Source organism: Ascaphus truei, chromosome 2, assembly GCF_040206685.1.
Source record: "Ascaphus truei isolate aAscTru1 chromosome 2, aAscTru1.hap1, whole genome shotgun sequence".
Taxonomy (NCBI): Eukaryota; Metazoa; Chordata; class Amphibia; order Anura; family Ascaphidae; genus Ascaphus; species Ascaphus truei.
This window is the reverse complement of record NC_134484.1, coordinates 181079069-181223247: the sequence shown is the minus strand read 5'-3', so window position 1 is coordinate 181223247 and position 144179 is coordinate 181079069. Positions and strand designations below refer to the sequence as shown.

Genomic DNA, 144179 nt, shown 5'->3' with positions numbered 1-144179 from the left:
CTCTAATAGCGTGTCGGAGGCCAGATGCATTGTAAGGAACCCCAATCCTCTATAATAGCATGCCTGAGACCAGATGCATTGTAAGGAACCTCAACCCTCTCTAATAGCATGTCTCAGGTCAGATGCATTGTAAGGAACCCCAACCCTCTCTAATAGTGCATCTGAGATCAGATGTATTGTAAGGACCCTCAACCCTCTCTAATAGCGTGTCTAAGATCACATGCATTGTAAGGACCCTCAACCCTCTCTAATAGCATGTCTGAGGCCAGATGCATTGTAAGGAACCCCAACCCTCTCTAATAGCTTCTCTGAGATCAGATTCATTGTAAGGATCCCCAACCCTCTCTAATAGTGCATCTGAGATCAGATGCATTGTAAGGAACCACAAACCTCTCTAATAGCATATCTGAGACCAGATGCATTGTAAATTCTGTATTTGGTACAATTTTCAAATTACCTGAAAATTGCAGTGAACCCTTTAGGGATGCCCGGGGAACCAATGGGTTCTTAGGAACCCTTGTTGAAAAATACTGCACAATACAACCTTCTGTTATTAATGAGGTAACAGGAAGGCTGGACATCTGTAGGCTTCTGATCAGATTTCTGTAGGTTGTGGAGCTTTGCTGGATAGTCCCAGTCAGTACACAGTCCTCAGTAAAGTTCTAGTTTCCATCTTTAATGTACCTAAGCCAGTTTTACCTACTCAGAAAAAGTAAGGGGTGTTGATGATTGACATGTCCTTTGGAAAGTATGTTGGAGGGTCGTACGTCCCATTAATGTTATAACCATTACATCACCGCCCTGTACTTAATTGTAAGAACATGTTGTAGTCAGAAAGTAAAACACACAGAACCCCTACAAGCTCATATTGAACCCCCAAAATAACCACAATATATATATATATATATATATATATATATATATATATATATATATATATATATGCGTATAAGTGTCACAGAGGAGTGCTACTGAGCATGGCAATATATATTTAAAACCAGAGACAGAACATGAAACACAGACAGAGCTCAGTGCTACATCCTATGACACAAATACACAGTACAGTGCTTGACAAATCACCCAAAAATCTACTCGCCAAACCAAAAAATCTACTCGCCACCTAGCCCCGCCCCCAGCCCCTCTCAGGCCCCGCCCCCAGCCCCTCCCCTAGCTCCGCCCCCAGCCCCGCTTAAATTTTTTTAAAGTAAATTCCTAGTAAAACACATTCATTTTTGACATAAGTTTATTTATTGTATTACATTTATACTTTACTACAATTAGTCCTTGTTACGTGTGTGTGTGACTATTTTCCTGCACCCATTAACCAGTGTCTGGACGCCCCCTCTTCACAATATCTAAAGCAGCAATCCCGACTGGGATCTTACCTGATCCGCAGTCCCTCAATGTCCAGGTGCCCTCATTCCCGCAATGTTATATGTTGGAGGGGAGGTGTTCCCTACCTGTCTTCTGGGTTAGGGGGGTTTCCGATGTCTTCCGTGTGAAGCTTGAGTCAGATCTGGAAGAAAGCAGTATCGGTTATTTCGGTGTAGTATAGGGCAGTTAAGATATATATATATATAGGGTAAATAAGATATCCAGAGTGTGGGAGAGAGCGAGACAGAGAGAGACAGAGAGAGAGCGAGACAAAGAGCGAGAGAGCGAGACAGAGAGCGAGACAGAGAGAGAGAGAGACAGACAGAGAGAGACAGAGAGAGAGACCCAGAGACCCAAAGAGAAAGAGACAGAGACCCAGAGACAGAGACCCAGAGACAGAGACCCAGAGACAGAGACCCAGAGACAGAGACCCAGAGACAGAGACCCAGAGACAGAGACCCAGAGACAGAGACCCAGAGACAGAGACCCAGAGACAGTGACCGATAGACAGAGACCCAGAGATAGAGAAAGAGACCCAGAGATAGACATAGAGACCCAGAGATAGAGAAAGAGACCAGAGACAGAGAAAGAGACCCAGAGACAGAGAAAGAGACAGAGACTGGGAGAGAGTGGGTGAGGGGGTGGGTGACCGACTGACGGGGGGATGACTGGCTGGGGGATTGGGTGGGGGGGGGGGGTATCTGACTTGGTGGGGATTACTGACTGGTTGACTGGGTGGGATTACTGACTGGGTGACTGGGTGGGATTACTGACTGGGTGACTGGGTGGGTGGGATTACTGGGTGGGGGTGGGATTACTGACTGGGTGGGGGTGGTATTACTGACTGGGTGACTGTGTGGGGGGTGGGATTACTGACTGGGTGGGATTACTGACTGGGTGACTGGGTGGGATTACTGACTGGTGACTGGGTGGGATTACTGACTGGGTGACTGGGTGGTGGTGGGATTACTGACTGGGTGACTGCGTGGTGGTGGGATTACTTACTGGGTGACTTTATTACTGACTGGGTGACTGGGTGGGGGGTGGGATTACTGACTGGGTGACTGGGTGGGGGGTGGGATTACTGACTGGGTGACTGGGTGGGGGGTGGGATTACTGACTGGGTGAATGGGAGGGAGGTGGGTTTACTGACTGGGTGACTGGGTGGGGGTGGGATTACTGACTGGGTGATTTGGTGGGATTACTGACTGGGTGACTGGGTGGGGGTGGGATTACTGACTGGGTGGGGGGTGGGTGACTGGGTGGGATGACTGACTGGGTGGGGGGTGGGATGGGTGACTGACTGGGTGGGATGACTGACTGGGTGGGGGGTGGGATAACTGACTGGGTGGGGGGTGGGTGACTGGGTGGGTTACCTCTGGTGTCCTGCACACACACGTTCTATCTCTCTCCCCCATACATACACACACTCTCAATCACACACACACACACACACACACACACACACACACACACACACACACACACACACACACACACACACACACACACACACACACACACACACACACACACACACACACACACACACACACACACTCTCAGTCTCAGTCGCTCTCCCCCATACACATACACACACTCTCTCTCAATCTCTCTCCCCCATATATACACACACACACTCTCTCTCTCTCAATCTCTCTCTCACATACACATACACACACACTCTCTCAGTACCTCACAGTATCTCAGGAGCGCTGGAGGGGAGAGAGGGGGGGGGAGAAACACTCAGCTACTATCTCCCGTCCCGCGAGGACAGCGGGAGAGCGCCGGGAGGGGGGGGTGTATCTCCCAGCGCCGGGGGGGGGTGTATCTCCCGACCCGCGCACACAGCGGGAGAGTGCCGGAGGTGGGGGGGTATCTCCCGACCCGCGCGCACAGCGGGAGAGTGCCGGAGGTGGGGGGGTATCTCCCGACCCGCGCGCACAGCGGGAGAGTGACGGAGGTGGGGGGGTATCTCCCGACCCGCGCGCACAGCGGGAGAGTGCCGGAGGTGGGGGGGTATCTCCCGACCCGCACGCACAGCGGGAGAGTGACGGAGGTGGGGGGGTATCTCCCGACCCGCGCGCACAGCGTGAGAGTGCGCACGGAAGAAATGAGGCAGACACTGATTTGGCTCAACAACTCAGAGAAGATCTGCGCAAAAAAGAACAGATTATCGATATCTTGAAATGCAGAGATTTCGAGAGAAGCTGCCTTAATACAGCATGAAAGAGAAAATAATTAAAGTGATAAACACAAGTGATAAACGCGCGCACAGCGGGAGAGTGCTGGAGGTGGGGGGTATCTCCCGACCCGCGCGGACAGCGGGAGCGCCAGGGACCGGGGGCAGGATGTATCAGTGTATATATAAATATTTTAAAGTGCATTAAATTGCCCCCACCTCGAGCATCTGTTCAAAATCCTCCATGACCGGATCAGTGGAGGTCTTGTAAATTACAGGAGCTGACACAATTATACAGAATGATATATAGAGGAGGAGCAGCAGCAGCAGCAGCAGCAGACACACGCGCACACCCCCTCCCCCCCCCCCCATCATTACTTTACCCGTGCAGAGAAGGAAGGGCGGTTTGAAGTCCTGGTAAACTCCATCCCGCGTCACAGCCAATCAGCTATCAGCTAAAGGGATTTTTTTTTTTTTTCGAGCAAGGGATTTTTTTTCGAGCAGGGTTTTTTTTTTTTTGCAGAGCAGGGGAAAAGTTACTGGCCACGAGCCAATATCCGATCGCCGCTGGCGAGTTGGCGACCGGGTTTGTCGAGCACTGTATATATATATATATATATATATACATATATATATATATATATATATATATATATATATATATGTATATATATATATATATATATATATATATATAAAAGTATCTTTTGCATAAAATGGTCTTTTAGTTTAACTCTTTGGCCAAAGTGTTGTAAGCCCATGAGCCACTACCCGGCAGACCACGCCTAAGGGGTCCTAACACTAATATAAATTCTTAATAACCTGTACATTACTAGGAAGCATGATTTATAATAAATCTGTCAAAATTAGTTGCATAGTTCTAAGTCTGATTGAAGTTCTTATTAACCTGTATAATATCAGGAAAAGCACTCTGTATTAGATTTGTCGCAATCAAACTGTCTGCACGTTCCCATGAGTGTGGAAGGTGAGATGGAGTAAGCTTTTAACCATTTCAAAGTGGGTAGGGGTGAGCTTCAAACTTGGGAAGGAGGAGCCACACTCCAAATCAGCCAGGATCAGCTGAGCAGAATTGCAAAACACACAGAACCCCTACAAGCTCATATTGAACCCCCAAAATAACCACAATATATATATATGCGTATAAGTGTCAAAGTGGAGTGCTACTGAGCATGGCAATATATATTTAAAACCAGAGACAGAACATGAAACACAGACAGAGCTCAGTGCTACATCCTATGACACAAATACTGTAAGGTCCGGGGGAACACCTCTCTCTAAAGGGGTTCCCCCCGCAACTTTACTTACCTCTGCTCCAGCTCTGCCTCCTCGCCGCCGCGGGCGGGATCTTCCTTCTCCTCCGCTTCCCGCAGCGGCTACTGATCTCGCGCATGCGCGGGCACGGCCGAGGACCTTTACATCCTCTCTCAGGAGGAGTTCCCGCTCCCAGCTGAGGCCGCACGCGCCTCTCCCGCGCAGCGCACACACCTGATGCACGTGCACCGCTCACAAGCTGCACATCTAGCGCATCTGTGGTAAGTTTCTCCCTACCAATCTCTATCTTCCCTGGGGCCGCTCCCTCGTTACTTCCCCTCTCCCTATTGGTCCTTCCTCCTACTTATACCTTGCTCAGCCATTCATTCTTTGGCTGAGCATAGCTTTTTATGACCTGTGTTAACCACGGTCGTGCCTGCCTCAGTTCCTGTCTCTTTATCTCCTTAGTGATCCCTTGTGTACCGAACCGGCCTGGCTGTGGACCCGCTCTGGACTTCTACCCTTGGTTTGTATCCTCACATCCTGGACTCCCCGACCCCTTTACCTCGGCTTGCGGATTCTGACCTACCTCCCAGCTCTGGACCCCAGGCTCTCGGTACCGACTATCTTCTGGAACCTCCCTTCTCATCTGGCGAGTATCTTACTTTATCTTATACTCCCAGACGGTTCCAGACGCCTATTTTCCACTTTCCAGGCGTGTCCCCGTAGCTGTGGGTGCAGTTTGTTACCCATCTCACCTCAGTTTCGGGGTCCCTCCTTGTCCGTGGTGAGCACAGCGTAACATTATGCTCAGCCCTACAGACATGGACCCCGAAGAGGTTGAGCAACTAAGCCCCATGCAGCGACTTCTCCAGCTAGAGGCGCAGCTTGCCTCCATGACGCGGGAGCTCTCTAGACACTCCTCGTTGCAGCCTTCCCCAGGCTTCTCTGCCATGGCAGCTGCGGCGTTTCCCTCCCCGGGTCTTCCCGTGGCTGTGGATTCTCGTCTCCCAGCTCCCAACCGCTATGCAGGGGATCCCCACGAGTGCAGAGGGTTTCTTAATCAGTGCGAGATGCAATTTGAATTATCTCCTTCGCGCTTCCCCACTGCTCGTTCAAAGGTGGCCTATATTATGTCTCTCTTGAACAGAAAGGCCCTAGCCTGGGCATCCCCCATCTGGGAGCGGGAGCCTGCCATGACGCACGACTATTCTCGCTTTCTTCGAGAATTCAGGCAAGTATTTGATACGCCTGGTCGCCAAATTACGGCAGATTCTTCTCTCTTCCATATTTCCCAGGGTACTCGTCCTGTCGCCGAGTATGCTTTGGACTTCCGGACCATCGCGGCGGAGACCTCCTGGAATGATGGCTCAAAATCAGCAGCTTTTTGTCAGGGTCTGTCGAATGCCATCAAGGACCAGCTGGCCACTATGGAGAGACCCACCAGATTGGAGGATCTCATTGTGGTCTGCATCCGCGTGGACCAGCGGTTACGAGAGAGAAGACTGGAACGCGCTCTTCCTCGTACCACCTCCTCCCAGTCTTCCAGCCGCAGTCTCATTCATTACGTCCCCCAACCCATGGATGAGCCTGAACCTATGCAGCTCGGAGGTCATCGGCTATCCGCGTCTGAGAGACAGCGCCGACGAGATGGTGGACTGTGCCATTACTGCGGTCATCCCGGTCATCTGCTGGTAAGCTGTCCTCTGCGACCGGGAAACGCCAGGACCCAATAAGGTATGAGAGGGTCTCGTTGGGTATAATCTCTTCTCCTCTTTCTTCTTCTAAAGTACGTCCCAATCGTATAATGCTGCCTATTTCTCTGGCCTGGAATAACTCCCTGATCCCCGCTTCTGCATTTATAGATTCTGGGTCTCAGGGGAACTTTAAGGATCACAGTTTTGCCTATCGGAATGGGATTCGCTTCCGATCTAAGGCTGTTCCAGTTGGTCTGGGGGCCATAGACGGGCGTCCACTCCAACCAGCCTTTATTTCTCTGGAGACTTGTTCTCTATCCCTCTCCACGGAGGACGGTCACCAAGAGAAGATTATCTTGGACGTGATCCACACTCCATCGGTAGATGTAATTCTGGGACTCCCCTGGCTGCAATTTCATAACCCACAATTAGATTGGGTTAATAAGGAACCCATACGATGGAGCCCCTGGTGCCTTAAGACCTGTCTTCCCCCCAAACGGATGTTAGCCGGAGTGGAATTACTCGCAGAGTATAAAACTTCCCTTCCAACGGTTTACTGGCGGACGTTTTTGATAAGGTACGTTCTGAAGTGTTACCTCCCCATAGAGACTTTGGGCCTCATGCAGTAAGCGTCGATTATGTGAAATCGGCAATCTTACCGATTAGTCATGTTATTGGCGTTTTTTCCTCTCCGTATGCAGTAAGTGCCGAATACATTCAAAATCAACCCGAAAACAAATCCGCCCACTCTCACGATGATTAGCCGATCACACACAGGTGTATCGGCGTGCGTGGCGGGGTGCTGATAGGTTGCCCAATCACAAATCTTGCTGAATCAGGCGAAACAAGCATGTTTTGGATTGCGCGCCATATTTAAAGGCAACGTGTACTGCTATTCATTCTCTGTGTTGTTGGGAGTGAGAGAGAGAGAGACGCACAGAGCTGGCTGTTTGAACATTTGCATATTGACTGAGAGACTTGTTGTGTATTGGGTGAGCTTTGTCCATTGTTGTTTTGTTTACATCTTTGTCTTGTTTTATATGTGGAAGTGTTTCGTGTGATTGCCTGTACATTTCTTGTCTGTTTTTTGTGAGTGCTGGAAGTATGCCCGCAAAGCGTGGGAAGAGTGATGCTGGTGGGAGTGGGAGTGCTACTCGTGGGAGTACGCGTCGGAGTGAACGTACTGTTCAGGGGAGTGATGTTGCTGAGAGTGAGAGTGGTGTTGCAGGGAGTGGGAGTGCTGGTGCTGCGAGTGGTGTTGCTGGGAGTGGGAGTGCTGTTGCTGGGAGTGGGAGTGCTGTTGCTGGGAGTGGGAGTGCTGTTGCTGGGAGTGGGAGTGCTGTTGCTGGGAGTGGGAGTGCTGTTGCTGAGAGTGGGAGTGCTGGTGCTGGGAGTGGGAGTGCTGTTGCTGGGAGTGGGAGTGCTGGTGCTAGGAGTGGGAGTGCTGGTGCTGGGAGTGCTGCTGGTGGCGCAGTTGCTGATGGGGTGGATGGTGGTGGCGTGCTTGCTGGTGGGCAGCTTTTGGAGGCTCTTCCATTGGAAGAAGGAGAGTCCAGTCAGCACCAGCCAAGCTCTGACCCTAAACCTGCTTGGAAGAAACGTGTGGAGAAGCCACGTAATCCTCGCTTCAATGACCAGGAAAATACAGCTCTTGTCACTGGCATTCTGGAGCACTATGACAGTATATATGGACATTTACTAGGTAAGTGTACATTTACATTTATTATTCAAATACATGTGATCCTAGGTCATCTGAGTTTTGTTCATATGCAAATATGGCTTCACAATATCTTTCTATGTTAATTAGTCTGGAAACACAGCTTTTTATCATGCCTTACAAGGACAACTAAACACAGGCGGTCAATTTGCCATAACTGCATACAATATGAATGCAACCTTGCTTACATGTATAGGTTTAGTAGTGAATGCTCATGTGCTTCACATATTACACATAAAACAGCATGTTTGCTATCTCTTGGAACAGCTAGCAGTGTAGGAAACTGGTGCTTATATTATTATTCATTTACCTCATATATTTTATATGTTTTTCAAGGGCGGACAAGTTCAGCAAGCAGAAAAGAAATGTGGGACACAATAGTCATTGGTGTCAATGCGTGTGGGAATCATGTGAGGGACAAACGGAATTGTCACAAGAGATTTGATGATATTAGGTCCAAATTGAAAAAGAAAATACAACACCAACGCGTGCATGCTACTGGCACTGGAGGTGGGCCCACACCACAACGTCTCATATTAAGTCCATTGGAGGAGCTGCTTCGGGCAAAATTACTTCCCGTCGTCGTGGAAGGCTTACCTGGTGACCGTGATATAGGAATTTACCCCTCACAATTTCCACCAGGTGAGAAATATTACTGTACTAGGCGTGTCGTTGCTTACAGTTATTTTGCATAGTTACACTGCTTTTTATACTGTCTTCACAATATAAGCATACCTGCATCTATATATGTATATGTCTGATTCTGTATACATATATATCTCAAAATAGACATATATGTTGTAGTCCTACTAAAAGCAGTAACTAATATAGCACGTGCCATTGCGTGCTCATTTACATGTGAATTCCCAAAATGCATTGCTGCAGTGGAAGCAATTTATGGTGGGCGAAGATGGGGAACAACAGGGTAGTACACATGTGTAACACATGTTAATGAGAAATTATTACTAGCTACAGGTACAGAACAGAAATATGTAGAATATTATTGTGTATTTTATTTATTTTACTCCGACAAACATGACATTACTGCCTATTTTAAGCATGCATCAAATATATTGCATGCAACGGCCTACAAACATCACTTGCACTAACACATCTATAGTTGTTAATGAAAAGGTCCATTTTTGATTTAAGTCATATACAGACAGCATAATGAGGCACACGTATCATATTTTATGTCATTGTTTTCATAACTTAAAAACTGCACACGACTATTTAGCTCATCTACCATTGTGTTAAAGCAGCTGCAATTAATATCTCATCACAGCATACACTTCAACAGAGGGGGTGGGGTTCAGCACACACACTAATTACAGCCTCATTTTAGGGGCAACTTAGTTCACACCATTTTCACCTGTTTCAAGTAATTGAAAGGTGTGGCTGATTAGGCTTTTTGGGGAAGGGAAAACCGTTCTTACAACCTCACTAGCACAACTGAAGTTAATCACACTCATTTGAAAGCTTCACTTTAGCTACTAAATGCCCCAACAACTCATTACTTATCAAACCGTACGTCACACATTAGTTCACTCATATCTATAGTTGAACTACTATCAACGACACATTATCACACACTGCATGTGTTGTCTTGTTTAGTCACAGCCACATTCATGTGTGCCACATCTTATATTAATGTACCACACATATCCTCTACCAAAAACAACACTTTTTGCAATATGACCACCTTCATGATAACCATTGTGAATGGTCATCTCATGATAGTTATGTACATTATGATACTGATATCACTACACAACATATGATTTTTATGTAAAAATTTAATGTATTTTTCCTCACGCATTACTGCAGAACCATAGTATGTTGTATGTTAGGGAACTCAAAACTTCTAAGTACACAGGCATGTACATTGTTATTACAACTATTTATGTTCACTTTCACACACACATTTTGGGTTAAGGAAATGATGCTGTTAGATACTCATAAATACAGAACATACAATAACTGTTTGTTCAATATTTACACATGTAAATGTAAAACTTATGTTATTGTTATATATAGTTGCCCCTGAAGGACATGTGTCACCTGAGACTGAACAAGTGTCTTCACCTGGGTCAGCCAGCTCAACACACCTAGAAGGTGAGTGTATCAGTTGGTGGCCATATAATATGTGCTCTTCTATATGTTATGTTGTCATGTTCATTATTTGTTTTGCACATCTTCTTTAAATAGGATTACTTAGTGTCAGTGAAAATGAAGTGTAAGGCAACATGTATTGTGTTAGTGATGTTAACTATCATGTAGGAGTTTTGATTTTACAGCAAGTTTTCATTCACTCATATTTCATACTGAGTCCAAACATTATTCTTAAGTCAAGGTAGTTTTTAATGTGAGGTTATAAAACGTATGGAAACATGTTAGTTGTTACTTATGACACAGTACAATTACATAGTAACACAGCAGAGATTAACATGCCATTTAATAATGTGTACATTTATTTGTAGAACATGATGAAGAGGATTATGATGATGATGATGATGACGCCACCGCCATACACACACAAATAGAAGCAAGTGACCATGAAGACGTTCCAATTGAAACTGTTTTACCGGCAAATCGTCCAGCAAATACGACATACGATGCAATTGTAGCTTCTGAGGGAAAAATTGTGGAAGCAGAAAATCGTCGCCATTCTGACTTCATGACAGTGCTGGAAAGGATGATTGCACTGCAGGAAGAAACAGTTTCACAATTGGCACATCTCCACAGAGTCTTCATTGAAGTGCCTAAACAGTTGCAAAAAATCAACACCTCATTCGAAGCATTAGTTGTTCAGCAAACACAAGCTAATTACTGGAGAATGACTAATGTACCACAATTCAAAACCTCCCAGCCAGGATCTGTTCATGCAGGTCAGTTTTCACCACATTCATCTGATATTCATTCACCAGGCCCAAATGTTACCGGTCAAGTAGCAGACATTGCTGTGCAGTTTCCTGATGACATCCTACCGCTGCCATCTGTACAAATTCAGCAGCAGACACCTACAAAGGAGCCCACAAAAACAAAACACAAGCAGTTACTACTGACCAGTTTTTGGTCAAAAACAACAAAAGACACACATGAAACAGACCAACCATCACTTGTGCAGTGTCTACCAACTTGCTCACAGTCACTACCCAAAAGCCCTGTAGGTGAGTCACTGGCCAAAAGCCCTGTAGGTGAATCGCTGCCCAAAAGCCCTGTAGGTGAATCACTGCCCAAAAGCCCTGTAGGTGAATCACTGCCCAAAAGCCCTGTAGGTGAATCACTGCCCAAAAGCCCTGTAGGTGAATCACTGCCCAAAAGCCCTGTAGGTGAATCACTGCCCAAAAGCCCTGTAGGTGAATCACTGCCCAAAAGCCCTGTAGGTGAGTCACTGGCCACAAGCCCTGCCCGTGAAGTGCCAGAGGCCAGTCAAAGTGGCTCTGTTGTGCCTAAAGTTGGTGGCAAAAGAAAAAGGAAAATTCAAGAGACAACAAGCAGGCCTGTTACTCGCTCGCAAAAGGAACAAAAAAAATAAATGTTATAATTCAGAAAATATGTCTTTGGCCTTGTTTTGTTGACTTCAGATTATCTAATTACTATTGTATGTATGCTGAAGACTGTGTTGTTTCCAAACTTTCAAGTATGTTCTTGTACACGTGAAGTTTTGGAAATGTGAACACTCCTAATTAATGAATAGTGTTATAAATATTTATGTTTTAATCGTCTGTTCAGTAATGGTCCACCAGGAGCCAGTTGCTAAGTTTAGAGAAGCTGCCATTGACTTAGCAGCAAAACATTGCATTTGGGTGGGTTAATTGATGTAATCATTGCATGTGCATATTATTTTCATGCAATTATAAAAGCACCTATTTAACTGCAAACATCTTTCTTGTACGTGTACAGCAGGATTTTGTGTTAAATATTACTTACCTTTGCTGGCCATTGTAATGTTGTCCTTTAATCATTTATGTGTTCTTGTTTCAAGAACATCTCTGAATTGATACTAATATATATGTAGTATGTATTGATATATGCACACACACACACACAGACACACACTGTGTGTGTGTGTGTGTGTGTATATATATAGTGCTATCTAAACTGGTATAGATGTATTTACAAAAAACATACACTTCATGCTTCCTTGTGAAAACACAGTATTTTTATAATACAGGCCTAATGTTTGACAACTATACTAAGTGTGAGCCTCTAACATTATTGGGCGCAAACAAATGTTTATTACTTAATTCACTCATGTTTATCACCATTTAAATAGGTTTCATACAAGGCCTACTTACTGCCATCAATATGTTGTGTGTACTCCAGCAATATTTAAAAAAAAAAAAAAAATATTACTTTTTATATATATATATATAATATATATATAAAAAAAAAAAAAAAAATAATATTTTTTTATATATAATATATATATATATATACATATACACATACACATACACATACACATACACACAATATACATATAGTACAATATACACTTTATATATATATATATTTATGAGATAGATATATTTATATATATATAGATACACACGTATTTAAACTCATGCAGACAGGGACTTAACCAGACTTTCAAATACACACAGAAATGTATGTGGGAAAAAAACATTTCTTTTTGCAGGTGTGTGTATTTACTGATATGGCTGTCTAAGCACTATTTTCACACAGTGGTCTTTGTTATTTTGCAAGAAAACTCAATGTTACTGAATGAAAAGTGTACTAATGTTTTCAAAAACGAGATAAAAAAAGGATACATGTTTGTCCCACATGCGGCTATCACTAACCACAAATGTTCAAGCAATTATAACTAGAAATCCAATTGGCGTTTGAAATAAGGAGTTACAGTTTATACTTTTGTTGACCTTGAAAAGGAAACACAGCAATTTGTTAGCCACTGAGCAGTTTCATTTTGATGAGCAAAGAACAGATACCTGCACACATCTTTTGTGCTACTCTGCAATGGCTGATGAATTGGTGACAATTATGAATCCGAATTTAGGTTATAAATACATGATTTTAGAAGCTATTTTATCAACTTGCGGACATCAAGCAAGCACACGCCAAATCTATGATTTGATTCGAGCAAAATATCCTTATTACCAAAACCGTCGGCATGCGCGCAATTTTAATTCATCAATAAGATTCACTTTATCAACAAATGACTTTTTTGAACGTGTGCAGGATAAGCTAGAACACAACTATGGTTTCTGGAAGATTGCCAAAGAAAAACATTTCACCGTGAAAGAAGGCACATATATTGTGGTTAAAGGCATATTTATTCCTAATGCCAATAGCAATGGATCCACTACTACTGTTCCGTGTGAATCGATAGCTGCTGCAATATCTGCACCCTCCATTCCTGAAACCCACATTGTACATGAACATAACTACTATGATTCTGTACCAAGCCTTTCAGCTGAAAATGCATTGGAATGGGTACCCGAAGAAATGAACATACCTCCCGACCAATTGTTTGAAGAAAGCAGTGGCGATTCCTATGAGCGCTTCATGGAGGAGATGTGTTTCATACTGGATTCAGCGTTTGGGTCAAGCGTGGATGAAAATGCCTTGCATTTCTGGAGTGACCAGTTGCAGGCAGACGAAGAGTTAATTCTAGAAGAATGGTAAATATAACAATCGTTATGCGTTGACTCTGCGTTTACATTTTTTTTTTTGTCTAACCACCATTTTCCCTTTCAATGCGTGGATACAGCGTAACATAGCAGACTGCATAACATGTAGCGATCACAAACAAATTGTTTCCGAATACAATATAGTAGAACCTGAAAGAGTAGTACACATTGCTGACGGAATAAATATACGTACTTTCCTATCACTTTAAACATATTAGCAAAATTTTACCATAACTCTAACACATACCTGTTTTGTTATCATGCTACATCTACAACATTTAAAAGCGGGTCCACCACGTATGACGTGGGACCCTTGTCATGGCCCAAGGCGTCCTTAAAAAGGATTACGGATGTAAGTCCCGCCCCCAAGCGACGTGCGCGCCTCAAAGCCTATTGGCTGTCATGTTTTGTTATAGTAACGGTAACTGCAGTGTGTCATACAGTGGGGGCGTACACTGGGCGTTAGCCGAATGTTAATTGAGTGGGAGGAGTGTTAGCGTGCGTTTCACGCTGGTTTAACATGACGTCACACGTATTGCATTTGCGCATTGTGTTATCGGCCGTCCTTTCTGTCCAAACACGTCTGTTTAAAAAGAATACAGATGTACTCGTTTAGAACGAATGTAGTTTCGTATTCATTGTATTTGAAATAAAGATTGTATGTTTAATCATATTTTCAACCTGTATTGAACGCACAACGTACGCTTTGTTTTGCGCATGCGCAAACAGTTAGTGCAGCCAAGCCTGAAGTGCGTGCGCACACTAAGATGTGCGCGCACATTTTTCAGTATACAGGCAACGTTCACATCATATACATAGTTATGCCTGCTACAAATTTAAGGAAACATTACATACTGATGTACACTTGTACTTCTAAAATATAAGTGAGTGACGTGTGTATGTACACAATCATATAGAGCTGTGTAACGCGTTGTCACGGATACATATATAGTAAGGTGCCATCTTTGACCATCATGTGTTTGCTGTATTTCAGAGATGTCGGGGAAGATACAATCGGATCAATGTATGATTTCAGAAGAGTCTACCTTTATATGAGATGATTGTGAGGAGGAGCCACCGACTACTATACTACATATGGAACTAATTTTATATTGCTTGCAGCGCTTATTAACAAACAATTAAAAATGTGATACACTTATGCCTATATTGCATAAGCACTTAATTAACATAATGATGTTGCAAAATAGTGCCTCATGAATTTTTATTGAGTGTTCTTTAATGACTACTATCATTTTATGGCATGGTGTGTTTTATATATAACAACCATTCCCACTCTGCTAACACATTTGTGTATTCTATTGTGTAATGGAACGTATGACTGTCGAAACTATGTAACAATAATAATAATAATAATAATAATAATAATAATTATAATATGAGCATGTTCATGTATAGCGCTGCTAGTTGTACACAGCGCTTTACAGACACATTTTTCAGGCTCAGGTCCCTGGCCCGTGGAACTTACAATTTATTTTTGGCCGCCTGAGGCACAGGGAGATAAAGTGATTTGGCCAAGATCACAAGGAGCCGACACCGGGAATTGAACCAGACTCCCCTGCTTCAAACTCTCAGTGCCAGTGTGTGTCTTTACTCACTGAGCCACTCCTTCTCCCAATGTAAAGGACACTTACAACCAACTAGCCCTTTATTGTTAAAAATCTCTTGTTACATGGGTATGTTGATAAAATGGTTTGGGACTGTAGCAATTAATGTTATTGGCCAGATGTTGTGGTCCCCTACAATGCATGATGTTCTGAATATGACATCAACATCATGTAATGAAGTACGTTTCTGTGTATATTTCATTAACCTAACTAACTATAGTTTACTGTGTTTATTAAACTTTCTAAAAATACATCGTATAGTCAATATGATGATATAAGCTACCATAATAAAGCTGGTGTTATCATTTGTCGGTGTTATACATGGATCCTACACAAATTGATTCAGACACAAACAGTTGTCTTAAAAAGTGTGTCTACACTGGCGACACACTTTATTCGAGCTTGGCTAGTCCCACGAATTCGGGTATACCCGGTTGTATTGAGGTTTGTGACTGTTTTCTGCCCGAGTGCATTGGGTTATTTTCCAAGCAGGGATTGAAGCATTTTATTCCCGCTGGCTGCAATACTGCACAGTATATATATATATACTGCATTACAATTCATGAATTTATGCCATCTGGTAGACACGCGAAGCATTGCAGCCTATTAAATCCTAATCATTATCATTTAACAGATCAGCCGCCCGTCAGCCAGGCATGAACCCAGGCTGGGAAGGCAAACGCAACGGGGCTTGTCAGAGGTGAGGAGCGGCGCATTCCAGGTATCTGCCAGGTACATACCGGGTATTTGCTCGAATAAAGTGTGTCGGTGCAGTATGCTAATGTGCACGTGATTGACGTTACAATTGTGAGAATACTTGATAATTATCATCATGATAATGATGAAGTGACGTGAATTATATAGCAAAAATATTACCAACATTGTCATATAGGTAAATTAGAAATGCTAAATGACAGTAACATTTGCAACAAAATAGTGTTTTCTGTTCACAGTTTTACACTTGGTACATGTAGGACACATCCACACACGTGTGACTTATACATACACATGTCACAAATTTAAATTCATGTTGACTATTAATTCCTAGCATTAAAAAACACCTACATTGCTAAATATAAGATGTAGTACGCATTGTTGTGATTACAGGCATTCATGCATGGAGTGTTATGATCAGTCAATTTCATCCGTGATGAATGAGCTCCCGTAAGTAAACAAATAAGTACAGTTATCCCCTTTTCTCCAAACAGCTCTATATTACATGAATGGAATTTATAAGGAAACATACATAAAATGTGATAAAATGTGAGTAATCATTTTCTAATACAATGCACATGAAAGCTCAAGAGTAGCTAAATGCATATACATGATACAGAAAGTACATGTATGTTACATTTGTCTTTAAAACAATATGTTGTGTTTTTACTTCAAATAATTATAGGAAGATTGAGGTAGGCACATCTTATGAGAGATGTCAGCAAATATACATACCATGATCAGTCATACTGGAGATATACCTATAATGCAAAGGAACAATATATAAATTGCAAACATTGACATGCCATCTTCAGTACCGTAAACAACACAGCAAAGTGTGTATTTGGTGTTAAATGTGCAACACCATGTATATTTAATCACATTCAAAATGTAAATGAGCCTGGTGTACACATCATATGGATGTACATGTTACACTGCACCAATAACATTGTATGTAAGCATACTAGAAGCATGAATGAGTATGGGCATAATATGTGTATTGTGTTAGCATAAGGAACAACACAATGCTAAAATATTAGTGCTTTGTTACCCCAGTTGTATTCACATACACACAACTAAAGTACAATTGAAGAGGGATTATATAACCTGTGCAACAATAACATACCGGTGCCACATCCCTTTGTGCACACAGCAGAGAAAAGAAAGGTGTGCAACCCATATTCATCTGTGTCCTAACAGAAGGTTATATAAAAAAACATTATTGTTAAGATAACATAATGTAAGTAAAAAAGTAGAACTTGGAACATATATGTTTTTACTTACAAGAAAAAAATGAATTGATGAGATTCTGGCGTGTCTGGCCACCACTGGCTGTTTGTTCATTTTCAGCAGCTACATGGGTGGGATGCTCGTCTACCAAAGGCTCAGCTAGGTCTGATTGTACATTGTGCCTGAGTGCAACATTGTGCAAAATGCAACAGGCAAGGATAATATCAGAGACTTTTTGAGGCTTGTATAGAAGAGCCCCACCAGTTCTGTCCAGACACCTAAATCTGGTCTTGAGTAGGCCAAATGTCCTCTCTATAACAGATCTTGTAGATATATGGGCTGCATTGTACCTCTCCTCTGCTTCAGTTTGAGGGTTTAGCACCGGAGTCAAGAGCCACGGCCTAATTCCGTATCCTGAGTCACCTATAATGAATGGAGCACACATAAGCTGACATTAGTGATCAAATTGTACAATGCCAACATTCCTAAATAAAAATGTGTTTTGTGTTATAACATGTAAATGTGTACTCACCCAGCAGCCAACCATGTTCAAAATGTCCCTCTTCGAACGCATGGAAGACTGAAGAGTTCCTCAGGATAGAGGAATCGTGACTGGAACCAGGGAATTTGGGTACCACATGCATTATCCTCATCGTCGCATCACATACCACCTGTACATTGAGTGAATGGTAGTGCTTCCGATTGCGGTACACATGCTCACTCTGACTAGGTGCAATCAAAGCAACATGTGTGCAATCGATTGCACCCAGCACACATGGTATCCCTGCTATATTATAAAAGCCAGTCCTGACTTCCAGCCACTCTGTCGCCTCTGTAGGAAAATGAATATAATTCCTAGCGCGTCTATTGAGTGCATAGAGAAACTGGGTCAAGGCCCGCGAGAATGTAGATTGCGAGACCCCGCCCACTATGCCCACAGTTGTCTGGTATGACGCGGAAGCAAGATAATGTAATGAGCACAGCATTTTAACAAGCCCAGGGACTGCACGACCTCTGGCTGTGAAAAAATCTAAATCTCCCCTTATCTCCTGATAAAGAGATAAGATTGCTGCTGAACTCAAACGATAGCGACTTACAATCTCCTCCTCACTCATCCCATCTAACAGGGTTCTCTCCCTGTACAGACGCGGACGAGGCACAACTTGTCTCCTCTGTCTTCTCCTCTGATCTCCTGTCCCTCTCCCTGTCCCTCGGCCTGTCCCTCTCCCTGTCCCTGTCGTATCCGCGTCACTGTCCCTGTCACTGTCCCTCGGTGTGTCCCTCCCTTGCCCTATATGATTGTCTTCATCATCAAGCATGTCATAGAAAAGAATGTTCCTCAGTCTCCTAAACAATCTCAACATTTTGAAATGAGTAGCTGTGAATGAGCAGGTAATGGGCGTCCTTTAAATAGGTATGTGATGATGTCAGGTGACATAGTAAAATGCAAGGTTTTACATTAACATAATAAAGTACTTGTGTGGCAAGCTGTGTGCAGTTGTTGTGTGTATTCTGCAGGGAATGATGATATTTGCCAATGATGTGACGTGATGCTTTGTTCAAACATTGCTTGCAAATAAATAGTTGCATGTGCAATGCATGTAAAACTTGTGAACGCAAGAGTCAGTCATGTAATGAGACAAAAAGGCTGAGATTGATGTGGGAAAAGTTTTGTGTAACATGTGTAATTAGCCATGTTATTGTGACATGTTGCCAACAATGAATAGTCGTGTGCATATGCATGCATTTCTGTAATGAGGATAGTTGCTATAGAATGAGTTTACAAGGTGTCCCAATGATGAATTACTGTACATGTGCGTATAAGTTAGGTTGAAGTGCTTGTAATGCAACGGTTATAATGTAAATATGCAATGTGATTGCGCGTCCAATAAGTGACGTCATGAAAATAGGGAGGACCAAACCTAGATGTAAACATGAGAATTTAGATGTACATGAAGGTTTAAAGATGCGTGACACATTACAAGCATTGTGTAATGTAAAGGAACATGAATATACGGTGTATGTGTGACATGTGTGACATGTGTAACATCATGTAAACAATTGTCGATCAATTCAGTAAAATGTGTGCTATGATGTGAGGTTCTCCTTTAAGAGTTGAGTATAGTATTTTCCCTTGCCACATCATCACATGATGAGTAATGTGACCCGCAAATGCTGAAAACATGTAAAAGTATAATGTTATGCAAATAATACACGTTAGCCGTGACACAATGCAGGGAATGCCCCCCACACTGTAATGCAAATGACGTTTGTATTGTGAGAAATGAAACGTAAACAGTACTATACTGTTATACGTCCCCGCTCCATTGACTCCATTGATGTACAGAAGATTTTTTTTTTCTAAGTGCCGTTCCGGCAGCCTTAGCGATCGTTCTCCCGTCCAAACTGCCAACTTTAGTTGGCGGGAGAAATTGGCCATAACATCTCAATTTCGTAGTGCCGATCAGCCCCGATAAGCTGATTTTTTTTGTTGAATCCAGCCGATTTAAAAAAGTGGCGATCAGTGGCGAAAACAGGCTTATCGGCAGCCGACTGGCCATAACAAAATAATCGGCTCCGAAACCTGGCGAAATCAAGCACTTATCGGCGCTTACTGAATCTCAAACCCAATTTTGGCTATAAAATGGTGATAATTCCCTTATCAACGCTTACTGCATGAGGCCCTTTGACTGTCCTATTGAGCTCCTTTCCGGTGCTACCTTACCCAAAAGCCGTTCTTACCCCCTATCCATACCCGAGACCAATGCCATGACCGAGTATATCCAGGATAATTTGAGGAAGGGTTTCATCCGCAATTCTTCATCTCCAGCTGGAGCTGGATTTTTTTTTGTTAAGAAAAAGGATGGTTCCTTGCGCCCCTGTATTGACTACAGAGGTCTTAACAAAATTACGATCAAGAACCGTTACCCCCTGCCACTTATCTCCGAACTCTTCGATCGTTTACAGGGGGCAACAATTTTTTCCAAACTTGATCTCCGCGGAGCCTATAACCTTGTCCGCATCCGTCAGGGCGACGAATAGAAGACCGCCTTTAACACCCGGGATGGGCATTATGAATACCTAGTCATGCCTTTCAGCCTGTGCAATGCCCCCGCGGTCTTCCAGGAGTTTGTCAACGAGATCTTCCGTGATCTCCTCGACAGCTTCGTTATCGTATACCTTGACGATATCCTTATTTTTTCCAAATCCCTCTCTGACCACATTCAACACACCAAATTAGTCCTGTCCCGCCTTCAGGAGAACAATCTCTATGCTAAGCTAAGAAATGTTCTTTTCATCTTTCTTCCATTCCCTTTCTTGGATATATCATTTCTAGCACTGGCTTCTCTATGGACCCAGTCAAACTCAAGGCTGTCTTAGAATGGCCACAACCCACTTCCCTGAAAGCCATACAGCGATTCTTGGGATTTGCGAATTACTATTGTAAATACATCAAGAATTTTTCTTCTACCATGGCTCCCATTACTGCCCTTACCAAGAAGGGAGCTAACACAGCAGTCTGGTCTCCTGTAGCTCTCCAAGCTTTCGACTCCCTCAAAAAATCTTTCGCTTCTGCTCCTATTTTGCGTCACCCTGACCCCGGGCTTCCCTTTACCCTAGAGGTAGACGCATCTACCTGCCATTCTCTCTCAGAGACAATCCCCACAGGCCAAACTTCATCCCTGTGGGTTCTTTTAAAAAAAAAAAAGCTGTGTGTGCTGTGAAATTGACTTATAACGCGCGTGCTCGGCACACGTGTCAGTCAGTGTATGTGTCAGTCAGTGTGTCAGTCAGAGAGTATGTATCTGTGTTTGTTTGTGTGTGTGTCAGTCAGTGTATGTATCTGTAACAGTCAGTGTATGTATCTGTACCGGTCAGTGTGTGTATGTGTGTCCGTCAGTGTGTGCATGTGTGTCAGTGTGTGCATGTGTGTCAGTGTGTGCATGTGTGTCAGTCAATGTGTGTGTGTGTGTGTGTGTGTGTGTGTGTGTGTGTGTGTGTCAGTGTATGTCTCTCTCTCTCTGTGTTGTGTGAATGTCTCTCTGTGTCGGTCAGTGTGTGTATGTGTGTCAGTCAGTGTGTGTATGTGTGTCAGTCAGTGTGTGTATGTGTGTCAGTCAGTGTGTGTATGTGTGTCAGTCAGTGTGTGTATGTGTGTCAGTCAGTGAGCGTATGTGTGTCAGTCAGTGTGCGTGCGTATGTGTGTCAGTCAGTGTGCGTGCGTATGTGTGACAGTCAGTGTGCGTGTACGTGCGTCAAAGTGTGCGTGCGTCAAAGTGTGCATGCGTCAGTGTGTGTGTATGTGTTTTTTGGCAGCAGTACCAGCATCATGAATGTTGAGCGGGTGGGGGAGCTCACAGTGGGGGCGAAGGAATAGGCACATCATTCAGGGGCGGTGTTCGGTACATCACTGGGGTGTGCGTGCGTGCGTTAGTGTGTGTCAGAGTGTGTGCGTGTCAGAGTGTGCACGTGCGTGCGTCAGAGTGTGTGTGCGTGTGTCAGAGTGTGTGTGCGTGCGTCAGAGTATATGCGTGCGTCAGTGTGTGTGCGTGCGTGCGTCAGAGTGTGTGCGCGTGCGTCAGAGTGTGTGCGTGTGTCAGAGTAAGTGTGTGTGTGTGAGTCAGTCAGTGTGTGTGTGTGCGTCAGTCAGTGTGTGTGTGTGCGTCAGAGTAAGTGTGTGTGTGTGTGTCAGTCAGTGTGTGTGTGTGTCAGTGTGTGTATGTGTCAGTCAATGTGTGTATGTGTGTGTGTATGTCAGTGTGTGTGTGTCTGTCAGTGTGTGTGTATCTCTCTGTGTGTACACACCGTATGTCTCTCTGTCTGTGTCCTGCCCCCTCTCTCCTGACTCCCCACCCCCCCCCCCCCCGGCAGAGCTGCGGACCCTGGGGGCTCAGTCTGAGTCTTCTGAGCAGATACAGAAAAGGTGAAGGGAAACACAAAATGGATGTGCCCCCTAAAAGAATTCACTTAAATGCACACCATAACAGTGTAAAAATTAGCTTTTAATAAATTTACTTAAAACATATATTACCAAAGTAATGTGTAATGTGAATTAAAAATATATTAAATCAACGCTATCGGGCTACCGTGTCGTCTGTTATAAGTACATACTATCCCAGTTAACCACTTGATAATGGTGGGATAAGAGGACACAGGTTGCTAGGTGTCAGGGTGTTAACCCCTCTGGAGCAACGGTGAGACCCAATAATGAAAGTGTATAAATGTACACAAGTGAGTGGCCAATGGGTTAAATGTCCAGCTTCTGAGCAGATACCCCCCCACCCCCCGGCGGCACGCTCAAGCTCCCCCCTTCCCCATCCCCCGGCGGCACGCTCAAGCTCCCCCCTTCCCCACAACCCGGCGGCGCGCTCAGACTCCCCCCATCCCCACCCCCCAGCGGCGCGCTCAAACCCCCCCATTCCCAGGCTGTTAGGAGCGGCGCCGGCGCCAGCCTCCCTCCTCCTGTCCATCGGCATGGCAGCGGGCAGGGAACGGCGCTGCTGCCAGCCACTTCTGCGCATGCGTGGCGCGCGGCGTGGCAGCGGGCGGGGAACGGTGCCGCTGCCAGCCGCTTCTGCGCATGCGTGGCACGCGGCATGGCAGCGGGCGGCGGAACAGCGGCAGTTAGGAGCGGCGGCTATCGCCACCGCATGTGAGCAACCTGGGTGTGTGGGAGGGTGAGGGGTGCGGCGGCGATTAGGAGCGGCGCCGGCGGCTATCGCCGCCGCCGCCGCCACATGTGGCGGGACGTGTGAGTGGAGCGGCGTCCATTACGTGACGTCACTTCCGTTTCACATTTCGCCCCTTATCTATCCAGTTTTATCCCATCAGAGGTGCCACTAAAGAAGTTTCACTTCAAAAATTCTTCGGCAGAACAGAACTATGACGTCGGAAACAGAGAGCTCTTGGCTATTAAACTCACCCTTCAGGAATGGAGACATCTTCTGGAGGGAACGGAGACCCCCATTTCAATCTTTACTGATCATAAAAACTTACTTTACATTGAGAGTGCACGTCGCCTTGGGGCGCGTCAGGCTCGATGGTCTCTTTTTTTTCCGAGATTTAATTATCTCATATCTTACATTCCTGGTTCAAAGAATCAAAAGACAGACGCACTTTTACGTCAATTCCTATTTGAGGACAATTCTGAAGTTATCTCCGAAACAATCTTACCCTCCAAATATATTGTTTCGGCCAACTCTTTTGATATCCTGGAGGGGCCTTAAGGTGCCGGTCGGCCGTCTGTATGCAGCTCCACGCTTCCTTAAGAAGATTCTTGAGTGGGGTCATTCTTCTAGGTCAGCCGGTCATCCAGGCATTAGCAGGACTTCTGACCTCATTGGTCGTACCTTTTGGTGGCCAACCATGTTGCAGGACATTTCAGAGTACGTAAAAACTTGTCCAATCTGCGCCCAGGTTAAGACCGCTCGTAAAAATCCGTACGGTCTTCTACAACCCCTCCCTATACCAGAACGCCCATGGAGTCATCTGTCCATGGACTTTGTGGTGGAACTTCCAAACTCTAAAGGGATGAATACCATTTTGGTTGTCGTGGATCGTTTTTCCAAGCAGGCCCATTTCATTCCTCTCAAAGGCCTACCCTGGCAGACATTTTTGTTAAGGAAATATTCCGCATTCACGGATTTCCTCTTTCCATCGTATCCGATCGAGGTACACAATTTGTCTCAAAATTTTGGCGAGCTTTCGCTCGCAGGATGGATATCACCCTCCATTAGACTGAAGACTCCAAGCCACAAGTGGCTCCCAGGTTCTTGGGTCCATTCTCAGTAATAGAACGGATCAATCCTGTGGCATATCGTCTAGAACTTCCTCCATCCATGGAGATACCCTCCGTGTTCCAAGTGTCACTGCTGAAACCTGTGTCCCAGAGTCCACGGTTCCATAGGACACCGATTGACCCTAAACCAGTCATAGTTCAGGGGCAGGAAGAGTTCGAAATTCAGTCTATTCTGGATTCCAGGAGGACGAGGGGTTCGGTACAATACCTGGTTCACTGGAAGGGCTTTGGTCCAGAGGAACGATCTTGGGTACCCTACCATCAAATACATGCCCCCAGACTGCTGAGACTCTTTCACTCCAAATTTCCCCAAAAGCCATATTGGAGTCGTCCTGAGGCCGCTCCTCAAGGGGGGGGTACTGTAAGGTCCGGGGGAACACCTCTCTCTAAAGGGGTTCCCCCCGCGACTTTACTTACCTCCGCTCCAGCTCTGCCTCCTCGCCGCCGCGGGCGGGCGGGCGGGATCTTCCTTCTCCTCCGCTTCCCTCGGCGGCTACTGATCTCGCGCATGCGCGCGCACGGCCGAGGACCTTTACGTCCTCCCTCAGGAGGAGTTCCCGCCACCAGCTGAGGCCGTGCGCGCCTCTCCCGCGCAGCGCACACACCTGATGCGCGTGCACCGCTCACAAGCTGCACATCTAGCGCAGCTGTGGTAAGTTCCTCCCTACCAATCCCTATGTTCCCTGGGGCTGCTCCCTCGTTACTCCCCCTCTCCCTATTGGTCCTCCCTCCTACTTATACCTTGCTCAGCCATTCATTCTTTGGCTGAGCATAGCTTTGTATGACCTGTGTTAACCACGGTCGTGCCTGCCTCAGTTCCTGACTATTTGTCTCCTTAGTGATCCCTTGTGTACCGAACCGGCCTGGCTGTGGACCCGCTCTGGACTTCTACCCTTGGTTTGTATCCTGACCTCCTGGACTCCCCGACCCCTTTACCTCGGCTTGCGGATTCCGACCTACCTCCCGGCTCTGGACCCCAGGCTCTCGGTACCACCTATCTTCTGGAACCTCCCTTCTCGTCTGGCGAGTATCTTACTTTATCTTATACTCCCAGACTTTTCCACTTTCCAGGCGTGTCCCCGTAGCTGTGGGTGCAGTTTGTTACCCATCTCACCTCAGTTTCGGGGTCCCTCCTTGTCCGTGGTGAGCACAGCATAACAAATACACAGTACAGTGCCTAAATATATATATATACAGTATATATATATAAGTATCTTTTGAATAAAATGGTCTTTTAGTTTAACTCTTTGGCCAAAGTGTTGTAAGCCCTTGAGCCACTCCAAGGCAGATCACGTCTCAAGGGTCCTAACACTAATATAAATTCTTAATAACCTGTACATTAGCAGGAAGAATGATTTATAATAAATCTGTCAAAATGAGTTGCATAGTTCTAAGCCTGAATAATACCAGGAAAAGCACTCTGTATTAGATTTGTCGCAATCTAGAAAGACATCCTTGCAAAAAAGCCATGGAGTTTACAGAAATGGCATCCTCCATTTCCTCCATGCTGAGGAAAAATACGGAGCTGGGGGAACGCTCCTGTTTGCCCCCAGTCACGTGACAGGCAGCCTCGACTAATGTTTTTTTTTCTTGCAGTGGCTTTTTTTGGGAGGCTTGCAAACCCACTAGAAGTTACCAGGTGGCAAGCCTCCAGAAGAACAAAAGAATACACCTTGTTCTTATGAGTTGAGAGGCCTCCTAGTGTACGCTCAAAGCATTTCTAAACTGGAACACCCCCAGGTTTATATATTTAAGAATAAAAAGGGGGAGGAGAATGTGGCATTGTCCAGTTATATCAATAAGAAAGCTACCAGAATATTATTTTTAATTCACTCTTTTGTATAAATTAACTTAATGGCAAAGGCATCTACTTGAATTGAGAAATAAATGTAAAAATCAAGCTTTGGGAAGAAGTCCTGACTTCCGTATTGATTTGCTAAAAGAAAGCAACAAAGGAAGCCGAGCAGAAACTTTAATAAGACTTTGTTTAAAAAACAAAACAAAACACATATTACTTTTCTAGTAATGAATGCAGATTGGATCAGGAGCTGATTATGGTGACTCTATCCTGGATTATGTGTGCTTGTGTTAAATCTTTAACAGGCTTGCTATCTGTTTCTCATATCATGATACTGTACCTTGTGAAACATAAGCCTGTGATGCAACACAAAAAGCCATTGTTTAGCAGAGCTGTTCTGTTATCTTTCTAGCAATAAACGTTCAGGCAGAAACTTATTTTGATACAGTATCATTTTTTTAATGATATTTGAACCTTGAAAACAAAAAGCACAGCTCTCTGTCTAGTTCAAATAAACAATAAAATGGCAACTCACTGAAAATTTTGAGGTCAATAGTGTTTTAAAAACTAGCATTCTAAAAAGTTTCACAAGGAACGGGAGCCCTGGTACACAAGGGGGAGTCTATGAATGGGTTTAGGTACAGAGATGCAATCCCTTTTAGAGATTCGATCAGTGTGTGTAGTGTACATCGTTGTTGTTGATGCCTGATAATATATTTTATAATATTGTTGAAAAAGTTGTGGTTCTTTCCCCCTCCCCCCCTTCCTTTTATTTTCTGTATCGTTCCCATGTTTTTGTAAAATACTAATAAAAAATAGCATTTGTAACACTGAGCGATTTCTTATTGTCATGAACAGCAGCAACAAAAGTAGGAAACAAAAGTAGGAGACAAAGTGTCATTGTGACGAGATGTTTTTCAGTCTGTAGTTTTTTTCTTGTCACATTATTATATTTTTCCATAACAGTTTGATTTATTTTTCAAGAGATGTCAGACATTTTTACATTACATAAAAAAATTATACATAGACAATCTTAATAGATCTTATGTTAAGATATACCTACATGAGCTTACATTACAATACAAGGCAAAAAATAGACATACACATAGATGCCTATTAATATAACTTGGTGCAAATATTATTCTTTCTCTTGAGTTTGAGAGTATATAACTCAGCTATTTTAAGTTTGAACTATGTATCTATATGTGTGCTTTAACTACATTCACAGATTGCTTTCTCTTACTGCTATTTTCTTAAGCTCTTCAAGATGACCCATTCTGTGCCTTTGAAAATGTTTAAACCAAATAGGTTTTCCACTTCCTGAATAATTTTTTTGGAGCCCTTTTCTATATCTGAGTATGTGTCTCTTTTATCAAAATGCATTAACAATAGTTGTCTTTGTATGTCTCATATTTTAACTGTTTATTTTGAAAATGTTCATAAATTGTAAAGGTGAATGGGGAAGGATAAAAAGTAATAGGGATGAGGAAAGGAAGAATAAAGGGAACACGGTACAATTCATATACATTTCTTTCTATTTGACCATAAATGTACAATTCAGATCAAATACATTTTTATATTTACATAATCAAATTCTGATATATTGCAAAGATTCCCAGGTGAGCCAAATCTCACAGAATTGATCAAACGATCCATGTAACAGTGAGACTTTCCATAAGATTAACTTCTTTTGACTTTTGTAAAATCATAGTTATTGGTGGAGGTTCTTCCTTTTTCCAGAAGTTAGCAATAATACATCTGGTGGCCAATAATGTGTATGAAGCCAATAGTTGGGAACGTTTAGGTATGTTTTAGGATTTTTTAAAAATAATGCTGCAAATGAATCTCTTGGAATTGTTTGATGGGTTAGTTCTTTGATCAAATCAAAGATCTGGAACCAAGTGAAAGGAAAATGGTGGGGAATATTATGTATTTTAATCAATAGATTGGGTTTATGACAGGCCAAGAACCTTCCTGGGTCTGTGCTGATCTACAAAGAGGGCTTCATTGGGGGGTGGGGGAGCATCACTAAAAGTGAAGTACAGTACCGACACACTTTATTCTCGCTCGGCTAGTCCCGTGATCGTTTTCTGCCGTAGTGCATTGCGTTATTTTCCCGGCAGGGATTTAAGCATTTTATTCCGGCTGGCTGAAATACTGCAATGCCGTGTAAATACACATGGGGGCGCTTGCGAGCTGTTCTCTTTGAAGCCGTCCCCTATAATGAATTGTAATGCAGTATATATACTGTATATATATATACTGCATAACAACAAACCCTATAAGCCCTAACATACAGTACTGTACACATACAGTACTGTATATGCACATACATAAATGATACTACTGTATGGGCGGCGGGGGCGAGATGTGTTTGCAGCAGAGAGAGATCCGCTGCTCTCTCTCTGCGCAAACATCCGCACATTAAAAATTATTTTAAATACATTTTTATTGATAGTGTAGATGTGCAGGGGGTCTCCGGAGCTGAACCGCATTGGTTTCAGGTCTGGGGACCCCCTGCTCCCCGAGATACAGCCCCCTTTAGGGGGTGCCGGTATCCCTCTGCTTGGTTAAAAGGGCCCGACCACGTGATCGCGGGCTGTAAACCAAGCAGAGCAGAGGGATACCGGCACCCCCTAAAGGGGCCTGTATCTCGGGGAGCAGGGGGTCCCCAGACATGAAACCAGTGCGGTTCTGCTCTGGAGACCCTCTGCACATGTACAGTATCAATAAAACACATACAGTATACAGTATAAATAAACACTCGTTCTTTACCTTAGCGGCTATGCGCTATGGTAAAGAAGCAGCATTTCTGTATTTTAATAATATTGTACAGTGAGCAGGGGGTTCCCTGAGCCAGAAATTAATGCTCAGGGACCCCCCTGCTTCTGCTCAATATTATTAAAAATACAGAAATGCTGCTTCATTACATGGGTTAGTTCTTCGATCAAATCCAAGATCTGGAACCAAGTGAAAGGAAAATGGTGGGGAATATTATGTATTTTAATCAATAGATTGGGTTTATGATAGGCCAAGAACCTTCCTGGGTCTGTGCTGATCTACAAAGAGGGCTCATTGGGGGGTGGGGGGGCATCACTAAAAGTGAAGTATATGTTGTTTAGAGGGCCATATACGATGGCCAGATACAATGCTGTCAGCCTCAAAGGAAACAAACATTCCTGAGATACTCGTATGCATCACAGAAACGGGTAACACAAAGGTCATGCCTTATTTAGAGGACTTTATTAAAAATGAGAACATCATGTGACGTCATCTACTCTGCATAATAGGAGGTACATATGTCACCATGGCGATTATACAAATCAAACCGTACCACACACTACATGGGTAAGAGGTGCCAAGGTCAGATATCCATTGTAACTCAAAATTTAGGAGCAAGACGGTCAAAATTAGTCTTGTTACATCCGTCATAATCGCCTGAGTCTATTGATATGACTCACATGTCTAAGTGTTAGAGAAAGGAAGCTTTGAGTGTATTTATATAATAAGGCGATAAATGAAAGTATTTTTTAAGAGTTTTTTTTTCTCTGTCGTAAAACTGTCAACCTGCGGTAGCAGCTAATTTACGACAGGGATCAGCTTATGTTGTTTCAATGGGGGGAAAAATAGTACATAAGTCTTAGCCATGTATTATGAAAATCAGAACTCAACAGAAGCGTGTTTGGGATCAAATATGTGAATTTTCATATTTCTATGCCAGTGACTTCTCTGGGGGGAAACCTATCACACATGGTAAAGTACTGTATAGGGATTTATGTTTTATCCTGTTATTTTAAGAAACTGTTCTGCATTTATTGTAACTGTATGTTCATGTAATCCCTTTTCTGTAATCCAAGAACTGTATATATATATATATATATATATATATATATATATATATATATATATATATATATATATATATTGTAACAACAGAGAAAGCAACCTTATAAAAAGCACACGGGCATACAAAACAAGTGTAAACAAGGATTTTATTAAAGTAATTTGTAGTGTGTCTACAGGTTCCACAAGTTTGCTTCAATAGAGCTCCTTGTGTCTTTTGAATTTGGTGTCAGAATTGGCTCTATTGTTAGACCCTTGCCTCAAGGTACATACTGTATACATGGTAGATGTGAGTCCCCCTCCTCTTTTAAATTTCATCCCTTGTTTTTAACTCACTTTAATAAAATCCTTGTTTACACTTGTTTGGTATGCCCGTGTGCTTTTTATAAGGTTGCTTTCTCTGTTGTTACAATATTATTTCAACCTTTAGCACCACTGTCTAGTATTATTTATACTACACATTGACAGTTTTGTGGACACCAGTGACTTATTGTGTTGAGCGGTATTTCTGTGTGTATCAATATATATATATATATATATATATATATATATATATATATATATATATATATATATATATCAACTGTAAATATTACTGTATGTTCATTTGCATGTCTTAGACAGGTCTGCAACCCTATCTTTCCCCATTATCGCCCAGCATACAGCGCTTCCACTGCAGCAAGGGATTCTGGGAAATGACATGCAAATGAGCACACAGTGCCACCTTTTGTCTCAAGCTCGTATTACACAAGCAAATCCTCAAGCCAATGCATACTGTTTTAAACACAGCTTTTAGACAGAGGCTGGGATGAGATGCAAAGCCAGTAAACCCACTCACAGACATGTTTCAACCTTGATGGGTATCATCAGTGTAAGGTTGGTTGTACTGGTTAAGCTGGTTTGAGACTAGACTAGGTATTCACAACAATTATTAAGGTTATGGTGGGTAAAAAAAGTGACAAAAACCCTCCACAGTAAAGCATAAAGCAACTGTAAATATTACTGTATGTTCATTTGCATGTCTGCAACCCTATCTTTCCCCATTATCGCCCAGCATACATATATTTAATATATATTAAAACATTATTTAATAAGTTATGCTTTGGGGCTCTGAATGAACTGTTGCACACTCTGAAGAGAGTAATTTACATTTTCGGACACATATTGCTACAACAGATTTTTGTGTGTAAGTACATCATTGTATCTATAAAAAACACGGACCTGAGACCCTGGCAGATATATATTAATTACATATTTTACACATTTCTTTGGTGGTGGTGGCGCTTAGAGATGATTGCAATTGAGTAAGAGGTTAATATTAACTCATTGAAAGTACCCTGCACAGGAGAAAGGTGAGTCGGCTAGAGTAGCCGTGTGTACTAACCCTGGTTGCAGATCTAAGTCACGTGGTCACTTGTGTGCGGTTCATAACAGATAGTATATGGGGACGGATTGAGGGGAGATATTGTTCATTTGAGGGACCTTTGCAAAGGTGAAAAGTGGGCAAGCTTGCGAGCCGTGTATTAAACCTTGTCCCATATGCAGGTCACGTGCTCACATTTGTGACACCAGGTTTGGGAAATTTTGAGACAAGACCACCAGATATGAGACAATTGTACCAACTTCACCACATCCTCTCCAACATCTATTGGCATATTGTGGATATATTTTATGTAATCTATCTTGCACTAGGTACCAATGGAGTAGAATTTTATATCCATTCTCTTTTATATTAGTACAAATACATTTTTTTGAGGTGTTGGTGCATATCACTTCTGTAAGCGACATGTACAGAGGTGCAACTAAGGAGACATATTTGGGGGAAATAAACCATGTCTTTCATTCAGATCGTAGCTTTAAGCAAAACAGTTTAAGGTGCTTTGCCGCAACTCACCCCGCCACGGGAACCTGTTGCCGCTAGCCACTTTGCCGCTAATATAAGTGCTAAATGCCCTATCCTAAGCCCTTACTCTAAACCCTCCTACCCTAACTGCTAAAACCCCATAAATTAACACCATACCCTAATCACTAAAACTCCTTAAATTAACCCCCTACCCTAAACAGTAATAAAACTTACCTTAGAAGCGGCCGGCGGTGGGGATTCCAGCGGCAAATCGGCTGCGGTGGGGGTCCGTCTGTGGCCGAACACCGGCGATTAATTGGTTGCGGCGAAATAGCCGCGACCAAATGTCGCATTCCATGCGTTAAGGGCTGTTGCTATTCTGTGAATGAGGCTCACATAGTAGATTTAGGCTCACATTTAAGTGGTGCTATTCCATAAATCACATTGTGGTGCCGAATGACACCTTTACTTGAAGGTGTCTTATTGAATAGCACCACTTATATGGGCCACTGCGTCATTTACAAACCCCTTAATTTGGCTCAACACTGCCTAATAAAAATGGCCCTTCATCAATATCAATATGCTATAGCCAAGAATGAATCTCTAAGGCCGAGATTATAGTGCGCGCGACGGCGACGCATCCGGGTGACGTCACCCGTCGCCGCTAGCGAAAGTTTGAATTCTCTTTGTGGCGATGTCGCGGGCGACCAGGTCATTGATTGGTTCAAAGGCTGTCACATGTGGCGACAGCCTCTGAAAAATCAAATCTGACCGGCTTCTAAATTTCGCGACACAATACATTTGTTTGCGGGCGACAACGCCTCGCTGGCACTATAAGCGCAGCCTAATATTTTCAATGCACACATATTGATGTGCATACAAGTGAGGGTCTATTTATGATAGAATTGGGGGAGAGAGAGAGAGAGAGACAGAGAGAGAGACAGAGAGAGAGAGAGAGAGACACACACACACAGAGAGAGAGAGAGAGAGAGAGAGAGAGACACACACAGAGAGAGAGACACAGAGAGAGACACACACAGAGAGAGAGAGACACACACAGAGAGAGAGACACACACAGAGAGAGACACACAGAGAGAGAGAGACACACACAGAGAGAGACAGAGAGACAGAGAGAGAGACACATACACACAGAGAGAGAGAGACACACACAGAGAGAGAGAGACACACACAGAGAGAGAGACACACAGAGAGAGAGACACACAGAGAGAGAGAGAGACACAGAGAGAGAGAGAGACACACACAGTGAGAGAGAGACAGAGAGACACACAGAGAGAGAGACACACACAGAGAGAGAGACACAGAGAGAGAGAAAGACACAGACAGAGAGAGAGAGAGAGAGAGAGACAAACAGAGCCTGAGACTCCCGGCTTGAAAACTCAAGTAAAACTGGAGCGAATGCCGAAACGTGTTGTGAAGGGCACATGGAGCCCTCTGACCAAACTAATTGTTTCTTGCCTCATATGCCTTCTGCTCTTCATGTGTTACTGAAACAGAAAGGCAGTGCAGAGGCAGAAGACGCAAGAGGTAGGCACGGATGGCACATAAGACCGTGCCTATAGTGCCGTCGTTGGCGACGGTGACACGGCGGGTGACATCACCCGTCGCCATCGCCACCAGCGAAAGTTATGTTTCGCCGGGCGGCGAGGCGCGGGATTCCGGCAATTTGATGTGTTCAAGGGCCGTCACGTGACACCCCTTGACAAATGAAATTTTGCCGGCTTCAGATTTTTGCGACGGCTGTGTCGCTCCGTCGCTTGTCGCCGTCGCGCGCACTATAAGCACACGCGGCGGCAATGTATTTGTTTTTGGGCGACGTCGCGTCGCCGGCACTGTAAGCGCGGCCCAAGACAGCAAATGCAAGGGCACGACAGATGAAAATGCTGCACTGGAGACAGGATTTGAACTGCATTAAAAAAAAAAAGAAAAAAGGAAGATAGAAGGGGAGATAGGATTGGCAGAAGAGAAGAGCATGGAAATAGCAGAAGGTGGTGTGAGAGGGACACAGGAGATGAAGGCAGCATCAAGGTGGAGAGATAGAAAAACAGTACAGGACAATAAAACGAAGAACAGAAGAATATTTAACTTGCGTGCAATCTGCCCACACTACTTATCACCCAATAAAATACTAGGTGACTTCATTTATGTTACCCTTTCCAAGGAGGACTATAAAACGACCAAGGACATTGCCAAAGGTCTGATAAGGAAGTAGCACAGAAAACAGAAAAAGGCACACAAAGCATGAGAGTGAGTGAAACTGCAAGAAAGCAAAGCAAAGCAAAGCAAAAGACATTCATACCAAAAGACAGAGGGATGGGGGGTCCCCTCTTAACATTATATCTTAACATTCCATAGTTACCCTTGCCAATGGCTATTTAGGTGCAGAAATAATAAAGGAATGTTAAGGCAGTGAAACATATTTGGAAAACTACCATTTCAAATGATACTCTACACATACATATTTTATTCATATTAGGTTTACATTTCCTACCATATCAGTGAATTTTGTTTACGGTGTAGGCCCAATGTTTTAATTATAGACTCCAATAATAAACCCATTTATCTGTAAATTGCTGTTTATTTCTATGAGGAGCAATACAGTAATTGGGAAACACTATTATGCCAGTGGTGTCATACTGAAGACCAGACTTTTCCCTTGATGACCAGGGATAAAAAAGACCACCCTGTGTTTTAAAGACATAGCACAACTAATACTGCCTAAAAATATATTTCTCTTTGAATAGACAAGCTGGTTACTTAAAGCAGCAATCCCCCCTTCTCATTTGTTTTTTTTACCAGGTGGGAACTAGGGGGTCGGTCTGGAGCTGAACCTTGCTATTTTCAGCTCCGGGCTGCCCCAGGTCCTGAGATACTTAGCTATGAAGTTACCAGGTTTAAATTTCCTTCGGGGGAAACAAAATGGCTGCCAAATCTCAGACCAACTGATTAAGTTGCGGCTTCCTACTGGACGGTCATTTAAATCCCTTATAAAACCAGAAAGTAATACCGGCAATTTAACCAATAAGTGTCTCAGGAACCGGTGGGTCACAGGAGCTGAAAATATTGCGGTTCAGCTGTAGAGAAACACAGGTTCTAATCCTGTTGAAACAGGGGTTAGTTAGAAAGGATTACTGCAGTAACATTGTACAAAATAAGGTATGTTTTATATAAGCAAAGGTAAATACTGATTAGGGTGTAAACACCATCACAGAATGGTTTCCTGCATCTAACACAGCAATAGAACCATCCTCTAAAGCTGCTAATGCCACTGGATAGGAAAGGCCACTTGCAACTACATTTTTAAAGAAATTATATTCTTCCATTTTCTCTAAACAAATGACTCCTCTATTATTTACATCTGCAATCAGAACGTTCCCCTTTTGATCGAACGCCACCGCAGCCACGTGCACTGATAAAGGAAGAAATAAACTCAGAGCAAAACTATCAATTTGTCTTATGAGTTTCATCTCGCTACTTAAAAGCTTCACTCGAGTAGTGCTGGAATTCTTGCAGCTATGTCTCAGGTGTTCAACCACAACCACAGCTCCAGTTGTTTGACAAACCGCAATTTCTCTCGGATGGCTTAAATTAGAACAAATCTTTAGATGCTTCTTGATTTTCCCTTTTTTAAAGTCAGCAGCTATAAGAACAAGATCCCCAGCATCTGGGTCAGAAACTATTATTTCATTTTGAGGGTTGACACCTAAGCCCCACGGCAAAGAGAAGGGCTCTTTAATGACCAAAGTTCTTGTCCCTGAACGATCAAACACCTTAAGGGAGTGATCGCCGGTGTCTGTCACAACGATATAACCATCCAACGTTACAGCCACATCAATTGGGTAATTAATGTTGTTCAAAGGGTCAGCTTTTTCCCCAATTTGTTGAATACACTTCCCATTCATGGTGAACACGCTGATTCTTTTCTTGCCATCATGTGCCACGACTAGGCAACCGGTTTTCTTACACACTGCAATGCCAGTTGGGTTGACAAGTATGCCCCAGCCACCAAATGACAGGCCAAGGTTAAAACTTGCAGATCTTAGTTTGGTCATTTGATGGCTTGTCCCGTCTGCTAAGCCAGAGTCCAAATGATCAGGAACAACACGACTCATTATCTCCATCAAGTGAAGGATAGGGAGACACACACTGGTGTCCACGCTTCTGCTGGCCTGGCGACAGAAAGGGCACTCTAGCATCAGATTTCCTAGGAGACAGAGAGAAGAGACACATTCTTGGCACATAACATGGCCGCATGGGAGATTTCTAGGCCTATGTCTCAGGTGCTGGCTGTACTTTTCGAAGCAGACTTTGCATTCAAGTAGGTTGATTTCCGTTTCATCAAAAAAATCCTGTGCAGTTCTGATTTCCTTTAAAGCGGAGCACGACATTGCTTGTAGCTGTAATCCCTGACAATAATACAGAGAGCAGATCACGCTGAAAAGTGTCACATGACCAGACCGTATTAAGCAGACTGCAGTGCTAGCAGAACACGCACTTAGCTTTGCAATGTGTTGTATTATTATGCCACCTATTGGATTTGAAGAGAAACACAGCAAATAAAAATATTAATTGTGAGCACATTTGCATGTCTCATACAGGTCTACAACCCTGCTGTTAACCATGATCTCTTAGCATACACTGCAGGCATGGATTCTGGGAAATGACAATCTGCAAAACTCCGCAACACAGAGTTTATACAGTTGTTGTTAAGACAGAGCATTGTGTTAACTATAAGGCTAGGTCCCCGCTGCAGCCGGCGGCGCGTGCGCCTCTCACCAGCCCCGTACCTGCTCCCTGGCTGTCCCCAGTGCCTCCTCGCTTCCTGGCTCACTGCGTGCTGTGACGCGTCAGCCAGCAGGGGATACAAGTAGATTGTGTTCCCGACCGGCGACGCGTCACATGGTGCGCCAGTGAGCCAATCAGAGGCCAGGTATGTGACATCATCATTTACAAACAGCTCAGAGCAGGAAGAAAAGCCCCATTGTAGTTTCTGGGCAGATTTCTGCTGGCTTTTGGAGACTAAGCGCAGTATGTGTATTGTCTGCACCTAAAAGGCAGCATTAAAGCCCTAAAGGCAACTTGCAGGCATATTTTGATTTCGTCCATTGTACATCCAATAAAACTTTGGTTTAGAATTGACCATTCAGTGCTGAACAGGTTAAATGAGTGATTGCTGAAGCTGACATGCAAATGAGCTGGCTGCTTTTACCTTTTTGTTTAAATAGTATTTCTATTGAAGAGCTGAGCGTTACAGAAAATAAGACCAATAGAACTGGCCCCGCCCCCCCCCCCCCCCCATGGATGCGCCCACCTGACCCATTTTGGCCACGCCCCCGCACCTAAAAACAATCCCTACAGACCGCAGATCACGATGAAGTGCCGTGCATGCGCCGCCAAGACGCAAGGCGGGCGTGCAGGCGCGTGCAGTGGCACCTTAGCCTAACAGACGTTACTGCTAATGATATGCAAAAGCGATGTTTCCCTTTACAATGCAGATCCACAGAACTCTGTTAAAGTTAACACAGGGATTTAACAATGCGTTAGTCATAATTACATTTGCCATTAGTCACGTACAAACTCTTTAAAAAAAAAGCTTCACGTTACGTGAAACATCATGTTTTAAAAGCATTAAAGCTGCAGTTCAGTCTTTTTTTTTTTTTTTATTTTTTTTTTTACTTCAATAGTTTCATGTGGGCAATCTCTAATTACCTAAAGAACTGTATAGCTGCTGCAGGTCAATCCATTCTCCATGTATTGATCGGCGAAATTTGGTGACATAATTAGTGAAGGGATCTGGTTTTTTTTCTGCTTCTGTCCGTCAGTGGAAGCTCATGAATATTCATGAGTCTCCCAGTGACGTGTGCTCGCTCCCGATCTGCTGCTGTGTGGTGTCCTCCTTCTGCCCCGCTCCCTGTGGATGCCTCCCTGCCCGTGCGGCAGATGGAGGGGGTTTGCGCTGCCCCCGGAGGGGGGGGGAAGGGAGGAGCGGGTGATGTGTCCCCCTTCTGCCCCGCTCCCTGTGACTGCTTACCTGCCCGTCCGGGAGATGGAGGGGGGTTGCGCTGCCCCCGTGGGGAGGGGGGAGCGGGAGATGTGTCCCCCTTCTGCCCCGATACCTGTGCCTGCCTCTCTGCCCGTGCGGGAGATGGTAGGGTGGTTTGCGCTGCCCCCGGAGGGGGGGGGAGAAGGGGGGAGCGGGTGATGTCACCCCCTTCTGCCCCGCTCCCTGTGACTGCTTACCTGCCCGTGCGGGAGATGGAGGAGGGTTGCGCGGCCGCCGGGAGGGGGGGGGGTGGGTTTGCAGCAAGGTGGTGTGTGTGAGAGATATATATATATAGTGTGTGTGTGTGTGTGATATATATAGTGTGTGTGTGTGATATATATATATGTAGCCATGCATAATAATGACTGCGTACATCTTCCCTGTTGGCAGTAAGTCCTGGTAAGTACAGGCCTGCCAGCAGTAGTTATGGAGGTTTTCCCTCACACCCTGGTGTGGTGCCCTGTGTAAGGAAGGGAGTGGCTGTATGCTCTGAGTCCCTGGATAGTGACATCAGAGATGCGCCTGCCCCCTGAGGTATAAAGGGCACAGCACTGTCAGTTAGTGTTGTTGCAAGGTGGCAAGGAGTTAGCCAGCGGTTGTGTGAAGCAGCTGGTAAAATGTATGCTACGGCATAAGGGATTGGAGGAATACTTTTGTGACCCTAGTGCAGTAACTAGCGGTAGCAGAGTGACCAATCGAGTCTGTCTAAGCCACACTGTGTCCAGGGACCTGGTGCAGTGGTGATCTCCCTAGGAGAAAGGGAATCCCACTTCAATACGGCAGGGCGTACCTGGCAAAGGGACAGCACTGAGAGATGTGCGGCTAGAGCCGGCAGCTGCATGGGGCAGTCTGCTACATCCCAGTCTACAATAAAGATGTCGTGTTCAAAGAAACCCCCACTGTGTAAGTGTGAGATTACTCTGCAGTGGCAGTCACCACCGAGAAGGAGTTCTTCACCAGGACCATCTCCCTGCGGAAGCATAGATCCTGATGAGGTGGAGGCGCTGCACGTGAAGTAAGTTGGACTCGTAACCACTACCTCAGATACCTGTCCTGATGACATCCTCTAATAACACCAAGCGGGAGACTCAGGAGTCCTGTTACTTGCAGGTGCATCACCACACACGACCTTGTAATGGGGACCGGTTAGACCATACGGGCCAATGTGAGATTGGGTGGGTCAGACAAGGGGTGTCCAGCCGTTACAATTGGAGGCGCTGCTGAGATACCTGTCAACAGGACAGGCTTTTGCTAGGCACACATTAGGAAACAGAGAGAGTGTCTGCTGCCACTTTGTGCTGTGTGGGACGGAGCCAGGGGTAGTCAGGGAGATGCTGGAGCTGCATGCCGCAAAGACGCCTTGGGATCCGATAGGGGTTAGTGAGTCTGGAGCAGGGGGCTATTGCTGTTCTAGTCGCCTTGAGGTAGCGCTAGCGGGGGACGCCTGAAGGGGTAAACTGGTAACTTAGGGCAGGAATTCTGGAAGGGTCCGCACTAGGCTAGCCAACAGTAGGTCGACGCCCAAAGTACTGCATGGAAGAGCCAGAGTACTCTAGTCTCCATTCCAGACCACTTACCAAGGAGCACAGACTGGAGGAACGTGTTACAGTAGACACAGAAAGAGTGAGCCTAGCCTGAGGTAGTGCAAACACGAGTCAGATCTACGTTAGGTACACAAGGTGGTGCACAAGGCATGTTTATTGTACGGATGTGGTAGCTGCCCCGCAGAGCGGAGCTCCATGTACAGGAATGCAGTGTTCAACAATCAATAGAGACCTGTCGGAATGGAGGATCTGCACAGAGCAGAAGGTCCAGGATGGCAGGGAGAGAGAACCGTCGGAATGGAGGATCTGCACAGAGCAGAAGGTCCAGGATGGCGGGGAGAGAGAACCGCAAGAATGGAGGATCTGCATAGAGCAGAAGGTCCAGGATTGCGGTCAGAGGAAGAACACGCATATGAACTGTGCGTGGGTGAAGAACAAGCTACAGGAGAGACTCTTGTGTGTTTGCTCTGGAATGGCGTGAAAGCCGTGGCTGCGCCGTGTTTATCATGTTTTTGTTCTCGGGATGATACCCCTGAGAATAATGAGCATGACAGTGTGATCCGATGGGAGGAACGAAATGGACTTTGTTATACCCCAATTAACAAACAGCCAGACGCTACCTCAAATGGGAAAAAGGACAATACTTACCAAGATGGCGGTTCCCGCGTTCCCGGGATACCGCGTGGGCATGCTGCAGAAAGTCTTGCAACTTTGCAGTTTGCTAATTGTTGGCCAGGATTGGCGCCAACGAGAAAACTCCACCCCGATGGGGAGTTTGGCGCAAAATCTGGAGCCGCGCCCTCATGGACTATGACTCACTCTGCACCTGTGCTGGGTCAGCCTACTAGTCTACGAGACATCCCCCTAGTTTCAACCAGGGGGAGTGGTTTGCAGTTCAGCCGGATATTGATGGAGAAAGAAGGAGGAGGGGTTACCAAACCTGCCCCTGCACTCCAGTTGCGAAGAGCTGTTGACCAGTGCAGACCTTTGAAGCGAGTACTGCCACTGGTGAATATGGCTGGAGTCTCTGATAAAGATAAAAATTCCTTGATCACTACCCATCCTTACTCGGCTCCAGGAGGCTTCCTGGTCCTCCGGGTAGAGGGTGTGGAGACGGTGATGTGTCTCTGCCTGCAGTGCAGACTGCCGGGCGGAGCTGTGGGCACTGAGGGCCGATGTCAGCATTGTGGACTGCAGTACCTGTGGCCCATGCCGAGTTTTGTGCCGGTAAAGGCCGAGGAAGCTAAAGATGATGTCCCGATGTTAACTGCGGAGCTTCCGGGTGCATTGTGGCAAGAGGATACAGGTCCCGAAGAACGGGGACCAGGACAGGTTTTCAAGAGGGAGAAGACCAGTCATCGGAGAGGTGATCACCGAGGAGCCCATCGCCGGTCTCCTACTGGGATGCCTCGGCCGAATTGCAAGTTATAATCCTCGGACGAGGAGTGTGCTAGGCTGTCGAGTAAGATGGTCATAAAGAGAGACTGTCATACTATTGGTACGCCATGGAGAGATGCCATTCCCCGTGGTGTGGAGACACGGAGTCGAGCGTCTCCAGTACCGCGACCACCCGATCGCCGGAGTCCCACTGCCGTGGTGACTAGTGGATCGGAAGGAGGTCGATCCACCCCGACCCTGCGAGGTACTAAGATGACACCGTGCCTGTCGCAGAACCAGGGGGTGGAGGAGAAGGAGGAGCGAGTCCAGAGCCAGACTGGATCGCGCAGCAGACGGGCGTTGCCGGATATCCTCGTGGAGGAAGAGATCTCGATTGGGGATCCAACCCAAGATGGCGTCGCAGCCCGTGCGTGTACGGAGGTGATTCCAGATGACCAGAGCGGCATCGAGTGGGAGATGATCGCGCCTCTGCGGTCGAGCAGCGGAAGTCGTTCACCTATTGCCAGACGGAATCGGCGCTCGAGTCGGAGAGTGAAGAGCCCAACTGCCGGTGAGAAAGAGAGACTTTGTGCCGAAGCCGAGACAGGTATTGCTGGGGAGCAGGTCGTAACTCTGCCTATACCTACGGTTCGGTCCCGTCCCCAAACCCCGTCCACACCCAAGGTTAGCCCCAAGGCCCTAGCTAAAGCCCCTGTCCCCGTCACTATTTCATTCGGGTCCAGTTCTAGCTTAGGGTTGTCCGGGGAGTCACGGGGTCCTTCCGAGGATCGGACTGGAAGCCTGGACTGGGGAACTTCGGATGATGGGTCGGAGGGAGGAGGGAGGATGTCCCGACAAGTGTCGGTATCCAGTGATTGCCCTAGTGTGCTAAGCATTACCGTTAGAAACACCGCACAGTACAAAGGAGTTGTTGAGCGATCTGAGGGTACGTCCGGGGTATCTTCGGGTGGGCCTGATGAGGAGTCGATAGAGGAGTCTATAGAACCTAGCTCCGAAAAATGGAAGGAGACTAGGTGGTGGGCCCCGTTGTACGAGGGGTATGTAGCCTGGTTCGACCGCACCCGATTTATCCTAGAGAGGGAGGGGGTGGTTGATCACTGGTGGGCTGCCGGGGACTTTGATGACGAGGCATACCTTAGGGCCCTAAGGGTAAGGTGGGATCGTATCCAGGCAGGCCTTATTATCCCTAAGGGGTCCGCAGGATTGGATGACCCGGTAGAGACCGATGAGCCCCTGTCATGGGTGCTGCCCGGGGCGGCTGGAGAAAGTAAGTTGACCAGGGCTTGCCGAGCTGAACGGGCTGTTGCGGCAAAATACAGAAGGTCGCATGGGCTTGATTACCCGTATTTCCCCGAACCTCTAATGAGAGAGATAGAGGAGAATAGGGAGAGATGGCTTAAAAACGATATCCAGCACTATATCGTAGAAAAAGGGGGCGCCATTAAAGGAATTCAGGCCGAGCAGAGGGTGTCCCAACTTATGTGGGTCTGGAAGATAGGACGCAGTGTGTACATGCACAAAGTGGTGTATTGCAATGAGCGAGGGATACCACGGGAATACAGCATGACTGTGCATGATGCCGCGGGGCGGGAGGTGAAGAAGCCAGATCCTCGACATTATTATTGAGTGCCAAATTAGAGTGGTCTGCTTTTTCTTTAGCGCTCCCTGCTGGTCAGTGAGTGAGATGGGCTTGCATTATTATGTCAATGTGATGATGTTTGCCATGTTATTTGTGTGTTCTTTTGCAGTGTTTCCTGGCGCAAGGTACACCAAATTTAGGTCCCAGCCGGGACGGTGGGTATTAACCAGGGGGAGTATGTAGCCATGCATAATAATGACTGCATACATCTTCCCTGTTGGCAGTAAGTCCTGGTAAGTACAGGCCTGCCAGCAGTAGTTATGGAGGTTTTCCCTCACACAGTGGTGTGGTGCCCTGTGTAAGGAAGGGAGTGGCTGTATGCTCTGAGTCCCTGGATAGTGACATCAGAGATGCGCCTGCCCACTGAGGTATAAAGGGCACAGCACTGCTGGTAAAATGTATGCTACGGCATAAGGGATTGGAGGAATACTTTTGTGACCCTAGTGCAGTAACTAGCGGTAGCAGAGTGACCAATCGAGTCTGTCTAAGCCACACTGTGTCCAGGGACCTGGCGCAGTGGTGATCTCCCTAGGAGAAAGGGAATCCCACTTCAATACGGGAGGGCGTACCTGGCAAAGGAACAGCACTGAGAGATGTGCGGCTAGAGCCGGCAGCTGCATGGGGCAGTCTGCTACATCCCAGTCTACAATAAAGATGTCGTGTTCAAAGAAACCCCCACTGTGTGAGTGTGAGATTACTCTGCAATGGCAGTCACCACCGAGAAGGAGTTCCTCACCAGGACCATCTCCCTGCGGAAGCATAGATCCTGATGAGGTGGAGGCGCTGCACGTGAAGTAAGTTGGATTCGTAACCACTACCTCAGCTACCTGTCCTGATGACATCCTCTAATAACACCAAGCGGGAGACTCAGGAGTCCTGTTACTTGCAGGTGCACCACCACACACGACCTTGTAATGGGGACCGGTTAAACCACACGGGCCAATGTGAGATTGGGTGGGTCAGACAAGGGGGGTCCAGCCGTTACATATAGTTTGTGTGTGTGTGATATATATATATATATATATATATATATATATATATATTGTGACATAGTCCAAAGATGTTAGGCAGCTTTCTGCCCCATTTTAGGTCAGAAAGTGCAGGAATAGTTAAAAATGATCCGTTCCACAGCTTCCCATTAACGCAGGCAGCTGGATGGAAAATCCAGACCACAGATTATAATGGCTCTAGTTCTCCCTCACCTGCTCTTCTAATCACATGCACAGGTATTTAGAGCAGAGAGGTTTTGCATTTCACTCTCTCTCCTTAGAGCCTGGAGGCTGGGGGTATCGCTGCTCCCCTGTTTCCAGTGTCGGGGTTGACGGCCCCTCCACGTATCACAGTACCAGAGGATTTGCCTGGACACCACAAACAGATAAGACAAAACAAATGGTTACTGCTGTTGCTAAAAGACTGTGCTGTATCTTGTGACCCTAAATGAGAGAGCATTGTTTTAAGCTGGGGAACCAGTTTAGTTGGCCAGCAGCTGTTAGAGAGACTGATTCTGATGTGTAGTTAGATCCCTGAAAGGGATAGGATTTTGCTTATATGATTTTGGTTTTATTTCTTGAAATAACAGTGTGGGAAATATTGTACACTGAAATATGTGAACTGCTGAATGAAAGTATCTGAGTACCTCTAACCTTCACATGTTAAAGCTGCAGTACCTTACTTGGATGAAAATAAAGCAGGCAGAAGCCTGAGTTAAGCAGCATAATACTTTGCATGATCCTGTTTGTTGTATAATTAACCCTAGAAGACTGTGTCGGGAAGAACCCAGACAGACGTCAGCACTACAAAAGAGGGGCGTTTGTCACATATGGTGGAAAATGCGGGGGTATAAAATGGCCACCCAGATGAACTAAAGTACAGATGCTATGAGTAAAGTCTGTCCCACTGTGTATATCAGTTGTGCTTCTAGCATACACAGAGAATGTGCGAAGTGTGGATGCAATAGCACCCTGAACCCAAACAGAAAACCAAAATGTTTTGCTGAAGAAAAAAAAAAAAAATTGCATCTAGCAAGTGCTGTTTGTAAAGCTAATGCCTTTTGCTGAAGTGAGTGAATTTGCAGCTAGCAAGTGCTGTATGCAAGTTGCTGAAGTGAGTGAAATTGCAGCTAGCAGATTGTCCCTGCCGGGTTTCTAAAATGGCCGACGTGAAATGTTTGTTTTGTAATGTACATAATCATGAAAAACAGTGTCCCTTCAGGCCATACGATGATGATGATGATGACGACTCATATGTGGCCCCTGGAGGAGAGCCGTACCCACAGATGAATTTAGTGTGCTGGGCCTGTCATAAAGTAGGTCACATGGAAGATGTGTGCCCCAAAATTTTCAAAGACAAACAGCTGCAAAAACAAGCAACGCCCTATGAGTGCAAGCAAGATGTGGAAGCTGATACCAGTGAGCGTGTGCCCAGTACCACTGATATCTCTGGAGCTAATAAAGCAAAAAGAAAGAAGAAAAAGAAAACTGTTCCTCAAGTCACAGGGGAAGTGACCGAGCCACTTGAACCTGCGCTGTCAGGACATGCGTCAGAAAGGCGCCGAGATGTGCTGCAGACCGGAGTGACTAGCAGAATTGTCACGGGAACAGTGGCAAAGGAAAAGGAGGAGAAAAGGGAAGCTGAATCCTTGAACCAGGATAAAGAGGCTTTGGTTTCTGCACTCCAAGCTGCCCGCCATGATTATGAAGTCCTGCGGCAGGGATTGATGAAGGAGCGAGAATGTTGGAAGAAGGAACAAGAATCTAACAATAAGGTGCGAGAATGTTGGAACAAGGAGCGAGAAGCGAACGCCGAGTTACAGAGGTGTATACTTCCAGCTTTACAAGAGCACGAGACTTTGAAGAAAACAGAGTCTCTCTTACGGAGTGAGCTGGAAGAGGTGACGACTAGTCTGAAAAAGGCCAACACCGTAATTGCCACCATAGAGGAAAAACAGATTAAGTCTGACAAATCGATTGCTATCCTAAAACAGAAATACGGGAAGGCTCTGCAAGAGGTTCACACGCTCAGCACAGAGGTGCAAAACTCACTCCTGGAGGGCCACGGTCTGAACACAGAGCTGGGAATATTGAAAGAAACCTATGAGAATGCCCTGAGTAATTTAGAGACTGTAAAGAGAGAGAATGTAATTCTGAAACAGAAAAATTCAGACTTGACTGACCAGATCAGTGAAGGTGATAAGAAGCTTCACCAAGCAGCAAAAGTGGAGAAGCAATTGATCCAGGAAAAGCTAGAAATACAGGAAGAGCTGCAGAAGCAGATGGCTGAGCGCGAGATACAGTGCGCCGAAATGGAGGAGGTGTCCGTCCGTCAGGTGGTCTGCCTGACATTGCGCTATGAAAGTGAGATGGCCGATATCCACAAGCAGCTGGACCACACGGCAAATGAGGGGGCCCGGCTGCTGCTGGAGCTGAACAAGACCCGAGAGGAGCACCTGCAGCTGCAGGTCAAGAATAGAAAAAATGAAACAGAGTTAAACTTTGCTCTGAAACAAATGACAGACATGGAGTCGCAACTCAACTCCAAAGAAGTTGAATTAGCAGCTGCACTGAGTGGAAAAAGAAATAAAGGACAGCAACAAAGACGCTACCAGGACATGGGAGAAGCTGCTAAAGTGGTTCAGTCGGGCTATCAATCCTACCTCCTAACCAAGCAAGCTGTATGTTCCTATACACTTAAAGTCAATGTCCTCACTGATGACAAAGAGGAAGGAGAAAGAATTGACTTTGATTGTGCTGCTGTTATTCCAGAAACAGATAGGCACCCTCCTGAGAATATTCTCCCTGATCTGGGATTCAAAAATCCAGATCCTCAATTTCATTTACGTTGTCCAGAAGATTATCAAACTAGTGAACGCAGCCAGGCCACAACAGAAGATGTTTTAGCCAAGTGGGTGGCAGTTCCTGAAAACACAAACTTGTTGACAGATCCTGATGACGTTGTTAATATGGACTACGTTTGTACAGAGGCAACTAGGTCTTCAAAACGCAAAGGCCTGGTAATGGCCCCAAAAGGGAAATCAAAGATTGAAAAGAAAAAGCAACGAAGGTCAACACGGCGCCTGAATAGTTCCAGATCTCGCCACTCTGGACCACACTGTGGAGCCAAGGAGAATCCGGACCGAGGGTCTCGTCAGTGGCTGAAGAAACAGTCCAGTCATTTGCAGGCTGCAGCGGGTGTTGAAATAAAGTCAGAGGGTGTAATGGACTGGAAGTCAAGAAAAAAAAAAAAAAGGAAAAATGTTTGGGAACTGACCGATTTTTATGTTATACGAGTGGACTATGTCACTACTACAGTATATGCTATACTATGCCTTTAGAAAAGCATTTTTGTAAATATTGCAATGTTGTATTTTTTTTTTCTCTTCATTGAAAATGTAGGTAAACTACAAATTAATATACAGGGTTGATGGCCCTTAAGATTACAAGGCTGTAGTATAAGAAAAAAAAAAAAAATAGTGGTAGCTTACAATATAGAAAAAAAATGCCCTTTTCGGTTGGTAAATATATAATGAAGTTCATATTCGTGTCATGTGAATACTTAATATTGTACTGAGGAGTTAGCTCAAGTATTTCAGGTAGGACGCTCACCCCAGTGAGGGTCCATGGCCGCTCACCCCAGTAGGTGTGAGCTGGGGAGGGGGATATGTGACATAGTCCAAAGATGTTAGGCAGCTTTCTGCCCCATTTTAGGTCAGAAAGTGCAGGAATAGTTAAAAATGATCCGTTCCACAGCTTCCCATTAACGCAGGCAGCTGGATGGAAAATCCAGACCACAGATTATAATGGCTCTAGTTCTCCCTCACCTGCTCTTCTAATCACATGCACAGGTATTTAGAGCAGAGAGGTTTTGCATTTCACTCTCTCTCCTTAGAGCCTGGAGGCTGGGGGTATCGCTGCTCCCCTGTTTCCAGTGTCGGGGTTGACGGCCCCTCCACGTATCACAGTACCAGAGGATTTGCCTGGACACCACAAACAGATAAGACAAAACAAATGGTTACTGCTGTTGCTAAAAGACTGTGCTGTATCTTGTGACCCTAAATGAGAGAGCATTGTTTTAAGCTGGGGAACCAGTTTAGTTGGCCAGCAGCTGTTAGAGAGACTGATTCTGATGTATAGTTAGATCCCTGAAAGGGATAGGATTTTGCTTATATGATTTTGGTTTTATTTCTTGAAATAACAGTGTGGGAAATATTGTACACTGAAATATGTGAACTGCTGAATGAAAGTATCTGAGTACCTCTAACCTTCACATGTTAAAGCTGCAGTACCTTACTTGGATGAAAATAAAGCAGGCAGAAGCCTGAGTTAAGCAGCATAATACTTTGCATGATCCTGTTTGTTGTATAATTAACCCTAGAAGACTGGGCCGGGAAGAACCCAGACAGACGTCAGCACTACAAAAGAGGGGCGTTTGTCACAATATATAGTGTGTGTGTGTGTGTGATATATATGTGATATGTGATAATGTGATATATATATATATATATATATATAGTGTGTGTGTGATTATATATATATATATATATATATATATATATATAGTGTGTGTGTGATATATATAGTGTGTGTGTTTGTGTGTGAGATATATATAGTGTGTGTGTGTGTTTGTGTGTGATATATATATAGTGTGTGTGTGTGTGTGTGTGTGTGTGATATATATATATATATATATATAGTGTGTGTGATATATATATATATATATATAGTGTGTGTGATATAAATAGGGTGTGTGTGTGTGAGATATATATAGTGTGTGTGAGATATATATAGTGTGTGTGAGATATATATATAGTTTGTGTGAGATATATATATAGTGTGTGTGAGATATATATATATAGTGTGTGTGAGAGATATATATATATATAGTGTGTGTGAGATGTGTGTGTGTGTGAGATGTGTGTGTGTGTGAGATGTGTGTGTGTGTGTGAGATGTGTGTGTGTGTGTGAGATGTGTGTGAGTGTGTGTGTGTGAGATGTGAGAGTGAGAGTGAGAGTGAGAGTGAGAGAGTGTGTGTGTGTGTGTGTGTGTGTGTGTGTGTGTGTGTGTGTGTGTGTGTGTGTGTGTGTGTGTGTGTGTGTGTGTGTGTGTGTGTGTGTGTGTGTGTGTGTGTGTGTGTGTGTGTGTTTTACAATGAATATCACCCGAGCAGCTATTTTTTAGATTTTTATTTTTATAACAAATAATGAAAAGTGAACAATAATGCCTGATAACCAAAATAATACCTGCAACGTAGAATACTATATATTCTATAAGGTTATTTAATATTGACTCATGTGGCTGATGATAATTCACTATGTACTGTATAATGCCAGGACCTCCTTTTTTCTAGACTTTTGTTTCATATTTTACCGTTCATCCTTATGAAATCCATGGATAGCAGAATATATTTTCCTAAAAAAAATCTTAATGCAGCAATATGGGTTAACTTTTTTAAAAATAGCAAGAGGAGGCAACCTCGTGAGAGGAATCAGTGGAGCACTGCAAGCAGGGTAGGGCGCAGGTAGAATGCAGATAGAAATGGCACATAAATGAATAAAAAATCTAATTTAATGAGAGACTGGAGACATAACAAAAAGGAACAGAGTAGTGCACTCTGACGCGTTTCGGGCCTTGGCCCTTTGTCAAAGAGTAAATACACATTTTCTATTTTACAGTAGGTTTGAAGCAAGGGGTCTCCGAAGCGGAACTGTTTAAATTTCAGCTCTGGGGACCCACTGTTTCCAGAGATACTTACCTCCGTAGTGGTGCCGGTATTCCTCCAGACAGAGAATCGGTCGGTCTAATCTAATGGCTGTTTAGATGTCCCATGTCACGTGGGCCAATAGGAAACCGTGACATCATCTGGTGCGGCTTCATATTGGCTCATGTGACGCAGGACTTTTAAACTCCACAGAGATACCAGCTCCCTCTACAGAGGTAAGTATCTTTGGAAGCATGGGCGCACCAGAGCTGAAATTAACACTATTTAGCTCTGGAGACCTGCTTGAAACATAATCAAATATATACATACTGTCATACTGTATATATATATTTATATATATGTTTTTTTTTTTTAATGAATTACTGCTTTAACATGTGTTTTTCTAGACAACATACACACAGCCTAACTTGTATAATCAAGATCATACTAATATCTGTGTATTACAGATATTTTAAAAAGGAGACTTACGGTGACGTCAACGGGCATGGTTCTCTTGCGACAGAGCTCATAGGACCCCCGAGAATAGAATGGCTAATAATACGTTTCGGAATCACCAAAACAGCTACAAAACATCTCCCCCAGAACAGACAGGAGATGTCTGTTAAATACAAAAAAAGTAGTGAAAAAAAGTGTGTTATCAAATAGCGCTCAAATCTAAATTGTGATCCTGTGAGTGAGGACACCATACAAACTATGCAATATAGTGAATCTTATAAGTGATTAAAATAAATACTATAATATTTGGTGATTATTCAAACCAGAGTGCAAATAATAAGTGCAAAAGAAAATCTTAGTAGGATGCTGCTCAACCTTAATTCAGGATTACTTTCTTAATCCTCGTAGTTAGCGATGTCCAGGATGGTCAGGGAGCGCAATATCATGAAAAATAGAAACATATACAAATAGTGCAATATGTCTACAACTTCAGATGTGAAAAAAACCTGCAATCTAAAGATACCTTTATACACACGTTGTCACAGATTAATCTGTGAGTATACAATTTGTTGGATGAATGAAGTTTGGATTTCACATCTGAAGTTGTAGACATATTGCACTATTTGTATATGTTTCTATTTTTCATGATATTGCGCTCCCTGATCATCCTGGACATCGCTAAATACAAAAAAACAATGGCGCAAGATTTTACCCTGTTCTCTGTGGGAACTCAGCAAACTTCCGAAATTGCCGAAAACAGCAGGGAAAATGGCGCCCGCAGCGAAACGGCAGCATGCCCGCCGGCTGATCAAAACCCTGAGAAAGGAGAAGAGGGAGAAAGCACTAGGTCCTTCCTAGCAGGGTTATTTAAAAAAAATGCAACTTTCTCTACACCTATCATTCCATTCAGACCTAAACAAGACAGTCAAGGATATGAAAGAGGAAATATCAGCCCTCTCACAGAGAACTCTAGACTTAGAAACTAAGATGGATGAAGCACTACAGCTAGGGTGACCATATATTCAAAATGAAGAGCCGGGAAACATAAAAAAAATTATTAATACAGCAAATTACATTACTAAAAAATGAATATTATATTGATATTTATCTAATAGTGTCACCATTGATGCTGTATTATTCATTCTACCTCTTTCCATTCTCTCTATCTTCTCCCCCATTACCTCTCTACCTTCCCCCCATTCTCTCTATCCCTCCCCTCCCCCATTTTCTCTCACCCTCCCCCATTTTCTCTCGCCCTTCTCCTCATTCTCTCTCCCCCTCCCCCATTCTCCCTCTCCCTTCCTAGCCACATCCTCTCTCTTTCCTCCCCCTTCCCATCCATTCTCTCCCTTCCCTCCCCCATTCTCTGCCAACCCCCTCTCCCTTCCTTCCCCACCCCCCATTCTCTCCCCCCATTCTCCCCCATTCCGTATCCTATTCTCTCCCTTCCCTCCCCCATTCTCTCACTCTCTCTCTTCCTCCGCTCTGCAATTCTCTCTCTTCCTCTGCTCCTCCATTCTCTCTCTCCCCTCCTCCATTCTCTCTCCCCCCTCCCTCCTCCATTCTCTCCCCCCACCCTCCTCCATTCCTCCCCATTTTCTATCTCCCCCCCATTATACCTCCCCCTCCTCCATTCTCTCTCTAACCCCCCACCCATTCTCTCTTTGACCTGCACAGACACACAGCCACTGACCTGCACAAACACTCACACAGACAGACCAACACAGACACACAGACACTGACCTGCACAGACACAAACACACAGCCACTGACCTGCACAGACACACACACAGCCACTGACCTGCACACACAGACCTGCACAGACACACACAGCCACTGACCTGCACAGACACTCACACAGACAGACCAACACAGACACACAGCCACCAACCTGCACAGACACACACACACAGCCACTGACCTGCACAGACACACACACACACACAGCCACTGACCTGCACAGACACACACACAGCCACTAACCTGCACAGACACACACACACAGTCACTGACCTGCACAGACACACACACAGCCACTGACCTGCACAGACACACACACAGCCACTGACCTGCACAGACACACACACAGCCACTGACCTGCACAGACACACACACACAGCCACTGACCTGCACAGACTGACCTGCACAAACACTCAGACAGCCACACACCATACACAAAGACTGACCATCACACACACGTCTCTCTCTTCATCTTTCTAGCTCCGTCCCTGACGATCCTGGCCCCGCCCCCTCACGATCCTGGCCCCACCCCCTCACGATCCTGGCCCCGCCCCCTCACGATCCTGGCCCCGCCCCCTTTTTCTTTGCAGCCGAAACCTGGACGTTTTAAACATTTTCAAATAATTGTCGGGACACCGGAACACGTGCAGTAAATCCGGGACTGTCCCGGCTGAACCGGGACGTCTGTTCACCCTACCTACAGCTCCAAGCAATCACAGACGATGAGATAATAAACCTCAAACGGAAAACAGATATCCCTACGGTTCTCCGAAGAAATGAAGTGAAAAAGGTGACCTGTGCTCAGGATACTGTGATGAGATGCTACAGTGATAAATACAGTAAATCAAAACGGTGCAAAGTGATTATAAGTGTTGAAACTCAAATAGAGTGCTGTGTTAGTAAAACAAGTTATTTAATAAATAAACCTGTTATATAGAGGTTGGTGCTGCTGTACTCAGGGAATGGCTCCACAGACCGAAATACTAGTACAAAAACAAAAAGAGAAAACAGCGCAAAAACCTCATGGTGTAGTAAATAAAAATTATATTGGTATATTCAACGGGTGAATATTGCACGTACATCAATAAAAATATATATTAGCATGACATGTTAGGGACATGTTACCACATCAGCAAGCCGCAACTGTGTCCAATCACATTGATTCAGCCCAGACAAGGAGATCAGATCCCTTCCCTCTCTGGCAGCGGTCTCCACAGTCCTCCCACTCGGTTAGGTGTGCCTCTCACTGCGTACTGAGAGTGTTGCTGCCGGGGATGTGAAGAGACACAGACTCCTTACTGGTTCCAAATATCGGGTCTCCGCGGACACACCAATGACGTCATCAAAGCTCCAGTACTTCCGTCGCGTCTTTTGCAAGTTTTGCCGATGCACAATGTAAGGAGTCTGTGTCTCTACACATCCCCGGCAGCAGCACTCTCACTACGCAGTGAGAGATACACCTATCCTCTGCCCCTCCCCCCTTCACATTTGTTGCAAGTACCAACACCCTATTCCAGACTACAGGCTATGTTACTCAAAGGACCCGACAGAGGGGCCATGGATCTTGGGAATCCGGAGACCTAATGGAACCAATGGGGGGAGGGGGAGTCTGAAACAAGAAATGCAAATCTTGACCCACGCTTGTCCCCTTACCTATATTAGGGGGTTACCCAGGCCCATACCAAAGGAAATATGTTGGGGCGACCCCTGGGGCTTTGTGCCAGGGAGTGTGGACACCCTCATATCAGCGAAATAATAATCTGTGGGGCGATTCCTTGAGGCTTCACCAAGGAGCGTGGATACCCACATTCACTGCTAAAAATATGATTTGGGGCGACTACCTGAGGCTTCACCAGGGAGGAGTGGGTACCCTGCATATCAGATTTCCATGAAGAAAATAGGGAGCCATCTCTGAGGCGACACCAGAGAGCTGGCTGCCCATTGTCCAGGCACTGCAGTTGGGGCGACTACCTGAGGTTTCACCAGGGAGGAGTGGGTACCCTCCTGTCACCAGAAAATAAGCAGCAAGGGGACAGGGCCTCTGAGGTGTCACCAGGGACCCCTGTGCACCCACGCAATCATGAACTATTGCAGAAAAGAATGAGGCATTCCCTGATGCTTTCCCCAGGGCGCATGGTACTCATATAATTGCACAAGAAAATATGTTTTATTGTGTGTGGCTCCTGAAGAAATCAAATGAGTTCCGCATGTACTGTATTCAAAAATGGCAGTTCCCGCCAACACCCGGGAATCCGCATGGTTGCTGGAGTCTAACTACCTCTAAATGGCGGTTCCCGCTGCTACCAGGGAAGCCGCGTGCTGTTTTGCAAAAGTTGCATCCAGTTGCAAGCCTTTGCTGGATTCCAGTTTGCAAGAAACAGCGCGAACTGTCGAAACCCCTCCCCCTTCCTTGCTCCTGATTGGACTATACTATTCACCAGGGGGAGGAACTGGGTGTGCCCTAACGGAGCAAACAGGATGTGAGGAGCCAGATACGCTTGCACTTCAACCACACCAGTTGTGCCTGCCAAGCTGCTTCAATTGTTCCAGCAAGGAGAACCGTGGCCAAGTCTACGAGGTGACCGGAGGAGTCCTGGTAATCAAGGACTCACAGGAGACCCTCCTACTAGGGGTTTGCCCACTGTGCGATTATCCAGGCGGACAGCTCCAGATGATGGGGAGTTGCCCGGTTTGCCGAGTACCCTATCTCAGGACTAGGCCTGAAGCGACCCAAGGGTCTGATCTTGCTATGAGCACTACGCAGCTGCGCACTTTATATCACCTGGTTCACAAGCTGTCGCTATTGGCTCAGGGTTCTGCGGACGATGCTGCTCGCTACTATATTGCTATGGTCTATGAGTTATTCTATCCTGACCTTCAAGTAGTGTCCACTTATCCCGCGTCCGAGAAGATTATGGAGATACCCTCCGTGAGGCATGGGGACCGGAAAGAAGGTTCTCTACTGGGCCCTACCGTCTGGGTGACTGCCTTCCTAAATGTGCCTTATATGACCCCACCCCTGGAGCCGTCCCTCACCGTGCCCGGCGTGACATCTACATCGAGTAGCCAGCCGTCTGAGCCCTGTGATAATGCCCCACCACCATACTATGAGGTGCGGTAAGCTGCTCCAAGGGGGAGGAACCTGCGAAAGGGACCACCGTCAGTGAGTTGGAGGCTGATGACATCCCCGAGATATCTGCCGATACCTCCCACAATTCTGAGTCTGCTGCGGAGCTGCAGTTTCCAGAGGTCATCGCGGGCGAGCCTCAGGAGCTCCTCTACAAGCCCTTTATCAGGTGAATATTTCCTCAGGAGCTCCTCTATGTGGAGCTGCACTGGGACCCAGCTCAGAGGGCAGCTGATCTGAAATCACTATGCCACCAAGAGATTCGCGATGCCCGAGCGCGAGCTGTCGCTTATGTGAAGGCAGCGGAACAACACTATGATGCGCTGGGGCTTCTGGGAGAATTTCCTCAGGGAATGCCGACTGGCACTACTCCAGATGCCAGTACCGTCGCACCAATTGCTGCTCCACCACCGGGAGAAGATAAGGCCGCAAAGCCGCCCGGCCTGGTGGGCTTATCTGACACCGCTGCCATTCCGGTGAGTGACAAGTCAAGTGTAAACCATTTCCTCCTTCGTTGTCGGGAGCGAAAGGAAGTGAGAGACTCTCTTCAGGCCACAGCTCTAGCTGAAGCCTGTTACATCAAAGCTAAAGGTCTGGGTCTCCTGAATTTAGCTGGGACTTTGGACTGTGCCATTGCTCCTCCCGAGGAAACTTCCCCGAATTTCCCCTCCAGAGACTTTGGTGTATCCACTCTGTCAGATGCTGCCCATGCCACTGTTCAACCTACCCCTTCTGTCCCGCCACCCCTTCCGCTACCAGTCCCAGGGTAAGACCTCTGACCCCCAGGCCCTTATCACCGGTGAGTCCTGTGGCCCCAAATGGTATTGGGAAATGTGATATGTCTGTTGTGCATGTTATGCCTGTGTCCACTGTGGAGAAATCTGTACCATGGGGGGATCAGGTGGAACAGGAGGAGAAGACCTCCTCAGAACAAGTTACTGTACTAGCTCCGGTTAGGTAGGAAACGGTAAATGCACCCTTATGGGACGGGCCTATATTTTGGGTATTACCGGGCACTGCCACTGATAAAAGTCTGATGAAATTCAGTAGGGCAGAAAGAGTGCTAGTGAACAGGTTCTGCAAGATGGGCTATGAGTATCCTTATCTCCTGGGGTAAAGTGTGCCTCCGTCTTTGAGGGTCAGTAAGCAAGAAGAGAGGGGAAAAAAACGGAGCACTACGTCCAGTGCTTGCTTGGAAAAATAACAAGGATGCGGTCCCACAATTAAAAAATAAAGTTTAATGGATCAAAGAAACAAACAGCACAACTACGCGTTTCTGGCTACAAGCCCTTTATCAAGGTGAATATTTCCTCACAATATTTTTTATTTGATTAGCTTGTTTATTAAACTGTGTGATAAACAACGGGGATGGAAAACCGGAGTCCTGTCCTTTCCTTTTTTGTAATAACATAAATCTGTCCATATCTTTAACCTCTTCAAAGGTTTTCCTTAGATCCTGTCGTGAATATCCTCTGGCTTCAAAGCGTTCGAAAAGATCCTTAGATTGAATAAAAAAATCTTCATCATTAGTACATATTCGTTTTAATCTTATTAATTGACCCTTGGGTATTCCCTTCAGGAGAGACTTGTCTCCATTCATTATAACTGTGGATGTTCAACAAGTACAAACATACTTACTTCACTGTAGTAAGGAATACTTATACCCCAATTCTAAGGAGTTCTTTACTTAACATTACATATGTTTTTTTAGCAGTTTCTTATATGTATATATTCTTTACATGTATATTTGACATTTTAGTTTATGTTTTGTTTATGTAGCACCGGAGTGTTAGAGTGTCAGGTTTCAATAAAGTTGTTGTTGTTAGCGTCCCCAACACACTGACATCACCCGCCCGCGTCATTTGACACACTAGAAAGTAGCGGGGTTGGTTTCAGCAGCGCGAGGATCCGGTATTTAAACACACTCCGGTAAGTAAGTTTTATTCACCTTAATAAAGGGCTTGTAGTCCGAAACGCGTAGTTGTGCTGTTTGTTTCTTTGATCCATTAAACTTTATTTTTTTATTGTGGGACCGCGTCCTTGTTATTTTTCCAAGCAAGCACTGGACGTACTGTAGTGCTCCGTTTGTTTTTCTCTCTTCTTGCAATATGGTGAAGAAGCCTGATCCGGCCCACTACTATTGAGGTAGCCCTACTATGTTATTGTAATGTTACTGTTGTATTGCCATGTATGTGCAAATGGTATTGCAATTCATGTTATGTGATTATTGGTTGTTGCACAGTAAGGTAGTGTTATACAGTATCTACTGTAGTCCAAGCGGGAGCGTTGGAGTTTCACCACGGGGAGCATGTAGCCTAGCCTCCCGGCCACTACTTCTTTTCCTGGACCTTTCCAGTGTAAGTCCTGTTAGGTGCAGGCAGTGGAAGGGCAATTGCGTCAACAAGGCCTGTGTGCTTTTGCATCCTTAGATGTGTCAGCAGTATCCAAGAGTGGGCCTTAGCAACAGCCAGAGAGTGCCAGCCTGAGTGAAGGATACTAATTGGTTCCTCTGTAAGATATGATGACCAATAAGTATTCAACCTGCTCTGTTAAGGGGCAGGGTTACAATCACCAACCCCAGGTTATAAATTCTGCCACTTTCCTAAATTCTGGGGTTCTTGTGACTCTCTCTCCTCCCTTTGGTAGTGAGCACCAGCTACCCTCTGTCTCACTAGGAGGCAGATGAGGAGTTCATAAGGCATGGTTTGAGCCTCAAGCCTTAACCCTGGCCATGTAGTGAGGGAAGATAAGAAAAGGATGCACCTGATTTGCTGTTCTATCTACATGCAATAAAGATTCAGTTGCACCAGAACCTGTGTGAGTCAATGTCTCTATGAAGAACAGAGGTGTCAGTATGAGCCATCCCTGCTATCTCAGAGGATCCATGCTGACTGGAGGCGCTGCACCAATCAAGAACTAAGGTAACCTGTGAACCTGTCCTGTTTCTCCCCACAACATCACGGAGCACTCAGCCCTCCTGTTTACCAACAGGTACAGCCCAACACCTAGACAGTAGCCAGATAAGAAGCGGACCCCCAAATCTCACTTAGGGTGGGGTACAAGGGCTAAAAATGTATTGGGGTGTGGGTGTATTTTTATATTTTTAATATGTATGGGGCGTGTGTTTTTAATATGTATTGGAATTTGGGGGGGATGGGTATCTTTTTAATATGTACTGAGGTTGTTTTTTTTTTAGTATGTATTTTGTGGAGATGGATTAAGTGAGACTGAGGTAATTGACGGAAGGTGGGGGTAGTGAGAGGAGAGGGAAGGGGTGAGTGAGGGAGACAGGGGTAAGGGAAGGGGTGAGTGAGGAAAAGAGGGAGTAAGAGTGAGATGCAGGGGAGAGAAATACATGCGTGGCGGGAGGGGGGAGAGTGCGAGGGTGTGAGTGAGACGGAGGGGAGAGAAATACATGGGATATTCTGGAGGCCAGGGTCATGTGTAAGATGATTAGCCCAGATAGTTTCAACTCGGCCCTCTTTTCAAAGCACAACAAGTTCTGTATCTTTTCTTCACTTTATTTAGGGAAAGCAGGGTAAAAGACGGGCACTTGTGAAGAGATGTTGGTGTTTAGATAATGCCTCTCTGTGGGTGCTTTGTAGTAAAGGACAGGTGAAAAGAGTAATCCTGCCACTAGAGCAGTTACAAGAGGGGTACTCACTCATCCGGTGGTGATTGTGGAAAAGGAAGTCCCAATGTATTCTGGGTAGCAAGATAGCCTGGGGACAGACCATCTGTGGGCAGAGCAGAGGGGGAGAAAGCAGACTAGCTCATTTGAGAGAAAGGCTGGGGTTGCTATAGCAACTCACAGATATGTCTAAGGGAGCTACAACATGTAGCAATAATGTTGCATTTCTGATACAGCAAGCTGCTGGGACAGGGGAAAATGACAGGCAACTGAACAAGGGAGAAATGGATCCCATAAACTAAAGGAGAGACAGAGGAATATGGAATATAGTTCCAGGACACTCCCCGTCTGGTATCTGGAGATACCACTATATTCTATGTATAGGGGGAACATGTGTGCAATGACATAACATAACAATGCAAAGTTCATGTCCACATAACGATGGGGTACCGGCCGGTACCACCAGCTTGAAGTCCTTTGCCATCTCGGTAAGGTAGGTAGGCGGATGCACAGCTCTAGGTTAGCTTGATGCACCACAATGTCTCTCAGAGTCCACAGAACTGGTAGTCAGTTCTTCCTTGTTATAGTCCGATTTAGGCATTAGGAGGATAGTCTCTGTGATAGGTAAATCTGCCATCCTTTGGTCTTGCCTTTTGCCTCGCAGCATTCGGCACCTAACACATTTGTGGAGATTACGGCCACGCACCTTTTCATGCCAACGACCCAAATGCCCGCCGCCCTAATAGCGCCTTCGGTGAAGTGTCGTCCCTGATGCATGACTTGTTCGTGGTAGTAGCGCACCAACAAAGTAGCGATGTGATGCCGGCCAGGGATGATAAGAGGATTGCTTTCCTCCCTGCTCAGTTGCGACTTGTTGAGGCGGCCTCCTACTCTCATGAGGTCGTCATTGTCGATGAAGGGATTCAACTTCTAAAGTGGGCTGTTTTTGGGAACACTCTTCCCTCCACGAACACAATTGATCTCTTCCGCATACGTTTCTCTCTGAACATGACGGAGAACAGTTTCCTTAGCCCTTGTGACTTCCTCCACGGTGCGCAACTCTTTGCAGATGTGCCAGCCGTGGCAGCCGGTAGTTTTACCATCTGGTGTCTGACGGAAGGAGAAGGCTATATGCCTGAGATGGGCTACTGCTCGCAGAAAGGCTGTCCACCTTGAGAAGCGATGGAATCGATGTGATCCGAATGCGTTTCTGTGTGATACATTGGTGAGTAACACGGATACTTGTGGGGGCCTTATCTCTGCTAACACTGCACCACATAGCTCGAGTCTGGGTATAGTATGGTCGGGTTGTGGTGCCAGCTTAGCCTTGCCAAGGATGAACCTGATGTGGTAACTTCCACCCACGTCTGTGGTTTTTAGGTAGGCCACCGCTGCTATAGTCTTTGTGGAGGCATCTGAGAATACGCAAAGCTCTTTGCTGTGTGCGGCGGTGAGAGATATAGGTGAGTAGGGGCGTGGGATCTGAAGTTGCTCGAGGGCCTTTAAGGAATACTTCCACGTCTCCCACTCTTTCCGTTTTTCTGGGGGTAGTGGGGTGTCCCATTCCTGCTTTTCGAAGGACATTTCTCTGAGAAGAGACTTCCCTTGTATGGTGACAGGAGCCACGAATCCTAGCGGATCGTAAAGACTGTTAACGGTGGACAGGACTCCGTGACGTGTGTAGGGTTTTTCATCGATGGCTACCTGGAACGTAAAGGTATCTGTTTTAAGATTCCAGCTTATCCCCAGGCTCCGCTGTATGGGAGGCGTGTCGGTCCCCAGATCCAAATTCTTGAGATCGTTTGCTTGATCATCTGCGTGGAACGCCTTCATCACTATGGCACTATTGGAAGCTACTTTGTGCAATCTTAGGTTGGCATTTGCTAACATCTTTTTAATCCGTCGTCCACATAGAAGTCTCTTTCGACGAAGTTCCTGGCGTCTTTCCCGAACTCTGCTTCTCCGTCTTGGGCTGTTCTTCTGAGGCCGTAGGCAGCCACCGCAGGTGATGGGCTGTTCCCGAAGACATGTACTTTCATGCGGTACTCTGTGATTTCGTTTTCTATGTCGTCATCTTGGTACCACAGGAATCTTAGGTAGTTACGGTAGTCTTCTCGCACAAGGAAGCAGTGGAACATCTGTTGAATGTCTGCTGTTATGGCGATTGGCTCCTTGCGGAAGCGGATCAACACTCCCAGAAGACTGTTCGTCAGATCCGGCCCGGTGAGGAGAACATCGTTTAGGGAGACTCCCTGATGTCGAGCACTGGAGTCGAATACCACTCGAATTTGGCCAGGTTTCTGGGGGTGGTAGACGCCAAACGACGGGAGGTACCAGCATTCTTCGCCTTCTCTCAGTGGGGGCGCCGACTCTGCATGGCCGCTGTGGAAGATTTTCTGCATGAAGGCCACAAAGTGTTCCTTGGTCTCCGGTTTCCTTTGTAGCTTACGGCGAAGTGAAGCGAGCCTAGACATGGCGTGGTCTCTGTTGTTTGGGAGGCGTCTTCTTGGCGAGCGGAATTCGTCCTTGAAGAGTTCCTTATCCATTAACCTCAAGAATTCTTTATCTTCCATTGATGGCGCCTGTTTGTCGTCGTCCTTTGTTGTCTAGAACACTGTACTCCCTAGGTCATTGGGGTATTTTTCTGTCACAAGTGCGTCTCCATAGTTCCTTTTGGTCTCCAGCTTCTCGTGGACCTGGAAGTGGTTCGAACAGGGTTTGAAGTGGGATGTACGACCGTTCTCCAACAAGTTTGTTCGTAGGGCGTTTACGTTGTTGGGTCCTCGTATCCTGTCTATGCATACTTCTCCCACTACCACCCATCCTAGATCGAGCCTTTGAGCGCTTGGGCCGTTGTGGTCCCCGTTTTGCTGTTCGCGGATCTTGTGTGCTCTCATGATGTCCCTGCCAAGTAGCAGCATGATCTGGGCGCCTTCCTCTTGTGGTGGGATATGATCGGCAATAGCTTTTAGATGGGGATGGTGTCGCGCCACGTCTGGTGTGGGGATCTCGCTCCTATCTTCTGCCATGTGATTGTACTCGATGAGTGTGGGAAGGGGCATGTTCACTTTGCCGTCTATTGAGCATATGGTGTAGCCATTTACTCTTCTCCCTGTAGTCTCCATTCGCCCTGCGCACGTTCTAAGAGTGTAAGGAGAAGCGCTGTCTTGTATGTTAAACATGTCGAAGAATTCTGACCTGACCAGCGATCGGTTGCTCTGGTCGTTGATGATTGCATACATCCTTTTAGCTCTTTGGGGTTGTCCCTCTGGGTGCACTGCTACCAGACATATTTTAGAGCAAGATCTACCGTTGCTTCCTTCTCCACATACCTCCGTGCATTTGGACGCTACCGACGTCGTGGGGGGTGTATCTCCCACTTCTTCCTCCCCGCCCTGCTTTGTCAAAGGGTTACGGGCTTTGCTTGATTTGGGCTTCATAGCTTCCGGGTGTAAAGCGGCTATGTGCCTGTCGCTATCGCACTCTGTGCATTGCATAGCTTCTTTGCAGTCCTTGAATAAATGAGTTGTGGAAGCACAACATTTGAAACAAGCTCCCCATTCCCTGAGTAAGTTCTTTTGCTCCTCTATGGGTTTCATTCTGAATCCGATGCACTTGTTAAGCGGATGCGGCCTTTTGTGTATAGGGCATTCTTTGTTAAGGTCCCTTGGTTTCTTGTCCCTGACGGCCGCCTGGCCGGGACTCGCGTGGGTCGTAGGGGGCACGTCCGCCCGAGATGGGTGTTCTGGTGTCCTTGTATCTCGCTGCTGACCTTTCGTTCCTCGGGTGGCTGGACTGGATGTGGTCTGCGCCCCTAAGATGAAGCTGGGGTCGTTCCTCGTCCTTGCTGCTTCGCGAATGAAACTCAAGAAAACTGAGAATGGGGGGTAGGCGACTTGCTTCTCCCTTTTGTATTTGGAGCCTTGTGAAATCCATCTTTCTTGGAGGTTGTAGGGTAGCTTCTCTAAGATGGGTCTCACTCCACGAGCTGAGTCCAAGATGTTGAGACCTGTTAAGGAATGGTCTTTCCTTTCAAACTCCAGCTCTTACAGCAGGTCCCCGAGATCTCGTAATTTCGAGTAGTCTTTAGTTGTGATCTTGGGAAAGCTGTCGACTCTTTTGAAGAGCGAATCCTCGACTGCTTCGGGGCTACCGTAGCACTCTTCTAGCCTTTCCCACACTAAGTCAAGACCTACTTGGGGTTGGTTCGCGTTTGCCGCCCGAAGTCTCTTCGCGTGCTCCCTGGATTCGTTCCCCAGGAACTTGAATAGCATGTTGAGCTCTTCCCTTGCTGAGAAGTCCAAGCTGTTGATTGCATCTTTGAACGTGAACTTCCACGTCCGGTAGTTCTCAGGGCGGTCGTCAAAGCTGATGAGTCCTGCTTGCACCAGGTCACGCCGGATCATGTACTTGGCTATGTCTGGAATATTGGTTTGGAAAGGTACCCGGGCGCTATCTCAATAAGGCGTACATAAAATATGTCAAATAAAGAAATATAATACAGCCTGGAAGGAATGTTTCTCAAGTTGTCCTCCTGTGACTCTTGTGACTCTGAACCCCAGCAGGATCTATCCAGGATCCTTATGGACAATGTGATACAAAAAGAAGATGGGGGAGCACAGTTAGTGGTATGTCCAATATACTAATGATCAATATGGTGGAACACACCTCTATTGTAGGTGCCAGTCTATGTGGCATACTCCATATAATGATGGTGTACAGACGGTAGTGTGTATAAGTGGGTGGGAAGAATATAAATAAATAAATGGAAAACTTACACGGCCTTGTGTAAGTTCTATCCCATCATGGATTCTTTGGAATGGTTTTCTTCTTTGTAGGGTTTTTTCATCTGCGGTCGTCGCTTCTCTTCTTCTTTATTTCTACAACTTTCTTCGTTTGATTGTTTTCTCCCTCCAGGGGGTTTGTCCTCGTGAAAATGGAAAGGTAATATGATCAATACATATATGTAGCAGTTAAAGTGTAAAGGGGGGTGATGGAACAATATGACAATAAACCGTTGCAATGCAATGGTATGAACAAACACTCACACGGGCCACAAGTCACAAGAGTCACAGGAGGACAACTTGAGAAACATTCCTTCCAGGCTGTATTATATTTCTTTATTTGACATATTTTATGTACGCCTTATTGAGATAGCGCCCGGGTATCTTTTCAAACCAATATTCCTAACATTCAAACCACCCGGTGGCAGCTCTTCTCATCGCATAGATAATCCTATTTAGAATTATCTATACCCATTATGGAAACAGAATTTAACACCACAGATCCAGATCTAGATACCACATTTATAGAAGTGGATACCACAGAAATAGAATCCATAGCAAATACACCTAACATCTTTGAAAAAAGATTGCTAAGAGGTAGAGACATGGAAAGCATAATGAAAATGACAGAAGAAAGAGATGATTCAGAGATAATCAATGAGGAATTTGATTTACTGGATAAATTACTAAAAAAAGAAATAAAGAAACTATTAGATAAGGCCTCCTTAGAAGAATACATCAAGGTACATAGAGTGCCAAGAGGGCTGAGAGTCAGCAAAAAAGCCTCGTTCGATTTGGAGGAAATCGAATACTTAGTTAGATGGGAGACTATACTAGATACATGTGGTAATGACCTCATGACACTACTAATTGAACACCACCAATTCACCCTAAAATTTTTTAGATGAAGATATAAATGGCATATGAGCCAAATTGGAGCCATTGAAACATTGCACTACATTCCATGAAAGAAATAAAAAATTGTCAATGGAAATAGATACAATAGAGAGAAATCTAATTATCTCCAAAAACAAAAAATTCAAACGAGATGAAGAGGACTACACAGAGGGAGTACATAACAGAAAATGGGATAAAAGTGGATCAAACAAACAGTATGATAGAAGTAGAGATGTAACTACACACACACCTAGAAGAGTAAGGACAAATTCAACTGAGAACAAAACCACAAACAAGTCAGCTAATAAGGATCTAGTAAAAAAACTCCCAATTATCCCAAATAAAAAAAGTCCAGAGAAACACATAGAGATCAAAAAACATGAGAGGGAACAAAGTAGGTCACCATTCAATAGAGAGACGTACTATCCACACAGATATCACCATCAGGAGAGGCATTGCCAATATTGGGTCGGGGAACAAAGATTTGACCATAGAGACAGGAGAGATAACAATAGGAGGGACTATCGTAGTCAGGACAGAAGTCAGGGATGGGACAACAGGTTCAATCGTGAAAGGGAAGAGAGGAGAGAAAGACCAATATGGAGAGGTGAAAGGGAGAACCATAGAGATAGAAGAGATCACTCAAGACATAGAGAGAGAGAACCAGAAAGAGTTAGATATATGAGCAGATCGCCCATCAGAAGCCCAGTGTGGGAACGTACAAAGAAGGGAGCTACGGTGGCTTTTTTAGAACAAAGCACACCACACCTCCCAACGTCAAAAAACAAATTTGAAGTTTTAGCAGACTCCGAAACGGAGGAAAAGATAAAAGGAAAGAAAAGAGAAAGAGAGGAAAGAGAGGCAGAAGGAGGCCCCCAAAAGAAACACACAAAGTAAATGGGGTTTTTAATATCAGTAAAACTGAACTGACTGACATACAGCATAAACTTATAGCTAAGGACCTCAACTTCGCACCTACAACTAGATCAAGCGGTTTCACCATGTTTATGGACGCAAATAATTTTTTGCGGCAATTAACCATAAAAAGGTTCTTCCTAAACAAGGATGCACAAATTAACGATGCCCATAGTACTTCACATTTACCAGCAAAGGAGAAGGCGGAGTTCATACACTCAAAACTAAGAGAAAAGTCAAAGTTCAACCCTATTGGCAGTAAAGGGCATCATTTAGAGGTATACCACAAACTAATTTTAGAAGATCTGGAGAAACTATCAGCGAGTAAAAAATGCCCCAGAGACAACCTTACCAAGGAGGAAAAACTAGCATTAAGGGAACTAGCGGATAATAGGTCCATCACCATCAAGCCGGCCGACAAGGGAGGGGGCGTGGTGGTGATGGACACAGATTACTACCTATTGGAGGCCAACAGGATATTGGGAGATGCGACTACATACCAGAAATTAACACAAGACCCCACTAAAGTTCATAAACAAGAACTAGACAAAATCTTAGAAAGAGGCAAGAATTTAGGCATCCTCAGTAACAAAGAATGGGGGTACATACATCAAGAGAAACCAATTTTACCTGTATTTTATTTCCTGCCTAAAATACATAAATGCATGGAAACCCCTCCAGGCAGGCCCATTATATCGGGCATCGGGTCTCTAACAAAAAATTTGTCAGAGTACCTGGACTTCTTTTTACAGAAGTATGCCACTGCAGGAAGGTCTCATCTCAAAGACACGACACAGGTCATTAATCTCCTTGCAGATATACCTTGGCAGGACGATTACACACGAGCCACATGCGATGTGAGGTCACTGTATACATGCATCCAACATATAGATGGGCTCAAAGCCGTGGAAAGCATCATCACAAAAGACATCCTCATTCCAGAAGAACAACGCCGCTTCATCATTGACAGCATTAACTTCATTCTAACACACAACGTATTCTGGTTCAATGGCCTCTTCTACCTCCAAGTGTGCGGCACCGTCATGGGGACCAGGTTTGCGCCCAGTTACGCGAACATATTTTTGTCGGACTGGGAAGAAGATAACATCTGGTCAAATAACCCTTACAGCGCAAACCTGGTCTCCTGGCATAGATACATAGACGACGTACTATTTATATGGAAAGGGGAGGAGCCACAATTGATCAACTTTATAGAACATATAAACCAAAACCACATTAACTTAGAGTTTACATCAGAACATAGCCAGACCAACATCAACTTCCTGGATCTAACAATATACATAGAAAACTCACAAATTAAAACAAAAACATTTTTTAAACCAACAGATGCCAATAAATTTTTAATGACCAGTAGCTGCCACCACCCCAGGTGGCTACAGAATATACCATTTGGCCAATTCAGAAGAGTGAGAAGGAACTGCACAGATGACAGTATTTTCAAAGACCAAGCAAAAACATTGGAAGGGAGATTTTTAGAAAGAGGTTACAAACAAGTACTCATTGAATCCGCGGTTGACAAAACTAATGCACTTACGCGTAGTAACCTGCTGATACCAAGGGTAAAAAACAATATGAATGACTTTAAAACACCTTTTATTAGTACCTACAATTCGGATGCCAATAAAATACAATAAATTATCAAAAAACACTGGCACGTGGTACAAACAGACCCTATCCTCAAGGACCACATCCCGGAGGTACCAAGGGTTATTTTTAGAAGAGCTAAATGTATGAAATCTCAATTAGCCCCTAGCGTTTTTAAAAAAGAAGAAGAACCCAAAAGTCAGAATTGGTTACCTCCACCAAAAGGCTTTTTTGGTTGTTTCAGCTGCAAAGCATGTAAACAAGTATCTAAGGAAAATAAAATGGAATTCACGTCTAACGTGAGCAAGGAGACCTTTAAAATCAAACAAAATTTAAATTGTCGCACAGACCATATTGTATACCTGCTGTCTTGCCCATGTGGACTCCAGTATGTGGGCCGGACTACAAGACCTTTGAAGGTCCGCATACTGGAACACATGGGTAACATAAGATGGCATTTAATTACACATTGTGTATACAAACACTTCAGTCAGTTCCATGAAGGAAACCGAACCTTTTGGTGTACAAGGGGATAGAGAGAGTGGACAACCACTGGAGAGGTGGGGACAGATTGCGCAAGCTATGCCAACAAGAAACATTTTGGATCTATAAGTTGAAAACCCTAACTCCAAAGGGTCTCAACATAGATATAGATCTGGGGGCATTTATGTGAGTCCCCCATCATTTGATAAGAATAGTACTATTTTAAACTTAAGTCGGATGTACCTAATAACATTTTTATGTTCCTCCACCCAACACAGAGTCTTTTTCGGGTTCGAAGACATATGCGGATTTACCAACTACTATTGGACACTGGACAATACCCTTGCATGCACATATACATTTTGTATGTAGGGTCTTAAGCCCCAATTTATCTTGACCACCAATTTTTCACGTTCACCCTACCTCATTGGACAATATCTGCACAGATTGCAATTTCTTCTTCAGCATTTGAATTTTCCAGCATCCTGGTTTTTAAATTAAGGATAATCAAAACCAAAATATTTTGGTCTAGCATTACTGTTTTTTTAACTTTATTTAAAAAAAAATTTTTATAATCTACTACACTTTTAAACATATCTTGTCACCTAAATACTATCCATTGGGATAGATATGATTTCAGATATATAGTTTGTATAACCACAAGTTTCCCACTCACATAGTAAGTCATTATATCCCTTAATTGGATTAAATGTGGATAAATCAGTACCACTTACCATGCTTTTACCACTAACCAACAGAAAAGTGGATATTTAATTAACTGTTACACATAGTACAAGAACAAATACAGCACACATACAACAATTGAGTTGCTTAATTCCAGGATCAGAGCAACATAGACAAACATGCATCATATATGCAACCATTTAAAATCGGGTTCACATGAGTAACCCTGCATAACACAACACAAGGAATCTATAAAGGAGAAAAGAATTCTCATTTTTATAAGTCATTTTTACTCCTCACAGTAAAAGTGCATGAGACACATTCGTCTCTAATTAGGAGTAATAACATTTTTTATTCCATTTTTTTTTTGTGGTTACTACGACCCAATGCATGAAGGACATTTACATAGTCACATACGAGGGCAGGCCCATGCGCTGTATACATGAGGATGCGCACGTAACCACCCATGAACTCTCCTTCAAACTATGAAAACTTTAACAAGAAATGACACCGAAATGCGCACACCAACCAATGGGAGATGCGCGCGCAGCCCCCAAGATGGCAGCGACCCGTCGCGGAAGCAGAGGATCATCAACCACACCGAGATGAAGATTGGCTATTCACTGTATAAAAATACAGCCAGACAGCTGGTCAACATCTACTGAGCCTGAGGAAGTCCTGCTTAGGATGAAACGCGTTGCTCTACACACTATCTTGGGACATTTTATTAGCTTATCCAGCGGGACTAGAGGCTAAGTCTTAGCTCTCTATCCGGACGCGGAGTGAGAGATCCCCTATCACTATTGCCCTAGCTTTCCTTCAGTTTTAATTGCCTTAGAGACCATTGGTTTCTTCTTTTTTATATAATCTGTAACCCCTTCTGTTTTAATAAAGTTTAGCCCCTTAGACTCAACAGTCTGCATCCATCCTTTTGATTCAGTTTTGCAGGAAGAATCCAAGAGAAACACCAGAAGAGAAAAAGAAACCACTACAAGTGTGTACTCACACTGGCCCGTGTGAGTATTAAGAGATATCGTTTTTTATCCCTATGTACCTTGAACATCAGGCTGCATTAACACCAATTCCTGCCAGATGTTCACAGACATCTGACAATTTGAACTGATCCCTTAATCAGGAACATCAAGACACCTTGATAAGAGACCACTCACACTGGCCCGTGTGAGTGTTTGTTCATACCACTGCATTGCAACGGTTTATTGTCATATTGTTCCATCACCCCCCTTTACACTTTAACGTGTATTATATATATATATATATATATTATATGTATTGATCATATTACCTTTCCATTTTCACGAGGACAAACCCCCTGGAGGGAGAAAACAATCAAACGAAGAAAGTTGTAGAAATAAAGAAGAAGAGAAGCGACGACCGCAGATGAAAAAACCCTACAAAGAAGAAAACCATTCCAAAGAAACCTTGATAAGATAGAACTTACACAAGGCCGTGTAAGTTTTCCATTTATTTATTTATATTCTTCCCACCCACTTATACACACTACCGTCTGTCCACCATCATTATATGAAGTATGCCACATAGACTGGCGCCTACAATAGATGTGTGTTCCACCATATTGATCATTAGAATATTGGACATACCACTAACTGTGCTCCCCCATCTTCTTTTTGTATCACTTGGCTATGTCTGTCAGGCCTGAGGCATCGGCGTGTTGGTCGCGTTCTGAGGTAGTTGCTGGGAGGGTCCGTGCGGTCGCCTCTTTCTTGGCGTGGACGCATGGTGGCTGCTGGTCGGTGTGAGGGGCTGTGTTCTCCCGTGTGGGTATACCTGGATTGCGAGCCTGTTGTGGTGCATCCGTGTGCGCGTTGGCGTGTGGATCACTGTTGTGGCTATAGTTGTCCCAGGCAGCATGTACCATTGGAGGAACAGCGTCTTCTCCCCGTGGACCTAGCAAGTCTTCGGTGTCTGTGGAGTCACTCCCTCCGTGTTGAGATGGTGCGCTGGTGTTTACACTGAAGAGGTTCCTTACGTAGTCTTCAGTGCGTTGGGCTGGATCCTCTGAGGCTATCCGTCTGTACGGTTGCTCCCCGCTGTCCTGTCTCACGGCTGCTTCTAGGACTTCAGCATGGGCTATGGCGGCGGCGACTACCTTCTCTTGATTTAGGGCCTCTAGGTTAACGTCCACCACTGTCTTTTTCCGTGCAGTGGCTGCAGCGGCGGTGGCAGCGGCTGTCTGCTCCTCCTCTTCTAAGCGGGCCCTTTCTAGTTTCATGACTGCCTCTTTCTGAGCGTATGCGACCCTGGCACGTGCGGCCTTTGCGGTGGCTTGTGCCTTGGTAGCGTGTGCGCTTGCGCTGGACACGTTAGATCGCGCTGATTTTGCAGACCTTGATGAGTGCCTTGATGTGCTGGAGCGCTGTGACGCGGTCTCCAGGAGGAGCTCTTTCCTATCGCTTTGGGCATTTACAATGGCGGTCTGCATGATGCGATCGCGCTCCAGGTCAATCGCCTTTTGCAGGTCGTGTTCCCGCATGCTGTCTTCTGTGTTAGTTCTTGTCAGATAGGTGAAATATGCCTGTGACAGCGTTACGTAACGTCTATGGTATGACTTAATCTGAGTAATGGCTTGTTTGATCTGGGTTTCTTGATTGCTAGCACTTGCGACATTACTTATTTCACGATCAGTGTCCTCCCAGGCCTTCTCTAATTTTTCGCGGTGTGCGTCAATGTCAGCCTCATATTTTTCGCGGCCCTTTTGTGTGTCAGTGTGACTGTCCGTTTGGGCCTTGCGTATGCCTGCGCCTGTTGCGGTTGCGCGACGGTCTCTGTGTCTGAGTGGTCACTCTCCTGCGTGATATCTGGTGAGGCTCTGAGTTCTGCCATGCTGTAGGTGTGTGTAGGCCTTTAGCCAGTGCGTGTGGCGTGTGGTCTTTTACCTGTGTCAGCGATGGGTGACTGTCTCAGATGAAGCCGAGCGGTGTCCTGCAGCGTTCAGCATAGGGGTAGCTGTACTCACAGGTGTCCGGTGGCTCTGCCGGTGTCCTGGCGGGTGTCCGGTGGCGTGGCCCTTGGTGGCGCTGGCCGTGGGGATGTGCGCAGGGTAAGGTGAGATGGTAATCCCTTACTATGGAGCTCTGTAGAGGGTGGACTCAAAAAGACTGAGAAGGCCATCAAGGCTCTTTGTGTTATGGACGTTCTGTCGGCAAAGCTGCGTGTGCAGTGTAAGCTGCTTGCTGCTTTTCAGTCTGCAGAGACTGCTCTGTGTTATCATAGCATAGCAGCTCCTGTAAGTGTCTGTAAGGCACACGGTATACTTTTAACTATTCTGGAGGCCAAAGTCATGTGTAAGATGATTAGCCCAGATAGTTTCAACTCGGCCCTCTTTTCAAAGCACAACAAGTTCTGTATCTTTTCTTCACTTTATTTAGGGAAAGCAGGGTAAAAGACAGGCACTTGTGAAGAGATGTTGGTGTTTAGATAATGCCTCTCTGTGGGTGCTTTGTAGTAAAGGACAGGTGAAAAGAGTAATCCTGCCACTAGAGCAGTTACAAGAGGGGTACTCACTCATCCGGTGGTGATGGTGGAAAAGGAAGTCCCAATGTATTCTGTGTAACATTGTTGTGTGCGTTCATTAGGTGAATAAACGCAATTTATTTTTATCTCTCTGCTTGCTCAATCAATGATCCCGGTAATTAAAAGTGGTATTAAGCGGGTCTTACCGTGACAATATATTATAGGCGTATGTAACAGTTACAGACCAGATTAAAATGTGAGACAGCTTTAGTTTTGAAAGATCATAGACTGGTGGTGGCTGTGAGAGTCTCCGATAGATTATTCCGGTGGTCTTGTTTTTTTCTCTTGTGTGAACTCTCTGATGTTTAACAAGAGTAGAGTTATGGGTAAAACATTTCCCACATTCAGAGCATACAAATGGTCTTTCTCCTGTGTGAATTATCTGATGTCTAAGGAGATTAGAGTTATATGTGAAACATTTCCCACATTCAGAACATACAAATGATCTTTCTCCTGTGTGAATTATCTGATGTCTAAGGAGATTAGAGTTATATGTGAAACATTTCCCACATTCAGAACATACAAATGGTCTTTCTCCTGTGTGAACTCTCTGATGTATAACAAGAGTATAGTTATGGGTGAATCATTTCCCACATTCAGAACATTCAAATGGTCTTTCTCCTGTGTGTACTCACTGATGTGTAACGAGATCTACATTCTTGGTAAAACATTCCCCACATTCAGAGCATTCAAATGGTCTTTCTTCTGTGTGTATTCTCTGATGTGCAACAAGATTAGAGTTATCTGCAAAATATTTCCCACATTCAGAACATACCAATGGTGTTTCTCCTGTGTGTGTTCTCTGATGTGTAACGAGATTATAGTTATGTATGAAACATTTCCCACATTCAGAACATACAAATGGTCTTTCTTTTACTGACAAGTTCTTGCCAATGTTCCCTGCATTCATGTTTCCTTTGTTACACTTTGTAATAGGAGTAAATGCATATTCTGACCATGTAGGTTCTCTGATGGTATAAATGTGGGAGTCTGGGAGATTTCCTTCTTCCTGTGAGGTTGATTCCTTAGCCATAATGCTCACAGTTTCTCTCAGACTCTGGTTTGGTATATCTTGACTAATGTGATTTGCTCCGTGATACATTTGGGTTAATACTGGTATATTCCTTTACACAATCTGGTGAACAGAGTAAAATGTGATATTCTTCAGGGGAATTCCTGCTCAAGGTATGCCAAAGGTATTCAAAGGTATTCAAACATCCTTAAAAAAACAATGCATGCAAGCGGCAGAGACATAAATAAAGTTATGTTTCTACTAAAAAAAAGGGATTCCCGATGTCAAATATCAGCGACTTCACTAATGTTGGGATTATAAATGTGTATTTTTCATTTTTATAGGTCAAACCCCTGATGAAGGTCCCCGTAGGACTAAAACATTGATTATGACAAAACAAATGTAACACTTTGATATTGTTTGCCTTATAATTGAATAAAATAACACATGCAGTAAAAAAAATAAAAATACACGAATAAAAAAAAGCTACATTTTCTTGCAACCCCTTTAGTACCAGGCCTAATATGCTCTCTAAATGAATATACACTACTTCAGGTTCTCTGCTAGGAAACCCTTTTAACCAGTTACTAAAGCTGTCATTGGTTTATCAATAAGGAGGTCCTATAAAACTGAAATGTTATATAAATACTACATGTTCCATTACGAATTGCAGTGTTTTCAGAATGACAATGTTTTAATGAAATGTCATATATTTCTAGCATACAATCTTTCATCCACAATAAAGTAAAATCACAGTTAATTAATCCTTTAGATTAGACCTAGATATATGCAAGTGATACTGTACTTTGAGAAAAACTGTGCTGACGGTGTATGTCAGCTTTATATACTCATTTAACAGACACTCCTGAGCCACAAATACAGAGCGCACCAGAGAGAAGTATAAAGATATGTATTACAAATATTAAAACAGTATATGAACACTTAAAATTAGGGTTGTAAAAGCAGATGAGCCAGGTGGAGAAAATGGGAAAGTTCATAAGTTTCCTACACAGTGGCCCAAGCGCTAAGGTATATCCTGTGTCTCCAAGAAAATGTCCGACGCTTCCTCTATAGCTTTTCGGAGAGCTAAATCCATCTGGTGGTCAGCTCAGCTTGCTGTACAGGCAAGTGGTGCACAGAGAATGATGTATACCACAGCTATTTTGAGCCTAGTGTACGACTTCATCTCTGTGTACACTCTGTGTGTACAGGAGCAAAGCTAAGCGAATGAGAAAGTTCTCTCAGATGGCAATTGTATTCTTCAGTACAGATGCTGAGCACTTTCGATTTTCTCCTAAATCCACCTAAATGTTTATGGTTAGTTATAAAAAAATATGTATATGACTACATTGTTTCTTAATGTACAATTCAATTAATTGGTCATGTATTAAATTAATTATTGCGTACAATTTTAATAAAACTTTTATTTTTTCTAATTTCTCCTATGCAATCAATAGTGTATATCTTTGATAAACAAGATAATAGAATCTGATTTTGCTTCACAAGTAGGTCTCTTTCTGGACAATCAGGAGCTGGATTTTAGTGTTAGTAGATAGATTTTCTCCTGGAAGAAATCGAGTCCCCAACCTTCCTGAACGTGAGTGAGTGAATCAACCGTCTTCAAACACTTGATATTGCATAAGGAGCCTAAACGGAACACAAAGTGAACACTTCATTTCTAAAAGCCCAACGTAAAAATAAAGGAAATGTTCAGGCTATTAAAATGAACTGGGAAAAATCTCAGATTTGAATACTATATAAAAATATTTCCAGGGCATAAAGGTACATTGTCAGTTACTTAAGGAGGTCTGGATCTACTAAGCAATTTACTCGGGCCACTCAGAAAGAAAGTTATATGTTTAGCCATGTTTGGCATTGGCGACAGGGATCAAGCGGAGGTACAGGATGAGCTTTATAATAGAAGTCACCATAGAAGTAACGTGTCAATAGGATAAATTTGTCATTTGTCACCATTTTCAACTTTGGAAATGAGATCACTTTTCTGTGCAGCCCTGATAGTTGCAGATTCAGTCTCCTATACTCAGAAGAGCAGCTTCTTGTTTGCTTTTCTTATATTACATGAATTTGGGGCTTCCCAAAGCTAATCCGCAGAATCTAACCCAGTGGACCCAATACGGCTGCTGGGATTATTCTTCATGCAGCCAACAGGAACTGGTGAAATCAATGGAAGATGATGATGTTGGATTTCTGTTTGTGGTCAGCATTCATATGTGTATTCTTTTGTGTAAGAAACCAGATTACAAAATCCCAACAATATTGGGAATAAACTGGATTCCGAGATTGGCTGCAAGATAATTCCCGGTTCAAGTAATATATATTTTTTAAATTGCTGCATATTGCTGTCCATTAAATGGGACTTATAGGCAGACCTGGACACATTTAATATATCTTTTTTAAATTGCTGCATTAAGCTGCTCTTCTGAGTATAGGAGGCTGAATGTGCAGCAATTTAAATATATATATATATTAAATGTCTCCAGGTCTGCCTATAATTCCCATTTACTGGACAGCAATATGAAGTGACTTACCAAATAATGTTTCCAAATCAGCATCCGTTACATAAAATGGCGGACCTGAAAAAATTCAAATCATGAGTTACACTTTAAGGGAAACCATGGGGTGCACTGTCAGTGCTATGGGAAATTACAGTAATACAGTAATAATAATAATACAGTAATTGTATTTTCTTGTAATGCAGCAGAGGCTCCTCCACCCATTGCCAATCAATCAACCTTATCATGCACAAGTAAAATTCAGAAACACAAATAGTTACTGTACATGCTTCCAGGAGAAATCCCGGCACACGTCGGTGCCTGACCACAGGCACTTAAAGGTATTTTTTCTGTATCGTCCGTTTCTCCATACAAGGTGGGTGTAAGGAGCAAGACAGCCTCTTGGTAAAGGTACAAAAAGACTTCTTTTATAATTAAAACAGGGATACAACTCACAAAACAGAATCAGTTCATTGGATTTTGGAGCCAGCTAGAGAAGATCTCCTTCTCTCTAGTTGCCGCAACCGTCCTCCCCGTCCCTGTCGGCGTCTGACGTAAATTCAAATTTAATTTAGATATAAGTGTGATTGTCAGCTTCGTCACACACAGACAAGAGCCAACACAGGTTCGATATATTGAGTAATTTATTGATCCACAATACTTGTGATCAACAAGGAAAGTCAAACAGACTCTGAACTGAGTGCAGTCCTCACAGAGCTCTGATACAAATTTACGTACATTGGCTAACATTGGTTGCTAGGCAGATTATAATGACATCACTCAAGCATTCCCTGTGCACGGGGGGGAGGGGTTTACTTACTCTTCTAAGCCAATCAAGTTACAGGCAATTTGATCTATTCTAGATTAGCTCTACAGGTCGTTTCATCTAGCCTAGACTGGCTCTACAGGTTATAGCTGACCACAACATTCTTGAGTGTTTGAGCAACAAGGCATAGTCCATTTAAAAGTACTTGATACAGGACCTTCCACCTGGGTTTCAATGCGTGTTTCCTTTGGAAAACCTTTACTACGACACAATCACCAGGTTCCAGTTGGTGCACTTTCAGGGTTTCAGTTGTTGGCTGGAGAGATTTTACCTGTGTATGGAGAGACTGTGTATGGGGGACTGTCATAAGGGGATAACTTATGTTTTCTAGTAGTGGTGCTTTGGATGGACATTAGAGCCACAGGGAGAGCCTCAGGCCATTTCATCCCTGTGTTATCACACATTTTAGCAATTTTGTTTTTGAGGGTTCCATTAACCCTTTCACCTGCCCCTGCACTCTGTGGATGATGTGAGCAATGAAGATGGTACTCACTTCCCAAACTCTTACAGACCGTTTGCACTATCTGTCCTGTAAAATTAGTCCCTCTGTCTGAATAGATATAGTCCTGGAACAGGATTACACATTTTCTGTCTCCCTTTGCAGTTTTAATGATAACTGTCTCCCTAGTTTAGCGGCATGCTTTTCTCCTGTTCCAGCAGCTAGTTGCCTGTGTAAACACAACATTTTTGCTACATATGCCCCCTTTACACAGCCCTAGTTGGTTGCCCTGGCAACTTTCCAATCTTCTTAGCTAGAAGGTTTGTTCAGCCCAGCTCCCCTGTCTTTCCGGCAGTTATAGTGGTCCTTAGACTGTTCCCGCCTTCCACAAGAAAGTGTCTTTCTTTTCCCTACAAGCTGGCTTTGTGAGTACATTCCACCTCCATTCCACCCCCTGCAAGGCCATCCTTTTTTACCGTCCCCCCATACCAAGGCACCTTCATCAACAGAAGCAGTCTCTCTCTACATACCATCAACTGAAAGTACCTTTTATATTTCTGTTGACTCCCCCAATAAAGTTGAAGAAAATAGAAGGATTTTGTGTGTTTTCAAAAGGGGGGTGAGTTAAACCACTGGAGTCATTCACATCCTACATGTGATCCTGGTTCCAGAAGAGATATGGTGAGGCAACCCATACCTAGGGATACATTCCTGCAGTAACTTCTTTGCTACCGTTTTAGCATCTGCATGTAAACACGGGTAGGCTTCCACCCAACCTGAGAAATTACAAATCATTACCAACACATACTGATAATGCAAACTTCTTGGGAGTTCAATGAAATCAATCTTTAATCTGCAAATTTACAAAAGGGCCCAGTGGGCAAGGCGGATGATTGTGCTGTGTAGGTTTTATAGGCTTTCCTACTTTATGTTGTCTACAAATAGCACATTGCTGGCAATAAACAGTCGCTGCTTTTGACAAGCCAGGCGCCCACAAATCTCCCCTGATATGTTCTACATTTCCCACTTTGTCCACATGGGACATCCCATGTGCCATGCAAACAATATATGGTAATAGCGAGGAAGTAAAAGCTGGGAGGTCATTGGTGCCAATCCACTTATTTCCTCCAGCTCTGTGGCCCTGTGAGACTCCCACCAGTCCCTTTCATGGTGAAGCAAGTTATCATAAAAATGCTGTAGGTTAATGGGTAAAATAATGGTGTCTGTTTTATTTGGGTCAGGGTGAGCAACATAGAGAGCTGTTACAGACAGACATTGGGCTGCAGCGTGTTTTGCAGCTTGATCTGCTTTAGAATTGTCAATAGAGCAATATAAGCTGCTACTTTATAATAGCTACAGCTTGGGGCAAGAGTAAAGCCTCCACAAGCTCTTTGACATACCGAGCATTGGCAATTGGAGAGCCTGAAGCATTTAGAAAGACCCTGGTTTTCCAAAGTCCCCCGAAATCATGGCAAATACCAAAAGCATACCGGGAGTCAGTGTAGCTCTTTACAGTTTTCTGTATGGTAAGCACACATGCTCTAGTGAGAGCAATACATTCTGCAATTTGAGCAGATCCAATGTCTGGTAAAGGTTCTGCTTCCACAGTTTCATAAGGGGTGACAATGGCATCTTACATCTTCTGGTCTATTTTGAGAATAAAACACAGTTTGTGCCTTAAAGCTGCAGTTCAGTCTTTATTTATTTTTGTTTTTCTTCTGCTTCTGTCTCTCAGTGGAAGCTCATGAATATTCATGAGCACTCCTGCACTGACATGTGCTAGAGGGAGGGCAGGGCTGACAAAGGGGTGTGCCAGGGCTTGTGACAGGACATGAAGGGGCAGTGCCTTAGCAAATGGCTGTTAAAATAGAATACAAGAAAATTGGTCTTTCAAAGTTGTTTTTTTTAAAACAGAAAACGCTAAAAGTATTTTTTCTTACTACAGAACTGATTTATTAAAAAAAAAACACACATGCAGGATATTGACTGAACTGCAGCTTTAACCAATGTAACCTCAGCCTTTGCCAACTTGTCTTCCTGAGACTTTTTCTTTGCATCTCTACTTCTCTGCATGTGCTCTGCTACAGTAACAATCTCAGACAAAGTTTTGTGTTCCCAAGCAATACACACAGTCTGCACTTGGTTACCAATCTCAGGATGTAATCCTTTGACAAATGCAGCTACAATAAGTGGTCTCGCATTCGTTTCTACTTCCTCATTACCACCATATGCCTTTATCATTCGCAATAATCTGTCAGCAAATTCACTCGGCACCCCATCCTTTCCCTGTTTTGCAGTATTTATTCGTGTCCAGTCAATTGTCAAGGTAAATGCAGCAGTTATCACTCCCTTTACTTCACATACCAATTCAGAAAATCAGCAACATTTCTAGTTTCAACAATATTATCCCAAGAGCAAGTATCCCATGTTCCCACACATGTTTTTAGTTCGCGAATTTCCCCCTGTCAGTACAACCCGAAACAAATGTCTCACATCACCCAATGTAGTATTATAAGCAGTTATTGTACGGTCAACCAAATCAATAAATCCAACTCGATCATCGGATACTTTTGGAAATTGTTGTTTAAATAAAACCAATTCCGATGGTGCCCACGGAGCATCTATAATTCTGGGAACACCTTCCCCATCCACCACACCCACCGTAGAGGATACATATCTTGACTATATGGGTCATACTTGTTTACTGGGTTATGCTGACGGGCGGTTCTCCTTAAGCCCTCAGTTTGCTCAAGAACAATACCCATTACTTCTTCTTGGGTTTTAACAATTATCCTGCCCAGGGTGACAGGAGGAGTAAGGTATGTTAATCTCCCAACTGCCCTTTCATTATTATGGAAATTAATTAATGGTTGTTCGTACATCTGAATTTGTGGCTGTTGAATTTGTTGGCGAAGTTGGACTCCTTTTTGTCCCATTGGATTTTGCATGGATACAGGTAATGGTAACACATGGGGGTTTCAAATTTCTTGTTCCAGTACAAATTCTGGAGCAGAAGGAACAAGTAATGTTGTCTTTCGTGGAGGACTGTATAAAGGTGGATTGGGCAGTAGAGGATAGTTATGAATGACAGGGTAGAGTCTCGACGGACTTGTCATTTCTGGTAATCTAGTTATTTTGTCAACTTTCTGCTCTCATTTCTTATTAGTTTCTTGCCAAAAAGCCATTAATTTTTCTTCCTTCTATTTAGTGGCTTCCTCATGCCATTTAAAATAACATTGTGTCAGAATCCGCTACTCAACCCAACCCGCTATCGGGTGTCCCGCTGCTACCTCCGCCTATGACGCCCCTCACACTCCTGCCGGTACAAGCTGCCAACCTAGGAGCACCCGCGCACCCCGCGCTGCAGTAAATATGTTTCCTGCTGGCCCCACCTCTAGGTAGCGCCCGCACGGTGGCATTACCGGCGCGCAGCACGCACACACGGTGCACGGTCAGTGCGTGCACGCGCCAAATCACCTTTTGCCTTCAGGGATTCTTCCCACACCTGCTACCACCTTCCGGACAGCCAATCACAGAAAGGCTTACTGCTGAGTCTTATTACAGCCTGCAACCCATTGGACCTTACCTCCTATATATGCTCAGCCTGGCCTCTGGCAAATCGGCTGAGCATAATCATTTCCTTGTGCAAAGTTGCTTACGCCGATTCCTGCCTCCTTGTCTTGTCCTGTTCTTCTGCTTCTTGGCTCTGTTCTTTTTTGACCTTGGTTCTCATCTGAATTCTGCTCTTCTCCACTCCTGGCCCCGGCTTACCAATGACGATCCACACCTCTCCAACCCCGACTAAGGCAAAGTACCAATGCCGATCCGCACCTCTCCAACCCCGACTAAGGCAAAGTACCAACGACGATCCGCACCTCTCCAATCCCGACCTCGGCAAGTACCTTTGACCATTCTGATCTCTCCAACTCTGACCCGGCTACCTCAACCAATCTACACTCCAGACGTGTCCTCGCAGCTGGAGGTTGGGGTTTTAACAATCCCCTCCTCGGCCCCGCGGTCACGCCTTGTTTGTGGTGATCACTCCGTTACACATTGCCATTCTAATAGAGATTTTTTACTTTTCTTTGTGCAAAGTTTAGTTCTCAAATATTATAATTTATCCAGGTGCCATCTAGCGGCCAATGTTTATCTTTTTTTTCTTTAGTTATGTCCATCCACTTCTTTACATATTTTAGTACAGAGGAACCATAACTATTACACATGACATAGTTTGGCATCCCTTTCTCGGGTCTTTCGGATTCCTCTCGGGTATTATTTTGGCCCATTTTAATAACTACTGCAGATTTATTTTATTCTCCCTAAGATACACCACACAGATATATCACACAGGATTTTTTTCTCAATAATAATCAATAACTTACTCAATTTGGCATCCCGTCACCTGAACTAGACTTCGAATGGATTTCACACTCCACATTAAATTAAAGGCATTTCAAAAGGCGCCTTACCTTATATAATGACCGGTCAGTTGAGAATTTCTATGGAAATCCTTTGTCTCCTCTGGTCCAAATGTCCAAGATGTTAAGATCCAACTGCCTGCCACCAACTGCGATTGTCAGCTTCTTCACACACAGACAAGAGCCAACACAGGTTCCATATGTTGAGTAATGTATTGATCCACAATACTTGTGATCAAAAAGGAAAGTCAAAGAGACTCTAAATTGAGTGTAGTCCTCACAGAGCTCTTATAAAAATTGCGTACATTGGCTAGCATTGGTTGCAAGGCAGATTATAATGACATCATTCAAGCATTCCCTGTGCACGAGGGTATCTGATTAGTTAAAAGTATAAATCATATTTTAGTATATTAATATCAAAATTAACACTAGATCTGTACAGAATGAGACTCATCTTCAGGATCTCATGAATATATACCGGAGTGCCAATTCTATGCCAAATGGATCCATGTGCAATTTATATGAAATTTCCATTTTTTGTAAAGTAATTTTTTTTATTTAAATCGTAAAATATTTTTATGTATATGTTTTAATTGGTAATATATTAATTATGTATAAATGTATATGCAAATGTTTTTTTTAATCTATTGTCCACATTATATGCAAAATTCTCTCTTGGATGATACAATTAAAGATGATTAGACAAAGTAATAGAGAGGGCTAAATAATAGGAGACAGATGGACTACAATCACATACCCCTGAGGAAGCAGGAACCCCCTGCAAAACAAGTGGGGTGACACAGGACCAGAAAGAGTGTTACACACAACATCCTGGAAGGGACATCAGACGTCGACAGGGACGGCGATGACAGTTGCGGCAACCGGAGAGAAAGAAATCTTTCCTAGCTGGCTCCAAAATCCAATGAACTGACTCTGTTGTGTGAGTTGTATCCTTGTTTTAAATGATAAAATAAGTCTTTTTGTACCTTTACTAAGAGGCTGCCTGGCTTCTTTTACCCCCACCTTGTATGGAGAGACGGCCGATACGGAAAAGATACCTTTAAGTGCCTGTGGACAGGTAATGATATGCACTGATTTCTCCTGGAAGCATCTACATTGGGTATATAGGAAAGACACTGGATGGCGCTCAATCTATTCCGAAAGGTGCTCATTGAAAATAAATCAGTGAATACAGTGATAATTAATACACAGTGATAATACTCTAAGTAAATCAAATAAATGTAGTGTAATATGTGAATCAGTGAAAAATAAAGGCAAAAAACAACTTCTCTCAACCCTATAGCGTAGACTGTTTCCAAAGTCTGGGTACATACAGGTTCTCCAAATCTCAGGGGAGCGAAGAAGTCATGCAGGAAAGAAAAAAAAATATATAGTGCAATATGCTATTACTAATGGGGATATATATGAAAGGCTCCCAAATGCCTACTCACAATAAAGCAGAATAAGGAGAACAGTATACCAGTCAGTGCTGGTGATGTCCCTGGATAATACAGGAGTGGTGTAGCAGAGATGGGTGATGGATCAACCAAGTACTAATCGTAGCGCTTGTTGGAGTGGGTAGAAAATCTCAGCAGTCTCGGAAAAAGAGAGGGCAGACCATAGTGCAGGTCAAACACAATTTATACCAAATAAAACAAACTCACAATTGGCGGCTTACACAATAGAGAAGAAAACAGGCACGAAAGCTGTATGCAAGGTATACAGGTGAGTAGCGATCTCACCGCTCCATTGCTCTGTCTCGTGTGCCGACACTGTCTTCCGCATCCGTCTGCGTCCTCTCCGTTCACCATTCAACGGCGAAACGCATTGAGCGTGGCTCTGAGGCAGTTTGCGTGAGAGAGTGAGCATCAGAGATATTCCCGAGGTGTCCATCACGTATGCAGCGGTGACGCACGACGCATCAACCGGAAGTGACGGAGAGGACGCAGACGGATGCGGAAGACAGTGTCGGCACGCGAGATGGAACAACAGAGCGGTGAGATCGCTACTCACCTGTATACCTTGCATACAGCTTTCGTGTCTGTTTTTTTCTCTATTGTGTAAGCCGCCAATTGTGAGTTTGTTTTATTTGGTATAAATTGTGTTTGACCTGCACTATGGTCTGCCCTCTCTTTTCCGAGACTGCTGAGACTTTCTACCCACTCCAACAAGCGCTACGATTAGTACTTGGTTGATCCATCACCCATCTTTGCTACACCACTCCTGTATTATCCAGGGACATCACCAGCACTGACTGGTATACTGCTCTCCTTATTCTGCTTTATTGTGAGTAGGCATTTGGGAGCCTTTCATATATATATCACCATTAGTAATAGCATATTGCACTATATATATTTTTTCTTTCCTGCATGACTTCTTCGCTCCCCTGAGATTTGGAGAACCAGCACCTACCTTGGAGCTGTTCTTTTTTCATGCAGCACTCACTTATATAGCTTAGACCACTTTATCTTTGGTTAGTGCTTTCCTTTCCTTCTATTTAACAAATAGTTACATGTTTGGGTAAATAACTTTTCTTTGTATCACTTCTTACCTCTAACCAATTTTGGATCATATGCAACGAGAACCAGGAGATAACGACAATCTTTATCCATTAGTGACAATATTACTTTGATGTAGCTGTAAAGGCAAAATAAGAATGTAGACCACAGAGAAAATTAAAGATTGTTCATCTTAGTCCACACGTACAAATGAATATCAAGCCTTATACAACTACCCAACTATGTAGTGAAGGAGAAAAATATCACATTAAACTAAGTGTTATGAACAACTTGAATAGCATTGTCACGAAAGCCATACCTGTGAGCACGTGACTTGTGTATGTTAAAGAGTTTAAACATTTAGCTATCCCCACAGAGCACTAACAATGAGCAATAACCAAAAATACTACACCTAAAAAAAATAATTAAAACAATTAATAAATAAATGTTTCAGTTCACAATGACCCTTTCCCAAGCTTCAAGGGAGAATGTCATTGTGACCTGAAACGTTGCTTATTTTTCAGTCTTCCTTCCTGCTGAACACATTATGGAATAAATTCAAGTATTTTATTTTCAATTGGATATACTAGTGCTGTGGTCTCTTCTCTTTTTAAAAAATTTTTATTACCGTTTACTTTGGAAGTGTGGTGGCACTTCCTGGTCACACTTACTGTAGACTTTGTTCTGGTGTACTTTTGCTACATTTTCTCTTTTTTTGTCTCTATTTACTAATAGAAAACTTGCTATCTTCATATAAGAATGTACTGAAGCTATTTTTACTAGTCTTTGCATTGAATTCTACTTTTGATACAAGCAGTCATTTCCCAGAATCCTTTGCTGCATTAGAAGCATTGTATGCTTGGAGAGTATGGTGAAAAGCAAGGTTGCAGACTTGTCTGAGACAAGTGAATGTGCTCACAAGTAATCATTTTGATAGACAAATTCATGGGTCTTATGCACAAACTTTGCCTCTGTCACCAGGACAGGTCAACCTATTGTGGGTGTGCCTGATTTCCCACCCATCAATCTCTTGTGATATGTATGGCTGGGAGAAAAAATGTTACCCTACCTGTTGTATTTGTATGATTAAAATATACTTTCTGGACATCTATCTTGATAGGGCTCATTTTAATCTTTGAGGGAGAAACACATATCTGAAATAAGCAACTTTAGACAAACTCTCATGTTTGGTATTGCTACACATGTCTGACTTTGCCAGCACCAAATCTATATTCTTATCCTTGGAAAGTACATCATATTTTAATTATCACACATTTTTAAGTATGTAAGGAAATGGGGAGGGCCCTGTCTGTTCCTTAACATCTCAGGAATTTAGCTGGTGGCCTTTAAGATAACCAACAGATCTCTGTTATCCCTGGACACCATCACCAGTCACTCATAGTATAAACATATTGTGTTATTGACCTATACAGGTAGAGGCCAGGTCAATCCAGGTGACCTCACAAGAGACAGAGAAAATAAGTATTTTGCAATGCAAGTTAACCCCTTGGTTGATGTATTGTTAACACAACTGAACAGAATAAAGGCATTAACGTGACAATCATTCACTGGAATAAAGGTGCAATCCCCACACTATTCCTTGCCTTTTGAAAGGACAACCCTCCCCATTCCTAATTGAACCACAGCATTTTCAGCTTTGGAGACAGCCCGGCATTCAAGATACTTACCGGTAAAGTTACTAGTGTCTCTACCCCTCAAAGGGAAACAAATCTTACAACTCCCGAAGGCCAAAAGGAAGCCATAAAATCATCTATTGCAACTCCCTATTTGACGGGTCAATATATGCACTAGAAAAACAAGGATTTAATGCCTGTAATCTCACTGGTAAATATTTTAGGAAAATAACTTAGTTCAGCTCTGAAAGACCCCTCCCACCCCCAGTTCCAATTCCATTAAAAACCTATATCTACATTTTTGTCAAGATTTAAGAATGTTAAACACTTTCTAAAAACGGAAGTAAGAAATGCTGTATGTGTGTTTGGAATTTTGCACTGGATTGTCCCATTTCCTCACGTGGTCACATAAAGCAGCGGTGCGCAAACTGTGGGGCGCGACCCCCAGGGGGGTGCGAGACTGCCGACGGGGGGCGCGGGGTTTACAGAGGCCCCGCGCGCTTCCCGAAGGCACTTAAATTAAGTGCCGGGGGAGCTGCAGGGCCTCTGTAAACCATACTTACCCGTGGCTCCGGCGGCTTCCTCCCGGCGTCGCCATGGCAACGCGGCGTCAAAATGACGCTGCGAGGTCATGTGACGTCACGTTGCTATGGCAACGTGACGTCATTACGCTGGAGCGAGGGTAAGTTGGGGTTGGGGGGGGGCGCGGGAGTGAGGGGACAGCCGGCAGGGGGGCGCAGGGAAAAAAGTTTGCACCCCCCTCACATAAAGTACAGTATACAGTACATAGCAATCTTTTAACCGGGTTACTTTTGTAGGAAAGTTCAGGAGAATGGAGTTCCAGCACCTTTTTTCAATGTATGCTCAAGTTATAGAGAGATATGGTAATTATTTTATTACTAGCTAAAGTACCCGGCGTTGCTCAGGGATTATAAGAAACCAAAAAATAGTGAGATTTATAAATGGATAATTACATTTTAAGTTTTAGTGTAAATCCTATATTAAAACAACAACTCCATCCATTGCCTCTAAGGCACTTTCTTTCAAGTGCCCCATGGCACTTATATGTGTTGGCCGCCTCTTTGCTGTTTCCCTACATCTCCTTTGGAATCCCAGCATCAAATGAAGACGTGGACGTCATCAACATGACGGCACACAGCGTCGCTTTGCCATGGTAACGCGCGGTCGTGCCGTCATTTGATGTTGCAATGTCACGTTGCCATGGAAACAAGACGCTGTGTGACATCACGTTGGGGTGTCTGTGGCGTCATTTGACGCTGGGATTCCAAAGGAGATAGAGGGCGACAGCAAGGAGGCGGCCGACACATGTAAATGAATTCCCATCAGGTCCGATAGGCCTAAGAGTTCGACAAATACATATGGGTGCAGACATTTTTGCCACCTCCAAATTTTGTAGCCCTAGGCCCGGGCCTGAAGGGCCTACTGGGAAATCCGCCACTGCTCTGAGGTCCTGAAATGTTCGATTGAGAGTCTCCAATGCGTGTTTGTGGGACATTGTACTCTCGTCCCAAACAATAATCTCGTTGACCTTGAAGAACTTTTGCTGCTGCTGTTGTATTTTTGCTAATGTTGCAAATTGGATTTTCAGAGTGACCAAGATTAAGCTTGAGGGTTGTGTGAGGAGATCAGGTCATTTGTGATATCATCAATTATGTTATTGCTGAGGTCATTTGTGATGTTATTTGAAGAATTGTATCCAAACAGATAAAAACCTGCTCCTTGATCTCTATCAGTGTAAGGGTTCTGTTCCAGTCCGGGGTTTGGCTGGAACATGCACGTACATTATTTATTTATTTATAAAAATATTTTAACAGGAAGTAATACATTGAGAGTTACCTCTCATTTTCAAGTATGTTCTGGGCATAGAGTTATGATGACAAATAATACATGGTTACAAATACATAGTTACATAAGTGAACATGGTATACATTATATACAAGACTTTGCATGCACAGTTAAAGATAATATATATTATAGGCGTATGTAACGGTTACAGACAAGATTAAAATGTGAGACAGTTTTAGTTTTGAAAGACCTTAGACTGGTGGCGGCTTTGAGAGTCTCTGGTAGACTGTTCCAGTTGTAGTAGAAAACTGGATAATATATATCATCCCTTAGGTGCATCAGAGTCCGTGAATGAGTCACTGCAAGGAGAGTATAATAATAATGAGGAAACTTGTGAAAGCAGCTGGCCCAGCATAGGACACCAAATGTTGCTTAACTCACGGTTGTGGGGAGTAGTGATGTGTGGATCTGTTCCTCAGCGTCTCTGGCTGTAGCGTTGCACCGCCAACCCCACCACGGCTGGGAGTCCGGTGGGGCGGTCACGCGACCGGCGGTGTCCTCCTCACTGGATAATAAGAGCGGGCCGTAAAGCTCCACGCCAGTCTAGGCAGTGAAGCCGTTAACTCCGGCGTGCAGGCAGCATGCTGTGGGGTGGTCACGTGACCGGCAGCTCTCCCCTCCGTGGGCAGCGACTCAACGGCGTGCAGTCCTGCAGACAGCAATGTATGAAGTCCTCCAGCAGCAGCAGGAGAAATCGCGGAGCACAGCCAAATGAACAGGACAGGGTAGACGTAGGTGGTGACTTCAAAAGGTTTATTGAACAGACAGGTACAGCTGCAGGATCATCTGACGCGTTTCAGCCCGAGGGCCTTTGTCAAAGAATGATCAAGCAGCGTGGGGAACACATACATATAGGCTGTGTAAACACAAAACACCTGCACAAGATACAGATCAGGTGGGGTTAGGTGATCAACAACATACCCATATATGGGGGTTAATAAAAGACGTTTTAAAAAGTAGTGCCAGCAAAGCATAATCTTATTTAACATCTAGACAATGGTAACCTAAGTAACATATTGTCAATATAATTGAATACACTTGAATAGTATCAATGTATGTAAGGATGCTTGTTTGGCTCAGAATAAAAATGTAACAAAACATAAAAACAAACAGTTGTCTGGTGTCAATCGTTTTGATTAAATCTATAATGTATCACAATGTGGAGATCTCTGTTCAAGTAATTTATGGATGTACAAGGTAAGCAAGATGTAGATAGTATGCTATAAATCATTACTGAACTGGTTGAATATCTAAATTTGAATGGGAACAAAGGGGGAGGGGGGAAGGGTGGGGGGGGAAAGAAAGAAGGACGGGAGAGGGGGGGGAGGGGGAAGGGGTGGGGAGGGGGGGCCTCTGCAACTGCCCGCGCCCCCCCAGCACAATCTCCCGCCCCCCCTGGGGGTCGCGCCCCCCACTTTGCGCACCGCTGCCATAGTCTATAATTGGCATTGGCATCTGCTGTGCAATACACTTTCTGACCAGCAGACTTAAGGAGGATTTGTTTCTTTAAAGTACACCTAGTTTTGCATAGGTTTTGGATGTCAGGGTATCAATGTGCATACCAAATGTTAAATGGGAGTCAAACCATATGCCCAGGTATTTAAAACTAGTAATAAGGGCAAGGATGGTATTAGCGTTGGTTCTAATCTGGAGCTCAGTCATTGGACACTTTAAAAATGTAGCCTTAGTCCCAATTACCATTGTTATAGTCTTGTCAGTGTTTAAAACAGTTTGTTTTGGGAATTCCAATTTTCAAGTCTCAAAAAATCAGATTGGAATATGTGTTCAAGGTCGGAGAGGCTAGGGCTGTGTGCATATATGATTGTGTCATCTGCATACATGTGTAGCCAGGTACCCTCCGGTCTCCCAGTGCTCCCGTTTCCCCCCCCCCCCTCTCCTTACCATCAGAGATGTGCGGCAGGGTGACGGTGTCGCTGGCGGTTCCCTACGCAGGCTCCCTATGTTAAAGGCTGCAGATAGAACTACAAGCCCCATGATGCTCAGGGGCAGTGACACCACCTGACACCAGGGAGCCGTAGGGCTGCAGGATTCTGCTGGAATAGCAGGAAAGAGACTACTGCATGCTGGAACAGGAAGCAGTCCGTAAAGACCAGGAGCCTGAAGTTGCAGGTTAGGTCCACAGAGCAGTGCTCCAGGGACTAGGGCAGAGGTCAAAACCCCTGGGCCCAGTTAGATCCCTGAGTCACTGTAGAGCTGCTGAGAGTGCTGTATAGGGAAAGCCTTATTGCAGGGACCTTTTCACATAGCTTGTAGAGAGGTTATGCTGCAGGACATTGCCTGATTGCCAGTGCAGCCTGAGGGCTGGCCGAGTATCTGACTCCATAGCAGAGACAGTGTGCAGAGGATCATCCGGCTGGGAATCCCTCCCCTGTGGAGTCAGCGTGTGCATCCATTTCTGCAGAGAGCAGCGCAGTGCGGCGTGGGATCACGTGGCGGTGTTGCAGAGTCAGCAAGGATTCTCCTGGTTAGGATCTTAACCAGGAAGGTATTATATTTAAGTTCACCAACGGGCCCCAACACAGGGAAGTGCTGTCCCTCACACTTACGCTGACTTTCTAGCTGGTGGACACTAAGAGGTTAAGTGCCCTGGCAAAGTGGTACACAAGGGACTAAGGTGATACAGGACTGTGTATAAGCACATACCCAGTTCCATATGGTGATGATATATATATGCTGTGTCTGCAGAGTGATGCTATGTTGGTTATGTACTAAGGGTTATTATTATTCTCATCTGTAAATACTGTTTATCCAATCATGTGTGGTATTGTATATGTGGGTTCTGATAAGGGAGCACTCCCACCACGTTGGGATCCCTTATCAGTGGAGGTGCTGCACCGAGTGTAAGTATACCCCAGGCTCCCAGTGGCGGAGGCTCAGGACTCAGGTTAGCCTCACAGGTGAATGCAGCATCAGTAGTACCGTACCCCAGGGGTGCACCCGCTACATATGTGTAATGAAGCTCCCTTACAAGCTGTAGGAAGATCATTGAGGAATACTGAGAAGAGTAGAACCCCATAACAGAGCCTTGTGGGACACCACAGGTGATATCCAAGGGGTTGGAGTTAGAGCCTGAGATAGACAAATGTTGGGATCTACCTGATAGGTAGGACTGAAACCAGTTTAAAGCATGCTTCCCTATTCCAGAGCACTGGAGTTTGTTAAGCAGGATAGCATGATCAACAGTATCAAAAGTCTTTGCAAAATCTAGGAATATTGCACCAGTAAGTTGTCCCAGTTCGATTTCACACTGGATCTCATTGTAAACTTTTAGCAGGGTAGTTACCGTGCAGTGTTTGGGGCGAAAGCCAGATTGGAATTGGCTAGGGAAATTTGTCTTGGTATAGTAACCACTTAATTGGGAGTGGACACATTTTTCCATGACTTTGGATAGGATTGAGACAAGGGAGATTGGCCTGTAGTTTGAGACAGTGTTTTTGTCCCCACTTTTGAAGATTGGGATAACTCTGGCAGTTTTCCAGGTCTTAGGGATATGGCCTGCAGACAGGATAGAGTTGACTATGGAAGCAATTGGTTTGGCAATGGCTGGGGCACCAAGTCTTAGGAACTTAGATTGTAGTAACAGTGTTGATCAAAAGATTGATCAGAAAGAATCCCCTTATATAGAGCACTCAAATGTCATTCATATTATTGAGAGTGGACGCAATGGTCCTGCAGTGAAATACTGCAAGTCTGACAAGTAGCCCGGAATCACCGCGGATATCAAAAATAATAACATTTTATTAATTCTACATAGATAGTTAAAAACACATATACATTGTTAAAAATCCCTATACTATTGTGGCAGATATGGATAAGTGAAATTAGATGGCTATAATGCCGTATATCAACATATCATAACTATCAAAAATCACAACTGGTTTTAATGTCTCTAACCTCAGGGTAGTGGACAAAATGGTACATATCAATCCGGAAGCAAATATAGTGGGGTATATCTGAACTTATACACATATATAGCTAAGAGCTTATGTAGCATAGATAACTGATATGAATCATCTGCGAATGAAATGTTCATAGGACAAACGCATATATTCTCATGAATCACTGCAGTGTATAGATACAAGCGTCTGCTTGTTGTACTCAATTGGCCGTCTCCAAGGGGTAGTGATGCCCTGAAAGTCACTCGAGTGGCGACTCTCAGCAACTGGGATCACGAGCAGGCTTGTATCGATTCAAGCGGCACATATGGCGGCTTAGCGTCTCTTAGATACCTAGATACTTGGGTTAAGACAGGTTATATGTGTATTTACCAGTGCTACTGGGCTGTACCACTTTCCAGAATTTACCTGTATCAATCGATATGAGCGGTGGACGTTATATGGTATAGGACACTACATATACTATGATACACTATTGTTTACACTGCAGCGGTTTTGGTGACCATCTGTATACAACATTGCATATTTATTTATCTATGCCACAGATGTGATACACTGCGACGATATAGATGTGATACATTGACTTTCAGGGCATCACTACCCCTTGGAGACGGCCAATTGAGTACAACAAGCAGACGCTTGTATCTATACACTGCAGTGATTCATGAGAATATATGCGTTTGTCCTATGAACATTTCATTCGCAGATGATTCATATCAGTTATCTATGCTACATAAGCTCTTAGCTATATATGTGTATAAGTTCAGATATACCCCACTATATTTGCTTCCGGATTGATATGTACCATTTTGTCCACGACCCTGAGGTTAGAGACATTAAAACCAGTTGTGATTTTTGATAGTTATGATATGTTGATATACGGCATTATAGCCATCTAATTTCACTTATCCATATCTGCCACAATAGTATAGGGATTTTTAACAATGTATATGTGTTTTTAACTATCTATGTAGAATTAATAAAATGTTATTATTTTTGATATCCGCGGTGATTCCGGGCTACTTGTCAGACTTGCAGTATTTCACTGCAGGACCATTTGCGTCCACTCTCAATAATATGAATGACATTTGAGTGCTCTATATAAGGGGATTCTTTCTGATCAATCTTTTGATCAACACTGTTACTACTGTACATATACCCTTTTAGCACCTGTCATTTAGTCCTGTGCATACATTTACAACGGCGATTGCGGTCTCATTCACGTATCTTATGTGAACTTAGATTGTAGTAAGTCAGGTCCATGTTGGCTGCTTAGTTTTAATTTGAGGAGCGCTTATGTAATCTCCTCTTCTGATACTGGGATAAATTGAAAATTGTGAGCAGTGTTGGGAGAGGGTGGGGCTATAGAGGTACTCTCAGAATGAGGTTCATGTTTGTGGTTTGGGTTGCGCTTCACTAATAAGTTAGTAGCACACCCCACAAAGTATTCATTGAATGCACTTAAATCCACCTTTAAGACCCACCTTAAGACACACTTGCTTAAAGAAGCATATGAGTAGCACCGTAGATACTACTAGAAACATGATACATAAAGCTTGGCCCCCTGCAGAAGCACATACCAAAATGCCCTCCTACTGTTTCTGTACGTTCCTCCTACATACAAATTAGATTGTAAGCTCCTCGGAGCAGGGACTCCTCTTCCTAAATGTTACGTTTGTCTGAAGCACTTATTCCCATGACCTGTTATTTCTATTATATTATTTGTTATTTATATGATTACCACGTGTATTACTACTGTGAAGCACTATGTACATTAATGGCGCTATACAAATAAAGACGTACAATACAATACAATTTGCAATGTCAGTGGGATTTGTCATAGTAATATCCTCCTTAGAGATATTACATCCCAGAAGTTATCTGGGTTTGCTGTATTCTGGCGAAGATTGTCAGAGTAATATTGTGCTTTTGCATGTCTTGTTTGCCTTGTGCACACGTTCCGCATGCATCTGTAGTTATTACGATCCTTCGTAGTGCCAGTTACTTTGTATCTTTTCCACAAGACAACCCTGAAATGGTAGGGTGCTGTAAGGTCACTTGTAACCCTTGGAAGGTGGGCCCCCGTACCCTTATTCTGCGTAGTAGAGCATGGGTATCACAGAGTTTTAAGAACACAGATTGGAAATAGTCAAGTGCAGAAGTGCAACCGCGGGGTTGAGAATTAAGTCGATTCTGTACCAAGGGCAGCTAGTAAGGTCAGCCAGAAACTGTTGTGGGTTAAAGTTTCTAAATGTTCTAGTGAGGAGACCTTTAGGGCTTGATTGGGGCGGTTTGATTTTCCTTACACAGTACACTATTGCATGGTCACTGAAAATGTCAGGAAGGATGTCAGAGGATTGGAATCTGCTGGGATTAGAGGAGAGTATCAAGTCTAGCAAGGAATGGTTGTGAGATTTCTGGTTTGTCCGTGTGGGTTGGGAAAATAGTTGTGTTAGTTTAAGTGATTTGAGTTGTATCTGGATTTTGTTGTTTTTAGGGTCGAGCCAATTGTAGTTGAAATCCCCAAGAACTAGCAGCTCACCCTTCTCATTCAGAGAGGAAATGGAGCCAAGAAACTGGGTGATATCAGTCAAGGACAGTAGAGGGTCTTTAGGGGGGCGGTAGATGCCAGCAATTAGGATGGGCTTAGAAAAGATTTCGCCAACTAGGATTTCAAGAGAGGGGGCAATTTAACAGCATAAATTGTAAGGTGCCTGCAATATAAAATAACACCCCTCCTCCTCTCTTTGACCTATCTTTCCTTGAGATGGAGTATCCCTGAATGGTGATAGTTGCATCGAGAGTTTTAGGGGTTAGCCATGTTTCTGTGAGAATGATGGCTTTGGGTTTATGCATAAGGCACCATGCTCTCAGTTCATCCAGTTTGGGCAGCAGGCTCCGAATATTTGTATGGGCGACAGATAGATCTTTTTGAAATTTGAAGGAGGTATTTTCAGGTTTATGGGTGTCAGGAAATGCCCTGACATCGTTTCCTAAATTTCCCTCTCTCACAGTTCCTCTTCTGTCCGTGCTGGGTTCCCTGCAATGTTTGATATCCCTATCCTTGACTCTAAGCCTTTTCCCTTAAAGTTCTCCACAGTATTTGGTATACCTATTGTTGAGTCTCAGATTCCCACTTCAGAGATGAGCGTATCTTTCTCTGATCCCTTTGCAGCACCTAGTGTAACCACTGCTGATTCTCAAACACCCACTTCAGAGACAAGCATATCTTTAACTGATTCCTCTGCCGTGCCTGTTAAAGCCATGGATGACTCTGGAACTCCCATTTCAAGAAAAAGTTTAAGTATCACTGATTTTTCTGCAGCGTCTAAGGTACTTATTACTGACTCGATGACTTCTGTTTCAAAGTCAAGTTTACCTCTCATTCATTTTCCTGCAGTACCGGATATCCTTACTGATTCAAAGGATCCCGCTTTTAAGATGGAGGTACTGCTCACTGATTCCTGTGCAGCGTCTGATGTACCCTTTGCTTATTCTATGGCGCCCCCTTCAAAAACATACACACTCCTCTTGGATTGCTTTGCAGTGCCTGATGTACCTGTTCCTGTTTCCTGTGCTCCAGCTATTGGGACGGGCATACTTATTTCTGATTGTCCTCCAGTGCCTGGTGCTTCCTCTGTGGATTATGTGGCCCCCGCTGCAGAGACAAGTTTCATGCACATTGATCCTCTTGCACAGCCTGATATATCTACGGTATGTAGCCATGTGTAAAATTGGTGTACATATCTCTTTCTCATGCTGGCAGTAAACCTGGTAAGTATGCAGGATTGAATGGCAGATCTCTCTCAAGAGCAAAAGACGCTAGGTGGTAACACTGCAACCACAGGCTAGCGACAAGGAGCAAAATCAGGAGGAAAGTGCGTCCAGGACAGAGACACAGAGTCAAAAGATAAAATGCCAAACTTTTATCCGACAATGATAAAATTGGAGGCTTACGAGATATCAGATGTTAAACAGCATTTGTGTATGGTAAAGATGTTCGCCGAGTCGCGTTCTCGGAATCCCCGCGACTCGGCGAACATCTTTACCATACACAAATGCTGTTTAACATCTGATATCTCGTAAGCCTCCAATTTTATCATTGTCGGATAAAAGTTTGGCATTTTATCTTTTGACTCTGTGTCTCTGTCCTGGACGCACTTTCCTCCTGATTTTGCTCCTTGTCGCTAGCCTGTGGTTGCAGTGTTACCACCTAGCGTCTTTTGCTCTTGAGAGAGATCTGCCATTTAAGTGTATTTTACTATTACGTTTTGCAATATGGTTTTATTTATTTTTTTCCTATAGGTAATGATGCTCCCCTGACTTCCTCTATATTGTGCTTTCTTGTGGACAATTGAAACAGTCCTTTCAGGGTTTGAGTTTTTTCCTATAGCACTCATTGCACTTTATTTTGATTACATTATATTATCACTATACTCACTGCATGATTGTTTATGTGTCGAGCGCCATCTAGTGTCTTTTGTGTATAAGTATGCAGGATTGCCAGCAACAATCATGGAGGTTTGCCCTCAAACCCTGGTGAGGTGTCATATGTCCCAAAGGAAGTGACAACATGCTTTGTGTCCACCCTTAGTGACACAGAGCGTGTCTGTTTTCTGGAGGTAATATAAGACACAGCACTGCCTAAAGTTAGAGTTCAGTTCTGTTGGTGTTCTGACTCTGTTCAGGAGAGTCATGTGGAGGTCTGCAACAGTGTTGCAGTGTCTGATGCAATAGCTGTGAGTCTGTGCAGCTCAAAGCAGAGAGACAAGCTGGTGAATATCCCTGAGGGGAGAGGTGGAGAGCAACTCTATTAGAGGAGAAGGAACCTTCCTAATGGAGTGCAGCAGAGAGATGAGCGGCTAGACTGCTAGCTGTGAGGGGCAGCTGGCCCATACCACCAAGCAACAATAAAGATGCCCTGTTCAAAGACAACCCCACTGTGTGAGTGTGAAGTTACTCTCCAGCGGAAGGCACCACCAAGGAGGAGTTCCTCATCAGAACCATCCCCTTGCGGACGCAGGGATCCTGATGAGGTGGAGGCGCTGCACTGGATATAGGTAGGACTCATGCACACTACCTCAGATGCCTGTCTGGGTTGGCAATCCCCACATAACATCATGCGGAAGACTCAGGAGTCCTGTTGCCAACAGGTACACCACCAGACACAATCCTGTAATGGGGACTGGTTAGACCACAGGGGCCAATGTGAGATTGGGTGGGTCAGGTCAGGCCAGAAAATCCGTTACAGGTAGATTCCAAGACTCCCACGTCCAAGACAGGTTTGCTGCTCGCAGATTCCCTGGCATCCGAGTTGATGCGTTCCGATTCCCACCTGCCCAGGGGTGCTGGCCGGAGAGTAAATATGGTCCTCTCTCTTCACTGCATATAAATACTACCCTTCACATGGCCCTTCCTTGTTTGCATTCCAGTTTAGAAAACTGCTTCTTCCCCTTCTCCTTCTCCGGTACTTTTCCTTTGATCGTTCGTCATTATATAAAGCCTAAATGCTCAGAAATGGAAATGAGGACAATACCATCACCCTAGATAAAGTAGCTTCCTTAAAAAAATCTCTGTATACTGATATCAATATGAATAGTTACTAGTTATCAGTCACTGTTGGTTTATAAGAACAGGAACAAAAAGACACAGCACTACTTCCATGCAGGGTGAAAAAAAGTCAAAACGAGAGCGTTCCCAAAGTGGAGAAAAAGAAACTAATTTATTGGATCATAAAAAACATACACAGGCAGGAGACCCACACCTACGCGTTTCAAGCCTTAGCTCTTTATCAAGTTATTAGTCACTGTTGGTTTATAGACACATGTTTATCAGATAAATAAGTTTACAAAGAAAATTAGTGACAATATAGTATACATAAATTAAAGGCAAAATAAAGTAATTACTAACCGTTCTCTGTCACAGGGATTAACGGCTACCAGACCTCCTCTGTCCCATATACCATCAAACTTGGCCACAATTGAGCTAGAAATAACACAAACACTAAAAAATAGATTTTTTTTCTAAATATAATGTTGGGAAAAATGCTTTAGTTTTGTACTTTGTAGTACACTTTTCTGCAAGTAAGTATACGTTACACTTAGTTATAACACCAGCTTTTGGATGATGTAATAAAAGAAAGAGTTTGATGACTAAATCATACTTGGGTTCACATATTGCAATTAAGAACATTTTCATTTAAATTTTCAAAATTCAGTGATATCCATTCAAAACAATAAGGGTTTCTGAGCAGCAATTAACGGTCTGTCAGGAAGGACAGTGTTTAAATATAGTCATAAGCAATTATTATGGCAGTGAATATACAGTATTTACAGAATCGACTTACAGAAATGATTTGTGACTTAAAGCACCAGACCAAGCTGCCGTTTTTTATTTTATCCCCCCCCCCCTTTAATATGTGCATCAATACAATCAACACAATAAGTAATTAGCTAAGTTGCTGATTGATCCGTTCTCCTGTGATTTGTGACGGGGAAGGAAGGGGTTAAACTTATTTGCTATGCATTACTGTGTTTGCCCTGTCCCAGCCATTTTTTATTCCCCATTTGCAGGCCATTCCCTGCCTGCGAGGGTAAAAGACAAGATGCATTGCTTGCCATACCCTCTAACCGACACATGATGGCAGTCTAGCAGCTGGCATTTCAATGAGAAATATTAATTCTAGAAAGAAAGCACCCAGAAACCTGATTTTTGAGGTGCAAGTACAGTAAGACAAGACATGCGCGTACATATCACTTTTACAGTTATGACACGAATAGAACATGGCGTTTTAATAAAGTGTGTATAAACTGCAGATTGTAAATGTAAGGCAGGAGTTATTTTTTGTAAGTCCAAGCAGGAATTACTTGGACATCCAGCCATGGGCGTCTGCAGGAGGGGGCAGAGGGGGGCGCTTGCCCCCCCCTGGATCACTCGCAGTCCCCGAGATCCCGCAGGGCAAGCAGGGTGTCTGGCCTGCTGCCTGTGGGCCTGCTCCCCCTCCCAATGTGGGACGGAGGGTGGGGACCAGGTGGGGACCCAACCCGAGGGTGGGGACCAGGTGGGCGGTGGGGACCCAACCCAGCCAACCCAGCATCCACCACGCGCGTGCGCCAACCCAGGTTCCCCCGCGCGTGCCTCCTGTCCAAGGCAGTAGCCGCAGGGGATGCTGGAGCCGCCTGCCAATCTGGCGCCCCCCCCAGCCCACCTCCGCGCGCCAACCCAGCAGCTGCTGCGGGAGATGCTGCAGCCGCCCGCAAGTCTCGCCCCCCCCCTTGCCACCCACCTCCAGGCGCCAACCCAGCAGCATCCGCGAGGGATGCAGCTGCCCACCACCAGTCTCGCACCCGCCTCCATGTGCCAACCCAGCAGCAGCCGCGGGTGATGCTGCAGCAGCCCGCTAGTCTCGCGCCCCCCCCCCTCCCTGCCGCCCACCTCCTGCGCCTTCCTCTCTTGAGTCCACCTCCCGCCCCGGGCAGCTGCCACGGAGATATCGGGGGCAGGGGGGGAAGTGTCTGACAGCAAGGAAGTAGGAAGCAGTACCCACCCGGTCAAGGTAAGTCACCCACCCAGTCACTGTCACCCACCACAGTCACTGTCACTAACCCACCCACCCACTAAAACCTACTAATACCCACCCACTAACCCACCAACCCACCCACTCTCATTGGTAGCACTACCAATGAGTTAAAATTATTCCCCCCCCCCTAAAAAAATTCTGCGGATGCCCATGCATCCAGCTGTGATATGGGTGAATGAGCTGGGGGTATTTTTATGACGGAGCCTCAAAGGGATCGCTGAATTAGCATCTCCCTGTCTAAAAGAGTGTCAGTTATGAAAAGACCCACAGATCCATAATGTATACAAAACTGACATACTGATGCACAACAGATGTCAGGCTAGTGACCCCTCTGGGTCAAAAATCAGACTTAGTGGTGCCAAGATATGGGTGTAGCCCAGGTATGCTAAGTGGCATGGGCGTCAACCTGACCCATGCGCCCTGCCCACCGGACTGCCTTTTTGACCGGTCTTATGAACTGTGGGTAACTTGGCTATTCGTGGTTTTTTGAAGTGAAGCTTCTTTAGTGGCACCTATTCTGATGGGGCAAAACGGGAGAGATGGGGGACAAAATGTGAAATGGAAGTGACGTCACGGCTCCCCCTCCCCCACCCCTCACACGTCTGCTGTGATATGCGGGCGCCGCTCCCCCCACACGGCCGATCACATATGCGGCGGCCGGCGGCGATAGCTGCCTGCGCCGCTCCTAAAGGCCGCCATTCTCCCCATACGTCCGCTGCAATGGCGCGCATGCGCATTACTAATGGCGATGACTATGGACTTATGCGCATGCGCAGAAGCGGCTGGCAGCGGCGACGTTTCCCCAAATTTAATCGCCGCCGCCACTTCTAGCGCTCCCCCACACCAGACGCCACGGCTCGGAGACCCGGTGCCGGACCGCAGCCCGAGGAGATACAGGTGCCAGACTGCAGGCCGAGGAGATACCGGTGCCGGTACTAATAAGTGGGAGCAGGGAATGCCGCGCGTGGGAGGAGGCACTTGTTTCCACACCGGTGACTGGAGGACCGGGCGCTTTGGTGATGAGGGGAGGTTGGGTGGGAGGAGTCACGCGGTGTAGAAGTTGAGAGGAGCAGGGATAGAGTGGTAGGTAAAGCAGGCTGATGGAGTGATACAGGGGGAGTGAGGAGAGAGAGAGGTGCAGGGTGATAGGGAGGGGGGGAGGTACAGAAGTAGAAGACCAGACAGTACCTGACATGGAGAGCAGGGCAGTGAGTGCCGGGCCGAGCAGCCAGCAGAGGCCGTGGTACACGTGAGCTGCAGCGGGAGCCCCCCGCATGATGTCGGAGCTGAGGTGAGAGGCTGTGCTGGGGTCGGTGTGGGGTCTGTGCCCCTGTTCTGTAACTCACACTGACACACAGCACTCTGTGCACCTCACCCAGCAGCAGAGCCCGCCCGCCTCGCTGCTATTGGCTGAGATCTGCTCGGGAGCACAGACACCTGTCCTTGATCTGCAGCCTGCGACATGGGCACACACACAAACACACACACACTGACTGACACACACACTGACTCACTGACACACACACACACACAGTCTCACTGACACACACACTGACTGACATACACACTGACTGACTCACACACACACACTGAGTGACACACACACACACACACACTGACTGACACACACACTGACTGACACACACACACACACTGACTGACACACACACTGAGTGACACACACACACACACACACTGACTGACACACACACACACACTCACTGCCACACACACTCACTGACTGCCACACACTGACAGTGACACACACACACACTGACTGACTGACACACACTGACAGACACACACACTGACACACTGACTGACAGACACACACACAAAGACACTGACAGATGCACACTGACAGACGCACACTGACAGACACACACGCACACTGACAGACGCACACTGACAGACGCACACACACTGACTGACACCCACACACACACACACACACACACACACACACACTGACTGACTGACACACACACACTGACTGACTGACACACACGCACGCACACACACGGAATTCCCAGTTACTATAAGTATAGAAGTGCAAATAGCTAAAACACATGTTCTAAGTCAAACTTCTTTGCGTTTTGGCACTGAAATTGTATTTTTTATTAAATATATCATTCTTACAAATACAATTTCTGTGACAAAACAGTGACAAAAGACAAAGAAGTTTCACTTACTATGCGCGTGCACTCAGCACACACAGCTTTTTTTTTTGGTTCCCACGAGGGGATTGGATCCACATGTTAAAGATAGCTTTGGGCAGTCTATAACTGTGGCTCCCCAGGTATCCCCAGTGTGATTACTGAATTTTAATCCATGATGTAAAGATGCAAGACTTTGTTCCAGCACAGCAGCAACTGGTCCAGGAGTGAAGGGGTTAATAACAACATAACCACAGGACTTTTAAAACCAAGGCTGCATTTCTTGCACTTGCAAGCAAAGGACAATTTCTTTCGTTCCAAGGACAATTCATTTCGTTCCCTTATTCCAGTACGTGTCGTTTTAAGTGTATTCTGCAGATGTCGTGTGTTTGTCTATCAAGGAAATAAATCACAATTTATTTTGCAACTTGTTCTGTTCAATCAAGTGCCCAGAAATATAAATGTGTTGATAAAGTTGGTGTTATCGTGACATGATTGATCGGTGAAAATTCGGCTCGGGGTTCACTAAATGGCTAGTGCAACAGAGGAGGACTCAAGATGCAAAGTTCTGTGGGGAAGATGATTTGACTAGGCAGTCACTAGATACAATTGGTGCACTGCTAGAGAGAGGGCAGGGCTAAAAAAAGGGGTGTGCCAGAGCCGGTTTCAGAAGAGGAAGGAAATGTGACTTTGTAAATGGTTGCTATAGAAACAAAAAATGCATGTTACATTATAATACATTAAAAATGTCATTCAGAGTGGTTTAAAAAAAATATTCTCTCATAGTACAGAATTGATTTATTTAAAAAAGCCACACATGTAGGATTTTGCTTGGTCTGCAGCATTAAGTAATAGCAGAGCATTGTACACATACAGGATGTTACTGCACACATATGTTTGGCTACTCAAAACACTCACATTTCTCTTGTACGTGAGGCAGATAACTCGTTAATAAACACAGCTACATATAAAAGTTGCTACTGTAAATTAACTTAATTTGTGTGTGTAACCCTGGTCCCCAGCAGCTCCTGGAGACCCCCCTCCCCTGGCGCAGCTCGATCGCGGGTACTGAACAACCCGACGGCTGCTTCCAAGGGTGGGGGCTGGAGCAGGGAGCAGCGCGGCTTCTCCTGCCTGCGGCCGGTTGCCGGGGACGCGATCGGGCCGTTGCTAAGGCCGCGATCGCGTCTCTAAGGTCCCGGCGGCCGCAGAGCAGGGCGCCGCCATTGCGCTTCAAGTCGCGCATGCGCAGTGATCGCGCGAGGGCAGGAGAGCCCCAGATAGGTCGCGCATGCGCAGATAGGGGTAGGGAGCTAAGGCAGCTCTTAGGAGGTCGCGCGAGAGTAGGGAAGCATAGGGAGAGCTTGAGGCGGCCATTAGGAGTTAGTGTAGGCAGAGGGGAGGACCGCACGCGGCCCCAATGTTATAGTAAGGGCCTCGGGACTACAATTCCCATGAGGCATAGCGAGGCAGGCACCAGGTGCTTGATAGGAGCCAATAGGGCTGTAGGACTGCCCTGGAGGAAAGAGATACATTTCCCGGGCTTTTGCATGAGTCACGTCAGTTGGAGCAGCGGAGCTGAAGGGGAAGGAAGGATGCAGGGAGTGAGTGCAGCTCCTGCATCCTGATAGGTACCCACACCCTCCAGGTAGGCCCCAACTCCCCACCTGGTTAGTGGGTAACTGATAAGGGACGGCCCTAGATAGGAAGGTCGCCCTTAGTGTGTGTAAGGTGCAGGTTTGGCAGTGTCACAGCGGAGAGGGCTGTGGGCACTGGCAAATAGGCACAGTGTGCTAGTAGTGGATTGCTACGGGATCCAGGTGGCTGTGTGTGATTGCAGCTGTCTGTGTGTGTGTCGCTGCATGTGCTGGGCGCAGTGCGTGCAGTGTGTGTGAAGTGTGTGTGAATGTCTGCAGGCTGACAGTGTGAGCTGAGTGTTGGCTGCAGGTGCGTTAGGCTGTTCGGATTAGCCAGATACAGATAGGACTGGGTAGCTAGGGGAAGGGGGGGCAGGTTATGGTTCCACAGGCCCTAGGAGTTCTCCCCAAGCCACCCCAGGTTGCGGTTCATCAGGGACAGGCCCTAGGTTAGGGTTGCTGTCACTCTAGGAGTAGTTAGTGATAGGAAGGGATAGCGGCGGTTGCTGTTCCCATGCGGTTGGTGTTGCCGTGATCCGGTTGCAGTTCCCGTGGAGCGGTGGGACCCTCGTTGGGGTCTACCGGCAGAAGTACCTGGAAAGGATCAGACGGACGTCTGACCCTTTTAGAAGAAAGTTGCGGTCCCGAGCATCGGAGTGCTCGGAAGGTATCTCAAGTATTCTAAGTGCACCAACTGGGCCCTAGCTTAATTTAGTGACTGCGCAGTCACCCAGTGACTATCTCTGTAGGAGTACGGGACATTGGGTGGGGTTCTTGGGACACTGGGTGGGATCACCTGGTGTCGGGGAATCGTCCTGCGAGACGTCACCACGGGTAGTGTCTCCTCGTGAGAGGGACACAGGTTATGATGTTATGTAATGGATTATGATATTCTCTATGTTCGTAGTAAAGCCCTTAGTTATATATAATCACTGTGTGTGTAGTTTCTTATTGGGTTCCTATGTAGGGTCATTCTACACTTCCCTAGAATCCTACATAGGTGGAGGCGCTGTAAACGAAGATCCGTTCCAGAGGATTCACCCCAGGCTCTCATTAGCGGAGGCTCAGACCTCCTGTGAGCCTGCAGGTATACGCACCACACCGGTAACACCACATGTTCTACTCACCCACACTACATATGAGATTGGGTGGGGTGGAATACCCGTTACATTTGGAGGCGCTGCTGAGATACACCTGGGGTGCCCTGTCCATTTTTTCTAAATTGTCCCGTCCCTATTTTTGTCGCCATGTTTGCGAAGTCCGGAGACGAGGTCCTTGCCTGGGCGTTGAGGCAGTATATGGAGCCTGGCCAGGTAGTGGCGGTAGGGGGCATACCCGCTAGTATACCCGCAATGAAGGTCCGGGAGGGTATGTGTAAAATTCCTGGGTGGCCGTGGGCATGTGTCCTAGAGGAGGAACAAGATCCCACGTCCACATGGAAAACCATTTTGTTTGTTGTAACTCACACTGAGGATATATGCCTGGCAGAGGCACCGTCCGCACTGTTAATGCCCGGGGGCCCCTCAGAAGGGTACCCCCTAGTCTATGCCGACCCAGCAAAATGGCGTCTCCCGCCAAATCAGGAGAGCGCACGTGCTGCTGACTGCAAGCCTGCACAGAAAGATGTCGCAACATTCTGTCCGGGTTTGGCGCGAAAATCAGAGCCCCTCCCCTGTGATGTGAGTGACTCAGTGCAGAGCGAAAAACAATTCCTTGTAAAAGGTGCCCTTCCTTTAGATTCCACCAGGGGGAGCAAGCACGGTTATCTTCAACCATACGTGGACGCTGTGATAGACACTCTGATCTCTGAGGATGAGATGATGCATGAGGATGAGATAGACTGTCAGGGGATACACCCTAATGTGTATGTGCCCTGGCGAGCGCCAGGAATAGATCTCCTTATGCTACTGTGCCCCTGCTTGCAAGAAGCCTATGACGAGGGAGCCGTTATGTCCCAAGTGCCACTAGGCTTCCGGATCACCGAGGTGGATGGGGAGCCGTGTACGCAGTGCTTTAGCCCCACCTGTGACTGTCCTAGAGGTGCACTGGCATGGGAACCTCAATGTGATTGTTGCGGTGCAATTTTCTTGATGCCTATTGTACCCCAGCCCACAGAGTCAGCTAAGGAGCTAAGTGAACCCTTGGCCGAGAAGAGTGCGGCTGCAGTGGACGTACCGGAGCACGCCAGCTTCGTACCCACACCCAATGGCTGCATTTCAGGAGAATCTGGTGACTACCTTGCGGAGGATACCGTCATGATATCTTCCGGGGAAAAGGTGGAAGTCCCATCGGTGGCGATGCGCCTACCGGCGAACCACCCCAGCGGTAATGCAGAGGATACAGAGTCTGCTGTGGTTCCGTGTACCCTGGAAGAGGTGTCTTCCGATGTTGCGGACCCTGCTGTGGGCCCGTGTGCCCTACAATGGTCAGTCCGACCTACTACAGAGGTACCATCGGTCCTAGAATGGGGACCAGTACCTAACGCCGACAAGGGTGAGTCGACTGCCCCAGGGGTGTCGGGGGTGAGCCTCCAGGTGACCGCGGAGCACGATGGCTCCTTAATTCTGGTCGCCCGGGTGAAGGGTTCCCCTCTGCATCGCGTCCTGGCGGAGGTGTCCTCCTTGGAAGAATCCATCCCAAGCCAGTGGAGTGGTAAGGAACCCCCTAACTCCCCACAAGCTCCGATGGAGGTGGCCGTGGAGAAGGCCAGAGTTGCGGCTTCTGAACGGAGTATGAGCCCGTGTGCTCCGACACAAGTGGTCCCACGCTCCCGAGTTTTCAGCGCGTAAGTGGACTGCCCCAGAAGTGCCGGGGGCAGGTCCCGATACCACCAAGGTGGGAACTGACAGCGTCCCCGAGGACCTGTTGGCCACCATGAATCACTGCAGGGGTAAGGTGTCTACTTTTTCCCCCCTGCCAGGTGAAACCGAGACATTTCCCAGTGCTTGCTTCTCAGTGGAAGCCTCACAAGTCCGTAGGGACAAGGACTGTGTAAAGGACGATCCAGGGAGACTGGCCTCCTTTACGCCCAAAAAGGAGCGTGCCATTCGCCAGGTGGTGGACCGCGGGAAAGGTCCTGGCCTCCTGGTCTACCGCATCCCTGCCGCGGATGACCGGGTAAAGGTCTGCTTCAGAGACACTGGGCTACTCCTTCCACCAGGGGGAGGAAGTAGCGAAGAGCCAGAAACTGTCGCCTTAGAGTGTGCTCTCCAAGAAATTTTTCTGGGGAGGCTCACGGACGCAAAAGTGAGGTACCCCCATCTGATCTGGTAGGGGCACCCCACAAACGGTCTCAGCTAGTCTCGGGTATTAATGGGTGTGAAATGCATTGTAACCTGGGGTTTAAAGTCACCATTGATAAGTTGTACATATGCACTGCCTTTTCATTGTATAACTGTGTACCATGCTATGTCGTTCCCCAAGCGAGGGCGTTGGGTGTTTCACCAGGGGGAGAGTGTAACCCTGGTCCCCAGCAGCTCCTGGAGACCCCCCTCCCCTGGCGCAGCTCGATCGCGGGTACTGAACAACCCGACGGCTGCTTCCAAGGGTGGGGGCTGGAGCAGGGAGCAGCGCGGCTTCTCCTGCCTGCGGCCGGTTGCCGGGGACGCGATCGGGCCGTTGCTAAGGCCGCGATCGCGTCTCTAAGGTCCCGGCGGCCGCAGAGCAGGGCGCCGCCATTGCGCTTCAAGTCGCGCATGCGCAGTGATCGCGCGAGGGCAGGAGAGCCCCAGATAGGTCGCGCATGCGCAGATAGGGGTAGGGAGCTAAGGCAGCTCTTAGGAGGTCGCGCGAGAGTAGGGAAGCATAGGGAGAGCTTGAGGCGGCCATTAGGAGTTAGTGTAGGCAGAGGGGAGGACCGCACGCGGCCCCAATGTTATAGTAAGGGCCTCGGGACTACAATTCCCATGAGGCATAGCGAGGCAGGCACCAGGTGCTTGATAGGAGCCAATAGGGCTGTAGGACTGCCCTGGAGGAAAGAGATACATTTCCCGGGCTTTTGCATGAGTCACGTCAGTTGGAGCAGCGGAGCTGAAGGGGAAGGAAGGATGCAGGGAGTGAGTGCAGCTCCTGCATCCTGATAGGTACCCACACCCTCCAGGTAGGCCCCAACTCCCCACCAGGTTAGTGGGTAACTGATAAGGGACGGCCCTAGATAGGAAGGTCGCCCTTAGTGTGTGTAAGGTGCAGGTTTGGCAGTGCCACAGCGGAGAGGGCTGTGGGCACTGGCAAATAGGCACAGTGTGCTAGTAGTGGATTGCTACGGGATCCAGGTGGCTGTGTGTGATTGCAGCTGTCTGTGTGTGTGTCGCTGCATGTGCTGGGCGCAGTGCGTGCAGTGTGTGTGAAGTGTGTGTGAATGTCTGCAAGCTGACAGTGTGAGCTGAGTGTTGGCTGCAGGTGCGTTAGGCTGTTAGGATTAGCCAGATACAGATAGGACTGGGTAGCTAGGGGAAGGGGGGGCAGGTTATGGTTCCACAGGCCCTAGGAGTTCTCCCCAAGCCACCCCAGGTTGCGGTTCATCAGGGACAGGCCCTAGGTTAGGGTTGCTGTCACTCTAGGAGTAGTTAGTGATAGGAAGGGATAGCGGCGGTTGCTGTTCCCATGCGGTTGGTGTTGCCGTGATCCGGTTGCAGTTCCCGTGGAGCGGTGGGACCCTCGTTGGGGTCTACCGGCAGAAGTACCTGGAAAGGATCAGACGGACGTCTGACCCTTTTAGAAGAAAGTTGCGGTCCCGAGCATCGGAGTGCTCGGAAGGTATCTCAAGTATTCTAAGTGCACCAACTGGGCCCTAGCTTAATTTAGTGACTGCGCAGTCACCCAGTGACTATCTCTGTAGGAGTACGGGACATTGGGTGGGGTTCTTGGGACACTGGGTGGGATCACCTGGTGTCGGGGAATCGTCCTGCGAGACGTCACCACGGGTAGTGTCTCCTCGTGAGAGGGACACAGGTTATGATGTTATGTAATGGATTATGATATTCTCTATGTTCGAATTAAAGCCCTTAGTTATATATAATCACTGTGTGTGTAGTTTCTTATTGGGTTCCTATGTAGGGTCATTCTACACTTCCCTAGAATCCTACATAGGTGGAGGCGCTGTAAACGAAGATCCGTTCCAGAGGATTCACCCCAGGCTCTCATTAGCGGAGGCTCAGACCTCCTGTGAGCCTGCAGGTATACGCACCACACCGGTAACACCACATGTTCTACTCACCCACACTACATATGAGATTGGGTGGGGTGGAATACCCGTTACATGTGTAATGTATTTAGTGGAATTGATAATAAAGCTCTGCATAAAAACGGTGTTGCAGGCTCATCTGGCAGTGAAGTGTAAAAAGGTACATTTCCGTAACTAAGTCATATGCTGTACAAACATGTAGTATCTGGCTCCCTGATAAACAGCTCCAGAATAGAACTTTCTGAACATAAGCAGTTTAATTGTTAGCACATTACCAACACTTGTTTAAGGCTATACACTCTTCTGCTCCTCCTTACATCTCAGCCCTAATTTCTCGCTATGCACCATCTTGACTCTTGCGTTCTGTTCAAGAATGTTTTCGGTTTACCCCTTTTGTATATAAAGCTCTCGCCCACCTTAAACCTTTCTCACTGACTGCCCCACACCTCTAGAATACTCTTTCCCTCAATGTCCGACTAGCATGGGTAGCTCTGCTGGCTGATGCTATACTGTATATCTCATATGCACTGACCGTGGTCCCTTGCAGACGCACTTACCAGAACACCCTCCTTCTGTCTCTGTAAGTCAGTGTTTTGCAAACCTCTCCTCGTGACCTGCGGCCACACCAGGTATCTGAGACAACCACTTAACATTCTATTAATATGCAAAAAAGGACATTCACTTGGATGTAAGTCCATTAATTATTCCCAAAACCTGGTGTGGGGGTCAGGTGTGGAAAACACTGCTGTAAATTCTCCCCACTTACCACTTAGATTGTAAGATCTTTGGGGAAGGGACTCCTTTTCCTATTGTTTTATGCTGAAGCACGTATTCCCATTACGTGTTATAATATTATGTCACCTGGGTGGCGTTATATAAATAAAGATATGCATACATACATACATACATACATACATACATACATCAATAAACAGTAATGCAATGCTTCATTTGATAAGTCAAGCTGAACAACAGCCAAAGACATTACTTGCTGCAACAACTGAAGTGCATACTTACTCAGAAATATCATAGATACTGCAGCAGTACAGTGAGAGGTTCCCAGATGTGCTCTGCAACACAGACAGCTAAATGTAAATACACATTTCTCCAAAATATATGTGTTACTCCTCTTCCTACTGCAGTGTCAAAAAAGTATTTCAAAGTTGAGTTAATGGGATGAGGAAGGTTTTATCTTCAACCCAGTAGTGATGTTTGCTGCATAATGTATGAACATTACAATCTAAAAACTATAAAATGCTCCTGTTTTAAAGGAGAAATCCAAGGGCCGATTCTTATTTTATTTGAGAATATACATATATTTTTTTTTACATATGATTGAATCTGGGGTCTACAGAGTTGAACCCCATTAATTTAAGATCCGGGACCCCTTGCTTCCCGAGATACTTGCCTCCGAAGGGGGTGCCGGTATCTCCTGCACGTTTAAAGCTTCCGCGTCACGTGGGCCAATGGGAAGCAGCACCAGATGACATCACTGCTTCTATTGGCCCCCAGGGAGCAAAGGATTTGAGAAGCGGCCCGTACGTGATCCCTGATGTGCGAGCAGACAACTACCGTCTAACTAAGTATCTCTGGAAGCAGGGGATCACCGAGCTTAAATGAGCGGGGTTCAGCGTCAGAGACCCCCTGCTTCAATCCTATGTTAAAATGAAAACAAATTGCAAAAAAAAATAAAAAATCTCCCACTTAGATTGCTGTTTTAATCCATGGCAATGCTGACAGATACTCCATTCTTGCACATTTCTCCTGACAAATGCATCTTTTTGATAGGATAAAACCTTTGATCTGAAATGCGTTGTTGGCCCCTCTGGCAGTGAAGGAGTTAAACATGGCAGACTCAGTCTTTGGACAACCCGTGGGTGTCCGGGGACCCCACAGCGGTCCCCGGGTGGTCCCCGTGGGTGTCCAGGGGTGCCCGCTGGCCTATGGTACCAATCCTGTGCCCCCCCTCCCCCAAAAAACATAAATTTAAATAAATACACCACCTCCCTCCCCCGCCCCTTAACACATACAGTACAATAATGGCCAAAATTACTATTATCCACATATGGATAATAGTGCATTTGGCCATTTAAAATACAACATTAAGCAGCATAAATAAAGTAAATAAATCTTGCACTCACCCCTGCCAGGCTGCCATGATGAAAGCCGTCCTCATCCTCATCACTGTCCATGTCCTCCGTTGCCACAAACAATACAGTACATAAAAAAAAAACACAATCTAATGTCCCCGAACCCCTTAATCACCTTAGCGGTTAGTAACCGCTATAGTAATTAAGGGGTTAACCCACCCTCTAGTCAGACAGGAGGCCTACCCACCCTCCCCAGGCAACTACCCCCACCCTTCACCCATTCATTGGTACAGTGGGTACATCATGCTCATATAATATGGGCATGATTTACCACTATAGTAAGAAACTTCTGTTTCTGTATGTCTCCCAATATACCAGTTAGATAGTAAGCTCTTTGGGGACAGGGATCCCTATCCCCCAATATTTACCTCAATGTATTATGCACAGGTTGGTATTATTTTTATGTGTGCTACAGCATGTATGTGATCTCTGTACAGCACTGCATATGTGGCTGGCACTATAGCAATAAAATACTATACAAAACAATAAATGCCACAAATCCAACCTTGAACACTTTAGCTCCAGGAATCCCAGGCACGGCTTCTTCAACATGAGAAATATTTTGCTCCTCAAAAAATCCCTTTATTGCAGTTTCACTAACATCAGCTCCAACAATGTTGTGTCCCATATCAGCCAACCTGCGACACAGCAGAAAGGATCAGATGCTTTTCTGCTTCTTTTATTCATTGATCTTTTTATTCAATTTTCCAAAGATGTTATAGTTAACATGGAACATCCACAATAAAATAAAAATAAAATACATTTTTACAAGAAAACAAATACATACATAGATACCTGTATATAACGATGGCATTATACATTTATACATTTTCCGTGCATGTGTAGCCATGGCTTGACCAGACTACCTTTCTGCCTTCCTGTCATGTAAGTCTTGATAACTACAAGCTGTGACAGACTGTCCTGAGGGGCTTACCCCCCTCATGCAGCCTCCCTGAGTGGCAGGAGTGGAGGTGACACTGGGTCTGTGTGCAGTCAATCAAGGTGCAGACCTTGTGCCCTCCCCTTTCTGCATTAGGGAGGAAGCACTGTAATGACATCTGCAGTGGCTGCCTGAATAAAGATCCCTTTTTATATACTCCAGCCTAAGTAACAGTCTATTGGGTAGAAGTATGAGAGATATCTGTCATGGTGGGGACTGTCTTCAGTATCCCTGAAGCCTACTGCGACTGGAGGCACTGATGAAACCAAACTGAGAGTCTGAGGATCACCAAAAGCCTGTCCTGTTCCCCATATCATCGTGGAAGCTCATCTCTCCTGGACCTTCACAGTTAACCAGCATCACACAGACCTGTAGCCAGGGCAAGATCTCCCAGAGGTGGGGGGGTGTAAGCAGCGCTACACATGAATGGTACAAAACTTTAATTGGCTCGTTTTCAGCTTGGGGGCCTCTTAAACTTGACATAGATTAGGGCCTTAGGGCCTCAGAAGGTCAAAGTCCAGCCCTGCCTTCAGTGCGCCAGTGCTGTCAAAGCATTGCTGAATAATGTGCAGAATTACAACATAAAAGTAGTAAAGAGACCATAGCTAAAGAAAAGCAAGGAGGTGGGTTGAAAAGTATTTTTTGTTAAATACAAAATTGTGCTGCCGTTTTAAGGTAAACATTTACATCTTAAAATACAGTCACTGGTAGATGCAAAAAATATGTTCCAAAGAGTTATAGAAATGATATATTATTTCCCTTTGCAGAATGTGCAAATAGTGTCTAGGGGCCTCATGCAGTAAGCGTCGATTATGTGAAATCGGCAATCTTACCGATTAGTCATGTTATTGGTGATTTTTCCTCTCCGTATGCAGTAAGTGCCGAATACATTCAAAATCAACCCGAAAACAAATCCGCCCACTCTCACGATGATTAGCCGATCACACACAGGTGTATCGGCGTGCGTGGCGCGGTGCTGTTAGGTTGCCCAATCACAAATCTTGCTGAATCAGGCGAAACAAGCATGTTTTGGATTGCGCGCCATATTTAAAGGCAACGTGTACTGCTAATCATTCTCTGTGTTGTTGGGAGTGAGAGAGAGAGAGACGCACAGAGCTGGCTGTTTGAACATTTGCATATTGACTGAGAGACTTGTTGTGTATTGGGTGAGCTTTGTCCATTGTTGTTTTGTTTACATCTTTGTCTTGTTTTATATGTGGAAGTGTTTCGTGTGATTGGCTGTACATTTCTTGTCTGTTTTTTGTGAGTGCTGGAAGTATGCCCGCAAAGCGTGGGAAGAGTGATGCTGGTGGGAGTGGGAGTGCTACTCGTGCGAGTACGCGACGGAGTGAACGTACTGTTCAGGGGAGTGATGTTGCTGAGAGTGAGAGTGGTGTTGCAGGGAGTGGGAGTGCTGGTGCTGCGAGTGGTGTTGCTGGGAGTGGGAGTGCTGTTGCTGGGAGTGGGAGTGCTGGGAGTGCTGGTGCTAGGAGTGTGAGTGCTGGTGCTAGGAGTGGGAGTGCTGGTGCTAGGAGTGGGAGTGCTGGTGCTAGGAGTGGGAGTGCTGGTGCTAGGAGTGGGAGTGCTGGGAGTGCTGCTGGTGGCGCAGTTGCTGATGGGGTGGATGGTGGTGGCGTGCTTGCTGGTGGGCAGCTTTTGGAGTCTCTTCCATTGGAAGAAGGAGAGTCCAGTCAGCACCAGCCAAGCTCTGACCCTAAACCTGCTCGGAAGAAACGTGTGGAGAAGCCACGTAATCCTCGCTTCAATGACCAGGAAAATACAGCTCTTGTCACTGGCATTCTGGAGCACTATGACAGTATATATGGACATTTACTAGGTAAGTGTACCTTTACATTTATTATTCAAATACATGTGATCCTAGGTCATCTGAGTTTTGTTCATATGCAAATATGGGTTCACAATATCTTTCTATGTTAATTAGTCTGGAAACACAGCTTTTTATCATGCCTTACAAGGACAACTAAACACAGGCGGTCAATTTGCCATAACTGCATACAATATGAATGCAAGCTTGCTTACATGTATAGGTTTAGTAGTGAATGCTCATGTGCTTCACATATTACACCTAAAACAGCATGTTTGCTATCTCTTGGAACAGCTAGCAGTGTAGGAAACTGGTGCTTATATTATTATTAATTTACCTCATATATTTGATATGTTTTTCAAGGGCGGACAAGTTCAGCAAGCAGAAAAGAAATGTGGGACACAATAGTCATTGGTGTCAATGCGTGTGGGAATCATGTGAGGGACAAGCGGAGTTGTCACAAGAGATTTGATGATATTAGGTCCAAATTGAAAAAAAAAATACAACACCAACGCGTGCATGCTACTGGCACTGGAGGTGGGCCCACACCACAACGTCTCATATTAAGTCCATTGGAGGAGCTGCTTCGGGCAAAATTACTTCCCGTCGTCGTGGAAGGCTTACCTGGTGACCGTGATATTGGAATTTATCCCTCACAATTTCCACCAGGTGAGAAATATTAATGTACGTTGCGTGTCGTTGCTTACAGTTATTTTGCATATTTACACTGCTTTTTATACTGTCTTCACAATATAAGCATACCTGCATCTATATATGTATATGTCTGATTCTGTATATATATATATATCTAAATAGACATATATGTTGTAGTCCTACTAAAAGCAGTAACTAATATAGCACGTGCCATTGCGTGCTCATTTACATGTGAATTCCCAAAATGCATTGCTGCAGTGGAAGCAATTGATGGTGGGCGAAGATGGGGAACAACAGGGTAGTACACATGTGTAACACATGTTAATGAGAAATTATTACTAGCTACAGGTACAGAACATAAATATGTAGAATATTATTGTGTATTTTATTTATTTTACTCCGACAAACATGACATTACTGCCTATTTTAAGCATGCATCAAATATATTGCATGCAACGGCCTACAAACATCACTTGCACTAACACATCTATAGTTGTTAATGAAAAGGTCCATTTTTGATTTAAGTCATATACAGACAGCATAATGAGCCACACGTATCATATGTTATGTCATTGTTTTCATAACTTAAAAACTGCACACGACTATTTAGCTCATCTACCATTGTGTTAAAGCAGCTGCAATTAATATCTCATCACAGCATACACTTCAACAGAGGGGGTGGGGTTCAGCACACACACTAATTACAGCCTCATTTTAGGGGCAACTTAGTTCACACCATTTTCACCTGTTTCAAGTAATTGAAAGGTGTGGCTCATTAGGCTTTTTGGGGAAGGGAATACCGTTCTTACAACCTCACTAGCACAACTGAAGTTAATCACACTCATTTGAAAGCTTCACTTTAGCTACTAAATGCCCCAACAACTCATTACTTATCAAAGCGTACGTCCCACATTAGTTCACTCATATCTATAGTTGAACTACTATCAACGACACATTATCACACACTGCATGTCTTGTCTTGTTGAGTCACAGCCACATTCAGGTGTGCCACATCTTATATTAATGTACCACACATATCCTCTACCAAAAACAACACTTTTTGCAATATGACCACCTTCATGATAACCATTGTGAATGGTCATCTCATGATAGTTATGTACATTATGATACTGATATCACTACACAACATATGATTTTTATGTACAAATTTAATCTATTTATCCTCACGCATTACTGCAGAAACATAGTATGTTGTATGTTAGGGAACTCAAAACTTCTAAGTACACAGGCATGTACATTGTTATTACAACTATTTATGTTCACTTTCACACACACATTTTGGGTAAAGGAACTGATGCTGTTAGGTACTCATAAATACAGAACATACAATAACTGTTTGTTCAATATTTACACATGTAATTGTAAAACTAATGTTATTGTTAAATATAGTTGCCCCTGGAGGACATGTGTCACCTGAGACGGAACAAGTGTCTTCACCTGGGTCAGCCAGCTCAACACACCTAGAAGGTGAGTGTATCAGTTGGTGGCCATATAATATGTGCTCTTCTATATGTTATGTTGTCATGTTCATTATTTGTTTTGCACATCTTCTTTAAATAGGATTACTTAGTGTATGTGAAAATGAAGTGTAAGGCAACATGTATTGTGTTACTGATGTTAACTATCATGTAGGAGTTGTGAGTTTAGAGCAAGTTTTCATTCATTCATATTTCATACTGAGTCCAAACATTATTCTTAAGTCAAGGTAGTTTTTAATGTGAGGTTATAAAACGTATGGAAACATGCTAGGTGTTACTTATGACACAGTAGAATTACATAGTAACACAGCAGAGATTAACATGACATTTAATAATGTGTACATTTATTTGTAGAACATGATGAAGAGGATTATGATAATGATGATGATGACGCCACCGCCATAGACACACAAATAGAAGCAAGTGACCATGAAGACGTTCCAATTGAAACTGTTTTACCGCCAAATCGTCCAGCAAATACGACATACGATGCAATTGTAGCTTCTGAGGGAAAAATTGTGGAAGCAGAAAATCGTCGCCATTCTGACCTCATGACAGTGCTGGAAAGGATGATTGCACTGCAGGAAGAAACAGTTTCACAATTGGCACATCTCCACAGAGTCTTCATTGAAGTGCCGAAACAGTTGCAAAAAATCAACACCTCATTCGAAGCATTAGTAGTTCAGCAAACACAAGCTAATTACTTGAGAATGACGAATGTAGCACAATTCAATTTGAACAGCTCACAGGCAGGATCTGTTCATGCTGGTCAGTTTTCACCACATGCTTCTGATCTTCATTCACTAGGTCCAAATGTTACCGGTCAAGTAGCAGACATTGCTGTGCAGGTTCCTGACGACATACTACCGCTGCCATCTGTACAAAATCAGCAGCTGACACCTACAAAGGAGCCCACAAAAACAAAATACAAGAAGTTACTACTGACCAGTTTTTGATCAAAAACAACAAAAGACACACATGAAACAGACCAACCATCACTTGTGCAGTGTCTACCAACTTGCTCACATGTGTCAGTGGGCACAAGCCCTGTCGGTGAGTCACTGGCCACAAGCCCTGTAGGGGAATCACTGCCCAAAAGCCCTGTAGGTGAATCACTGCCCAAAAGCCCTGTAGGTGAATCACTGCCCAAAAGCCCTGTAGGTGAGTCACTGGCCACAAGCCCTGCCCGAGAAGTGCCAGAGGCCACTCAAAGTGGCTCTGTTGTAGCTAAAGTTGGTGGCAAACGAAAAAGGAAAATTCAAGAGACAACAAGCAGGCCTGTTACTCGGTCTCAAAAGGAACAAAAAAAATAAATGTTCTAATTCACAAAATATGTCTTTGGCCTTGTTTTGTTGACTTCAGATTATCTAATTAATATTGTATGTATGCTGAAGAGTGTGTTGTTTCCAAACTTTCAAATATGTTCTTGTACACGTGAAGTTTTGGAAATGTTAACACTGCTAATTAATGAATAGTGTTATAAATAATTATGTTTTAATCGTCTGTTCAGTAATGGTCCACCAGGAGCCAGTTGCTAAGTTTAGAGAAGCTGCCATTGACTTTGCAGCAAAACATTGCATTTGGGTGTGTTACTTGATGTAATCATTGCATCTGCATATTATTCACATGCAATTATAAAAGTACCTATTTAACTGCAAACATCTTTCTTGTACGTGTACAGCAGGATTTTGTGTTAAATATTACTTACCTTTGCTGGCCATTGTAATGTTGTCCTTTAATCATTTATGTGTTCTTGTTTCAAGAACATCTCTGAATTTATACTAATATATATGTAGTATGTATGCATATATGCACACACACACACTGTGTGTGTGTGTGTGTGTGTGTGTGTGTGTGTGTGTGTGTGTGTGTGTGTATGTATATATAGTACTATCTAAACTGGTATAGATGTATTTAAAAAAAACATACACTTCATGCTTCCTTGTGAAAACACAGTATTTAAATAATACAGGCCTAATGTTTGAGAACTATACTAAGTGTGAGCCTCTAACATTATTGGGCGCAAACAAATGTTTATTACTTAATTCACTCATGTTTATCACCATTTAAATAGGTTTCATACAAGGCCTACTTACTGCCATCAATATGTTGTGTGTACTCCAGCAATATTTAAAAAAAAAAAAAAAAAACATTTTTTTTATATATATATATATATATATATATATATATATATATAATATATATATATATATATAATATATATATATAAAAAAAAAATAATTAATTTTTTATATATATAATATATATATATATATATATATATATACATATACACATACACATACACATACACATACACATACACATACACATACACATACACATACACATACACACAATATACATATAGTACAATATACACTTTATATATATATATATTTATGAGATAGATATATTTATATATATATATAGATACACACGTATTTAAACTCATGCAGACAGGGACTTAACCAGACTTTCAAATACACACAGAAATGTATGTGGGAAAAAAACATTTCATTTTGCAGGTGTGTGTATTTACTGATATGGCTGTCTAAGCACTATTTTCACACAGTGCTCTTTGTTATTTTGCAAGAAAACTCAATGTTACTGAATGAAAAGTGTAGTAATGTTTTCAGAAACGAGATAAAAAAAGGATACATGTTTGTCCCACATGCGGCTATCACAAACCACAAATGTTCAAGCAATTATAACTAGAAATCCAATTGGCGTTTGAAATAAGGAGTTACAGTTTATACTTTTGTTGACCTTGAAAAGGAAACACAGCAATTTGTTAGCCATTGAGCAGTTTCATTTTGATGAGCAAAGAACAGATACCTGCACACATCTTTTGTGCTACTCTGCAATGGCTGATGAATTGGTGACAATTATGAATCCGAATTTAGGTTATAAATACATGATATCAGAAGCAATTTTATCAACTTGCGGACACCAAGCAAGAAAAAGCCAAATCTATGATTTGATTCGAGCAAAATATCCTTATTATCTAAACCGTCGGCATGCGCGCAATTTTAATTCCTCAATAAGATTCACTTTATCAACTAATGACTTTTTTGAACGTGTGCAGGATAAGCTAGAACACAACTATGGTTTCTGGAAGATTGCCAAAGAAAAACATTTCACCGTGAAAGAAGGCACATATATTGTGGTTAAAGGCATATTTATTCCTAATGCCAATAGCAATGGATCCGCTACTACTGTTCCGTGTGAATCGATACCTGCTGCAATATCTGCACCCTCCATTCCTGAAACCCACATTGTACAAGAACATAACTACTATGATTATGTACCAAGCCTTTCAGCTGAAAATGCATTGGAATGGGTACCCGAAGAAATGAACATACCTCCCGACCAATTGTTTGAAGAAAGCAGTGGCGATTCCTATGAGCGCTTCATGGAGGAGATGTGCGTCATACTGGATTCAGCGGGTGGGTCAAGCGTGGATGAAAAAGCCTTGCATTTCTGGAGCGACCAGTTGCAGCCAGACGAAGAGTTAATTCTAGAAGAATGGTAAATATAACAACCGTTATGAGTTGACTCTGCGTTTAAATTTTTTTTTTTTTTCTAACCACCATTTTCCCTTTCAATGCGTGGATACAGCGTAACATAGCAGACTGCATAACATGTAGCGATCACAAACAAATTGTTTCCGAATACAATATAGTAGAACCTGAAAGAGTAGTACACATTGCTGACGGAATAAATATACGTACTTTCCTAATACTTTAAACATATTAGCAACATTTTACCATAACTCTAACACATACCTGTTTTGTTATCATGCTACATCTACAACATTTAAAAGCGGGTCCACCACGTATGACGTGGGACCCTTGTCATGGCCCAAGGCGTCCTTAAAAAGGATTACGGATGTAAGTCCCGCCCCCAAGCGACGTGCGCGCCTCAAAGCCTATTGGCTGTCATGTTTTGTTATAGTAACGGTAACTGCAGTGTGTCATACAGTGGGGGCGTACACTGGGCGTTAGCCGAATGTTAATTGAGTGGGAGGAGTGTTAGCGTGCGTTTCACGCTGGTTTAACATGACGTCACACGTATTGCATTTGCGCATTGTGTTATCGGCCGTCCTTTCTGTCCAAACACGTCTGTTTAAAAAGAATACAGATGTACTCGTTTAGAACGAATGTAGTTTCGTATTCATTGTATTTGAAATAAAGATTTTATGTTTAATGATATTTTCAAGATGTATTGAACGCACAACGTACGCTTTGTTTTGCGCATGCGCAAACAGTTAGTGCAGCCAAGCGTGAAGTGCGTGCGCACACTAAGATGTGCGCGCACATTTTTCAGTATACAGGCAACGTTCACATCATATACATAGTTATGCCTGCTACAAATTTAAAGAAACATTACATACTGATGTACACTTGTAGTTCTAACATATAAGTGAGTGACGTGTGTATGTACACAATCATATAGAGCTGTGTAACGCGTTGTCACGGATACATATATAGTAAGGTGCCATCTTTGACCATCATGTGTTTGCTGTATTTCAGAGATGTCGGGGAAGATACAATCGGATCAATGTATGATTTCAGAAGAGTCTACCTTTATATGAGATGATTGTGAGGAGGAGCCACCGACTACTATACTACATATGGAACTAATTTTATATTGCTTGCAGCGCTTATTAACAAACAATTAAAAATGTGATACACTTATGCCTATATTGCATAAGCACTTAATTAACATAATGATGTTGCAAAATAGTGCCTCATGAATTTTTATTGAGTGTTCTTTAATGACTACTATCATTTTATGGCATGGTGTGTTTTATATATAACAACCATTCCCACTCTGCTAACACATTTGTGTATTCTATTGTGTAATGGAACGTATGACTGTCGAAACTATGTAACAATAATAATAAGAATAATAATAATAATTATAATATGAGCATGTTCATGTATAGCGCTGCTAGTTGTACACAGCGCTTTACAGACACATTTTTCAGGCTGAGGTCCCTGGCCCGTGGAACTTACAATTTATTTTTGGCCGCCTGAGGCACAGGGAGATAAAGTGATTTGGCCAAGATCACAAGGAGCCGACACCGGGAATTGAACCAGACTCCCCTGCTTCAAACTCTCAGTGCCAGTGTGTGTCTTTACTCACTGAGCCACTCCTTCTCCCAATGTAAAGGACACTTACAACCAACTAGCCCTTTATTGTTAAAAATCTCTTGTTACATGGGTATGTTGATAAAATGGTTTGGGACTGTAGCAATTAATGTTATTGGCCAGATGTTGTGGTCCCCTACAATGCATGATGTTCTGAATATGACATCAACATCATGTAATGAAGTACGTTTCTGTGTATATTTCATTAACCTAACTAACTATAGTTTACTGTGTTTATTAAACTTTCTAAAAATACATCGTATAGTCAATATGATGATATAAGCTACCATAATAAAGCTGGTGTTATCATTTGTCGGTGTTATACATGGATCCTACACAAATTGATACAGACACAAACAGTTGTCTTAAAAAGTGTGTCTATGCTAATGTGCACGTGATTGACGTTACAATTGTGAGAATACTTGATAATTATCATCATGATAATGATGAAGTGACGTGAATTATATTGCAAAAATATTACCAACATTGTCATATAGGTAAATTAGAAATGCTAAATGACAGTAACATTTGCAACAAAATAGTGTTTTCTGTTCACAGTTTTACACTTGGTACATGTAGGACACATCCACACACGTGTGACTTATACATACACATGTCACAAATTTAAATTCATGTTGACTATTAATTCCTAGCATTATAAAACACCTACATTGCTAAATATAAGATATAGTACGCATTGTTGTGATTACAGGCATTCATGCATGGAGTGTTATGATCAGTCAATTTCATCCGTGATGAATGAGCTCCCGTAAGTAAACAAATAAGTACAGTTATCCCCTTTTCTCCAAACACCTCTATATTACATGAATGGAATTTATAAGGAAACATACATAAAATGTGATAAAATGGGAGTAATCATTTTCTAATACAATGCACATGAAAGCTCAAGAGTAGCTAAATGCATATACATGATACAGAAAGTACATGTATGTTACATTTGTCTTTAAACCAATATGTTGTGTTTTTACTTCAAATAATTATAGGAAGATTGAGGTAGGCACATCTTATGAGAGATGTCAGCAAATATACATACCATGATCAGTCATACTGGAGATATACCTATAATGCAAAGGAACAATATATAAATTGCAAACATTGACATGCCATCTTCAGTACCGTAAACAACACAGCAAAGTGTGTATTTGGTGTTAAATGTGCAACACCATGTATATTTAATCACATTCAAAATGTAAATGTGCGTGGTGTACACATCATATGGATGTACATGTTACACTGCACCAATAACATTGTATGTAAGCATACTAGAAGCATGAATGAGTATGGGCATAATATGTGTATTGTGTTAGCATAAGGAACAACACAATGCTAAAATATTAGTGCTTTGTTACCCCAGTTGTATTCACATACACACAACTAAAGTACAATTGAAGAGGGATTATATAACCTGTGCAACAATAACATACCGGTGCCACATCCCTTTGTGCACACAGCAGAGAGAAGAAAGGTGTGCAACCCATATTCATCTGTGTCCTACCAGAAGGGTATATAAAAACACATTATTGTTAAGATAACATAATGTAAGTATAAAAGTAGAACTTGGAACATATCTGTTTTTACTTACAAGAAAAAAATGAATTGATGAGATTCTGGCGTGTCTGGCCACCACTGGCTGTTTGTTCATTTTCAGCAGCTACATGGGTGGGATGCTCGTCTACCAAAGGCTCAGCTAGGTCTGATTGTACATTGTGCCTGAGTGCAACATTGTGCAAAATGCAACAGGCAAGGATAATATCAGACACTTTTTGAGGCTTGTATAGAAGAGCCCCACCAGTTCTGTCCAGACACCTAAATCTGGTCTTGAGTAGGCCAAATGTCCTCTCTATAACAGATCTTGTAGATATATGGGCTGCATTGTACCTCTCCTCTGCTTCAGTTTGAGGGTTTAGCACCGGAGTCAAGAGCCACGGCCTAATTCCGTATCCTGAGTCACCTATAATGAATGGAGCACACATAAGCTGACATTAGTGATCAAATTGTACAATGCCAACATTCCTAAATAAAAATGTGTTTTGTGTTATAACATGTAAATGTGTACTCACCCAGCAGCCAACCATGTTCAAAATGTCCCTCTTCGAACGCATGGAAGACTGAAGAGTTCCTCAGGATAGAGGAATCGTGACTGGAACCAGGGAATTTGGGTACCACATGCATTATCCTCATCGTCGCATCACATACCACCTGTACATTGAGTGAATGGTAGTGCTTACGATTGCGGTACACATGCTCACTCTGACTAGGTGCAATCAAAGCAACATGTGTGCAATCGATTGCACCCAGCACACATGGTATCCCTGCTATATTATAAAAGCCAGTCCTGACTTCCAGCCACTCTGTCGCCTCTGTAGGAAAATGAATATAATTCCTAGCGCGTCTATTGAGTGCATAGAGAAACTGAGTCAAGGCCCGCGAGAATGTAGATTGCGAGACCCCGCCCACTATGCCCACAGTTGTCTGGTATGACGCGGAAGCAAGATAATGTAATGAGCACAGCATTTTAACAAGCCCAGGGACTGCACGACCTCTGGCTGTGAAAAAATCTAAATCTCCCCTTATCTCCTGATAAAGAGATAAGATTGCTGCTGAACTCAAACGATAGCGACTTACAATCTCCTCCTCACTCATCCCATCTAACAGGGTTCTCTCCCTGTACAGACGCGGACGAGGCACAACTTGTCTCCTCTGTCTTCTCCTCTGATCTCCTGTCCCTCGGCCTGTCCCTCTCCCTGTCCCTGTCGTATCCGCGTCACTGTCCCTGTCACTGTCCCTCGGTGTGTCCCTCCCTTGCCCTAAGTCATTCTCTTCATCAGCAAGCATGTCATAGAAAAGAATGTTCCTCCGTCTCCTAAACAATCTCAACATTTTGAAATGAGTAGCTGTGAATGAGCAGGTAATGGGCGTCCTTTAAATAGGTATGTGATGATGTCAGGTGACATAGGAAAATGCAAGGTTTTACATTAACATAATAAAGTACTTGTGTGGCAAGCTGTGTGCAGTTGTTGTGTGTATTCTGCAGGGAATGATGATATTTGCCAATGATGTGAGGTGAAGCTTTGTACAAACATTGCTTGCAAATAAATAGTTGCATGTGCAATGCATGTAAAACTTGTGAACGCAAGAGTCAGTCATGTTATGAGACAAAAAGGCTGAGATTGATGTGGGAAAAGTTTTGTGTAACATGTGTAATTAGCCATGTTATTGTGACATGTTGCCAACAATGAATAGTCGTGTGCATATGCATGCATTTCTGTAATGAGGATAGTTGCTATAGAATGAGTTTACAAGGTGTCCCAATGATGAATTACTGTAGATGTGTGTATAAGTTAGGTTGAAGTGCTTGTAATGCAACGGTTATAATGTAAACATGCAATGTGATTGCGCGTCCAATAAGTGACGTCATGAAAATAGGGAGGACCAAACCTAGATGTAAACATGAGCATAAAGATGTACATGAACGTTTAAAGATGCGTCACACATTACAAGCATTGTGTAATGTTAAGGAACATGAATATACGGTGTATGTGTGACATGTGTGACATGTGTAACATCATGTAAATAATTGTCGCTCAGTTCAGTAAAATGTGTGATATGATGTGAGGTTCTCCTTTAAGAGTTGAGTATAGTATTTTCCCTTGCCACATCATCACATGATGAGTAATGTGACCCGCAAATGCTGAAAACATGTAAAAGTATAATGTTATGCAAATAATACACGTCAGCTGTGACACAATGCAGGGAATGCCCCCACACTGTAATGCAAATCCCCTTTGTATTGTGAGCAATGAAACGTAAACAGTACTATACTGTTATACGTCCCCGCTCCATTGACTCCATTGATGTACAGAAGATTTTTTTTTTCTAAGTGCCGTTCCGGCAGCCTTAGCGATCGTTCTCCCGTCCAAACTGCCAACTTTAGTTGGCGGGAGAAATCGGCCATAACATCTCAATTTCGTAGTGCCGATCAGCCCCGATAAGCTGTTTTTTTTTGTTGAATCCAGCCGATTTAAAAAAATGGCGATCAGTGGCGAAAACAGGCTTATCGGCAGCCGACTGGCCATAACAAAATAATCGGCTCCGAAACCTGGCGAAATCAAGCACTTATCGGCGCTTACTGAATCTCAAACCCAATTTTGGCTATAAAATGGTGATAATTCCCTTATCAACGCTTACTGCATGAGGCCCTAGGTGAGACTGTAGGGCTTAACCAGGCTATACAATAAAGGTTAATCCCTCTGGTTACCCCTGAAACTGTGGGGTCCCTGGTAGCCCCATAAGCCAGGGACCAGGGATAATACATGTGGAAAATAAAGTGATCCCTGCTTTTTTCTGTTTTCCTGCTCCCATAGCCGTAGAACTGTGAGATTTCTTGAGTATCAGTTTTAGGTGGGATATTTGGGTGGAAATTCAATTCTTTTGTTTGCAGGAGTTTGGGGGCCAAAGCTTCCGGTAGTCGTTTAATTCTCTCTGGCGAGCAGGCATGATTTGCCAGTACGCAGGGTGAATTACATCGGGGCTACCCAGTGTTCCCCAGACTCCTGGATTTCGAGCCCAAATATCCCCAATCCATTTCCCATACAAGTATAAGGTTCACCAAAGTATATTCTTTATTTAAGTGTACTTTATAAGGTGTTTTACAATTACCATAAGGCTCTATACAGTCAGCCAGGGCATCAGCATAGACGCCAGCATGTCTGTATAGAGTCCGTAGTTCAAAGAGGAGAGAATGTCCATAGGTCAGAAAACCATTTGGTGGACGAGAAAGGGCAAATTGCCAGGTCCAGAGAACAAAGGGCACCCTGTGGGGACACTTTTTGTGTCTGCCAGACTTGGTGGAGCCTGCCCAGTGGGTGGCATTGGGTTAGCTGGGTAAAGATGGCGAGCGTAGGCGCTTTCCCCATTGGCTAATCCATATTCCCCGCCCACCCGGCTTTTTGAGCCGGCTTGATACGCCTCCTCCTCTGACGTCAGTCCAGAGACGAGCCCCTGTTTCTATTGGCTGGCGGGGAGGAATTCCCACACTCTGATTGGTCGCTCCTCCTTCCTCCATACTGAACATAGCTCAGCAGAGGGTATGTAAGGAGAAGCCCCAGTCAAAGAACCAGAAGATTTTGTTGCTTGAGTGGATGAAGCTAGGGCCGGCTTTTCAAAGGTGCTCTGTCCCAAATAACAGAGCAACCGGCTTAATTTTGAAGCTAGGAAAGTCTGCGCTGCAGAGACTAAGGCACGTTCTATAGTGCCGGGTGCGTGCTACGCCGTGCGCGGATTTTTAGTTGGCTGACGTCAGTCAGCCTTTCTATACAAGGGCCGCGCGCGCACGGCAGGGAGAGGGGAGCCGACCGACAGCGGCGAAGATGAGGAAAATCATCTTTTTGCGCCGCTGCCTGCGCTCAAATGTATGTATGTGTGTAATGTATGGATGTGTGTGTGTGTGTGTGTGTGTGTGCGTGTGCGTGTGCGATTGCAAAACAAAAAAATAGTATTTATTAAACTTTTTTTTTTCTTTAAAAAATCTTATTTAGGACTTACTTTCACTCACACAATCCATGCACACACATACACACATACATACACACACATACATTACCTCCAGCTCCCGGCACTATATACAGAAAAAGCATGCGGCACGTGCACGCGCGTTCGCATTGGAACGCGCGGCGCACGGCCGCATGCTGTATATAACAACCCTTAGTCAGACGCGAGACCATCATCGGAGAATGTAGCAATGCGGCTAGGATTTCCTGCCGAAAACAGTTCCAGGAGTTTCGGGACCAGGTCCCGGTCAGGAGTTTCTGTTGAATTTCGGTCCAGGACGTCCGGAACAAGGTTTCGATCAGGTTAAGCCCTTGCAAGGGGGCACCCTGCACCTAGGAAAGGCTAGATCTCATGCCCCAGCCCCCAGTAAGTGTGTTTTTTCTGTATTTTGTGTTTTGTTGTATTTATGAGGTTTTATCCAAATAAACCCCATTTTATTTCACTGCCTTGTTTTGCCTATTGACTGATCCCAGAAATATAAATGTGTTAAGAGACCTGGTCCACCGTGATACTAGGTATGTTTCATTAAAGGGCTTTCTCAAAGTGCTGTGTTATTATTCTCTTGATATAGTATTATCACGATAACAGATACAATTAGTATTTGATTGGTAGAAAAAAAATACCATTTCATATCCACAGCTTTTCCACAAAGAGGGAAAAAGATTCTAAGTTCTTTTCTGTTGTTGAGCATCGTGTCCAGGAACTCTGAAAGTAATCTGCAAAATAAACAAAACAGAATGAGGAACTATTGCAGGAAACAAGGATCTCAGTATTATTTGGAAGACATTCTTTTTACTCGCCCTTTTATTCTCTTATTAAAGATGCATAACTAAATGAACTATATTATATTTCCTTAGCTGCACCCCACACGTGAGATATTTATTTGCACATGCACACAATGAGAAACAAAAAGGTAATATCAACCAAAATGCTCACTTATGTATTTTAACCTGGTGATGCGCAATGCGCTTATTTTCCCATTTCTGTTTCCAGTCCTCCTCAGTCATAACTCTGTTTTGTTTTGTGTCAGAACAGATGTTCTGCTTTGATACTTCAGATGAACTGTCCATGGTCTATAAAAAAATAAAAAAAATAATGGCTTATTTAAATTCCTGTTCAATGCATGGTGCACTTAATGTTGATTACCTAACATGGCAATACCATACTACTTGTATTATTGTTCTAATTATTGTCTGACCAACAAAAATGAGACTGTAAAAAATAAATACAAATAAAGCAGCAAAAATAAAAAGATGGGAAAATAAAAATAAAATAAGTACAAAAAATACATCCAATAACAAAAAGAACTCGAAGCTTAGTTTTGATAGGGCAGGGATGACACCACTATTTTTTAACCCAGAGTTTTCCCCAGCATGAGTGGGTCAGTCTTTGAACCATGGAGGTTAAGGGGGATCCATAGGATAGTAGATGTTATGGACATGGTCACATGGACAAGTCCAGGGTCCTTTCCTTCGCCGCCCTCAGGCACCAGTACCATCTCCCAATCGGTGAAATCTTCAGGTACCTACAGATCCAGGGGTTTGTTCAGGGCGGAGGCACAAAGAGCTTTTGTTCACAGCTGCATTGCATCTCAGCCACCCATCCCAGTGTGCATCTGCGTTGCCCCAAAGGCGCACAGCCTGATGGGGCTCCCCAAGCACTGCACCCCTCTGCAAAGGACCAGCATGCTAAGGGTTAACATTTGCTTGTTCTCTGTGGAACTTCAACCCCACCCACTGGAATGTTAATGAGCCATGAGGACACAAAGAGCTTCTGTTCACAGCTGCATTGCATCTCAGCCACCCACCCCAGTGTGCATCTGCTTTGCCCCAAAGGCGCACAGCTACCGCGGTGGAACTTGCAGGCATTGCAGGGAGGTGTGGAGTGGCGACTGCATTGCTGGAGGTTCCCGGCGGCTCCCTTTGTAGGGCGCCGCCATCTTGAACGAAGTTGCACATGTGCGAGATGCTGCGCAAGATGCCGTGTACGAGGCGGCCATTACCTAGAGAGGGCTTGTGTGGTTATAGTACTCTGTGTTACACTGTGCCCAAGCGGGGACGTTGGGTTTTTCACCAGGGGGGATTATAGTGGGGTCTTGCTTACCTCCGATACCACGGGGGAACTTGCAGGCATTGCGGGGAGGTGTGGAACGGCAACTGCATCGCCAGAGGTTCCCAGTTGCACATGCACGAGTTGCCGCGCATGCGTAGTGAACACGCACGAGGCGGCCATTACCTACAGAGGGATCCGTGGGACTACAAGCCCCAGAATGCACAGGAGCAGGTGATCAGGTGCCACAGAAAACCCAATAGGGCTGCGAGGATCCCCCTGCCCCAGATATAGATACATTGCGCACGCTGGGAGCACGCCAGTCGGAGCTGGGATGAGGAAGGAGTAGGGTGTGTAGATTTAATCGAACTTTGCACGCTTTTAAGAGAATGGTTGAAGGAGTGGCTCAGTGAGTAAAGACACTGACACTGAGTTTGAAGCGGGGGAACATGGTTCAATTCTTGGTGTTGGCTCTTTGTGACCTTGGGCATGTCAGTTTATCTCACTGTGCCTCAGGCACCAAAACATAGATTATAAGCTCTATGGGGCAGGGACTGTGTCTGCAAAATGTATCTGTAAAGCACTTCGTAAAACTAGCAGCGCTATACAAGAACATGCCATTATTATAATAAATTCATTTTTGGACACATTTTGCTATAATAGTTTAAGAGGCACTCTGTAAGGAATCGGGGGGCCACGTCCCCTGCGACGTGACCCCTCCTTACCCACTACCTTTACTGCCGCTGCCCCTGCCCCCCATCGCTACCCTTGCCACCGCGCAGCACTTACCGCTACTCACGCCGTGGCCGCCATCTTGGATTCTCACGCCGGTGTTAGAGCGCGCAGCTATCCCTGGCACTTGTAACACGCGCGCCATGCCTGCCTCCGCCCCCCGCTCGGCATGGGAGTCCTTGCCACGCCCTCTGCACTCTCAGCTGAGCCATTTTACTCCCAGCCTCTCAGAAGCTGCCCCTCGTCACGCCCCCGTCCGTATTGGTGGATACCGCTTTAAATACCCTGCTCTGTCACTTCCTCCTTGCTCTGCATAGCTCCTTGCTACCTGTGTTGCCTGGAACCTGTGTCGTGCTCTCTTTGTGTTTATTCCTACAGCTACTGACCCGGCTCGTCTGAATACCCCCTCTGGCTCTGAACTAAGCTTTCCTGCAGACTACTCTAACCTCTAAGACCCTCGGACTCAGCTACGGATTTTGACAACGGAACTTTCTATATCCTCGGACTCGGCAAGTACTTGACCATTCTTTATCTACATCCAGGCCTGGCCACGCTACTACACCACATCCCGGACACGTCCCCTCTGCTGTCGGTGAGTATACTCTACATCCCACCTCAGTACAGGGGACTGGTCTGGTCTGCGGGCTGCACAGAGTGACATTATGCAGATCCCAAACGCAGACCTGGCTGAGGTGGGTCAACTACTTTCGATCCTTGCGCAATGCCTCAAAGCTTTGGGAACGCAGATTTCCGATTTGATTCAATAGCTATCTCTCTCTCACTACAGCCCACTCCGCCACCAGCTGCAGCCGCACTTGGAAGCGCCCGGTATTCAGAACTCAGAATCCCTACGCCTAAAGCATATGCGGGTGACCCTCTGGCCTGTCGAGGTTTTTTGAACCAGTGTGAAATTCAGTTTGAAATGTCTCCAAGCCTTTTTCCTACCGGACCCACCAAGGTAGCCTATGTTTACTCTCTCTTAAAACTGCAGTTCATGCAATATCCTGCATGTGTGTTTTTTTTTAAAAATCAGTGCTGCAGTAAGAAAAAAATACTTTTAGCATTTTCTGTTTTAAAAAAAACAACTTTGAAAGACCAATTTTCTTGTATTCTATTTTAACAAGCATGCTTGTTCCTATAGCAACGATTTACATTCCCCATATTTAAAGATATCGCCAAACTTTGGCAATCGATAGACGGAGAACGAATTGACCGGCAGCTATGCAGTTTTTTAGGTAAGTAGAGATTGCACAACTGAAACTATTGAAGTAAAAAAAAAAAAACGGGAGCCTGAACTGCAGCTTTAACAGGGGATGCCTTGGCCTGGGCTTCTCCCATCTGGGAACTGCATCCGGAGTTCACCTCGAATTACCAGCTCTTCCGCCAAGAATTCCAGCAGGTATTTGATATTCCTGTTCGCAAAGATACTGTTGCCTCTTCTCTAGTTCATTTGTCTCAGGGTCGTAGGTCCGTAGCCAAATATGCACTGGAATTCCGGACTGTCACAGCAGAGACTCGTTGAAACAAAGAGGCACTTACTGCTGTATTTTGGCAAGGTTTGTCCGAATCTGTAAAGGATGAACTTGCAGTCCAGCCTCGACCCCAAGCATTGGAGGAGTTGATCGCATAGTGCATACGCGTGGATTTGCGCCTCCAGGAGCGACATCATGAACGCCAACGGCCCAGGTTCGTGCCTTCTGACCCTCCTTATCCTAGGCCTCCTCCGGCTATTCGGCCTGTTCTTGACGCTGTGGAACCCATGCAGATCGGCAGTCAGCGGATCCTTACTCCCGACAGGACGGCCGAGAGGGTTCACCGCCAGAATGAGGGCCTTTGCTATTATTGTGGATCACCAGATCATGTGGTACGTTTTGTCCTTTGAAGCCCAAGGAACAAACGGGATCAGCCACGCAAGAGGGACTTACCCTCGGATCAATTTCTTCTCGCTCCCTCTCTAAAGAGGAACTCCCCAACAGGATTATGCTCCCAGTTTCGCTTAAAGGTCCGAATTTTCGTGTAACTACTGCTACTTTTCTCGATTCAGGCTCCAGTGGTAATTTTGTGGACCAAGATTTCGCCACCCGTAACAAAATTTCTCTTATCTCCAAGAAAGCACCAATTGGACTCGAGGCTAGTGATGGACGTCCTTTGCAACCAGCTTTCATCACGTTAGAGACTCTTCCTCTCACTTTATCTGCCGGTACTCACACCGAGATCATCTCCTTTGACGTAATACACTCTCCTGATGTTTCAGTTATCCTAGGGTTACCTTGGTTACAGCATCACAAACCATGCATAGATAGGAGTTACTGCTAACTGATGGGAGCCAGAGACAGATGCCTCATCCTCGCCGGACATAGCTCCTGCCACAGTTATCGCGGGAATGGAAACGCCTTCTGATAGCAACTCCACTCTTCCCAAAGTATATGCTGATTTCATTGATGTCTTCAGTAAGTCTCAGTCAGAGGTCCTGCCTCCTCATAGACCATATGATTGTCCCATTGATCTGGTCTCTGGTGCCGTCCTGCCAAAGTCTAAGTCCTACCCCTTGTCTCTCCCAGAGACTGAAGCCATGGCAACCTACATCAAAGAGAATCTTGAGAAGGGATTCATTCGCAACTCTTCGTCTCCCGCCGGTGCCGGTTTCTTTTTTGTGAAGAAAAAGGATGGATCCCTGAGACCATGCATTGACTACCGGGGCCTCAATCTCATTACTGTCAAAAAAACGGTATCCCCTGCCTCTGATTTCAGAACTATTTGATAGGCTTCAAGGGGCCAACATTATTTCCAAGCTAGACCTCCGAAGAGCCTACAACCTTATACGCATTCGAGAAGGCGATGAATGGAAAACCGCCTTCAATCCAAGAAGCAATTTTTTTCACATTGTAAAATAGCAACATATAAAACAACAACATACTGTAAGACAATAACGTAGACCAGTATGTTATATTACAGTGCACAACGCAAATACAAAGAATAAACAGGTTAAAGGAAGATAGGATCATCCGCGTTATAATCTCTATGTTCATACATATATGCACTCACACTTTTAATGTGGGAGTTCATAAGTGTTATGTCTACTTTTATTTGGTTCAATAAAATGACAACACTAGAAGAGTGGTGTCCTTTGAGATAAAACAAAAAAGTGTAAAAGCGCCGAATGGGTTGTGGGTTTGAATATGGGCACTGGAGCAAAAATAAATAAAAAGCAAAAAACAAAAAACAAAAAAGGTCATGTGACATGAACCAGTCCGGTGCAAGTGAGTGTTTGCTAATAATGAAAGTAAATGCAGATGAAAGTAAAATAATCACAACCCGGTGATGGGTGCAGCTTCTGATAATAGGGAACCCCCCGTCCCTAGTGTGACCGTAACAACAAAAAGAAAAGAGTAAGAAGCGCAGACAATGGGGGTTGTGATTAAACTAATATACTTTAATGAATGAACTTGTCCCAAGAAAACATCCTCTGGGACAACAATGTTGTCAATGCATGAATGGTAATTAAAACAAAATATATGTAGTGCTGATTGAAAAGATATGCGGTAACACCTGATCACTCTACAGGGGATTGAGAACGGGAGTTGCCCGATGTAAAAGTCTTAGTCCTGTAGGTAGTGCACTGCCCGGGCAGGTATTAGTGAAGAGGGGTACCCCAGGGTTGAGACAATATTGGAAAAGCTCACCCTTCGAATACTGCAGATCCTTGACGGTCCTGTTTTCCCTCTGATCACGAAAAAACTGCTCCGGTGCACACAGCTTGAATGTGCTGCACCTCGCGATACCACGCAGCCCTCCGGGTGTCCAGGTCTGATGTCACTTCCGGCTGTGACGCACAGACCCTTCCCGGTAGTCTCTGGGCTCCGTCTCTCAGCGCTCCTTCTCCTGATGGTTGAGAATGACCATACAGACAGCGCAGCTAGTGGTGTTGACCGCTCCTCTCAAACGCACTGATAGCAGGCAAACACTCTATTTGCTCCTCCTCCAGGGACCTGACGAAGCCTTTTGGTGAAACGCGTAGGAGGAGGAGCAAATAGAGTGTTTGCCTGCTATCAGTGCGTTTGAGAGGAGCGGTCAACACCACTCGCTGCGCTGTCTGTATGGTCATTCTCAACCATCAGGAGAAGGAGCGCTGAGAGACGGAGCCCAGAGACTACCGGGAAGGGTCTGTGCGTCACAGCCGGAAGTGACATCAGACCTGGACACCCGGAGGGCTGCGTGGTATCGCGAGGTGCAGCACATTCAAGCTGTGTGCACCGGAGCAGTTTTTTCGTGATCAGAGGGAAAACAGGACCGTCAAGGATCTGCAGTATTCGAAGGGTGAGCTTTTCCAATATTGTCTCAACCCTGGGGTACCCCTCTTCACTAATACCTGCCCGGGCAGTGCACTACCTACAGGACTAAGACTTTTACATCGGGCAACTCCCGTTCTCAATCCCCTGTAGAGTGATCAGGTGTTACCGCATATCTTTTCAATCAGCACTACATATATTTTGTTTTAATTACCATTCATGCATTGACAACATTGTTGTCCCAGAGGATGTTTTCTTGGGACAAGTTCATTCATTAAAGTATATTAGTTTAATCACAACCCCCATTGTCTGCGCTTCTTACTCTTTTCTTTTTGGTGTCCTTTGAGCTTCTGTGTTTACAGCTTTATAATTTATTTAACATATGCCAACATTTCCTGAAGCACATTACAATGGCAGTAAAAAGAAATAAATCAAGCACAGCAAACAGATTTACATAACTTGACACACAATAGCACAGTGGGCAAGGAAGTCCAAGAGCTTACAATCTAAGATATGATATCTACATTTATTAGCTGCTGCTGCTGCTATTATTTAGATGTAGGTGGAAAGGAATTCTTACTTCAGCCTTGTACATATTAAACTTGGTAATACAAGCAAAGCATAAACAACAATCATTGCCAGGCAAATGTACAAACACCTGACACTGTCTCCTGTGTTCCACATATTGTACAACTTTATCCAGAAAAGAAACAGCAAAGCCGATGTACTCATCCATAGAGAGGTGTTTCACTCTGCAGTGTAACTGACAGGTTTCCTTTGCAGCCAACTCTCCCTCCCAACTCGCAGCTACATGTCTCTACAGCAGCACGCAGCTAAACCTTTTAAGTGGCGTTTGTTCCCGCTGGTGCGTTTGGTGTTTCCCACTGCAATAACGTCTGCTATATCTGCATATACCACAACCTCTCAACTCTATTTCATTAACTCTTTAGCTCTGCTTAGCTTCTTCCGTTCGAATTGGTCCTCGCAAAAGCTTCTAGCTTTTAACAGATCCAGTATCCCACTTCTATCACTGCCCTCTCAGTAATCAGTCTATTCTTTCTTCCTTATCATGGTCTCAGTCGTGCTTTACTTTCCCCTCTTTACCTTTTCTGTACACAAAGTAAGAGGGTCGATGGAAGGAAGCTCTTTATGATCAGCAGTCAGCTCACTGTAGTGTGTGGAAGAGTTTGTAGTTACAGTGAGATTGCAGTTTGAACTGGACACTCCCACTGTACTCCAGAGGACGTTGCACCCAAGCTCCAAACAAAATAAATGTCATGCATGAGACCTATGTAGAATGTAATTATTGGCTTCTACAGGGCCACCAACAGATTTCCTGTGGGCCAGGACAAGAGCTTCAACCCCCCCTCACCTCCCCCACACCCCCGTGTCAGCGGCCTAGCAAGCTCTTCCATTTCATACCTTATTTCTCTACCGCCTCGCCCCCTCCTTCTTTTACATCCTCTCCTCTCTCTGACCCAACCCTTCGCTATCACTTAATTACCCCCTCTCACTCATTTCCCCTTCCTCCCCTGTCAACACACACAATTCCCCCCAATACAATTCTCCATCCCACATTGTCCACATATCCCCTCCCAATACAGACACCACTACACCCTTTCCCAGTTACAGACACCCCTACACACCCTCCAGATGCAAACACCCCCCGGCCAGACACAAACACCACTACCTCCCAGATACCAGCACCCGCCAAATACAATTACCACTTAACTCTGGGTGCAGCCGCTGGGCCTGTGCTCTCCCCAGCCGCTGCCTGCCTCTCTCTACACCGGGCCTGCCGCTCTCTACACCAGGCCTGCCTCTCTCCCGCCAGTGCATGCCGAAAGGTGAGCCTGATGTTCAGGTGCACCCAGCTTCCGGTGCGTACTGGCGGGAGAGAGAGGCCCAACGTGGGAAGATGAGGCAGCAGCTGGGGACAGCTGGGAGCTGGGGCCTGGCAACAAGACGCCCGACAGCTGGACTTAGAAGAGGCCGGGCCTAATTAAAGTGCCGTCCCCCCATGACAACTCCCCTCCTGTCGGCGACCCTGATTGCATACAATGCACTGCAATATGTACCGAGAAGATGCGTATTTTATCTTGTTTCTTGAGATGTTAACTTATTTTAATATGGTATTTTTACAGTCAAAAGGTTTGGGCATTTTTATTTAGGTTTAATTTTTTTTATCTAGTCAACTTTTTAAATGTTCTACATATGTCAGTGTAAGTGAGCATAGAAAAGAGAACAAAACAAAGTGCGTGACTCTCATAGGGTAAATAAGTAAATATATGGTGACAATATAGAGTGTAAGAAATGCATGTACAAGAAGGTTATTCAAACAAGCAGGGCATGTTTAGGGTACATGTTACCACTCCTGGATATAGGTGACTTGCTTCACGAGGGAAACTCTGCATGTACAGCCTCCAGTCCGGTCAGAAGCCTTTCTCATCTGTTGCAGCTTGAAATATGCAGTATATTATGTAGCAAAGTCCATGGCATAGTACCCACAGGGTTACATGCAAGATGCGCAGGAACAACTCTCCTCACGCCGCTAACCCCTCCAGCTGAGCCCGCCGAGGAGTACAGAACCTCTGTGTTGTTAGCAAAGTGTACTGGGAAGGTGACGTCACTGTGCAGATCAGCGATAACCAGTTCATTTTCAGTTAAACAAATTCAGTCCCATAAACAGCTCAGACGGAGGAACCAGCACGGCAATATGATAAGGAGATAGTGTCCACAATATCAAAGACAATCCTACACGTTTCGTAGTTCACGTCGTCAGGGATATTGGCAAAGATAAAACTAATGGCATATAAGCCCTTCAGAGGCCAATAATTGGTGGATAAAAAACATCCAATTAACCTACCACAGCATAGGGCATGTAGCTCACACAGATGAATCTAGCTACCATAAATATTGCAAAATTCATATACTTATGCTAAAACATATCCAATAATTTTAATTATACAAAGTTTATTAGAAAAACAATGAATATGAAATAAAAAGCCATAAAAATCGGACACTGAAACGAGAAAACAAAATTAGTATACAATAATACAGAAAAATATTCAATACATCAGAGAATCCAAAGGATCAAAAAGAAAAAACCTAAAATAGGTGATTGGATTGAAAAAAAATGAACTGAGTAATTATAAAAAAATAAAATACTAAAACAAGAGGTCATTACCAATGGACATAAAAAGAACACCAAATAATTAATAATCTAATATCAAATCTAAATATGCAATCGTTCCTTCATAAAAAATGAAAATCATTAAGATGAAAAAATAAATTTAATATCAAGCAACCTAAGTTACCTGAAAACCAAATGTAAATTTATAACAATATTCAAATAATAATTACTAACAATTAAAAGAAACATTTTAGATAAAAACTAATGAACCTAATAAAGTGACCAAACATCAAGCTCCTCATTTAAGCCCCTAGGGGCCAATGTTTTTAATTGATAAATCCAAAAGGTTTCTTATTTGGAAAGAGCCTTTAATCTATCCCCTCCACGTCTTATGGGGTGTACAACCTGATTACCATTGTACCTCATTTAATTATAATCACTTTGATGATATTGTTTAAAGCGGCGAGGTACACCAGACCGGAGGCTGTGCATGCAGATTTTCCATCGTGAAGCAAGTCACCTGTATCCAGGAGTGGTAACATGTACCCTAAACATGCCCTGCTTGTTTGAATAACCTTCTTGTACGTGCATTTCTTACACTCTACTGTATATTGTTACAAGATATTTACTTATTTACCCTGTGAGAGTCGTGCGCTTTGTTTTCTTCTCTTTTACATGAATCCTGTGTGATGTTGAGCCATCCACACTAACAGGCTGCAGACTCTCTATCAATGAGTAAAGGTTTTTGTATGTTACTTATTACTATATATACAGTATCACTTATTTTACTGTATAAGGAAACATTTTGGTATTCCTTTAAAAAACCCTCAGTGCACTTTTTATTTATTCACTATTGTTATTAGTGTGTATTTTAGGATTGCATTACTTTAATGACCTTATCACATTAATCACGGTTTAGTGCGCAGTTTTTTGTATATGTTTTGGAACGCTAAGTGAGTAAAGAGACTAATTTACTAAGCAGTATTTTGCCTAAGACACCTTCTGGCACTGGGAGAAACATTACAGCTTATTGACTGATATACAGTAAGAACAAGCTTTTCTTGAAGCCTTGTACCAAACAGATGAAAGAATACAGCAGTTATTCCAAAATTGCACGTAATGAAAATGGTGGGAAATATGAGGTATTCTAAACAGTATCAGATTGCTCATTAGGCCCGGGGCTAGGGCGGCAAAATTTGGGGGCGGCAAAAATGTCCGCCCCATATTCTTCTGCCACGCTCTCGGGCCTATCGGATCTAATGGGAAGTCATTTTATCTGTTGCGGCTGCCTCCTTACCTGCCGCCCCCCTCCTCCTTCTGAACTTCAGCATCAAGTAATGCCGCGGACGTCACCGTGACATCATGGCGTCTCATTGCCATTGCAACGTGGCATGAGAGGAGCAGCGCAGGAGAGTAAGAGAGGCCCACAGCAGCTAGGGAGAGAAATCACACCCAAGGTAAGTGTAAGTATGTGGGAGGGGTAGTGTATGTATGTACTTGGGGTGTAGTGCATGTATGGGAGGGAGTGTAAGAATGTATTTGGGGGGTAGTGAAAGAATGTAGTGGGGAGGTAGTGTAAATATGTATTGGGGGGTAGTGTAAGAATGTATTGGGGGGTTGTGCAAGTATGGATTTGGGGGGGGTAAATATTGTGGGGGGAATTGTATGAGTTTTGGGGGGAATTGTGTGTGTGGCCAGGGAGAGAGGAGGGAATGAGTGTGAGGAGTGTGATTGAGTGAGAGGGAGTGTGACAGAGTGAAGTCAACTCCTATCAGTTACGCCTGGGAGACATATGTCTGAGTGCTTCATCCAGCACTCATAAGGGTTAACTCAGGTGGAAGTTAGGTAGTCAGGATGTAATCTGACACCTGAGAGCCAGCAAGGTAGAAAAGGATGTTGTTACTAGCAGTAGCTGTCTCTCTCAGACCAGAGCACATGGATATATGTGCTGCTAGACAGACGGATACAGCACACTACTTACTACAGCCAAAGTAAGATTTGTTTCATTTGTTTCATGACTGCTTAAAAGACTCTGAAGGTTTGGTTATGGTTTAGCCAGCCAGCCTGCTAGATAGGTCTGCTGTGTTAGTTAGTTTTTCTCCCAACATGGAGCAGGATTTATTTGTTTAAAGGGACAGTGTACCCGCATGTTATGTTGTAATGGAGAAATAAAGCCATTAAACGTTTTTCATTATCCTGAAACTACACGTGTGGACTGTTCCCTGACCTCGGCTACAGGCCGTCCTGCCACAAGTGGTGCCAGAAGTGGGATGCTGGACGGCCCCTGTATCTGAAGGGCCACACAGAAAAAAAAAAAAATGGAGACAATTTTTTCTCAGTTCCTTGAGCAACAGCTCCAGCTAGCAGAGAAGCAAGCTGAGTGACAAGCCCAGCAAGATGAGCAACAGGCCCGGCGAGAGGAAAAGCTACTCCAATTGCTGGCCGAAGGCCCAGCCCCAGGCAGATCAGGGATTCCAAATAACCCACCAGTGATGCTGCCTAAAATGAAGCCAACCGAAGACCCAGAGGCATTTCTCCTCAATTTTGAAAGGGTAGCCACGGCCCACGGCTGGACAGTTGATCGCTGGGTAAAGACTCTGGCTCCACTCCTCATAGGGGAAGCTCAAGAAGCCTACCAGGCTCTTCCAGCGGACGAGGCCATGGACTATCAGAAACTAAAGGCTGCTATTCTGGATCGCCTAGGCCTCACGCCAGAGACCTACCGACAGCGGTTCCGGACAGTCAAATATACAAACAGAGACAGACCCCAGGTCGTAGCCCACCGCTTAGTAGACTTATGTACCAGGTGGATACAACCAGAAAAACATACCAAGGCAGAGATGCTTGAACAGTTTGTGCTCGAGCAGTTCATACAGAGGATCCCATCCAACAGCGGAGAGGTCCAAACACCGAGCCCCGTCGAGAGCTTCCGCTGACGACCGAGGTTGCGGACTCAGGAGATGAGATTTACTGTTCATATGGCAGAACCACTGCCACAGCTTGTCTCCGAGGGGACCACAATCCGTGGTTAGTCCCAGCATCTCTGGAGGGGACAAAAGTAAACGCCATGCTGGACTCGGGCTCTGAAAAAACCCTGATCCTAGAGGGCCTAATTCCAAGCAATAGACTATCTTATGACTCTCCTTGGAATATCGAGTGTATCCATGGGGATACAAAGAGATACCCGACGGCGAACGTTCTACTGCGTATCCAGGATCAAGAGGCTAGCCTACTAGTGGGAGTTGCTCCCTGGCTACCTGCTCCTGTTCTACTTGGCCGAGACTGGCCCTACCTCGAAACATTGTTGGCTCCTACTCCTACGGAGCCTACTTCTCTGGTACCGGAGAAGCCCGGAGACTTGTTCCCTTTTCCCCCAGAGATTTTCCCCCGTAGACACCATGTCCCAAAGACACGTAAACAGAGACGTGCGGAAAAAGAGGACTGGTTAAGAAAGGCTGGGACTTTTGGTAACATTAGTCATCCCAAAGGACTGCAGGTCATGGCCGGGGATGACCAGGGTGGGGAACAGATAGATACGGGAGTGTTGCCAGCCCTGGATCTTCCTGACTTCCGTCAGAGGCAGAGGGAGGACCCAGCTCTGGCTAGACAATATGAGAAGGTGGTACAGGTCAACAACAAGATAATAGATGAACAAGGTGTAAAAGTGTATCCACATTTTGAACTGTTGAATGACATACTATATCGTGTGAATAAGGTTACACAAACAGGGGAGGTCATTCGACAGATGCTAGTCCCTAAAGGGTTGATTAAAACTGTGTTCACCCTAGCCCATACTCTCCCATGGGGTGGTCATTTGGGCAGAGATAAGACCACGGACCGCATCTCATCCCGGGTTTACTGGCCAGGCATACATGGTGACATCATGAAACTATGTGAGACATGTCCTGAATGCCAGTTAACTAGCCAAAAAGGACAGAAGCCGGCTCCCTTGGTTCCTCTGCCCTTGGTAGCCGTCCCATTCGAGAGAATTGGGGTAGATCTGGTCGGACCTTTCGAACCCTCTGTGAAGGGACATAAATTTATACTCGTTGTTGTTGATTATGCCACCAGATATCCTGAGGCCTTCCCTCTGAGATCAGCCACTGCTAAACAGGTTGCTCACAGGCTGTTAGAACTGTTTTCTAGGGTAGGACTTCCCCAAGTAATGTTAACTGACCAGGGAACAAATTTCATGGCGAAGTTAATGCAGGATGTCCTGAAGTTATTGGAGGTAAAATCCGTCCGGACCTCGGTCTACCATCCTCAGACTGATGGATTGGTAGAGAGGTTTAACCGTACTTTAAAAACCATGCTTAGGAAGTTTGTGGACACTGAAAAGCGAGCTTGGGATGAACTTCTCCCTTTCCTGTTGTTGCGGTACGAGAAGTTCCCCAATCATCCACAGGCTTCTCCCCGTTTGAGCTCCTATATGGACGCCAACCTCGGGGTATTCTCGACCTACTGAAGGAATCCTGGGAGGAGGAGCCTTCCCCCTCCAAGAATACCCTTCAGTATGTCATAGACCTTAGAAACCGCCTAGACATGATAGGTCGGTTTGCTAAGGAAAACCTCAAATCTGCCCAAGAACGTCAAGAGAGACAGTACAACCAAAATGCTCGCTTGAGGGTCTTTCAACCTGGGGACCAAGTGATGCTACTACTACCGACATCAGAGAGTAAACTCCTTGCGAAGTGGCAGGGTCCTTTCCAAGTTCTCCACCGCACCGGGGAGGTGAACTATGAGATCTCTCAACCAGGGTCCAGGAAGGGTAAACAAATCTACCACGTGAACCTCCTGAAACCCTGGAAAACGATGAGATAGCTGTTCATTCACCCTCGGGAAGGAGAGACGGATTTGGGTCCACAGCTTCCAAAGGGTAGTACGTACAATGACCATCAGGTTCCCATGGAAGGGCAGTTAACAACGGAACAAAGGTCAGACCTACTAGAGGTATGTGACCAGTTCCCAGATGTTTTTTCTGAGCTGCCAGGGCAGACTGATTTAGTGTCGCATAGGATTGAGACAGAACCTGGCGTAAAAGTACGGTCCCGTCCCTATAGATTGCCAGAGGGCCGAAAAGACCTGGTAGAGAGGGAGATAATAGACATGTTGGAATTGGGCGTGATCGAGTAGTCCAACAGCGAATGTGTAGCCCTATCGTGTTGGTCCCTAAACTAGATGGGAAGGTGAGGTTTTGCGTCGATCTGCGAAAGATAAATGCTGTATCCAGATTTGATGCATACCCCATGCCTAGGGTGGATGAATTGCTTGACTCGCTTGGTAAAGCAGAGTATATCTCCACCCTAGATCTCACGAAAGGATATTGGCAGATACCTCTAGCGGAAGAATCCAAATGCAAAACTGCCTTCGCCACCCCTCTTGGTTTATACCAATTCGTCACTATGCCATTTGGGTTACATGGGGCTCCAGCCACATTCCAAAGGTTAATGGACAAGGTACTACGACCCCATAGGGCATATGCCGCGGCCTACTTGGATGACATTGTCATCTATAGCAGACACTGGCAGTCGCATATAAAAAGGTTAAGGGCAGTCCTAACGTCCTTAAGAGAAGCAGGGCTCACTGCAAATCCCAAAAAATGTGCCCTGGGTAAATCCACTACAAAGTACTTGGGCTATGCCGTTGGGGGAGGGATAGTAAGGCCACTAGCTAGCAAGGTGGCCGCCATAAAGGAAGTCCCCACCCCACAGACAAAGACACAGGTCCGCGCCCTTTTGGGGTTAGTAGGGTATTACAGGCGGTTTATCCCCAATTTTTCAGAAATTTCTGCACCCCTAACAGATCTGACAAAAAAGAGTGCCCCGACCCAAGTTAAATGGTCTTGGGAGTGCCAAGACGCCTTTGACATGCTTAAAAAGTGCCTGTCAGAGGGCCCGCTCTTCGGAGCCCAGATTTTAAAGAGCCCTTCATCATCCAGACGGATGCCTCAGAGGTAGGACTGGGAGCAGTGCTGTCCCAGCAATTTGATGGTGTTGAACATCCCATACTGATCATCAGCCGGAAGCTGTTCCCGAGGGAAGTGAGGTATTCCGTCATTGAGAAGGAGTGCCTCGCTATAAAATGGGCAATTGAGGCCTTGAGACATTATGTGCCGGAGTACACTTCACCCTGGTCACTGACCATGCACCCTTGAAGTGGTTAAACACCATGAAGGATGAAAACTCAAGGTTGACCAGGTTGTATATGGCCCTCCAATCCTTCTCTTTTGATATTCAGCATAGACCTGGAAAGGACCATGGAAATGCTGATTTTTTGTCAAGAGAAGGAGTGGAGGGTCGGGCTTCAGCCGTGTGGGACACTAGCCACACACAAACATGGGAGGTATGTGACAGAGTGAAGTCAACTCCTATCAGTTACGCCTGGGAGACATATGTCTGAGTACTTCATCCAGCACTCATAAGGGTTAACTCAGGTGGAAGTTAGGTAGTCAGGATGTAATCTGACACCTGAGAGCCAGCAAGGTAGAAAAGGATGTTGTTACTAGCAGTAGCTGTCTCTCTCAGACCAGAGCACATGGATATATGTGCTGCTAGACAGCACACTACTTACTGCAGCCAAAGTAAGATTTGTTTAATTTCTTTCATGACTGCTTAAAAGACTCTGAAGGTTTGGTTATGGTTTAGCCAGCCAGCCTGCTAGATAGGTCTGCTGTGTTAGTTAGTTTTTCTCCCAACATGGAGCAGGATTTATTTGTTTAAAGGGACAGTGTACCCGCATGTTTGTTATGTTGTAATGGAGAAATAAAGCCATTGAACGTTTTTCATTATCCTGAAACTACACGTGTGGACTGTTCCCTGACCTCGGCTACAGGCCGTCCTGCCACAGGGAGGTTATTGAGGGATAGTGATAGAGTGAATGAGAAGAAAGAGAAATACATGGGGGGGGAGGGAATAGAGGAGGTGACTTTCCAGACTGCTGATAAGGGGGGTCCAGCCAAAACTGTAGTCCTGGGCCCCGGGAAATCTAACAGGGCACTGATAGCAATGATATTGGTTACACCTATGTTGGTGCAGATGTCACCTGCAGTAATTACTTAGGAGCATAGAGCCACCGATGATAAAGGGTAACTCTGATTGTATACCAACCTGAGCTGGGAATCGGTCAGACCCTGGTCAGGAGGATGCTATTTTAAGCTAGATCAATAAAGCTACGGACTTCAGCAACAACGGGGGTAACTAATCATATAGTGTAAGGATCAAATATATCCAAACACTAGCCCCATAACGTTAAAGAAATCAGGATAAAATTGCGTGCTTGTAAGTGCGTTTCAGCGGTAAGTGAGAGGTGGCAGCAGTCGCCATGATCATACGCTCTCTCCCTATGACATCATCAAGTAAGCATGTCGCAACTTGCCAAAATATGTTTCGCTAACGCATTCTAAAGGCAATGGGGGAATTCTTTTTTTCTTTTGAGTTGATTCGTTTTTTTCTTGGATTCAATGCTGGTTTGTAAGCACTCAAAATACCATAAGATCCTCGAGAGAAAATACAATTCCGATATCCCAATATTTATTCTTGAGGCAGTTTACAATACCAAGGCTTCAGTCTTTTATCACTGTCAAGGGTTCATCTACGTCTGGAGTGGAACCCTGTGGCAGGAACAGCAGGAAGCGTGGTCGGGGTCACAAGCAGAGGTCAGAGGCAGGCAGCAGATAGCGTGGTCGGGGTCACAAGCTGTGAGGATTCGCCATTCTGGCGGCTGGAGACCCTCTCACCTGAAAACCCCTGCCACAACAGATGACCCAGGATGCGCGATCTCTTGGTCCTGTTACGCGCGTAAACTACATGGAGTCTCCGCCTCCCGGTACCGCCTCCACACAGGCGCGCTGCACGCTCGTTCTCCCAGTCTTCACCCCCGCTCCTTGTGACAGGCAGGCCCGGCCGGGGAGTTACGCGCGCACCGGACTCCGTCCCCTGACCTCAGTGACGCGCACGGAGCAGCGTGCGCTCGGTACCGCCTCCAAGACTCGGGCACACTTGGCAGGACATGCGCGTTGCGCAAGTGACGCGCGACCAGGTCGCCAGCCTTCCACGTCGGCAACGCGCGGCACACCTAGCTCCGCCTCCACTTCTAATTTGGCTGTGTCATAGGGCACACCTGTGTGACTCAGCAGCCTATCCGATTCTCCTCCTCTGCTCCGCCCTGGCTCTTCATTGGTTGATGGCTTCTTAAATAGCTGCATTGCTCATTCACTCATTGCTGAGCATAATCTTATATGACGCTGTGCCTCGCTGCAATCCTGCCTTGTGCCCTGCTGTATCCTGCCTTGTTCCTGCTGCTGCCTGACCCCTGCTTCTTATCTGAACTTCGCAACTCTGCTCTCCTGACCCGGCTTACGTACGACCATTCTGAACTCTCTACTCCTGACCTCAGCTATCCTCAACGACTACTCTCCACTCTCCAATCCTGACCTTGGCAAAGAACCCCAACAATCCGCTACTCTCCAATCCAGACCCGGCAAGTATAAAACGACTACTCTACCTTCTGTAATCCTGACCCGGCATGCAAGACCAATCTACACTCTAGGCACGCCCTCGCGGTTGTGGGATGGCATTTATACAATTCCCTCGGGTCGCGTCTGGTTTGTGGTGAGCTACGCATTACAGTATGCTCAGCAACACAAACTTCTACCCCGCTGAGGTAGAAAGAGTCCTGAGCACGCACGCCAATGTCTTGTCTAGCATTGAGGAAAAATTAGTGGCTAATGACCAATATATGCGCACCCTCCAGGAGAACTTCCGATCCCTCACTCTCTCTATACATGAGTCTCGGCCTGTTTCTAATCCTGTCTCTCCTGGTGTAGTGCCTCCTGTCATGTCTGCCTCTCATCTGCTTCATGAACCCCTGCTGCCTACACCCAACCACTATGGAGGGGATCCCCACAAGTGCCAGGGGTTTCTGAATCAATGCTTTATTCAGTTTGAGATAAACTCCTCCCGCTTCACCTCTTCACGCATCAAGATGGCGTACATTATCTCTTCTTACAGATAACGCACTTGCCTGGGCTTCTCCCATCTGGGAACGGAGGTCTGATCACACTCAAGACATCGGAGCCTTTACCATGGAGTTCCATGTTTGATACGCCCAGCCGTAAGATATCTGCTGCTTCTACTCTATTCCATATTTCCCAAGGTAACCGTCCAGTTGCAAAATATGCTCTCGAATTCAGGACCATTGCCGCAGAGACTGATTGAAATAATGAATCCTTGTCGGCTGCTTTCTGGTGGGGCCTCTCCGAAACCCTGAAAGATGAATTGGCTACATACAGCCGCCCTACCGATTTGGAGGATCTTATCGCCATCTGCATCAAAGTGGACCACCATCTTCAGGAAAGGAGGTCGGAGAATGCATCACCGGGTCCTCATATCTGGGATCCCTCCTGTTCAGGTGAGCACAACCGAACTACCACCTCTGGACACTTCTGAACCCCTGCAACTGGAAGGTACTAGTCTCTCTAATTCTGAGAAGCAACGTCGCAAGAATGCGGGTCTTTGTCTCTATTGTGGAAATCCCGGACATCTT

The 144179-nt window shown here is 44.8% G+C and overlaps 3 protein-coding genes and 1 pseudogene across 11 annotated transcripts; 1 reads left to right on the top strand and 3 right to left on the bottom strand.

The window, feature by feature from the left end:
• Positions 1-8588: 8588 nt before the first annotated feature.
• LOC142488169 (uncharacterized) lies at positions 8589-33981 on the top strand. The gene is made up of 4 exons (XM_075588541.1): positions 8589-8884; positions 10280-10357; positions 10723-11570; positions 33931-33981. The coding sequence occupies exons 1-4, from the start codon at positions 8608-8610 to the stop codon at positions 33979-33981; spliced, it is 1254 nt and encodes a 417-aa protein (XP_075444656.1). The 5' UTR covers positions 8589-8607.
• Positions 33982-34215: 234 nt separating this feature from the next.
• On the bottom strand, positions 34216-36226 carry NHLRC1 (NHL repeat containing E3 ubiquitin protein ligase 1). The gene has a single exon (XM_075589056.1). It carries the CDS (start codon positions 36155-36157, stop codon positions 34958-34960), a length of 1200 nt encoding a protein of 399 aa, XP_075445171.1. The 5' UTR covers positions 36158-36226; the 3' UTR covers positions 34216-34957.
• A 34877-nt stretch (positions 36227-71103) lies between these two features.
• LOC142488168 (uncharacterized) lies at positions 71104-71994 on the bottom strand (annotated as a pseudogene).
• Positions 71995-72447: 453 nt separating this feature from the next.
• LOC142487004 (thiopurine S-methyltransferase-like) lies at positions 72448-134483 on the bottom strand. 9 transcript variants are annotated; one of them, XM_075585623.1, is made up of 9 exons: positions 133873-134479; positions 125370-125506; positions 125057-125149; positions 109294-109426; positions 107656-107708; positions 95995-96087; positions 82721-82806; positions 74523-74567; positions 72449-73620 (listed from the first exon to the last, which is right to left on the bottom strand). In XM_075585623.1, the coding sequence occupies exons 1-9, from the start codon at positions 133915-133917 to the stop codon at positions 73499-73501; spliced, it is 807 nt and encodes a 268-aa protein (XP_075441738.1). In that variant the 5' UTR covers positions 133918-134479; the 3' UTR covers positions 72449-73498. The 9 variants fall into 9 exon arrangements, with proteins under 9 accessions (XP_075441741.1, XP_075441738.1, XP_075441742.1 ...); XM_075585627.1 differs by having other exon boundaries at positions 133827-134476; XM_075585628.1 differs by having other exon boundaries at positions 133866-134476.
• Positions 134484-144179: the final 9696 nt, after the last annotated feature.

Excerpts from the sequence above, each read along its gene's own strand:
- NHLRC1 (XM_075589056.1), bottom strand. The coding sequence starts at position 36,157 with ATGTCGTGCTCCGCTTTAAAGGAAATCAGAACTGCACAGGATTTTTTT.
- LOC142487004 (XM_075585623.1), bottom strand. The coding sequence starts at position 133,917 with ATGCAGAGTTTCCCTCGTGAAGCAAGTCACCTATATCCAGGAGTG. Across the intron at positions 125,507-133,872 it reads GTCACCTATATCCAGGAGTG|ACCATGGACAGTTCATCTGA; the intron begins GTAACATGTACC and ends ATTTTTTTATAG. Across the intron at positions 107,709-109,293 it reads CTGGAGCTAAAGTGTTCAAG|AGCACATCTGGGAACCTCTC; the intron begins GTTGGATTTGTG and ends TCTGTGTTGCAG.
- LOC142488169 (XM_075588541.1), top strand. The coding sequence starts at position 8,608 with ATGTGGGACACAATAGTCATTGGTGTCAATGCGTGTGGGAATCATGTG. Across the intron at positions 8,885-10,279 it reads CCCCTCACAATTTCCACCAG|TTGCCCCTGAAGGACATGTG; the intron begins GTGAGAAATATT and ends TGTTATATATAG. Across the intron at positions 11,571-33,930 it reads AATCACTGCCCAAAAGCCCT|GAGGACTATAAAACGACCAA; the intron begins GTAGGTGAATCA and ends ACCCTTTCCAAG.